Source organism: Pelophylax lessonae, assembly GCF_965119305.1.
Source record: "Pelophylax lessonae genome assembly, chromosome: 6".
Taxonomy (NCBI): domain Eukaryota; kingdom Metazoa; phylum Chordata; class Amphibia; order Anura; family Ranidae; genus Pelophylax; species Pelophylax lessonae.
Genome location: NC_138773.1, coordinates 108,204,745 through 108,316,326, shown reverse-complemented (window position 1 = coordinate 108,316,326; position 111,582 = coordinate 108,204,745). Strand labels below are relative to the sequence as shown.

At 44.0% G+C, this 111,582-nt stretch overlaps 1 protein-coding gene across 1 annotated transcript; it reads left to right on the top strand.

The window, feature by feature from the left end:
* Positions 1–16,136: 16,136 nt before the first annotated feature.
* Positions 16,137–90,183, top strand: DAGLB (diacylglycerol lipase beta). Its single transcript, XM_082260655.1, has 15 exons — positions 16,137–16,268; positions 21,972–22,123; positions 27,982–28,156; positions 44,318–44,579; positions 50,125–50,247; positions 56,813–56,940; positions 59,572–59,698; positions 59,791–59,874; positions 68,335–68,412; positions 70,749–70,829; positions 72,083–72,210; positions 78,300–78,368; positions 78,449–78,521; positions 80,859–81,109; positions 89,880–90,183. Exons 1-15 carry the CDS (start codon positions 16,174–16,176, stop codon positions 90,076–90,078), a joined length of 2,025 nt encoding a protein of 674 aa, XP_082116781.1. The 5' UTR covers positions 16,137–16,173; the 3' UTR covers positions 90,079–90,183.
* The last annotated feature ends 21,399 nt before the right edge of the window (positions 90,184–111,582 follow it).

Below are 111,582 nucleotides of genomic sequence, written 5' to 3'. Positions count from 1 at the left end.
AAAACGAATAGCACCTGTGACACAGAAGGGGGGGGGGGACAGCAATTATATCCAAAAATGCTGCGCAATAGGTAGCGAACCAATTAGTGACTCAATGTGATCTAATAATCAATAGACATCAAATTTATAGTGATCATAAATAAATATATTGTTGGAAACACATGTAAAAAAAAAAAAAAAAATTGTTATAAACGCATGTAGAAAAAATCCAGTAGTGCAAAAAAATGCTGAAATGAGCTAGCGTAAGTAAATAACCACTTAAAATAAATCTTCTAAAGTGCCACTGGTGCCAAATATGTGATAAAGTAAAAAATCACAAATAATTAATACACATGTGCAAAAGTCCATCTGTGCAAAATGAATCCTGTTGAGCCAGTGTAAGTACAAATGCAGCCTCTTCAAAAGGTGCCAATAGTTGCTGAATATGTGCAGATAATTGAGCCACATAAAGTGACGAGTACTCCAAGGTGACATAGTGACAACTTCACATAGCAAACTGCACCCCCTTGTGAGTGGTCGCTCACTTTGTGAAGTGTGACTTAACATTTAGGCCCCATTCACACAGGAGAGTCCCTCGGCGGACTCCGTTTATCTCAGCGGGGGAGTGATCCCCCGCTGAGCAGGCGGATGGCAGCTCTGTCTCCGCGCTGTGTGCGGAGACAGAGCTGTCAAGTCCCCGCTGTTCTCTATGGGGGAATCGGATGAGAACGGACCATCTGTCCCTTCTCATCCGATCCGCTGGACGGATGGAAAATGGGGTTTCCCTCCATCCAGATTTGATGGATTGGATGTCAGCGGACATGTTTCCGCTGACATCCGATGCCCCATAGAGGTGCATGGGGCATCCGTTCAGATCCTCCAAAAAAACGGACAGGCGGATCTGAATGGGGTCCGCCTGTGTGAAAGGGGCCTTAAGCTATAGTCAGAAAGCGCTTAGTGGAGTCTGTCCAATACTCTCAGAAATGGATCCTTCACAGGAAATAGCTCCTTATAATACCCAGCACATGTATCACATATGCAAAGGGAAAAAACTGAATAGTGCTGAAATCCTTTTAATTTAAAATTTATTGAGAAAATGAATAAAAAACACTCACATTTATAAGGTGCTACAGTGCATCAATCTATCATCAGCATCCGAATAGGATAGGTATCGTGGTGGTGTGGTGAGAACAGCAGCCCAATCTAGCGGTAGCAGCCGAAAGCCTCACTGACTCCGTCAGTGCAGCGTTCCGTCCGTCCTTGCCCTTCCCCTATGCGTGATGACACAGGGACTTCGTGTCTTCATCAGGGGGATATGATTGTACAGCAGGCTGCCATGCATTTATATGGTTAGAACGAGCGCTATTTTACTGGAGTCCAATCGGCGCCACCATTTTATGTATTACATTCCCTTCTCTTTGCAAAGGACGGACAGGAACTAGCTGTTAATGAGCACCTCTGTAAGAAGAACCGAGAGTCTTGGAAGTCATGGTTTGGCCCCCACCGAGCCCTGATCTCAACATTATCATTATCAAGTCTGTCTTGAAATACATGAAGAGATGGAAGGATTTGAGGCAGCCTACATCCAGAATATCTGTGGTTATTCTCCAAGATGTTTGGAACAACCTACCTACAGGGGTTCTAATCCCTCTCCATTCTATCCAAAACAACAAGTTTTGTCTCTTTTGCTACTTTAACCACTCCCCGCCCGACCTATAGGCAAATGACGGCGGGAAAGTGGTTGCATTATCCCGACCGGACGTCATATGACGGCGGCAGGATAATGCGGCGTGTCAGTCTGACTCCCCCCATCTCCGATCTCGGTGACGTAGGCTCTTTACCATGTGACCAGCCGTGTCCAATCACGGCTGGTCACATAGTAAACAGGAAGAGCTGTTGATCGGCTTTCCTCAGTACATGCCTGACAGGCACGAGTAAAGGAGCGCCGATCTGCGACTCTCCTGACGGGGGGGGGGGGGTCTGCACAGGTAATCAGATCATTGATTACCAGTGCAGACCCTCGGGGGGAGGGGGTGCCACTAGAACCACCAGGGATGCCCACCCATGACCCCAGGGATGCCCACTATGGACACCAGGGATTGCAATCAGGGAGTCCCCCAGTGGCCTCCCCATCAGTGTTGCCCGCCAGTGCCCTCCCCATCAGTACTGCCCACCAGTGCCCATCATTGCCACCAACCAGTGCCCATTATTGCCCACCAGTGCCGCCTACCAGTGCAACCTATCAGTGCCCAGCAGTGCCGCCTATCAGTGCCCACCAATGCTGCATATCAGTGCCTCCTCATCAGTGCAGGAAAAAACATATTTATTTACAAAATTGTATAACATAAACAAAAAAAACTTTTTTCTTTTTCAAACTTTTCGGTCTTTTTTTTTATTTGTTTAGCAAAAAATAAAAAACCTTGCGGTGATCAAATACCACCAAAAGAAAGCTCTATTTGTGGGGGGAAAAAGACATAAATTTGGTTTAGGTACAGTGTTGCATGACCGCGCAATTGTCATTCAAAATGCAACAGCGCTAAAAGGTGAAAATTGGCCTGGGCAGGAAGGGGGTTTAACTGCCCTGTCTTGAAGTGGTTAACCATTTACATGCCTCCCAACTTTTCGAGAACGAGGGACACCTATTAGCAAAATTATTAGGCATTATCCCCTGGCACGCCCTCTTAAAGAAGAATTATTTAGAAAAAAATTAGTTAAACCCACAAGTGTGTTTTTTTTACCACTACTATTCCTGTATACTGGCTTTTGAAATGTACTAATGCAGCAATTTTTAATTTGGATAAAAGGTGGGAAACATTATTTGAAGGATAAAAAGTGCATTTTATGTACAACTATATACACTCACCTGGCCACTTTTTTAGGATACACTTGTTCAATTGCTTGGTAACACAAATAGCAAACCAGCCAATCACATGGCAGTAACTCAATTCATTTAGGCATCTAGACGTGGTGAAGACGATTTGCTGAAGTTTAAACTAAGCATCAGAATGGGGATGAATTTTAAATGACTTTGAACGTGGCATGGTTGTTGGTGCCAGATGGGCTGGTCTGAGAGTTTCAAAAACTGCTGATCTACTGGGTCTGAAAAAGAGAAAATATCTAATGAGTGGCAGTTGTGTGAACGAAAATGCCTTGTTGATGTCAGAGGTCAGGGGAGAATGGGCAGACTGGTTTCAGATGATAGAAAGGCAACAGTAGCTCAAATATCGCTACAAACCAGGTATGCAGAATACCATCTCTGAACGCACAACACATCAAATTTTGAAGCAGATGGGCTGCAGCAGTGGAAGACCACACCGGGTGCCACTCCTGTCAGCTAAGAACAGGAAACCAAAGCTACAATTCACACAGGCTCACCAAAATTGGACAATAGAAGATTGGAAAAACGTTGCCTTGTCTGATGAGTCTCGATTTCAGCTGCGATATTCAGGTGGTAGGGTCAGAATTTGGCGTAAACAACATGAAAGCATGGATCCATCCTGCCCTGCTTCAAGGGTTCAGGCTGGTGGTGGTAATGATGTGGGGGATATTTTTTTGGCACACTTGGGGCCCCTTAGTACCAATTGAGCATAGTTTAAACGCCATGGCCTACCTGAGTATTGTTGCTGACTAAAGTGACTATGTCCATCCCTTTATAACTACAGTGTACGCATCTTCTGATGTCTCCTTCCAGCAGGATAATGCACCATATCACAAAGCTCAAATCATCTCACCACTGGTCTCTTGAACATGACAGTGAGGTCAGTGTACTCCAGTGGCCTCCGGTCACCAGATCTCAATCCAATAGAGCAGCTTTGGGATGTGTTGGAATGGGAAATCCGCATCATGGATGTGCAGCCAACAAATCTGCAGTAACTGCGTGATGCTATCACGTCAATATGGACCAAAATCTCTGAGGAATGTTTCCAACACCTTGCTAAATCTATTCCACAAAGAGTTAAGGCAGTTCTGAAGGCAAAAGGGGGTCCAATCCGGTACTAGCAAGGTGGCCACGGAGTGTAGATCAGACTAAAATGAGGAACAAATGAGGATAGAAGAGCATTCTGCATGGACCCTTCTGCACACTGCTATACACCCTTTCCAGCAAACTAGGCAATGAATAAATTAGATTTTTTACATAAGCCCCGTACACACGAACCGATCGTTGGCCGAACGATCGGCCGTCTTTTGTCCGGTGCTGTCCTGTCCACTGAAAAGTGCAAAAGACTGCACACAAATTTTGTTGGTCAACAACAGCCGACTGTAGAAGTGATGTCATGTGATGGTTAACTTTCCGTGTCTTTTTTCTTCTCTGAGCATGCCCAGTCTTGCAAATCTGCTGATTGTCCGCCGAAATCTGTACTGACTGACGCACAATTGGCCATTCTGTTGTCAGCGTACAAAAATTTTAATGCCTGCAGGACAGATTATGTTCGGCCGAAAATGCGCTGTCGGCTGTCGGAAGCTTCATACTAACAAGCCGACAACCGGCCGATCGTTCGGCGGCCGAATATTTGCGGCCGACAATCGGTACATGTGTACGGGGCTTTACTGTAAAATCCATTTCTCTGATGTTCATTGATGCACACAGCTCCTGATCTTCATAATCATTGGGTTATACTGTCCCCTACAGGAGTAGGGCACTAGGCACAAAAAAAGTCTGGCTACACCTTTGGGCAGTCCCAGGGGGTATACTCCCTCGCTCTGCTATAGTTACAAGCAGTGTCAGAAGAATTACAACTCCATAGAGGGGTGGACGATGTGTTCGTCACTAAACATCAGAGAAATGGATTTTACGGTAAGTCAAAAATCCCATTTTCTCTTTTGTTCATTGACAGACACAGCTCCTGATCTTTTTAACCATTGGGACGTCCCAAAGCAATGTTAAACATGATGAGTGTGAACAGCGAAAAATAAATTCCCAAGGCTAACTATAGCCAACCAGGTAAACAGGAGCTCAACCAAAACAACTGGAGCTCACCTGAAAAAAAATAAAAATACACCCTCAAAGAGGACCAGGTCCGTCCTCTAAACAGCAGCCTGCAAAACCTTGCGGGCAAATGAAGCATCCGCAAATGCCAACACATCCATTTTATAGAACTCTGTGAACATGTGCACCGATGACAAGGTGCCACCTTGCAAACCGGCGACACTGACGCCTGATGGTGGAAGGCCCAGGAGGCACTGAGTGTCCGAGTAGAGTGTGCCTTGACAGGGAAAGGAGGAATATGACTCCTGATGAAATAGGCCTGAATCACTGTCTGTCTGATCCATCTGGAAATGGTCGCAGAGGAAGCCGGCAACCCTTTCTGAGGCTTATCCATAAGCACAAATAGTCTGACTTCCTAAAATACTCTGTAGCTGCCAGGTACACCCTAATTGCCCGAACCACATCCAAGGCATGCAAAGCAATTTCCTTTGGATGGTTTGGCCCGGGACACAGGGAAGGGAACACAATGTCTTCATTTAAATGAAAATCAGAGACAACCTTTGGAAGGAACGACGGATAGGGACGAAGAACAACCTTATCTCTGAACCACCATGTAAGGTGAACGACAGGATAATTCTGCCAATTTCGACACCCTGCACGCAGAGGTCATAGCCACCAAGAAGCCACCTTCTGTGACAGCGTAAGGAGAGGAATCTCCGAAAGATTCTCAAAAGGAGGTTTCTGAAGGACTGAGGACTGAGAGCACCAAATTGAGGTAGCAACGAAGACCGTACTGGAGGGGTCAAGTGCCTAACTCCATAAAGAAAAGTACGCACCAGGGAGTAGGTGGCCAAGGGCCGTTGAAAGAAGACCGCTAAGGCCGACCCTTCATAGAACTCAAGGCCAGTTTCTGCTCAACCCCCCCCATTGAAGGAAGGTCAAGATCCTAGCCACCGAGAAAGAGCGAGGATGAACACCAAAAGACTCACACCACGCAATGTACATCTTCCACGTATGATGGTAGATCTTCCTAGAAGTAAATTTCCTAGCTTTTAACAGCGTTGGAAACACCGACTCAGACAAACCTCTATCCATCAGCACCTGGCATTCAACAGCCACCCTGTCAAAGCCAGCGACTGTAAAGCAGGATGGAAGATTGGTCCTTGGGACAGCAGATCCTCCCTGAGAGGTAGCTTCCAAGGAACGTTGGCGACCAGCTGCACCAGATCAGCGTACCAAGCCCAGCGAGGCAAGTCCGGGGCCACTAAGATGACCGGAATCCTTTCTGCCTCGATCCTGCGTAGAGGTCTTGGTAGAAGCTTGAGAGGGGGGAAGGAGTAAATCAGACGATACTGACCCCACGGGGCCACCAGCACGCCTGCATCCTACGCTAGAGGATCTCGTGACTGATCCACAAACCTCTGCACCTTTCTGTTGAGCCGAAACGCCAACAGATCCACCTCAGGGATGCCCCACCGGAGACACAACTGATGACACACCTCCGGATGAAGGGACCTTTGGTCCAATGCCTGCCGACTGTAGACTATATGTCCAATGGTCCAGGCACAGTCTGATCTCTCGGAGTTCCAAGACATTAATCGGTAGTCTGGACTCTTCCAGTGTCCAGATTCCCTGAGCAGAATTTTTACAGAGGACGTATCCCCAGCCGGACAGGCTGGCATCCATGGTGATCACTGTCCAAGGGGAGGAAACATTTGCCCAGCCAAAGCACCGGAGAACAAAGCCACCATATCAGGGACTCTTTTGTCCCCAGCTCAGCCAGATCTGATTGTCCAAGGACTGCGGAGTCTTGTCCCATTGGGCAAGAATCTCCCTTTTCAGGGGCCTTGTTTGGAACTGTGCAAACAGAACTGCCTCAAAGGTAGACACCATCAGGCCCTGCACCCGCATGCAAGTCCGGAGGGATGACTAATCTGCTGGACAGCAGGAGATGAATCGCAGCCTTTAGTTTCTGGAGTTTGTCCAGAGGAAGGAGCACTCTGGCTAAGGCTGAGTCCAGAGTCAGACCCAGATAGTCCAGCTTTGTGGACGAAATCAGAGCAGACTTCTGAAAATTCAGATCCCAGCCGAACTCCCTCAAAGTTCGTATGGTGATTTCCAGGTTTTCCACCAGAGCAGTAGGAGACTCCACTCGCAGAAGGAGGTTGTCCAAGTAGCCCAGTATCGCAATCCCCCGTTGGCATAATAATGCTAGCACCGTGGCTAACACTTTTGTGAAGATCCAAGGAGCAGAGGGGAGGCCAAAGGGCACCCCACAAACTGATAATGCTTCTCTCCCATGTCAAAGCAGAGGAAGCGCTGGTGAACGGCACATATTGGAATGTGAAGGCAAGCATCGTTGATGTCAATAGAGTCAAGAAAATTCCCCTGATGCAAGGATGTCACCACCTTGCGAATGGACTCCATTCTGAACTTCTGCACCCGCACAAAGCAGTTCAGCGCCTTGAGGTCCAGGATCGGACGCACCTTGCCTTCCTTCCTGGGAACTGTAAACAGGTTTGAGTAAAAACCGTGAAAACGTTCGGATGTTGGAACCCGGACAATCACCCCTTGAAGTAACAGGCCTTGTACCGTCCCAAACAGACCCTGTAAGCAGTCCAGGGATAGGCGCAAGTTGGAAGGAAAGACCCTTGCCGGGGGGTAAGAGCGAAACTCGGTCTTGTAGCCGGACCGAATGACTTCCTCGACCCACTTGTCTTGTACCAGGGAAGTCCAGCGAAGACATCCTCTCACCCCCGATACGGGTAAGGGCGCACCTTCATGCTGAAAGAGCCTTGTCCGTGGGTCTTGATAAACCCTTGCTCGGCTTGCCAGACCTGATTCGTTTGGATCCTCCAGAGGAGGCCCTGAAAGGCTATGAGCCCTTGTCAGTCGACTCTGAGGGACGAAAAAACTTCTTATGACACGAGAAGGAGGGCCCACATCTACAACCAGGGTCCTTGCCCTTAGTAGCCTTCAGAAGAAAGGTACTCTTTCCCCATGTGAGACCTTTAATGATGTAATTCAGGGTAGCTCCAAACAGGCAATCTCCTTGAAAGGGGAGATCAGTCAAGGCCTTTTAAGAAGTCTGGTCAGCAGACCAGAATTTGAGCCAAAAGACACGCTGAAGGACCACTGCTGAAACAGAGAGCCGAGCCACTAGGGGAGCTGCATCCAAAGAACCATCACAGATAAACTGCAGCCCTTGGACCAGCTGGTCCGCCATCTCAGCAAAGGCAGGGGGGGAGCTGTTATTCCTCCAGGTCACGGCGTAAAAGCTTAGCCCACTCAGTCAGAGTTTGCGGCACCAGGGCAACGGGGAATACCGGCCTCAGTGCCAAACCAGCCAGAGTGTACATATTGCGGGCCACAACCTCCGCCTTCCTGTCAGCCAGATCCTTAAAGGCCAGAGACTCTTCAACCGGGATCATGGTTGCCTTTTTCAATCTGGAAACCTGAGGGTCCACCACTGGTGGAACAGTCTACTTCTTAATAAGGGACTCCTCATAGGGGTATCGCCTAGCAAATCGCTTAGGGACCCCAAGGGGATGCTTTGGTCGTCCCTACTCTTTAGCGACAATTCTGTCAAAATAGGCATGGAAAGGAAACATCTTTGCCGCTCTGGATGGCTTGTGAGTGCCAAAGGGAACCAGCTCCTCCATCGCAGCTGCAGCTGCATTCTCCATCTTTAAGATCTCACACACAGATACAATCAGTGCTTCCACCAGCAACTTTTCATGCGCAGTTGCAGATGTGGAAGAATCGTCCTCACTATCTGAGGATTCTGGGCGCGTGGTTGCAGACCCAGCAGGGAAACCCACGTCCACGGTGGCCAAATCAGATTCAGGACCTGATGAGACAGAGGGTGATTTTTGCTAGCTCGTCGCCCAAAAGCCACCTCTACCAGGGACACAAAGGACTCCAGGACCGCCGTCAGTGCATTGATGGATGGTTGGGACCCGAAGGACCCCGCAGCCTCAGAGAGGGGATCAGGTGGGGAGATGTGCTCCAAAGACTCCATGAGCCACCAGAGGGACCCCACAAAAATTGTAAAACACTGCAAAGGGACAACCCCCACCATGCTGGCAGCACAACCCGGTTGCCAGGCACAAGCACCAAGCAATCCTCAGCAGGGAGAGGACCCCACCAGACTCACCACCCAGCAGAAACAGGCACCTGCAGCCACCAGGATAATCAGCACTCCATGTGTGGCGATCAGGAAGTGAAAAGTTCCAGGAGTCAGCACCAGGGGATGAAGAGGGGCTCCCACCGCCAAAATTTGCCGCTCACAGAGCTCCACTGTTATGGCCACCACTATTTTCAATGGCAAACCACTGCAAAATGGCCACCAGACTACACAAACATGGCTTCCGTGCATTGAGCACACAGTTTACAAGAAAATGACGGCCCCCGCGCAGCACCACGAGGCTCCCAGGGACCCAGGAGGAATTCCTAGGCCTCAAGGATAGGCCCAGGCAGGACGGAGGGCCCTGGCAGGAGCCGCCAAATGGGAACAGCCCCCACAGACACAGCCAAATGTCCGGTCGCCGGTGGCGCCCCCCATCGCAAGCATAGCTCCCTGTCCCCACTCCAGGGGGTGGACCAGGCCACCCAAGAGCCCCAGCATAAGTGGAGGGAGGGTAGGATGGGGGGACAGATGAAAGGGCGTGCCTGACAGGAAGGAGGGGAACCCGGAGGTCCGACTGTCCCATTGAGGGGCCCACGTCCCCCTAAAAACCCTCCAGGGGGAGAGGGGGGGCAGCTACTCACCATACCAGGAACCAGATGGGCACCGCTCTAGACAGAACCCCTCTAAATCGAAATGGGGGGCTGACGGCCAGGAGGAGCACTGTGACTCGGGCCGAGACCCTGTCATATGCGTCCCCGTCCGGTGGGGCTATGTCGCGGCTGACCTAGTGCGGAGCTGAGTTCTGCGCGCTCACTGGCCAGACTGGGGTAACCACTGGATCTAGATTATCTAGCTCGTCGCCCAGTGCTGCAGTTGATTGTAGATCTCACAGGAAAAAATGCAGGAGAAAAAATCTATCTAAAAAGAAAAAAATTGCCAGGACCAGAGATCCCGCCAAGAATTTAGCTCCTTACTCCTAACTAGGCAGAAAAAAAACTGAGTACCTATAGCAAAGAGAGGGTGTATACCCCCTGGACGTAGCCAGACTTTTTTTTCTGCCTAGTGTCCTACACCTATAGGGGGCAGTTTAACCCAATGGTTAAGAAGATCAGGAGCTGTGTCCATCAATTAACGAAAGAGAAACAGGGATTTTTAGTTCACACATATTGGAATAAATGCTTAAAGCTGGCCAACTGCATCAAAGTCATCCCTCTTGTGGCCAGTCCTACACTGCTTTGTCACTGCATATGCTTTGGTGGACACCATGCCAACCTGGGGCATAAAGACACAAGGTGGGGGAGAGCTACTAGGTTTAGGTCTGGTCACTGACCTGTGTTAGAACAGAGAAAAGATATATCTGTGCTTAGGGCCGATCCTAGGGTCACAGACACCTGAGTGCAGAAATATTTCTGGTGCCCCCACATGGGCATGGTAATCTTACTAACACCTTCCCTTTACAAATGTTTCTATGGCAACAAGTCAATGACACAATATGTGAGATGGTCAGAGACTGCAGACATGGTACATGAGATGGACAGAGATTGCAGACATAGTACAGGAGATGGTCAGAGACTGCAGTCATGATACGTGAGATGGTCAGTGATTGCAGACATAGTACGTAAGGTGTTCAGAGAATACAGACATGGTACATGAGATGGTCAGAGATTGCAGACATGGCACATGAGATGGTCAGAGATTGCAGACATGGCACATGAGATGGTCAGCGATTGCAGACATGGTACGTAAGATGCTCAGAGATGGCAGTCATGGTATATGAGATGGTCAGAGATTGCAGACATAGTACAGGATATGGTCAGAGACTGCAGACATGGTACGTGAGATGGTCAGCGATTGCAGACATGGTACGTAAGATACTCAGAGATTGCAGACATAGTACAGGAGATGGTTGGAGTTTGCAGACATGGTGCGTGAGATGGTCAGAGATTGCAGACATGGTGCGTGAGATGGTCAGAGATTGCAGACATGGTACATGAGATGGTCAGAGATTGCAGACATGGTGCGTGAGATGGTCAGAGATTGCAGACATGGTACATGAGATGGTCAGATATTGCAGACATGGTACATGAGATGGTCAGATATTGCAGACATAGTACGTGAGGTGGTCAGAGATTGCAGATATGGTACGTGAGATGGTCAGAGATTGCAGACATGGTAAGTGAGATGGTCAGAGATTGCAGACATAGTACAAGGGACTGAGAACATGCTATAGAAGTTGTTGGAGACTGGGACATGCTCCAGGAGATGGTCATAGACTGGAGACATATTACATGAGACTAATAGAAATCACTACTATAACAGGGCAATAGTGAAACAGATTAGTGTCTGTATGCAGCCCCCGGGTCACAGGCTGGGCACCAGGGTGTTACACTCAGAGCAGCGTATATCTGCTGCACGCAACACCTGTGGCTCCCAGGTGCCAAAATGCTCTGTATATTATGTTTTAGGACCCAAAACGCCTGTGTGCCCTGAGGCCCCATTCACAACTAGTGTAGCGGGAACCTGCATCCCTGTGCATTTTTTGGTGCATTGTAACTAGGGATGGACCGATTATCAGCAACGCCGATATATTGGGGACCGATATGCACTTTCCCCGATATATCGGAATCGGCCCCTGAGGTTACCGATATTGCCGATATTTCGGGAAAGTGCTGTACCGGAGTGATGCCTGCAGCTAGAGGCGTCACCCCGGTACCGGCGTCCATAGCCGATGGTCGGCTGTCTTTTAATGACAACCGATGCGGCTCAGAAGCCTCTCGGGTGTCATTACAAGGAGCGGGAGGGGACGCCCCCCCCTCCCGCCGCCTTACGCGGCTTGCCCGGATCTCCCGTCCCACTGGGACACCCAAGCATCCTACCTGCACGGCCGCCGAAGAGAAGACCCAATCAAAGCCGCATTCGGCTCTGATTGGGTCTCCATATAAAAAACCCGGAAGTGATGCCATGACGCCAAATTAAAAAAAATGCGAGCATTCAAAACAGCCAAACTTGGCGTTTTGAATGCTTTCAAGTTCAGAGGAGGGGTTTTGGGTCTTTTAGACCCCCAGATCCCTCCACCAGAGTACCTGTGAAAAAAAAAAAAACATTTTAAATGTCTGAAAAATATCGGCCGATACCGATATTTTTGTCCTCGGATATCGGTATTGGCTGATATTGGCAATAAAAAAAGATATTGGTCGATCACTAATTGTAACACAATGCACATAGGTCAACTAGGAGTGCACCGATACGATATTAGGATCAGGTATCGGCCTCGATACTGACAAAATAGCTGGATCTGGGATCGGAAAAACTAACAGATCCACAGGCGATCCAGGTTTACATACAATGCAGTGGCGGCTGGTGCTCCTTGGGTCGGGGGGTGGGGGGGGGGGGCGGCAGACGGACCGCACCATACACCCCCCCCCCGGACCACATCAGGTCGCACACCATATCCCCCCCCCCGCCGGCTCACTCACCCTGGAGGGAGGGCAGGCAGCAGCAAAGGCGGCGGCGGTTCGGCGGCGGCGGGTCGGCGGCGGCGGGTCGGTGGCAGAGGAGGCTTCAGCTTCTTCCCCCTCAGTGAGTCTTCTGCATCTTCCCCCTCCTCCTCCATGGCCAATGGCATGGATAAAAAGACAAGGCGCCTCTAAGTGCAGTAGGCTCTGAGTATTTATTAGGTTAAAAGCACTCACATTTGGTAAGTATGACATGGGCATAGCAAAGATCTGTCTGGAGTCTTCCTATCCGCTGTGCTGAGTGGTTGCAATGGGGACATCCGGTGATCCGCTTCCTGTAGATGTGTCCTTTCGTCTGTGTCTCAGCCTGGTCGGCATGAGATTTCCTGAAGGCAGGGTGTGGACGCAGCGGCTGGTGTCCAATAGAGCGGGTGGTGGGCAGTTACATGTTTCGGAGCTCAGCTCCTCTAGGAGCTCTATTGGACACCAGCCGCTGCGTCCACACCCTGCCTTCAGGAAATCTCATGCCGACCAGGCTGAGACACAGACGAAAGGACTCATCTACAGGAAGCGGATCACCGGATGTCCCCATTGCAACCACTCAGCACAGCGGATAGGAAGACTCCAGACAGATCTTTGCTATGCCCATGTCATACTTACCAAATGTGAGTGCTTTTAACCTAATAAATACTCAGAGCCTACTGCACTTAGAGGCGCCTTGTCTTTTTATCTTTATCACTTTCAGAGCAGCTTCTCCTCTCCAGTGCTGCCGAAGTGCAGTGTCTCACCTAAAGCCTGCTGTATTCCACGGAAGCGCCCATACAACAAACCCTTTTCTATGGCCAATGGCATGGCTTCTCCTTTTGGCCAATCGGGAAACGGGTCTCAGGACCCGCTTCCTGCTTGGCCAGGAGGAGGATCCGTGTGACAATAGCGAATATTCATTCGCTATTTTCACACAACTGGGTGGGCTCGGGGTGCAGTGCTCTACATACATCTGTTATTTTGTCTTAGTTATGTTTAGTTAGTAAAGTCTGGTGCCTTTAGGGCTCTTTCACACGGTCCGCCTCCGTAGGCGGATCCGTGCTGCTCAGCGGGGATCGATCCGCGATCCCCGCTGAGCCGGCGGATGACAGCTCCGTCTCCGCTTGCAGTGCGGAGAGGGAGGTGTCACAGCCCCCGCTGCTCTCTATGGGGAATCGGATGAGAGCTGACCGCCTGTCCGCTCTCATCCGATCCCATCCGATCCCATCCGATCCGATCCCCAGGACGGATGGAAAATAGGGTTTCCATCCGTCCGGATTTCACGGACAGGATCGGATGCGGAAGGCAGCGGGTGTCAGCGGACATGTCACCGCTGACATCCGCTGCTCCATAGGGCTGAATGGGGCATCCAATCAGATCCGCCTAAAAAAACTGACAGGCGGATCTGATCGGACCGCCTGTGTGAAAGAGCCCTTAGTCTCTTCAAGGAAGATATAAGGTGGAAGGTATACAGTTTATTATTAATTCAACAATAGTATTGGATCAGTATCGGTATCGACAGATACACAAAGCCCAGGCATCGTTATCGGTATTGTGACTGAAAAAGTCGGATCGGTGCACCCCTAAGGTCAACCAATTCAAGTGAACCTTTTCCAGCACAAGTGTCAGGTGGCAAAAGGCACATCTGCTAACTGCGCTTGGGGTGCCGATAACAAGCATGACGTGCATTTGCAGTGCATTATTCACAGGCCATCCATGTTCAGGTGTGAATTAAACCTAGAATTTTCCCATATTTTTACTTCATGATATACAGTACAATGGTCTAAGCAATGACCATATGGCAGGTTTTCATGAATTTGGCACCAGCCTCCTAACCACATCCCCCAGCAGACATGTGTCACCACAATTCACTGAATGCCCCCCCCAGTGTGAGGAGGGAGCTCTGATTTCCTGAGAGCCTAGCACAGTCCGCCATTTCGCCCCCACCCCTGATGACGTCACTAGCTAGTGCCACTCTATGCCCTCCTGTCATGGCGGACAGGCCGCTCATACCTCTGTCCAGCGGGGACCCTCCTTGCAGGGTGCACAGGCAGGCGGGGAAGAGTGTGGGATCTTTCCTTGATGCTGTGTGTGACATTCAAAAATGGCGCCAGGCGGCTCATTATGTCATGGCGCATGCAGTGTACTGAGCATGTACGAGCTTTTCATAGCCCGGCAGGCTTTGATATGGGCGGTTGGCAACACTGTTTGCCCCCCTCAGCTGACCAGTGCCCACTATAAGCACAGGTATATCTTTTCTCTCTTTGTTCCAAATCAGGGATAGTCCCTCAAAATCAGGGAAAGTTGGGAGCTATGAATTTACCATAGGTGTGCACAGGGGGTGTGCCAGGTGTGCCTGGACACAACCTAATCACTATGAGCAGTGCCGATTCCCCCTACTGCCCAGGCTTCCCCCCCGTGTTAGACTCCCCTACCCTGCAGTGCTGCTGGCTTCCCTCCTCTCTCCTCCCCCTGGCTTCTGCGGGGGAGGTTTCAGGATGGAGAGTGGGGGAAGGAGCTAGTAAATATATAATTTACTGCTGCTTTCCTTTTCTAAATGAACACAGTGAGCACACTCATTCACTGTGTTCATTTATAAGTGAAGCATAGTAAACTGTTTTTACTATGCTCCAGTTTATCAATGACCACGAAGGCCATTCAACACTGATCCCTTCCTATTTATTCACTGTCAAGTGCAGCTGAGACTGCAGAGAAAGACATGTGTGTTTGAGCTTTGGGGTGCACACCCTAATGCAATAGGCATCCCTCTGTGTCCCCCCCCCCCCCCGCCCTGGAGTGCTGCTGGCTTCCCTCCTTTCTTCTCCCCCTGGCTGCTATGGAGGATGTTTCAGGATGGAGAGCGGGGGAAGGAGCTAGTATGTCATTTACTGGTGCCTTCCTTTTCTAAAGGAACACAGTGAGCACACTCATTTACTATGCTCTGTCATAAGCGAACCATAGTAAACTGTTTTTTTTTACTATGCTTCGGTTTATGAATGAACACGAAGGCCATTCAGCACAGATCACTTCCTATTCATTCACTGAGGCTGCAGAAAAAGGCATGTGTGTTTGAGCTTTGGGGTGCACACCCCATAATGCAATAGGCTGCGCACACCTAGGCCATTTACCATTAGAATACCAGTATTAACAAATCACATTGGTAATGATTGTCATCGGGACCTGGAAAGTGATCCTGTGCTCATTGGAGAGGATTTGTAAGGCTTCAACACAAAGAAAAGCTGTAAAGCAGAGATACGCAAACTGTGGCCCTCCAGATGTTGCAGAACTACAATTCCCATGAGGCATAGCAAGACTCTGACAGCCACAAACATAACACTCAGAGGCAGAGGCATGATGTTAATTGTAGTTTTGCAACAGCTGGAGGGTCACAGTTTGCATGTCCCTGCTGTAAAGCATTCTATGGTTTCACTCTGACACTGCTAAGACACAACCTACAAATACAAAGCATGAGCTGTCAAAGCAGACTTTGGAGCCCCTCCCACCCTACTGTGTGAACACACACAGCCCCGCCCACCCGGGGGTCACATGCTCCTGACGTCACGAAGGTCCTTCGGCTTGTGCAGTGACGGGCTTGAGATTGTTGTGGGCTCCGGGCGGCGGCTTGTCACCAGGCTGGTGGAGCCCGGACAGGAGGGAGGATGCCGGGGCTTATGATGTTTGGCCGCCGCTGGGTCATAGCCAGTGATGACCTGGTCTTCCCGGGAGCCTTTGAACTGCTGGTCAGGTTCATCTGGTGAGTGATGACACCGGCACCTGTACTGGGGTGTCCCCCTATGAGCTTTATGTGACAAGGTGCCTGGGACTTGTAGTTCCACAGTCCTGGCTGGGCACACTTCAATGCAGCTATGCGGCAGAATCTCTGCAGTTGGTTTCCATGGTTACTGCACTCCATAGTAGAGCCTTCTATGGGTATGACTTAGGCCAGTATTAGGAAATGCAGGGGGTCTGGGAGTAAAATGAGGGGCTCACTAAGGAAATCCCTCTTCTTTTTTTTTTGTATTGTAAATATCGGCGCGTTTTCTGTGCGCCATACTGACCGCGACATTACCCAAGTTTAATGTGTTGTTGCGCCAGACGTTCCAAATCCCTTTAAAGTATGACTAAAGGCAACATTTTTATTTTTATTTCGCCATCTGTGTCCCATTGCAGAGATTTCCCTTCACATCCTGTCCCAACGCCAAACAGGAAGTGAGAGGAAATGCCTGCAAATTAAGGGAATTTCTTGGAGACCCCCGATCATCATGTCCCCATTGGAGGATTTCTCATCTATTACTTTCCAGGGACAACCCAAAATGTAGGATTTTCTTTTACTTTCACTTTCAGATATAATGGTGAATGGGACAAATCACAAGGGCTCCAACAGCAATAAAAACTGACAAGCTTTCTAATCCCTCTGCATTCTATCCAAAACTAAAATAAAATAAAACGTTTTGCCTTTAGTTATACTTATACACCTCCTTCCTTCCTTCCTTCCTTCCTTCCTTAGACACTTCGCTCCTACTTGTAAAAATCGACTTGTTTTTTGCTAGAAAATTACTAAGAACCCCCAAACATTAATAAAAAAAAAAAAAAAAAAAAAATATATATATATATATTATGAAAAAATGGACGTAACCCATGCCCTGACAAAAAGTCCTCATCCCTAAATCATAATAGGAAATAGAAAAATGTTCCAATTCAGTGGTCCCAGAATCCACTGACTAAAGGAGGGGGGGTGGGACTATAGTGGAATAGTTGTCACCAGTATGTAGGTAAGCAGAAGGAAGCAAAATATAAAAATAACAATGTTTATTCATAATATATTAAAAGTCGACACATAAGACATAGCAAAAAATGATACATAATAATTTACATGCCATGGTTGTAGTAATCAGATGGGTGATTGCTCCATATATATATATTTGTGTTTTTTTTTTTTTTAGCAGAAATTCTATAGAATAAAATGGTGTGTGTTGCAATATTTTATGTCACGTGGTAATTGCGCAGTGGTTTTTTCAAGCACAATTTTTTTGGAAAAAAAACTATCATTAACCACTTCAATACCGGTGTTCCGTGAGAATTACCTACCCCGTGAGAAAAACCTACCCTCGTCACTTCCGACCAGGAACAGCTGAGCAGCGCAGCAGTGCGCATGCTCACAGCCCCGGATACCTAATGAAACAGCTGAGGAGCTGACTAGTGCGCATGCGCACTAGTATGAAATGATCACAGTGTACCGTGAAAAAAACCTACCCACGCGGCAGTTACATAAAATAGCTGTGCTGCACTATGAGTCATCTCCGCTCCTATCCCTGTCACTTCCCTGATCTCGGCTAGTAAATATAAAAGCGGCTGGCGGCTCCGTGATTTATCTTTTCATACACCCGCCGCCGCTTTTATATTTACTAGCCGAGATCAGGGAAGTGACAGGGATAGGAGCGGAGATGACTCCTATTGCAGCACAGCTGTTTTAATGTAAGTGCCGCGTTACACACACTGCCGTGAACCGGAAGTGACGAGGGTAGGTTTTTCTCACGGAACACCGGGCAATTTCACCCCCTTCCTGCCCAGGCCAACTTTCAGCTTTTAGCGCTGTTGCATTTTAAATGACAATTGCGTGGTCATGCAACACTGTACCAAAACCAAATTTATGTAATTCCCCCCCCCCCCCCCCCCCCCCACAAATAGAGCTTTGTTTTGGTGGTATTTGATCCACTGCATGGTTTTTTCTTTTTTGCTACAGAAATAAAAAAGACCAAAAAGTTTGAAGAAAAAAAAGTTTTTTTTGTTTGTTATAAAATGTTGTAAATAGATACGTTTTTTTCCTGCACTGATTAGAAGGCACTGATAGGTAGCACTGATATGCAGCATTGGGCAGCACTGGTGGGCAATAATGGGCACTGGTGTTCAGCACTGATAGATGGCAATGATGGGCGGCACTGATAGATGGCAATTATGGGCACTGGTGGACAGCACTGATAGGTGGCAATGATGGGCAATGGTGGGCGGCACTGATAGGTGGCAATGATGGGCACTGGTGGGCGGCACTGATAGGTGGCAATGATGGGCACTGGTGGGCGGCACTGATGGATGGCAATGATGGGCACTGGTGGGCGGCACTGATAGATGGCAATGATGGGCACTGGTGGGCGGCACTGATAGATGGCAATGGTGGGCAGCACTGATGGGGAGGGCACTGGCGGGCTCCCTGAGCCCTGATTGCCATCCCTGGTGGCCATGGGTGGGCATCCCTGATGGCTCTAGTGGCACCCCCTCCCCCCCAAGGGTCTGCACTGGTAATCAATGCTCTGATTACCAGCACAGACCCCCCCCCCCCCGTCAGGAGAGCCGCAGATCGGCTCTCCTCTACTCGTGCTCGTCAGGCACGAACTGAGGAAAGCCAATCAAAGGCTCTTCCTATTTACTATATGGCCAGCTGTGATTGGACACAGCTGGTCACATGGTAAAGAGCCTACGTCAGAGTTGCGGTGTGTCAGAGTGACACGCTGCAGCACCGATCGCCGCTCTGCGTAAGCACGGAGGGACAATGTTTAGATTTATGTTGATCAGTCTATATTGATCAAGTCTTACAAATTTTAAATAATATTTTTCCATTCATTGCGAAAAGTTAATTGTTGCAATTGACCAACCATTGTGAAATGCCTTACCAAAAACAAAATGACTCAGACTTACCGGAAAGATCTCACAACACCATGCTTCTCAGTTTAGTGAATATAGGAAGCTAAATTGCATTGCTGATCCACTGATAATCCACCTGAGTAAGGTGTCCAGCAAAATCTGCATTGTCAGAGGGGCCTAAAGGTTCAAAGGTAAATCTTTGTAAATAAATGGATCTTGCAGTCACGGGGCCTCAGTAAGTTCACTATGCAGGTTTCAAAATGAGTGCTCGTTTTAATTGCTATACCTGTAGACCAATGGCAGCTTCCCCACAAGCTGGCCAAAAAAACTTCCATTGTAGGGGATCAGCCCCTTCCTTAGATGCGCCATATGTTGGGCATGCCCTGGCATTGCAGCTCTTATTGAAGACTCTTGCATACACAGTCATTGTAGCAGCTGAGCTCAGCACTGCTTCAAGATGGCGAGAGGGCACACTGTGCATGCATGGGTTTTCAAAGAATAGGAGCACTTGTTCCTGTGATGCTGGGGGTGCACCCAATGTAAGGTGAGTCCCAGGTTTTCAAGTAGAACTATAGGCAAAGACTTTTTTTTTGATTGTGGATAGAGCAAGGGAGGGTTATATAACCCCTGTTAGATTTTTTTTCACCATCTGTGTCCCATTGTGGAGATTTGCCTTCACTTCCTGTTCCATAGCCAAACAGAAAGTGAGAGAAAATCCCTGAAAATTAAGGAAATTCCTTGTGGACCCCCCAGTCACTAGAACTAGTGTCCCCATGGGAAGATTTCCCCTCTATTACTTTTCTGGGGACAACCCAAAATGTAGGATTTTCTTTTACTTTCAATGATAATGGTAAACCGGACAAATAGAGAGGGTGAATCTCCCCAATGGGGAAACGGACAGCAATAAAAACTGACAGGGGTTCTAATAAAAAAAAAAAAGCTTTTCCTTTACTTGTATGTTAACCACTTGTTGACCATCCGTCACATTTTTCCTGCGGCAGGTTGGCTCTATGACGCAAAACGACGTACCTGGACATTGATGCGTGTAATAGCCAGTGGAGGCGTGTGCTGATTGGCCAGAGAGAGAGCCAATGATTGGGTCTGGCAGACACAAAGTCCGCTGGCCACCTGCGATTGCTCCCCATAGAGACAGAACGGCGGTCTGCCTATGTAAACAAGGCAGACTGCCGTTCTGTCAGGGATGAGCACAGGGATTCTGTGTTTCTGCTATTCAGGAACACAGATCTCTATGTTCATCTAGTAAGTACATCCCCCACACAGTTAGAAAGCATCCCCTAGGCACACATTTACCCTTTGATCGCCATTGGTGTTACCCCTTTCTTGCCAGTGTCAATACAGTAACAGTGCATATTTTTAGTACTGATTACTGTAGTAATGTCACTGGTACCCCCAAAAGTGTCAAGTGCCCCATCTGTGTGCCACAAAGTCGCAGTCCTGCTAAAAATCGCTGATCGCTGCCAATTCTAGTAAAAAAATAAAAAATGACAAATCTATCCCCTAGTTTTGTAGATGCAATAACTTTTGCGCAAACCAATTAATATACACTTATTGGGATTTTTTTTACCAAAATTATGTGGCAGAATACATATTGGCCTAAATTGATGAAAAAATTTGATTTCTTAATTTTTTTTATTGCTGTGTTTAAGTGCCGGTTCACACTAGTGCGGACGCGCTGATCGCATGTAATTCGGAGCGCACTGCTCCTTCATTACATGCGATCTCCTGTGCGGATGCGAGTTCAGCCATACACTTTGTATGGCTGAATTCGCAGCGCATCCGCAGCAAACTCGCACATGAGGCATTTTTTGAGCCGCATCAGAATCGGATCGCACAGTGGTTCACACTTGTGCGATCCGATTCTGTGCGAACTTGCAGATCGCACTGCCATATGCGATCAAACTGGGGGTGTCGTTAACATTTAATTGACACCCCCTGCGTATCGCATATGGCAGTGTGAACTGCCAGATGTGCGGATGCGATGCGGGATCACGCTGCATATTCGCAGCCTTCCCGCATCACAAAAATTTGAACTGAGCCTTATAGCAGAAAGTTAAAAAGAATATTGTTTTGTTTTTGTTTTTCAGAAGTGTCTCTCTTTTTTTTGTTTAGTGCTGGTTCACACTTGTGCGATGCAGGAAGGCTACGAATTCGCAGCCTGTTCCCGCATCGCAAACGCACCCCTGGCAGTTCACACTGCCATATGCGATACGCTGGGGGTGTCAATGAAATAGTAACGACACCCCCAGTTTGATCGCATATCGCAGTGCATTCTTTACAGTTCGCACAGGATCGGATCGCACAAGTGTGAACCACTGTGCGATCCGATCCTGATGTAGCTGAAAAAAAGGGTCCTGTGCGACTTTGGTGCGGGTGCAGTGCAAATTTAGCCATACAAAGTGTATGGCTGAATTTGCACCGCACAGCCGATCGCATGTAATGAAGGAGCAGTGCGCTCCGATATTACATGCGATCGCCGCAGCCGCAAGAATGTGAACTGGCACTTATAGTGCAAAAAATAAAAACCGCAGAGGTGATCAAATACCAAATATTTTTTTATTTTTATTTTTTTTGCTTTTTAAGGTATTTGTCAGATCAAAGCCTTAGTAAATTGTAGTTAAATTCAGCAGAGCTGTTTGCATGGTGCTATCTTACATTGCTCTTTCTGTGCCCCTTTTGGACAGTTGATCATAAACCTGTATAATTGTTATTTAAATGAAGATTCTTGGCTAAATAATTCATGTTAATAAAGGTTGTGTACATCATTGCCTGGTTATATAAAAGATGAAATGTTTTTCAGGTGGATTGGGATAGTGGTGCTCTATTCTGTCCATAAAGGGAACTTTGACTGCGTCGGGGGACCTGTACTGCGCAGTTACTTGATTGTACTTATTGTTATGTTGGCTGCAATAATCTGCTCAGTTTCATCGATTGTCTATGTCAGCATGCAAGGTAAGCAGTTTTAATTAACTTGTTTCTACTCCATTTTTTTTTTTGCGATTTTGGGCTTTATATTCTGCTGTTTTCACAATGTAGGGCAATTGGCACTGCTGGGTCAATGCGTATCTGCAGGTGACATTCTGTATGGTCTAAAGCAAACAAGTAGACATACTTTGACATCACTGACCAACAAATCTTTATTTAGACAAAAAAAAGCATGAACATGCTGCCTTCTCCACCTACAGACCACCCACAACTGATGCGTTTCACCCATTATGGGCTTAAGCCTGATACAGGTATCTGCTGGTTCAACAGAAATCGGCTCATGTGTGCAGCAGCCTTTCTGGCCAAACAGGCATACTGTTGTCGGTGGCTGTCAGATCACCATAGCTCAGCATGGAGATCGCTGTACCAACATTGCGTAATTAGTACAGCTCCTCAGTTGTGTTTTTTTTTTTTTCTTCAGTTCGCTGGGTTTAACAAAAAAATAAATACTGTGTGTACTAAGCTTTAGTTGTAGATATTTATGTGCTGCACACACAGGCCCGAATAGCTGGTGGCATCGGCTGGTTCTATAGAAACTGGCCGATATTCAGCCCATGTGTACAGAAGCCGGCCATTTGAGAGTGCTGACCGGTGTGTTCTGGTGGGAGGGTCGTCCCCCTGTCAGAACACAATAGCTCAGCGGGGGAGATCGCTGTACTAACATTGCATAGCTAGTACAGCAGCTCCTACTGAGCTTCCGGTTTTGTTTCATTTAGCCTGCTCGGTTGAAGGAAAAAAGACTAATCGTGTGTACCAGGCTTAAATAAGATGTATGGGTTTTTGTTTTTTTTTTGATTAATGCTTACCTAGGTGGATGCAGCATCAATCCGATGCTGCATCTGTCCCCCAGCACCTCTAACACTGAGAACTGAGCGATCGAACACCGCTGATCCCTCGGTTCTCACAGTTCCCTGACCAAAAAGCTGCTGACTGTCCATCAGCCGCTCTCTGCTCTGCCCCCTCCATGCTCACTGGAGCGTAGGCTGTGGAGAGTGCAGGGGTGGTTGGCTCAGGCTCTTGGGTAGCTTGCTGAGAGGCTGAGCCGGGTGCCAGTCCAGGCATGTGGGCAGATCCTGACTCCATGGTCGTGATAACGCCCGATCCTGGAACGACTCTGTGACGTCAGCCGAGAGCGCTGACTGTACTTCTCAAAGTTTGTAAGGGTGAAAAGCATAAAAAAATGGGCAGTCTATAGGTGGGGAAGGCAGCATGTTCATGATTTGTTTTCATGAAGTTCTTTGTTGACCAGTGACATCATTGGTGTGGTGCTACTTGTTTGCTTTGAACAGAGTGTAGATGGACTCTTAAACCGTCACCTGAGCTTGGATTGGAAGGAGCACTGGAGTTTTGATCCTAGGGAAAGGAAAGGATAATCTTGGGACATGAAGCCTCCCATAAATAAAAATAAAATGTGTATAATATATAATATAATATAATATAGGACCTTTATAGGATGAAAAATGTCAAGGAGGCCACAAAGTGAAATTCATATAGTAAAATCAAGTAAAGCGTTATTCCAAATGAGTAAAAAACAAATATCAGGCCAAAATGACCACAGAAGTTTAAAAATGTCACCATGTGCATATAATGCAGAACACAGTTAATAGTATATGTAGAGTTAACAATTCTGGATATTGATTCCAAAGCGTTTCGCAGAGTTGGTCTGCTTCCTCAGGGAATATTATATCCATCAACTGTAAAAATACTTTTAATGTGAGAATTGCTGTAGCTCCAAAGGGACAAAAGGAACATCTCGGTCATAGATCCGTAAAGAGCCCAGCCATGTTGCAGAGTGTGGTCTGTCAGATACTGGTCAGGACAATAAAGCCTAGTACACACGCAACGAATTTCCGCTGACCGGTCGTCCATCTTTTGTCCAGAGTGGTGTTTTGTTGGTTGGAATGTGCCTAGACTGCACACGAATTTTCCCGCACGACAAAATTCTACTTCAGAAGTGATGTCATGTGTTGGTTTGCTTTCTTTGTGTTCTTTCTTCTCTGAGCATGCCCAGTCTTGCTCATAAGATTTTTCCCTGTCGAAATCTGTACTGACTGCATGAAAATCGGCCGTGTTTTGACGGAGGACAAAAATTTTATAGCCTGCACACCAGATTTTTTTCGGCCGAAAAGTCGGAGTTGGTTGTCGGAAGCATCATATTAACAAGCCGAAAACCGGCAGGTCGGTCGTCGGACGAAAATTCCCGGCCGAATTTCGACTCGTGTGTACGGGGCTTTAGTCGCCCTTCCGTTTAGTGTCTCAATCATTGGGTGTTATAAGATGTCTGCCAATAAAGGCAGTTGCCGCGGCAATGCTTATAGTCTATAATGGAAGATGGATCAAATCCTGAAAGCTGCATGTTAAAATGTTAAAAGCACCCCTTTGATTTAGATTGATTTGGATGACTTACAGATTAAACCTTCCGGTAATAATTGTGTACATTCACATTCTACACGTTTATGTGAACTACTGATATAGTTGATCTTTATGCATCTCCGAATACCTCCAAGCCATACATTGTACTGGAATTTGTAGCGTGTTTTAACTTGTCTGACATTTCTTCTTAGAAGAGATTTTGGAATGACACAAAGCTACATCACAGATTGAATCCATATTTTTTCATATATGGACCCAGTCATAAGGTTACTCATTTATGGCTTTTTAGGCTAAAAAAGAATAATTTTTAATCTGGACAATTTAAACTTTTTTTTTTTTTTATAGCAAAAAGGCATAAACAAATGTTACCTTCATCACATGTCAAAATGTTCAGTAGATCCACAGATTTAGGCAGCACTTCTGAAACTGTTGGTGTTTTAGAAATCCTGTTTAATAATGACAGCTTGTAAAGCTCAACATTGCCTATAAAGTGCAGCTTGATCCAGCCCTTTCTCACCTCCTAAAGAGGCATCTTATCCATGCAAGAAAAATGGCAGTTTCTTTAGGAGAAGTCAGGCCAAAGCTTTTTTGGCACTACTTTTCTAATGGATCACAGGAGTGCAGTTCTGACGTCACAATCCACCCAGATGCTTGGACCAGCAGCTGGCTCAGCCTCTCCGTTGCCCCGGTGGGAGACTGAGCCAGCTGCTCCTTACCTTCCCCAGCCCAGCGCTCCAGTAAACACTGGAGGGGCAGAGCAGAGAGCCAATGGCTGAGAGTCATGGCTCTCTGCTCTGATCAGAGGGGAGAACTGAGCGATCAGCAGTGATTGATCTCTCTTTGAGTTCTCAGTGCAGAAGCGGCGAGGGACAGAAGCAGCATCAGATTGGTGCTTCATGCACCTAGGTGAGTACGTGTTTTTTTTTTTTTTTTTTTTTTTTATACCCCATACCTTTTTCTTTTAAAAAAGAAAAGGTCTCTCCCCCCCCCCCCCCCCCCCACATCTACTTACCTGTTCTTCCACACAGCTCTATACTGCTCTGCAACTGCCAACACTACCTGGCACTTCCAGGAATGTATGGGCAAGGTCTACTTAAACCTACCTGGTGAAGGAGGCCACTATTCATATGAGGACCAGTAGGGAGCTTGCAAGGTAGGAGAGCTTGAACCAATTCCAAATTTTATGGGAAAAGTTGAGATATGCATATTATTTTAGTTGCCTATGTCTCTGGAAACTGCCGTGGTCTTCAAATGCAGTTTTTTTGCTGAAAGTAACCTTTTCCTAAAGCCCAAGTCCAGCTAGGGCAAAAATTATAAAAATTCTACTTGCCTGCATAAGTTCAAAATAAAAAAAATCTGGTTGCAGTACTCGCCTCCTCTCTGGAGCCGTCACCTACAGACTCACTTACATACCAATCTAGTGCTGGTTCTCTTCTGGGTTAAATGATTTTAAGACCGTCTTCATTCAACCCATATCCTGTGAGCCCAGGTCACCAAGGGTCTGACCCCCTGCCCTGGACTAACCTGAGATTGCTGCATTGAGTGGTACTATGTGGCGCTGCTCTCTGCACCATTTAGGATCCACACAACACAAGAGGAAAAGAATATTTGTGACACCTCTGAGCATCATTCAGCCTAGTAAAGGAGAACTTATTTTAGGTTCTTAGTTGCTCGGGTTTGTGACCAGTTTACTTTACTGGAAACCTTTTTATAGATAAATGTACGGGCTACTGCTTCTTTCTAAAATGCTAGTTCCTTAGATACTTTGAAAAAGGACACTTGTCCACTGAATTACCAAAAATTCTAGACCTGCAGTTTATACAGAGAGGCAAAAATACATTTGTTACTTTTGCCACAGCTGGGTAAATTAAAATAGTTTTTCTAACTTAGGAGATTCTGTCACCAGGCAAACATAAAATGTACAACCTTAGAAAAGGAGCTTAACAAAGTCCATCACTTTTAGAAAATCTACTGAGCTGGCTGGAACTAGCTTTTGTAGAAAAAGCTAATGTGTATTTTCTATAAGTGGAGGTTATAACTTTTTTTTTTTTTTTCTTCCAAACGTGACTTGTTAAAACTTTTTAAATTGAACAACTTTCTACTCCTTTGGACCATTTCATGATTTGATACAAAGTAAGTATACCAAGGTGAACAAAAATAGGGATGCACCGATCCGATATTCGTATCGGATATCGGCCCTGATGCGGGCAAAATAGCTGGATCGGGGGATCGGTAAAATTAACAGATCCACGGGCCGATCCGCTTTTGCTCTTTATAGCTTGTGAGGGAGCAGAGAACAGCTGTCAAAGAAAAAAAAAAAAAGAGCCTCCTGCAAATGCCTTTCAACTCTCCCAGTTAGGCTACATTCACACCTGAGCGTAGCGTTTTCGCACGTTTTTTACCGCGATTTTTACCTCGATTTACAGGCGTTTTTTGTGCAGGCGTTTTTAGTTTGAATAGAAACCAATGGAAAACGCCTGTAATTTGCCCAAAAAGAAGCTCATGTACTTTGAGCGTTGGGCGTTTTGCTTACAGCGTCAAAACGCTCAGATATGAACAGGGGCCATTGAAATGAATAGGATTTGTCTTGTTGGGCGTTTTGAGAGCTGATCCTAGAGCAGAAAAACTCCCCAAAAACGCCCCAAAACGCCTAGATGTGAACGGAGCCTTAAGTAAACATAATGATTACAATGTATCTTTTCGTTTTGTCTGCCAGAGGAGGGAAGTTTAACCTCTTAGAGTCGGTTCACAGTGGGGCGACACGACTCTGCACGACTTGGGGAGGCGACTTGTCAGTCCCGTGCACCATGACTTCGGAGCGACTTGCAGGGACTTCACATAATGGAAGTCTATGCAAGTCGCTCCGAGGTCGCCCCAAAGTAGTACAGGACCCTTTTTCTAAGTCGGAGCGACTTGTGTCGCTCCTATTAGAACGGGTCCTGTACTACTCAATGGACCGCAACCGAGCGCAACTTGTCAGGCTGACAAGTCGCCTGACAAGTCGCTCTAGTCTGAATGGGCTCTTAAAGACTAAACCCATGACATTTTATATTTTGAATGCACAATTGTTATAAGGTATCTGCTGATGCCGATCCGAAAGTATTATTTTGTTATAAGCTCACAAAATAGTACTTCCGGATCGGACTCGGGATCTGCGATTTCACAAAGCAAAAGATCGGGACCAAAAAAGTCAGATCGGTGCATCCCTAACCAAAAGAGAAAGTTTCATAGGCGTTGAAGAGTTGACTGTAGAATTGGGACCAGGTTTGTGGCTTTTATGTATTGCATAGATATAACAGCCATTGGAAAAAATTAATATTTTTTTTGTGTATCTGTTATTTTTCTTGGCTTGACTTCTGGCTAATTGTTGAAATCTCAGACACTTTTCATTGTTGTGCATGGTAATCACATAATGCCACAACTATGTTCTTTACAGATGCTCTGTTTTTCAGGTACAATCTCCAACCCAGGACCCAGAAAGTGCATGCCCAAGCTGGTTTACATCCGCCTGGCTTTCTATGTACCAGAGTTTGTGTGGGCAGTGTTGGGAGCCATCTGGGTGTCAGACAATGGAGTCCTGTGTGGCAAATCAGTGGTTCATATCATTCTGGTTACAGTTGTGGCTAGGTAATTTCAAAGGCTTTATTCTTCTTAACAGCTATGTGACTAGTATTTTTTCTTGTCCTGCATGTTGATTAAATAAAAAGTCTAATTTTGATTTTGTGTTCAGTTCCCCAGGTCAAACAGCACATGTAGTACTTTTCCCCATCTATCCTATATGTTGTCTAAGACCCCGTTCACACTGGGGCGAGCCGACTTTGCCGGGCGACCTGTGAAGTCGCAGCTCGCACCGCGACCTCTGAGCGGCCGGCACGGACTTCATATAATTGAAGTCAATGCAGGTCGCTCCGGGTCGCCCCAAAGAAGCTCCGGGCCCTTTTTCTAAGTCGGAGCGACTTGTGTCGCTCCTATTAGAACGGGTCCACAGCTTCTCTATGGCAGGCGACCTGTCAGGCGACCAGGTCGCCCCAGTGTGAACCGGCTCTTAGACTAGCTATGCGGTTGGACAGGGCCCCTCCCACCCTGCACAGCCCTCTGACAATACAGCTAGTAAGGAGACTGCTGCTTTGACAGGTTGCACGTTTCTCCATCTCAAATAACTAGCCTTCTTGATTGTAACACTTTAGCTAGGCAAGCCCCCCTTCTCTTGCATTCTTTATGGGACGCTTGTCTCGTGCAAGTGCTTGGAGAGACAAGAAGGTGAAAAGTACCATCTCCTTGCTAGTTGTGTTAGATGATTGTGGCGGGAGGAGGGGTGTTCTGTCCTACCTCACAGCTGGCCTTAGACAGCACATAGACAAAGGTGATGGTCATGGGACACAGTGCTTACTACATGGGAACAGAGAACTTTAATAAAATTGAAGTGAGACTTCTTTAAAGGGTTACCATATTCTTTCTATATACAACTTTCATCACTGGAAGAACCAAGTTTGTTGTATACCTCCCCTAACCTTCTACTTTACATTCTCCCTTCTTAAAGTAACCCTGACATGAGAGAAAGCTAGAGTTTGCCATTGCTGACAACTCATTTTGTGAAAAATGCTAGTTTCCTGGCTGTCATGCTGACCCTCTTCAATGTAGAACTATAGGCAACACTTTTTTTTTTTTTTTTTTCATTTTGGATAGAATAAGGGAAGGTTATAACCCCTGTTAGTTTATTTTTTGCCATCTGTGTCCTATTGGGGAGATTTCCCTTCACTTCCTGTCCCGTAGCCAAAACGGGAAGTGAGAGGAAATCCCTCCAAAGTAAAAGATAAGTTCATGTTACCCCCATATTCAGGGTGTAATATGTTACAAGTCCACCGCCCCCTGCAACCCCCTGGCTCCCCGTTGTGACAGTCGGGATCTTGGACCCCCCCCCCAGACACTTCATTCATTCAGTGTTTTGTGAACAGAAAACTACAAGGTCCAGCAGTCTGTTGTTGTTGGCTTTTAATTCTCAGTGAACTACCATGGTGCTGTTGAGCGCTGTGGTAGTTCATTGATGCTTCCTATTAGTGTGTAACTGCTTGGCGAAGTACAGCCAAACCACTTACAGAGTATGCAAGAGCCCCGCATTGCACTCACGCTCAGCTGATCGTAGGATGCAATGCTTTCTGGGCTCCCAATAAAAAAAAATAATAATAAATGCACATTTTCTTTAAAAAAAAAAAAAAAAAATAAATGTACATCATTTTGCAGGTAAAGGTGAACTTATCCTTTTAACCACTTTTAATACAGGGCACTTTACCCCCTTTCTGCCTAGACCAATTTTCAGCTTTCAGCACTGTCACACTTGGAATGACAATTGCGTGGTCATGCGACACTGAACCCATAGTACATTTTTAGAATTTTTTTTTTTACCCACAAATAGAGCTTTCTTTTTGTGGTATTTGATCACCACTGGGTTTACTTTTTGCTAAACAAATAACATTTTTCTTCATTTCTTGTAAATTAGTAAGTTTTCTCCTTCACTGATGGGCGCTGATGAGGCGGCACTGATTGGCAGCACTGATAGATGGCACTTGATAAAAGAAAAGGAATTGGCAGCACTCCAGGTTGAGTGCTGCCAAAATTACATGTTTGTAATGATTAAGCACACAGTCAGTGTGTGAAACGCGTCTACCTTGTCACGATTGTCATAATTTGGATGTCCAGTCAATAAATCTGGATTTTGACTCAACCTGGAGTGCTGCCAATTCCTTTTCTTTTATCAAGTTTTCACGGAGGCGAGCCGGGGCATGCACCGGTGTGAGTCATCAGGCAATTACACCACCTTGAGCAGTGAGTCCTTGTCTGTTCAACTGATGGGCACTGATTGGCATCTGTTGTGGGTACCTCTGATGGGGGCTGCACTAATAATCAATGCGCTGAATATCCGTGCATAATACCCTGTCAGGAAAGCCGCTGTTAGCGCGAACGGAGGAAATCCGGTTTCCGTCACTTCCTGGTTACCGCTGTGATCCATCATAAAGAGCCTACGTTAAGTTTTTTATTTGGGATTGGAGATACGGTGGTGTCAGAGCACCTGGGGGCACGCACGAGTGGCTTATCCTGCTCGACCCCATTGGATGCCCAGTCACGATAACTGATCCTCCGCCCGGCCGTCATTCTGTTATAGGCCTGGCAGGATGTGGTTAAGGGAACTTCTTGGGGACCCCCAGATCATCAGAACTAGTGACCCCATTAGAAGATTTCCCCTCTATTACTTTCAATGCTAATAGTAAACAGGACATATAGAGAGGGTAAATCACCCTAATGGGGGCACAGACAGTAATAAAAACTGACAGGGGTTCTAATCCATCTTTATGCTGTCCAAAACTTAAAAAAAAAAAAAAAAGTTTCTCTTTCATTTATTGACGGACACAGCTCCTGATATTCATAGCCAGTGCATTATTCTGTCCTCTACAGGAATAGGACACTAGGCAGAAAATAATTTACTCTACTCCTGTAGGGGACAGTATAACCTAATGGTTGTAAATATCAGGAGCTGTGCCTGTCAAATGAACATCAGAGAAATGCATTTTTCAGTAAGTCAAAAATCCTATTTGTGCCTTTTTAGTTATACTTTATTTTTCAGTTACCAATCCGAAGCAGAACGTTTTGACTTTCCTCTTACTTTCTGATCTGTATACATTTTCTTGAGTGACTGCAAGTATGGGCGCCATTGGGTCAGCATAGTAGTAAGCCAAATAACACATTTTAGAAGACCTTCAATGGCAGCTCCTTTATATCTTTTTTGATGGACATGCTTAATCTTAGCCATTTGTAAAATTGATGTATAAAAACTAATTTATTGCACCTGAGAAGACCGACTCTTACAAAATCATTTGAACCTTTCCATTTTGGTAGCACAAAGGTATCCCTGCAGTTCCTCAGATTTTACAAAGCTGGTAATTTTTATAACATTTCAGCAGCAGTGCCACCTGCACGTTATCTCAGATTTAAGTTGAACTATAGGTTGAGGTATACAGTAATGCATGAGGTATATGCTGGGCTTGCCGTAACGTGCAGGTATTCATAGCGAACTTGCACATTGTGGCAGACTTGTTTTGCTGTTTTTCCTCCTCTATTGCTAACCAGTCAGACCTATCCCTCATTGGTATCACCACAGCCATCTTCTTCTGTGAATGTGTCATTCCTCTTTGGGTATTGGATGGTGAGTTATGATTTAAAGTGGTTGTAAACCCTTCCACGTACCCAGTGAAGTGACTGACCTCAGGTGTTGCACAGAAATGAAACAAATCCTCCTACATAAGTTGTAACTGCAGTGCTCTCTTCTCTACATCTATTCAAAGGGCTTTATTTATAAGCTTGTCTAAGAGTTCTGAAAAAAGGGGGCCTAGAGCTAAAGAAATTAGTCTGCAAAGCTCAGTAAGGAGGAATCAGAGCTGAGGTTCCCCCCCACAATGCACACAGGAACAGTGCTGAGGCTGTCAATCAGCTGGAGATCCCTCCCATCACCTTTTTTTTTTTTTTTTCCCCTGGTATCAGGAAAACTTGTCAGAAGTGACTCATGCTGATAGCAAAGGAAAGGTACAGCAGACAGGAAAGACACTTGGTAGGGATCGACCGATATCAGTTTTTCATTGCCGATACCGATATTTTGGACTTCCCATATCGGTATCGGCTGATATTTTGTACATTTTAAAGTTTTGAAAAATAAAGACAATTTTTGACACAAATCTGGTATTGAGAACATATTAATTTTTGTTTAATGGCTGGCTGGCTGGCACCCTGTGGTGGCTGGCTGGCTGGCACCCTGTGGTGGCTGGCTGGCTGGCAGGCACCCTGTGGTGGGTGGGTGGCTGGCTGTCCGGCCACCTGTGGTGGGTGGGTGGGTGTCTGGCACCCTGTGGTGGGTGGGCGGCTTGCTGGTACCTCAGGGCCTGTGGGCAGCTGGCTGGTACAGTGCCTGTGGCTGGCTGGTACAGGGCCTGTGGGTGGCTGGCTGGCGCCCTGTGGTGGGTGACTGGCGCCCTGTGGTGGGTGTGTGGCTGGCACAGGGGCTGTGGCTGGCTGGCTGGTACAGGGCCTGTGGGTGGCTGGCTGGCTGGCTGGTACAGTGCCTGTGGCTGGCTGTTACAGGGCCTGTGAGTGTGGGCGGCTGGCTGGCACCGGGCTGCTGTGGGTGGGTGTATGGCTGTGGTACACTCCTGCGAGACTAGTTCTGACTCCAGACGAGGCTGTCCAAGGCGAGGGAGGCGGCCTAAGAAGGCAGAATGACGTCACAAAAATATCGGCAACTTCTGGGGCCGATTCCGATATATCTGGGAAAGTGCATATCGGCCCTCAATATATTGGCCTTGCCGATAATCGGTCGATCCCTAACACTTAGTGCTTCTAATTGAAACAGGTACACACTACAGAGGGATATGATTTGTTCATGATAAACTCCACAGACACGACGTGGTTCTGCACTCAGTACTTTATTTTCTCCTACACACTAACTAAACAGGAAGGGAAAATACATCATAGAATAGGAGGGAACACTGAAAAAGATGCAGTAACCGAAATGACCACAAGATGGCAGTATATTAAACAACTATATCCCTTGTACATGAAGTTAATAATCTCACTCTCTTCTTAAGATAAAAAAAAAGAACGGGTGAGTTTGACATAAAACATTGTCACACAAAAATGATTTTCAGAACACAGTAGCATTCAAGTGAGTTTGCGTATTTAAACAAACAAAATAAAAATACCAAGATATATGCTCAATGGACCAGATTTTACAGTTTCCATACACCCTCATACAGCGCTTTAAGAAGCAAGAGAGGAAGCACCTTTTTTTGTCAAACAGTCAGCAAGTTGTGACTTGGCTGTTGACCAACGCACTTCTTTGATTTTATTAGCATGTATGAGCTCTTTGACACCGCTTATTTCTAATCTTAGTCTCTTCTCTGTGACCTGTTTTGTAGACTTAAGAGCGTCAAACAGGGAATGGTTATCAGTAACACAGATAAGAGGAAGAGCATTAAGATGAGCTTTACCAGTAGTGAGTTCAGAGTAGAGCATAGCCAAGAACATAGCATTGTCAATACCATCTGACATGGCAAGGGTTTCTCCTGCCAGTGTGCTTCTTACCACACGTCTAATTTTTTTAGATTGCCAAAACAGTGGGGAGAACTTTCCTGATTTTTCCATGAGGGCAATTAGAGCCCCACCCTGTGTACCTCCATCTGGAAGATTGCCCAGTGAAGCATCACTAAATACTACCAAACTCAAATCCTCACTGTTACCCAAGTATTGAAACTTAAGTGTTACCTTCTCTGACTTAAGTTTACGGAGCACTTTGTTCACTTCATGTATGGACTGAACAGTAGCATTCTTAATGTTGGATGCTAGGCTACATGTGTCAAACATAACATCTGGTCTTGTTTGTTTAGCAACCCACAGAACCTGTCCTATTTTGGATCTGAGTTGTTCTCTTTCTTTCTCATTCAGTGGGGCCTCTCTCTGTACAGCACGTGTTGCCTGCAAATTAATTCTTTGTAGGTTTTCAATATAACTGTGCTGATGCACCTGTACTACACCACCCACAGTAGCAATGTTCATCCCCACATATGAAAAACTCTCACACTCTTCACGACCCACGTGAAATGCAGATTTAAGCACAGGGATAACATTGGTTACAAAATGCTCTGAACCTGCCCAAAAAAAATCATCCACATGGCATGCCAGTACTCCTGTTACCTCAGACTGCTCATTCTGCCAATAAAACACTGCAGGATCAACCCGTGACATTTTACCCCCACTTTTCAGCATGAGTTCTTTGACCTTGTTGTACCAGTAGAGGGAAGCATCTGCAAGTCCATACACACATTTCTTTAGTTTCCACGCTCGCTTCTGGTGGGGGACGAATGTAAATGTCTCTTGAGAGTTCCCTTCCCTGCAAAAAAGCAGACTTAATATCGATAGAGTTCACTTGCCATTTGTTTTGACAAATAACAGCTAACAGGAGCCTGAGTGATTCTGATGCACATGTGGGAGAATCTTTCTGTAATTCATGCATATTGACTTCTTCAAAACCTCTCGCCACAAGGCGGGCTTTGGGAACAACACCACTAGAAGTTTCCTTTAACGTACAGACCCATCTAGTAGAGATACATTTCTGACCTTTGTCTGTGACTTCTTCGTAAACATTATTATTTTGCCAGTTGTCAATCTCTTGCTGTTTAGCAGCATCAAAAGAGATGTCTTTGGTAATAAGTACATCGCCATCGGTGTTCTCACATTCAGTGAGAAGATCATCAACTTGTGACATGTCTAAAGCTTCCTTTTGACCCTCGTTGCCATTTGGTTCAAGATACCGCACATTGTACCAGTTTCTATATTGCCCTTTTGCTTTCCCTGCTCTGCCTAAAACTCTGGCCGTGTGTTTTGTCTCATCATTTCTGTTTGTAAATGTCACTGTCTGACCTGTTTTCAGTTTGACACCCGTGGAACCCACTGTATTAGTAGCATCCCTCTCATTAGTTTGTCTCACATCTTCTCTATCATCTGTTTCTGTGTTTTCATGGATTAGCACTTCTCTATTTACACTCATTTCATCATCTGAATTTTCTGACATATCAGTGTGTATTACATTTTCTTTTTCTGTACTATCTCCAGGAATATCAGGTAGTACAAGTGTATCCCCATCCTGTGCATTAACTTTATTCAGCCTGGACTGGTGTACTCTGACAAGGATACCACCATGTCTGACAAATACTACAGAGCCATCTTGACCGATAACTACAGCAGGACCTTTCCACTCTGTACTGTCTGCTCGTTTGTAGTACACTCTGTCTCCTGTCTCATACTTTTCATCTGTAGGCCTAAGCGGCTTTCATAAAGCTCTTTTTATTCTTTCTGAGCATTCCACCTCTGTGAATGCTCTTCTGGAAGCATGCAATGCTGCTAGGTTTTGTCCTACTCTAGTACTCATAGAAGTGCCTTCTAAAGCAGGCAGTTTATTAACCAAAATGGAGGGAAGATTAGGACTGTGACCAAACACCAGCCGGTGTGAACTATAACCATGCACATTGATCTATACTGTTCTTGGCCATTAAAGCCCAGTCTAGAGCAGTCTGCCAGCCACACCCGTTTTCCCTTTTCACCTTCAGAAGAATCTCAGTCAGAGTCATGTTGTGTCTCTCCAGCAGCCCGTTGCTCCAAGGACTGTATGCCGCTGTGGTCTTCATCTCAATGTTGAATTTTTCTGCCATCTCCCTTATCTCCTCACTATTGAACTCACCACCGTTGTCAGTGTATATCCGTTTTGGGGCACCATGAACACTTATCCATGAGTGAATGAAAGAGTTGACAATTTCAGAGGCTTTCTTTGTTCTCACAATGTTTCCACCGCTGAAGCGTGTGAAATGGTCGATGATGTGGAGGTACCATATGCCAGGTTCCAGCTCATGTAAATCCATTGCCACCGTCTCATTGTACTCTGAGGCTAAAGGCAAACCCACAGCAGGCCTGGGTTTGGTCCTATTATATCTTTGACATACCTCACAGTCACGGATAATCTCTTGCAGAATAACTGGATAGTCTGTGTCAGTATTTCCAGAGCTGAGGATAAGCCTCTGCAGCCGGTCTGCAGAGGCATGGCCAAACTGTTTGTGAAGCTTCAGGAGAATTTTACGCTTCTCTTTTGTAGACATCTCTGCTGTGATGACAAGAACTTCACTTTCATTGGTGTCCACTTCAGTATTACCATCTCTAATGTCGACACAGTAGTGTCCCGAACTAGTGAGCTCAAGAGGCACTGGTTGCTTGAACATGACAACTTTGTCATTCTCCATGTCTAAAACAGTTCCTGCTCTCTTTAGAGCCATTTTGCTCAGCAGTAAAGGGATATCAACAGGAACAACTTCCGTTTCAATGTGACATTTTGTTGGTCCGATCTTAGCGGGAAGCTTTACCTTTCTGTAGGAGTGTACCACCTGACCATCACCAAATCTGAAAGGTCTACAGCTTGAAGATTCTGTTTGCATCAGTTTGTTTATTTGGCTTTGGCTCAGGTCTTTCATGTAACTATCCAGCCACTTTTCACCACAAACAGTACGTGTGCATGCTGTGTCAATGATAGCTGATCCCAGTGATTCAGTTAGGAAGATCTCCGAGTCCGTCATAACTTTTGTAAACCGTGTAATGTTACACTCTTTGACATTTTCATCTTCTGCTAGCTTTACTTCATTTCTCTGATGAGGACAGTCTTTGGCCCAATGGTACGTGCACGTATGCGTTCGCTTCTGCATGCGAGCACACGGGGCTGGGGGCACTTTAAAAAATTGTTTATTTGATTTTATATTTTTACACTTTCCCTTTTTTTTTTTTTTTTTTTTTATCCCTTTTATTGTTATTACAAGGAATGTAAACATCCCTTGTAATAAGAATAGGGCATAACAGGTCCTCTTTATGGAGAGATGTGGGGTCTATAGGACCCCACATCTCTCCTCCTAGGCTGGAAAGACTGAGATAAAAAACAAACCTTTTTGTGTCTGTACTAATGCCAAATATTGCAGGGTATGTAAACTTTTTGATCAGGGCCATTTGGGTAATTTATGTTGTTATGATTTAAAAAGAAGCCAAACAACTATGTGATAATAAATTACTACATATGATCGCTATCCTTCATGCCAAAAAACTTTTTATTGATCAGTTATATTTTCAATTTGCCAACATTTCCCGATTTCTGCCAGGGTATACAAACTTTTAAACAAATGTATAAAAAAAAAATGCATAACAAAGAGTAATTCCCCTTTTGTTGAGAAAAAATACTTTCCCCTTTGGGTGGTCTATGTACTTTGCAAGCATTTTTAAAAAAACATTGTTGCAGATTCCAATGTCTTGTTATTCTGAAGAAATGGCTCTTTGTGTGTGTGTCCATGTTCAAAATTTAATGGGAGTGATTTTATAACGATCAGCACCTGCAGGGCTCTGAGGAAAGTGGCAGGGGCTGCATCCCTTTGTGTGTGATTTCCCTTTGAAAGTATCTAACCAAAAATGGCATTTTTGTTTACAGAGATGTCCAAAATCAGATTTGTAGGTTAGTGCAGGCTTCTGGGAAAATCCATATGCCAATCACATTACCAGGAAATTGCATTTCTGGGATGCGTTCTGTACACGTTCTGCTACAGCACTGCAGATTGAAAAGGAAAGGTAATTTTTAATGACGCCCAATTACATTTACTTGCGTAGGAATTGTAATGTAAATATAATATATATATAATATAATTTTTTTTTTTATTTAATATTATGAATACCAATATCAATCGCCACTGTGCAGCGCTCTAAATGCAACTAATCACATCAAACTCCTATATGGTCATACAGTGAATATCTGTGCATATATTCAGCCTAAAATGTCAAAGTATTCTCATACATAGAATAAAGTTCATAAAATAAGCCCACTTCATTGAATATATGAACATTCAATCTTCACTCAGTGTACTGTGATTCTTTTCTCTAATTGATGACCTCCTTAACAGAAATATTTAGCTCTGTATGCCGACTTATATAAAGTATAAAGTATTACTAAACCCAGGAGCCTGCATTCGCTATATATCTGATTTCCCACAGTACACAGAACGTGGAAATGCAATTATTTTAGTAAATCTAGACTGCTAAATACGCTTTTTCAGCATTTAAATAGCAGTCCAGTGACTGATTTGGATTTTGGGGGGGACCCCACGGTGTTTAAAAAAAAATTAGCATGGGGTTCCCCTAAAATCCATACAAGACCCAAAAGACTCTGTTATGGATTGGGGGGGGACCCCCCACTTTGACAGGGGGAACTGTTCATAGCTGAGTCATGTGGTGTTAAGGACTCTGCAGCTGGCTTACCAACCCGCTCCTTAACCACCAGCTATTGTTAAAGACGCCAATGGCTGCCAGCTCCAAAAATTTGCATCTGAATCGCATCAAAAATTGCAGCTGAACAGCTGCTTTGGAAATTGGGAAATATTGAGCCGGACAGGTGTGAACCTGGCCTTAATGTTTAAAGCGCAGAGTAGGGACATGTATCTCAGATTTTTTTAATTGTTTTCTTTGCACGTGATTGACTAATTTGATTCCAGGTGCTTATTTGATTATATATGCTATGCAATATTTACTCATTGTTAGACGACGTCCTTCCATCAATGTATTCCGAAACTGTTATGGAAAACTATATGATATTTTCTGTATGACTTGACTTTTAATACATTTTATAGTGCAGCAATCCCTTTCTTGGATCGATATGTATTAGAATTTATTAATTTGCTGTTTCTCTTACGTCCTCCGACAGTCGCAGCCCTTCATACAGCCTTCACGAGTGGGTAATGGCGCCCTCTAGCAAGCTAGGCAGTTTTAAATGTTAATAAAAAACTTTCTACACTTAGGCACACCTCCAGGGGGCCGTCCTGACCCAGTTACCACTGTCCTTCAGTTTTATGCTGCCTAGCGTCAGGAGTAGGCTAGGTCTTCCCTGCTGGGACCTAGTGTCTCAGTTTCTTTGTTTTTTTTTACTTCAAAAGTGTTTTTTTCTTTGGAAAATAGCTTTTTATTTCTCTCACTATCGCTAGTTAGTCAGGGTTTTCCTTGAGGACTACAAGCGACAGCAGAGCTGGGCCTTGCACTGGATAATATAGATCCTTATGGAGTCCCAGCCTGCCACCGAGCGTCGCAGGTCATTGGTGCACCCTGGCCTCGCAACGACAGTGCCCCTTGAGATGGGGACGAGCCTGCGGAGTCTTCTTCGACGGGATGTCTCAACTCTGGAACGCCTGTAAGTTGCTAGCATCCTTCCTGGCTGCGGCCCCCTTCCTCCCTGCCCCTGCTGGGGGTTCTCTGTGGTGCATACTGCCATGACTGGGGGATGTTTACTACATCCCCGGAGTGCACTCTGGGGTTCCCTGTGGGGACCAGCGCATGTATTTTTTGCTATATTGGCTCCGCTCGCACGGCTGCCATTTTGGGTGAGGACAGGCTGTTTTGGCCTCCTTGTGTGGGCAGCAGCCATTTTAGCTCCTCATGTTGGCGCTGGTTTGGGCGCCATCTTGGGTGTGGGCGACCGCCTAGTAAGGGCGGCGGCCATTTTGCCAGTGCTTCCTCCTATGTGTTTTCTATCAGGCACCAATTTTTTTTTTTTTTTTTTTTTTGTGCCTCTGGACGGGCATAGGCCTCTAGTGAGTGAGGTCACTTCCTTTTTTCTCTTCACCGCAGCAGCATGTGGCAAGTACACTGGGACACTGTGGGGTGATTTTTAACTGTTTTCTTGGGCATTTTCCTGCAAAAACTTTCTTCTTGTGGCTATAGCTGTTTCTAAGGGGTCTCCACGGGTGGTGCAGTTTTGCGGTGGGGGTCCGCTGGAACCGCCATTTTAAAGGGCCAGCGCTCCGAACATTTTTTATTACAAAAATGGAGTCCCAGGATAGCAAATTCCCCACAGACCTGGTTGGTGCTTCTGGAACCCCTGAATCCTCTTCCATGGCCTCATTATCTGCTGCTCTTGCGACTTTAGCATCTAAAGTGGATCTGTTGATGTCTGGACGCACCTCTCGCAAACGGCCTATGCCCTCCCAGTCTTCTGACTCAGAGCCTGATTTGGTTGCCACGGACAATGTCCCCCCGGAGGGGTCCCAGTCCTCGCATTCCGATGGGGGGGAGGAGGAGGAGGAGTCTTCCTCAACAGCTGCGCGAGAACGCGGAGCTGTGGATGCACTTATTAGCTCCATTAAGGAGACTTTAAATCTTGACGATGAGCCCTCTCAGTCAAGTAATGCGGGCTGCCTTCGGGTTCCGCAAAGCCCAGAAGTCGGGTCAGGTTTTCCCCTGCCCCGAGGTGCTTCACGAAATTGTGAACGACCAATGGCGTCGCATCAAACATATGCTGGTGGTGCCTAAGCGGTTCAACTACCTTTTATGCCTTTGCGGATCCTGTAGACAAGCGTTGGATGTTATCACCTAAGGTGGACCACACTGTTTCTAGGTTGAAAAAATCCACCTTGATGCCTGTGGATGACTCCCCAGTGTTCAAGGATCCGGCGGATAGGCGTGTGGAGACGCTTTCCCGCCACATGTATTTGGTGGCGGGCTCCCTGCTCAAACCTGTGTTTGCTTCAGTGATGGTCTCTCAGGCTGTCACGGAATGGTCCAAGGTGCTTCGGTGCACCCTGGTGGCAGAGTCGGCCTCTCCGACTGCCCTTGACATCGTGGATCAAGTGGCCCAGGTCGTGATGTACCTGTGTAATGTGGCCTTGGGACGAGGCTCCCTTGGTCGCATGACTGTCTGCGGTCGGGTTTGCAGTCCGCCGCATTATTTGGCTAAAAAGCTGGTTGGCTGACCACGCTTCCAAAAAGACTGTGTCTGATGTCCCTTATGTGGGTAGTCGTCTTTTTGGGGACACTCTGGATGAGTTGATTAAGGGGCTTATGGGGGGTACGAGTACCCTTTTGCCTCAAGCCTCTAAGGGAAAATCCCCCCCGCACTAGGCAGAGTACTTTTTTTTTTTTTTTTTTTTTTTTTGGTTTTTTTTTTTTTTTTCAAAGCTCCTCAAGACCTCAGGTGGTGACAAGTAGCCGTGGTCGGGTAAGCCCAAGGCCGGTCAGGCCGGTTCGGCGGCCCAGTCCACCTCTTCCTGAAGGGACGCCTTCACTTGTTTCAGGGGTCGGGGGAGGTCTGCATTGTTTTCAGGAACCCTGGTTGTCCAGAATTCAGGACAGGTAGGTTCACAAACTGATTTGTTCAGGGTACAAGATCGAGTTTCCATCTCTCCCTATAGACTGGTTCTTTTCATCAAATCTCCATCTGACTCCTGATCGTCTCAGAGATCTCATGGGGGCGGTACAAGATCTTCTCGCCCAAGGAGTCATTGTGCCAGTCCCTTCATGGGACAGGTTTCGTGGTTTTTATTCCAATCTGTTCACAGTGCCCAGAAAAGAGGGCAAGGTGCGTCCAATTCTGGAGTTAAGTCTCTAAACCGCTTTGTGAGGGTACAGAAGTTCCAGATGGAATCCATCCGGTCGGGGGTGGCGTCGTTGAGTCCCGGGGACTTCCTGGCCTCCATCGTCTTGAAGGATGCGTATCTGCACATCCCGATCTATGAGGGTCATCAGAGGTGTCTCCGCTTCGTGGTGGCAGAGGAGCATTTTCAGTTTGTGGTGTTGTCCTTCGGTCTCGCTTCGGCTCCCAGGGTATTCACCAAGGTTTTGGCTCCGGTGCTGGCTTTACTGCGTTTAAAGGGGATTGCGTTCCTCAGTTATCAGGACAACCTCCTGTTAAGGTCGAGCTCGTGTGCCACTTTGACGAGCGATCTGTCGGTCACGGTTCAGACGCTCCAGGAGTTCGGGTGGACCATCAACTTCGGTTCGCCTCCTGTACCTGGGGATGGTCCTGGACTCCGCTCAGGCGAAAGTCTTTCTCCCGGAGGACAAACTCCGGACCCTGCAGGGTGAGATCAGGTCCCTCAGGGACAGCGATCTCTCCTCTCTACGGGCCTGTATGTGGTCCCTGGGTCTGATGGTTTCGGCTTTCGAAGCCATCCCGTTTGCTCAATTTCACACGAGAACTCTGCAAGCAGAGATTCTTGCCAGGTGGGACAGAATGCCTCATTCGTTGGACAGGAGGATTTCTCTGAGCCACCTCGCCAGATTTGATCTTTTGTGGTGGCTCCTGTCACCAACTCTGACACAAGGCAAGTCCTTCCGGCCTCTGCTGTTGGCAGGTGACAGCATAACCGCTGTGTATTCAGGGCTCGTGAGTGACGGTCTATCCCTATTCATTTTGGTGCCGTGACTCGGATGTGCAACTGGCTGCTGCCTGTCACCGTATCCTCCACGATTCATAATAGCAGACAAGCGGGGGCCCCAGGTGACTCGGGCCATCCCTATCTAAGAAACACCTGGTACAACGTGGCATTCCAAAGGAGAAGTCCTTGTATATTATCCCAGTGATTACATGCTGTTTCTATCTGCTGTTCTGGTGAGTGCGGAACCTGGAGGGGTCACTGTCACCTGGAGCACTTTATCTTCTGTTTTGCACTGGAGCACTTTGGATTTTATTGATCACTTATAATGAAAGGACTTTTTTCACTTAAATTGCCTTTTATGTATCTGTATGATTTTTTTCACATTATGCACATTATATATTTTAATGCTTAATTTTTTAATATATAATCTTGTTTTTATGCTAGCGCTGTTTTTAATATTGATTTCACATTTTTATCTAAGTTTTTTTATCTAAGTTTTTACAAACAGCAGCTGCATCACATCTCATTTATTTTATTCATTCACATTCTTATATATTTTGGTAAAGCGCGCGGTTTTAAATTATTATTTTTTTATAATTCTTTTCCAGTGTCCCTTGGCGACGAATTACTTGATTCGCACCTTTATTCAGGGGGTGCAGCATCTGGCTCCCCCGAGGAAGGCTCCTTTGCCTCCCTGGGACCTGAATTTGGTGTTCTGTTTGCAACGGCCTCCCTTTAGGAACATGAGAGAAATACCTCTGCCTGTGTTGTCCCAGAAAGTTGCCTTTCTGGTAGCTATCACGTCTGCTCGCAGGATGTCTGAGTTGGCGGCTCTGTCTTGCCGTTCGCCTTATCTGGTTGTTCATAGGGATAAAGTGGTCCTGCGACCCAACCAGTTATTTGTCCCAAAGGTGCTGTGTCTTTCAACCTCAATGAAGATATTGTGTTGCCTTCGCTTTGTGCTAAGCCCATGCATCCCAAGGAAGTTGCCTTGCATTCCTTGGATGTGGTCCGGGCGGTCAGGGTTTACCTGTCTGCCACAGAGTCTTTTAGGAAGTCTGATTCCCTGTTTGTCCTTCCTGAGGGACCTCGGAAGGGTTCGTCTGCGGCAAGCCGGCAACCATTTCTAAATGGATCAGACAGACTATTGTTCAGGCCTATTCAATCAAGGGTCAGGTTCCTCCTTTCCCTGTAAAGGCACATTCTACTAGAGCCGTCAATGCCTCTTGGGCGCTTGGCCATCAGGCTTCTGTGGCTCAGGTGTGCAAAGCAGCAACCTGGTCATCGGTGCACATTTTCGCAAAGTTTTACAAACTTTTTATGTGCTGGCATCCTCGGATGCTTCCTTTTGGCCGCAAGGTTTTGAGTGCGGCAGTTGTTGTAAGAGACGTGTTTTTTTTCTGTCTCTTCCTGGGGTGTTTTTTTTTTTCTTATTCTGGGTTAGCTCCTGTTTGAGCTTTGGTTATTACCCTGTTGGCTCAGTTGTTTTCTGGCCTGGTTGATACGTTGCCTTTTTTGGTAGGTTGCGTCTTCTCACTCCTCACACCTGCACTGCTTTGGGACGTCCCACTTATGAAGGCTGTATGAGGGGCTGCGACTGTCGGAGGACGAAAGAGAAAATAGTTTATGAACTTAAAAGCTCTTTTCTCTGAGTCCTCCGACAGTCCCAGCCCATCTGGGGGTAATTGCCTTCCGGTACTGCTTGCTACAAAACTGAAGGACAGTGGTAACTGGGTCAGGATAATGTCTGAGGGACGGCCCCCTGGAGGTGTGCCTAAAGTGTAGAAAGTTTTTTTTTTTTAACATTTAAAACTGCCTAGCTTGCTCCTGCAGAGGGCGCCATTACTCGTGAAGGCTGTATGAGGGGCTGCGACTGTCGGAGGACTCAGAGAAAAGAGTTTTACGGTAAGTTCTTACAAAAACTCAATTTTTTTTTTCCACGTAACTGGAATTACTCTTTTTTATTTATTTTTTATTTTTTTTTATTATTAATAGGTATGTTTTTCCCTCTTGCTTCTGTGTATTGCAGTTGGATTATCATCCTGTTTACGACAATTGCCGTTATGATTGTGTTTGACCCGCTTGGCCACAAGAAAGCTCTGTATTTTGTGGATAGACCAGATCACAACCTGGAGAGTAGTCAATCGCAGCAGCTACTGTACAATGTCAAGAAGGCGGCTTCAAGAGTCTGGGAGACCCGGATCAGACTTCTGTGCTGCTGCGTAGGCAGTGACAATGACAACAGAGTGGCTTTCTCGAGTATCGCTGAACTCTTCACCACTTACTTTTCTGTAAGAGAGTTTCATAAAACTTTTTTTTTTTTTTTTTTTTTTTTTTATTGCCATTATGGCCATCATTGAGGTTTTATCCTAGGACCTGTTCACATCGATGGGCTGCGGTTTGTGATTTTTATGTGTGAACAGTGCAAGGAAAGTACAATGGAAGAAATTTATCAAAACTGGAGCAGACAGATTCTGGAGCAGCTGGGCATAGTAACCGATCACATTTTATCATTCTGTTTGTTCAGTTAAGCTTTGAAAGTAAAAGAAGCTAATTGGTTGCTATGCTCCCCTAGATTTTGGCTAAGATTTGATACATTTTTAATTAATTTAATGCATTGCATATACCAGCCCAGAGCTTTTAAAGGTCCACAATTATTCCTTATCTGTCACTGGTGTATTTTTCTGTGAACGTTCTCTTTTTCTTCACTCTTAAAGTGATATTAAAGGCACATAAAAGAAAAAGAACCTGGTATACTTACCTGCTATGTGCAGTGGCCTTGCACAGAACAGTCCCAATTCTCCTCTTCTCTGATCCCCTGCCAGGGCTCCTTCCCCTTCCTCCTGCCGAGTACCCCCAGAGCAAGCAGGCTCGCTCCCGAGACGCTGCTCTTCATGTCCATTCACACACACAGCTGTATTTTGACACACACAAAGTAGATTGGCCCTGCTCCCTTCTCACAGAATTTGAATGACAGCAGCCAGAGCCAATCACAGTATCCCTTTACCTTGTGATCAGCTGTGTGCAATGAGCCAGTTATCGGCATTCCTTTCCTCACTGACAGTGTGTGAAGGGGAGAGGAGAGCCGATAATCGCCTTGTATTAAAGGCACATCTACACTGATAATCAGGGCACTAATTATCAGTGTTCTGATTTTAATTGCAGTCCCAACAAGTGGCCACCAGTGCTGCCTGTTAGCTGTTTGCAAAATGTTATACTTTGAAAAGTGTTTTTTTTTTTTTTTTCAAAATGTTTCTGTCGTTTTCCGTTTGCTTAACAAACCCCAGTGGTGATAAAAGCGGTAGTATCCCGCTTTTTTACACTTTTACCTACAGGTAAGCCTATAATAAGGCTTACCTGTAGGTACAATTAATATCTCCTAAACCGACACGGTTTAGGAGATATTTGCAGTGCATGCAGCCGCTCACGCGAGCGGCGCATGCGCTCTGAAGGTCCGGGGGGACCTTCAGTTTTGCTTCCCGGGAGCTTGCCGGAAAATCACTCCCGCGCGCATGCGCGGGAGTGACGTCTTTGCGGCTCCGGCCAATCACAGCGCCGGAGCCGCCGAACCCGGAAGAGACGGCGAGGGATCATGGCAGTGCCTGCAGCGATGTCCGGGGGTCTGTGTCGGGGCTTCATTCTAAGGTAAGTAATACATAATGAGCTAGTATGCGATGCATACTAGCTCATAATGCCTTTTGTCTTGCAGGTTTTTTTTTTTTTGCGTTTTTGGGTTTAAATACCACCAAAAAAAAAAAGCTCTAATTGTGTGATAAAAATGATAAAAATTGAATGTGGGTCGAGTGTAGCATGAGCGTGCAATTGTCATTCAAAGTGTGTTAGCACTGAAAGCTGAAAAGTGGCCTGGGCAGGAAGGGGGTGAAAGTGCCCAGTAGGGAATAAAAAAAAAAAAAGTAAATCTTTAGCATCCCTTTAATTAAAGAAAATCCTTTTATTGAGAGAAATATGTGGGCTGCCATTGTTGACTTCCCTCTGAAACTAATTGCCTGCCTGCATGTCTTCAGCATTATTTACTGCCCTGGAACAAACATGTTTTCTGTTTTTTTTTTTTTTTCCAGTTACTCAGAATGTATTGAAGTTGTAAAATGGCATTACACCTTTTTCCATGTAAACTATTTTTGAACGACTTCAACCTTTTCTGTAGAAACAATGACTTTCCCATACATGTAAAGAATAAGCAGACGTGGAACAAGCAACCCTCTGGCTATGTTTTAAAAAAAAAAAAAAAAAAAAATGTGCTGAGTTTGGGTGTATCAGAGTGCCCCCTACTGGACAGTGTGGTTCCTACATGAGTGCTGTGTTCTTGTTATCATAGCAACTGCCAGAAGCATCATAGGTTGCAATACACTACTGTTATATTATTCCTACTACTACTGATACAGTGTCTGAAAAACCCTCGCTGAGCAGATATGAATCTGGTACATATGGCTCCCATGAATTAGTAGGAACAGTTCTCATTCTCTGTGTAAATTTTGCTATTATTGATATTTTAGAGAAAGGGACAGTGACAATACTTTCATTGTCAGGTCTGCATATTTGCTTCTTTCTTATGAAAAAGGGTAAATTGGTTGTGCTTGATTAAGAATACTCCTCATCGGTTTAGGAAATTAAACATCAAGTCCACCCAAAGTTGAATATGTTTTGATTGCATGCCTGCAGGTTGAATATATATATATATATATATATATATATATATACACATACATTTTTTTATATATCTTTCGGGGATGCTGGTGATGCAGCAATTGTGAGACTATTTTTACTTTTTGTTTTTTGCTTTTTCGCTTTATTTCATTAAAGCGGAGTTCCAGCCATTTCACTCACCTGTCCAATGGTCCAGCGATGCGGCCGCCCGAAGCCTCGATCCTCTCCTTCGGCGCCGGCATCACTGCTGTGGGCACCCGGCTGTGACAGTTTGTGGCTTCACAGCCGGGTACCCACTGCGCATGCGCGAGTCGCGCTGCGCGCCGTGATTGGCCGGCAATCTTTTGGGACCTCTGACATGTCCCAGAAGATTGCAGGGAGGGAGGGGGAGAGGTGAACTTCCGCTCAGGGCCCTGCGGCGCTCCGAGCGGAAGTGGGAGCGGGTACCTGTCAAAACTAGGTACCCGCTCCCCCCCCCCCCCCCAAAAAAAATGACATGCCTAATGTGGCATGTCCGGGGGTTAGGACCACCTAAAGCGGAAGTTCCACTTTTGGGTGGAACTCCGCTTTAACATGGACCTGAACTCAGAAAGTAAATATCTGCTATGTTCTAGGGAACATCAGGAAATGGTAATTTTTGCCTAAGCAGTACCCTAAAAAAATTACCATTTTGACCTGATTTTCCTTCTGAAAAATAGTAGTACACTTCTTGATATGAGAGGGTGCTTTAGCGTTTGTGTTTACAGCCTCATCCTTGTGCATTTGTTTGGTGGTGTGGTGTGCAGTGTCAGTCTAAGGCATTGCTGCCTCTCACTGCTAGTCTCAGGAGATTTGTAGTGAGATTTGGTAATAACGCTGCTGTGCTGCTCACTGTGCTCCTTGCTGGTGGCTCTGACATGAAAAAGCAAAGCCCTGTCTCTACCAAGATGGCCACCTCCATACGGAGACACCATGTGTAGAACAAGCCTTGGTAAGTCGGTAATTGGGAAACAATCAGCTGCAGGGAGATCACATGAATATGGTGACTAGTCTTTTGCCCTCTGCCTGTCTTTTTTGGGCACAGCTTCCAGAGTTCTGTTCTTTAAGGCTTCAACAGAAAAGGGTTAGGACAATTGGGATATAGAAATAGTAATATTCAACTAAAACAGAAATATACTTTGGGTGGACTTGACCCCTGGATGCTTAAAGCAGAACCAAAGTCTTCATACTTAACTGTCCAGTGGTCCTGCCCCAACATCTTTTAAATGCCAGTCTTTGGGCCTCTTCATTGGGCGGTAGGGGATGACGTTACTCCTGTGTATGTACAGGAGGTCGTCATCCCAGCACGTGGAGACCACCCCAGCACTGTAAGCTGAGCTATGCATGCAAAGCTGAGTTTAAAGTGCCAGAGGAGATGGTGGGCAGGCAGATTGGGGCATTTTATTACAGAAGAGACAGTGCAAGTCTCTTATGAAATAAAAGCCTGCCTGCTTGCAGTTTTTTTACAGTGAGACTTTAATTCAGCTTTAACGCCAGCATTTTTTTTTCTTTTCGGTAGAGTGGTGGCTAGAACTACCCTTAGATGAATCTACCTTTTTAACTTCCAGATTTGTAGTGCTGTCTTTATCCCTTTTGGTCATATTTCCTCTCTCACTTCCTGATGCAGTGACAACAATGTAAGTGAAGAGAAGCTCCCAACTAGATCATAGTAAATGTGGCTGTTGTTGGGCTTTAATCGTACACTTAAATCAAAATTGAAAGTTGAAATCTTTAGGTTGTCATACAGGTGCAGCTGTAATGCACCAATCCACCCTACCCCAATGTCTGCTGTGATCGAGAGTCCCTGATTGTAATACAGGGGAGAGCTTAGAAAACACACCCACAGCCAGTTCCTTACTGGCTCTCACATACAGAAAACCTGATGTAAACAGAATCTTACAAGAAGCTTCCCACAGCTACCAATGAAAGTCAGAAAAAGAGGAAATTGCATAGAACAGAGCTTTTGTGCCAGTAAACTACCTGGGGTTTGGCTGCAGTGGATTAGGAAATCTAAGGTGAATGATTGACCCGATTTTAGCATAGTCAGTGTTTTCAGAAAAGCATTCATAGTTTACTGATTGGTTTCACTTGTTTTCTAGAATAGAGTGCCATTTCTGACGTGTGTTCTATCCCCAGACTTGAGTCTTAGTGCCCATTCACACTAGGGCGACTCACGAGGCGACTTGTGTCGCCCCCAGGTCGCCCGACATAACCAAAGCAATGTAATTCAATCAGTCCTGTCTTAATTGGCACTACTGAAGTCGCTCCGACTTCAGAAAAGGGTCCTGTACTACTTTGAGGCGACCAGTGATCCGACCTGTCCCATATACTTCAATGGGAGTCGCCTCCTTATCTTAATTGAAGCGACTTGTCATCCGACTTTCCAAAAAAATGGTATTGAACAAGAAAAGAGTATAATTTTTATTAAAACATGAATATGTCTTCTGTCAACCTGGCCATGTTTCTTGCAGGCATTTATCGGGCATTGTTTTAGTCAGGCATGTATTTTTTTGTATTTAGTGTCTGGGGGGGTCTAAAAAATGTACCTGTCAAGTTTCATCTCTGTAGCATGTCCAGAACCCCCAAAAAATAGCATTTTTCTTATAATTTCAGTAATGCGGCTTCACTCCGGGTGGCTTTTTTTCTTGCAGGCATTTATCGGGCATTTTTTGGGCGTCTTTGGAGGCATGTGCTTCTTAAAAATTATATGAAAAAAGCTCTTTTTTTTTTTTTTTTTTTTTTTTTAAGTTTCTGGACAGACAGACAAAAGATGTTTTTCCTTCAATGTGAGTGACCTCAATTAGCATTCTTATCTACTTTCTAGCATTAAGCTAGACATTCCACAGTTCAGCCACTCCTACACCTCCCCCATAAACGTTATCTGTACATTAGTCTGCCATACTTTTTTGTAATATGTAAAAAAAAAAAAAAACAGGAAAAGGAAATTAGGTCACAACACATCATATTGTGATTGGCCAAATAAAAAGTCGCCTCGCGCTGAAGTCACGCTGGAAGCGACGCGACTTTAGTGGTCGCGGCAGTGTGAACCGGCACTTACAATTGTCCAATTCCATTTCTGCAAGTGATTGATAATTTTGTTTACAAAGCTGTTGATCTGCTTTGTGCTAACATTTACTGACATTTTCCTTGTAGGACACAGATTTGGTTCCTAGTGACATTGCTGCAGGACTGACTCTCCTTCACCAGGAGCAGGACAAAGTTGAGCTAAGCCGGGATCCAGATGAAGTGCTTTGCCGGTCTCCAACTCATTCTGCAGTAAGACGTTATCACCTTTTTGGTTAAATCCCAATTAAAGTCACAAATGTTACATATATGTGTGTGTGTGTGTGTGTATGTATGTATATGTATATGTGTGTGTGTATATATATATATATATATATATATATATATATATATATATATATATATATATATAATAATATAGTGTATGTATGTATGTGTGTGTATGTATATGTGTGTGTGTGTGTGTATATGTATATATATGTATATATATATATATAATGTGTGTGTATGTATATGTATGTGTGTGTATATATATATTATTTATTTTCTACATTTGTGTAGACAGACTTATTTACAAACTTCATTGTCGTGGTGCAAGGTGTCTACATATGACAGTGTAGTCTAATAAGCACCAAAAAAAAAGTGCCCATTGAACTTGGTCAGATATGCCATGCCCCCTTTTCTTCTCCACAATATAAGTCTGGTCTGGATAATGATACTTGCAAAAAGGTGCGTGGCTGTTACACAGAGCACTGGAGTGGAAGAGTAAAGGCCCGTACACACGTGCAGATTGTCGGCCGAAAAGATTCGGCAGACGACCGATCGGCCGATTTTCGGTTTGTTAGTATGATGCTTCCGACAGCCGACAGCGCGCTTTCGGCCGAAAATAATCTGTCGTGCAAGCATTAAAATTTTTGTATGCCGACACCAGAGCGGCCGATTGTTCGCCTGTCAATACAGAATTCGGCCGACAGACAGTAGATTTGCAAGACTGGGCATGCTCAGAAAAGAAAAAACACAGGGAAAGTTAACCATCACATGACATCACTTCTGCAGTCGGCTGTAGTCGGCGGACAAAATTCTTGTGCAGTCTTTTGCACTTTTCAACAGACACGACAGCCCGGGGACAAAAGACGGCCGATTGTTCGGCCGACGATCTGCACGTGTGTACGGGGCTTTAAAGAGACTTTAATCCTTCACTCTATAACCCCAATACCAAAAAATTTAAACGCTGTGTAAAATCTACATCAAAACGGAATACAATGATTTGCAAATCTCATAAACCCATATTTTTTTTTTTAAATGGAAAACGTATCACATTTTTTTTAAACTGAAAAAATGTACAATTTTAAGAAAAAAATTTGATCATTTTGAAATTGATGGCAGCAACATCTCTCAAGGTGGTACAGGGCAACCAAAAGCTGGCAAAGTACGACGCAGTTCCAAAATAGTTGGGCAGGGCCATGTTTACCATGGTGTAGCATCCCCTCTTCTTTTAAAACTCGCTAAATGTCTGGGAACTGAGGAGACCAGTTGCTGGAGTTTTGGGAGTTGGGAGAAGAATTTGGTCCCGTTCTTGCCTGAGTACCTAGATATATCATTCATCAGTGATGGTGCCTTTCCAGATGTGCAAGTTGCCCATTCCATTTGCAGTATGCACCCTCATGCCATCAGAGATGCTGGCTTTTGAAGTGAGTGCTGATAACAAGTCTGTAGGTCCCTCTCCTCTTTTGTCTGGAGGATGCAGCGCCCAAGGTTGCCAAAAAGAAGGTCATATTTTGATTTGTCTAACCACAGAACAGTTTTCCACTTTACAACAGATCACTTTTAAATGAGCTTTGGCCAAGAGAAGACAGCAGTGTTTCTGTATCATGTTCAGATATGGCTTCTTCTTTGCATGATAGAGCTTTTTCTTCTATGTTTGGATAGCACTGTGAACTATATTCAGACAGTGATTTTTGGAAGTAGTTCTGAGCCCATGCAGTGATGTCCATCACAGAACCATGCCTGGTTTTAATGCAGTGCCATCTAAAGGTCCGAAGATCACAGGCATCCAATATTGCATTTCGGCCTTGTCTCTTGTGCACAGAGATTTCTGCAGATTCTCTGAATTTTTTGATGGTGGAATGTACTGTAGATGACTATATATTTAAGGTCTTTGCAATATTATGTTGAGGAGCATTATCCTGAAATTTTCGACAAATCTAGACACCGCTTTTCACAGATTGGTGAACCTCTGCTTATCTTTATTTCTGACTCTCTAGGATGCTTTTATACCCAATCATGTTACTGACTACCACTTACTTTGGCAGCTTTTGTTGCCCTGTCTGAACTCTTTGAGACCTGTTGCTGCAATCTATTTAAAAATTACCTTATTGTTTTTCTTAAAATTGTACATTTTCTCAGTTTAAACATTTGGTATGTTTTCTATTTTCTATTGTGAATTAAAATATGGGTTCATAAGATTTGCAAATAATTGCATTCTGTTTTTTATGTTTTTTGGAATTGGGCTTGTACCAAAAAAAAAGTGTTTTCATTACTTTGCTGTGCTAAGATTTTTCCCTTCCTTTTTGTCCAAGCGAGCAAATGGGAAATAAGGGAATATTTTACCAAATTTGGTTACAGACACCAATAAATACCATACCTAATTTGTCAGTGTTTCCTACTTTTTTTACAAAACTAAACAGAAAAGTTTTGGTCTGAGGAAGGGGGCTTGTCTCCCGAAATGGGCCAGCTTTCCAACTCCACCATACTGTAGTTGTGATTTGATGCGCTTATAATTCCTTTGTTTGTGAGTATATGCTTTTGGCATTTTAATAAACTGGTTTTGGTATTGAAGGTAATGGACTAGGCGTTTGCACACTCCTTTCTTTTTGTTATAGTGTTCTGGAGTCTCCCCCACTCCAGGGAGAGCAGCACTGCCTATAACATTGCCTCATTAACGGATGTGAGTCTTAAGCCCCGTACACACGTACCGATGGTCGGCTTACAAATGTTCCTCTTTTCTCCCCGGGATGTCGGTGTCTGCTGAAAAGTGCAAAGACAGCACAAGGACAGCACAAGAATTTTGTCCGCCGACTGCAGAAGTGATGTCATGTAATGGTTAACTTTCCCTGTGTTTTCTATTTTCTGAGCATGCCCAGTCTTGCAAATCTGCGGTCTGTCGGCCGAATTGTGTACTGACAGGCGAACAATCGTCCGTTCTGGTGTCGGCATACAAATATTTTCATGTTTGCAAGAAAGACTTTTGTCCGCGGATTGTGCGCAGACATCTGTCGGAGGCACCATACTAACACGCGTACAATCGGCAGATCCTTCGTCCACCGACGTTTGTATGCCGACGATCGGTACGTGTGTACGGGCCTTTAGTGAGCGCTGAGGTTTTGTCTCTGATCTAGAGAAGAAAAGGTTTGGCTAGGCCAGTTGACACCATAAAAGGTGAACTTAAGCATGCATGGTTTTGTGCATTCCTGCTAGCCCATTTTTTCCCAGTGGGCTGCAAAATGTGCAAAAAGTACGGCAGGCACACCTTTTAAAATCACACCAGACTGCATGGTTCTGTGGTACCATGTGGTTTAATGGCTACAAATGCACCCACATTTGTGAGATGCCATTAAGAATTAATGATACCCATGCTTATCTGCAGGTGGCAGCGTGTTCCCGCGCAGGCCAGGAAATGCGAGCAGAAGAGTGTGTTTCTTGCACCGCAAGTGGCGTGAACCAGGCCAGGAAGTAAATCTTCTGCAAAAAATGTTTTTCTAGTTTTGTGTAGAACAGGGAAGGAATCAAAGTTGCTAATTAAATCGTAGGTTAAATCATAGCTAATCTATCATAGGTCTCCTTATGTCAGTATAGAACTTATTGCACTGACCAAACCAAATTGAGTCTCTTAGATTCGGAGTAATGTTCTAGATTCTTTATGGATGCGAAGTATCCACTGGCATCATCTGCGATTCAATTAAGTGTTTTTGTAAATAGTTTATATGTATGTCCATGAGGTGCACCTCTCCTATTGGTCAGAATAAAACTATGAATGCTCCTGACCTGGAGTATATTTAGTGGAGCCACTCGATGTTGCGATATTTTGGTGCAAACCACCACAAAAATTGATAACTGGGCATGTGGTGTAAGTTGCAAATTTTTATTCTTCTCTTCCTAAAACAGATACATAAATATATAATCTCACCACAATTATTTGTGATGTTCTTCCCATCTGCATTGACATATGTAATATTCATTAGCCTGTTTTAATGTTGCCAGCCATGTCATTGATACTGGATAATCTTCTACCCAGCTCTGACCTTGCTATGGCATCAGCTTACTTCCCGTCAGTTTTACAAGGGCTTAATATAGTTAAAATAAAAGCAACATATAAACACTTGCCACTTTTCCTCCAGTTGCAGAAGTGTAGCAATGACCATAAACAACTTCTGGTCACTTACATTACCTCTCCCTCTTTAAATGGAGATGTGGGTGATTCTAATGACATTTAAAATAGTGTATTTAAAAAAAAAAAAATGACCCTATTTTAAACCTTATATCTGTGCAATCACGCACTGCCAATGAATAACACCTGTACTACTTGAATGGGTGTGGCCTAGAATTTCAAATGACGGCCCCTAGATACCACTACTAAAGCCTAAATTGATGCTAAACTCAGTCGTTAACAAGATGGCCTCTATGCAACAGAAGGCATTTTGTGTTCTATAATTTAGTAAGACTTAGTCCATAATGCCGTTGCAGCATGTTTTTCAACAGCATTTCCGGATTGATCCACCAGTGGCAAAGAACATTTGTCGTTGGTATAAACCATTTGAAGAATCGGGGTGTTTATGTAAGGGAAAGAGTCAGGGCACACTTCAGAGGAAAACCAACAAATTCAAGAGCCTTTTCAGTGATTCCTGCACAAGTCTGCCCATCATGCTTGCGATTCCCTCCTACAACTGCTTGGCGTGTGTTAAGACGATGTTTGCTTCTGAGGCCATACCAATTGCAGCTGGTGCAAGCTCTTCGTGCAAGTGACTAAAGAAAATGTTTAGATTTCTGTCATATGCTCTTAGACGACATGGAGGATAACCGCGTTCTACCGCGGTTGAATTTTAGTTATGAAGCAACCTTTCATCTAAGAGGTAAAGTTTTGCGTCCCAATTTTTGCTTATGGAGACTTGAGAATCCACAGAAAGTTGCAGCACGGGCCTAGCCCCTAAATGATGCCAAATGTCGTTGTTCTGATGTATATGTTAAAATTCTCAATAAAAATTATTGAAAAGAGAATCCACAGAAAGCAAGATCATCCAAAAATTATTGTGCTTTGTGCGGTTTAGTTTACAAAGAGTTATGACCCTTACTTTTTTTGAGGCAATCCGCTACAAGACATTGCTATCTTGAAATGCTGAAGGACTGGCTTTTCCCACAACTTAATGAAGACTCTGAAGATTTCATTTTTCAGCAAGACGGAGCACCGCCACATTGGCACAACCAAGTTCGCCAGTTTCTAAATAAGACATTGCCTCAACGTTGGATAGGTTGCACAGGACCCCTGGACTTGACACTATACTCTTGGCCCCCAAGATCTCTATACATTGCATCCTGTGACTTTTTCTTATGGGGATATGTAAAGCAACGTGTTTACTTTCCACCATTACCTGCTGACTTAGATGAGTTCAAAAACAGAATCACGGCAACAGTAACTTCTGTGGAAGAAGACACTCTCAGATGCGTCTTGATGTTATCCATGCAGCGGGTGGAGGGCACAAAGAGCATTTATAACCTAGTGAGCGAAACTTGAGGACTTACTTAATAGTTTGTGATTTACCTGCAAAACATTTCCATTATTAAATATAACTATTTGAATTAGGGTCATTCTTTTTTAAATACATTGTACTTTGCAAGAATTTACTTCTGTCTTATCCATATTCATTAATATCTATGCATATTGGACCCTCAAAATATCCTACATAAGAGTATGTACTGAACGTACTTCATGTTATGTACATAAAAGTAAAAATGGCTATGGCCATGAATCTTTATTGCATTACATTATTCCATGGGTGCTGGAACCATTTACTTTTTAATTTAATATCGGAAGAAGCCTGTGCAAAAAAAGTTGTCCCTAGGAAAAAGGGGTCGTTTGAGATATTGACTGAGACTATAACAGGCACCCATCCAACTGCCTGTGAACAGTAATGTACGATGTTAGTGAATGTAGAGCCAAAACTTTTATTTTTTATTTATTTTTTTTATTTTAGGTCAGGGAAGGGTAAAAAAAAATCCCCCATCAAGTTTATTCTTGCTGCTTCTTTTCCACTGGAGAGATTTCTCTTCACTTTCTATCATTGCGATGCAACAAACAATGGGAGCAATTCTCTCCAAAGTTGGAAGAATTCCCATCAGGTGTTCCCCATCAGTTCTCGCCCTGATGGCAAGTCAAAGTGTTTTAAATTTCCCTTCACCTTCTCTGTTACAAAGGTCACTAGGCACATTTTAGAGGTGAATCGGCACACAGACATCAATAAATACCTGAAAAGGGTCTAACCCTTCCCTACTCTTTTCAATGCCAAAAGAATAAATCTTTTTACATAATTTTTGGCTTTTTGGCTTACTTTGTAGCATTTGTTGGGATTTTCCTTTCCGATTTTAAGCAAAACTTTAACTGGGTTCTTCCAGATACTAAACCATAGACTGCTTGGCTATAAAACAACCGCAGTGGCAGTTGCATGTGTTTTAGTTCTTGTCCATTTTTCTACAACAAACAATAGTTTGTAATATTGAATTTCCCCATCAGTGTTGTGTTGTAACACATCATGTGTTTTTGCAGAGAGAGGACCTGGATGTGGAGTTGGATAAGGCTGCGCACTACATGCAGTTTGCAGCTGCCGCCTATGGATGGCCACTCTATGTGTACAGCCACCCCTTTACTGGACTGTGCAAACTGTGTGGGGAATGGTGAGTGTACATCATCACTTTATAAGGTACAAAGAATTGTTTTCAACATTTCCCGACCATTAAGAGACTTCAATCCAATCTCCCGTCTTCAGCCAACAGAAGTAGAGAGGTGTACAAAAGACCACATCTGATTCAACTATGGCTTAAGAAAATGCTCAAAGGTCTTGATTAAAAATTTTACATTGCTCTGACCAATGCCCTACAATGAGGAATAAACCTCTTATTTTGGGTATATATGGAAGAGTAAAGCCCCGTACACACGTAGCGATCGTCGGCCGAACGATCGGCCGTCTTTTGTCCAGGGCTGTCGTGTCTGTTGAAAACTGCAAAAGACTGCACACAAATTTTGTCGGCCAACAACAGCTGACTGCAGAAGTGATGTCATGTGATGGTTAACTTTACTTGTCATTTTTCTTTTCTGAGCATGCCCAGTCTTGCAAATCTGCTGTCTGTCGGCCGAAATCTGTACTGACTGACGCACAATCGGCCATTCTGTTGTCGGCGTACAAAAATTTAATGCCTGCACGACAGATTCTGTTCGGCCGAAAATGCGCTGTCACAAGCCTACAATCGACTGATCAGTCGGCGGCCGAATATTTGCGGCCGACAATCGGTACGTGTGTACGGGGCTTTAGACCTACAGTTGCCTTTTGTGCTTCTCACGGATTCAGTGGATGGCTTTTTGGTTTCTTCTTCATGCCCACCTCATCCCAACCTGTCTGGTTGTATTTTCTTGTTGCTTCCCAAGCCATATTTCAGTGATATTTCATAGAAGCTATTGTTTCAAATCACTGAGTTTATGATTGCCAACAAGCCAGTAACAGCTCTATTGGAAAAAATTACTGTATAATATCCTGTAATCTGCACTATACACCTTCAGTTCTGGATGCACAGTTGGCCCAGAGGCATAAAGGATATGCATGGATGTGCTAAGATTAAAAATAACCCCCCTAGATTTCTCATTTGTGACATATATCTTTAATGTTAGTAGAATCCAAGGAAGCAAGAGCTGCTCCAATTTCAGCTGCACTGTCCAGCCTAAGGTGAACTAGCCTGAGGAGCCTGTCTCTGTTCAATACGCTGCTACAAGTCTCCAACAGAAGGCTGCATTCTGATGACATCCCCCCCACATAGTCTTTATTCAGCCAGAAGTGACCAGGCTAAAAGTTCCTTCACAAGACCACTTATCTGACATGTTTCACCCCAGTTAGGCTTAATCCTAGATATCTTCTCCCATGTGTAAGTTCTGGCTGAATAAAGGCTTTTATTTGGAGTGACTTAGAGCTCTTTCACAATAGGAGTCCGTCAAATGGACTCCGTATATCTCAGTGGGGGATCGATCTGCCGATCCCCCGCTGAGCAGGAGGATGACAGCTGTTCTCCGCGCTGTGTGCAGAGACACAGCTGTCAGGTCCCCATGCATCTCTATGGGGGAATCAGATGGGAACGGACCGTCTGTCGGTTCTCATCCGATCCCATCTGATCGGATCCGCTGGACGGATGGAAAATGGGGTTTGACGGATCGGATGTCAGCGGACATGTCTCCGCTTACATCTGATGCCCCATAGACATGCATGGGGTGACCGTTCAGATCCGCCAAAAAAAACAGACAGGCGGCTCTGAACGGTCCGCCTGTGTAAAAGGGGCCTTAGGGCTCTTTCACACGGTCCACTTCCGTAGGCGGATCCGTGCTGCTCAGCAGGGGATCGTAAACACAGATCCCCGCTGAGCAGGAAGGTGACAGCTCTCTCTCCACTCTGTGTGCGGAGAGGGAGGTGTCAGAGCCCCATGCATCTCTATGGGAGAATCAGATGAGAGCAGGCCGCCTGTCTGCTCTCATCCGATCCCCTGGACGGATGGAAAATAGGGTTTCCATCCGTCCAGATTTCATGGACAGGATTGGATGCGGATGGCAGCAGGTGTCAGCGGACATGTCTCTGCTGACATCCGCTGCCCCATAGGGATGCATGGAGCATCTGATCAGGTCCGCCTAAAAAACTGACAGGTGGATCTGATCGGAACGCTCGTACGAAAGGACCCTAAGGGCTCTTTCACGCTAGGAGTCTGTCAAACGGACTCCGTTTATCTCAGCGGGGGATCGATCTGCCGATCCCCCGCTGAACAGGAGGATGACAGCTGTTCTTCGTGCTGTGTGCGCGGAGACACAGCTGTCAGGTCCCCATGCATCTCTATGGGGGAATCTGATGGGAACGGACCGTCTGTCCGTTCTCATCCAATCCCATCCGATCCGCTGGATGTATGAAAAATAGGGCTTCCATCAGTCCAGATTTGACGGATCGGATGTCAGCGGACATGTCTCCACTGATATCCGATGCCCGTAGACATGCATGGGGTGACCGTTCAGAGCCGCCAAAAAAACAGGCGGATCTGAACGGTCCGCCTGTGTGAAAGGGGCCTAAATCAGATTGCAACCTTTTGTTGCCTACTTGGCTTGTGGAACACTTGTGTTTTTAAGATGGCTGTGCTTCACATTGTGTTTAAAACGAGTAAAAATTGCAGTTAATGAGAATACATTTGTAAGGTTTATTTACCCACTGACCTTTCTTGATCCATGCACCCTGTTAATTTTGTTATTGCTAGTGCTGGTATTAACAATCGTATATGTTTCAGTTGCCAGAACCGAAGTGCCCAGCATGATATTGTCGGTGGTGATAATCTTAACTGCCATTTTGGCTCCATCTTGCAGACAACAGGACTCCAATACAGAGATTTCATCCACATCAGCTTCCATAACAAGGTAAGGAAGTAATGAGGTGCGTCACTATTTACCAGTAATAACTTATTTTTATAATTCTTGTAATTGTGTTACTGAGTTTTTTTTACTTTTAGATCTATGAAATACCCTTTTTTGTTGCCCTTGATCACAAAACTGAAGCCATCTTAGTAGCTGTGAGAGGAACATTATCCCTTGAGGTAAATACAGTGATTGTTACAACAAAACTAAATTAACAAGATTATTTAAACTGTTTTTATTTCTGATGTTTATAATTCAAATAGTTACTTTCACATGTTGCTATTTTTGGTAATGGAAGCGATTACCGTTCCTTTTGTTATGATTTCCACTACTGTGATCTCCACGAGCTTCCAGGTCCAATGCCGAGCACCTGTATTGCTGCCTACTGAAAAAAAGAGGTCACCTGCTTGGCACAGGTGCTATTTAAAAACTTTCTGCCCAGCCTATTGATGGCTGGGCAAGAGATTTGTCTTTCCAGGTCGACGTCTTATGACATCCTCCCGAAACGCGCCTTGCACACGGCTGTGGGGCCGCACTGCAGCAAGATCTGTCACCAACGGTGTCCAACAAACACAGCCGATCACTGATCAGTGTACTGGCTTGTTGTTGGTATGTAAGTGCTGTGACCAATCACAGCAGATCACATGACAATTGTGAACAATGAATGGCTTCCTTTCATGCCATTCATCGTGTACGATTGTGTTGCTAGCTGTGATTGGTCACAGTGATCACATGGTGCAGACAGGGCTAATCACAGCCCATCTGTACCATATGATTAGCTGTGTGCCAATCACAGCTAATCACAATACACACTGAATGAATCAGTTCTAAATGGTTGCTGATACCAATGAAATTCACTGGTTTAAGCAATCATGTGTGTGGGAAAATAAAAAAAATTCTGATCACTTCTCCAAAGTAGTACAGTATTACTATGGTAACACTGTATTGCTCTGGTCACCGTGCGTTAAAAAAAATTGTGAACCTTTTTTTTTAGCATACTGTCACCAGTTAGTGTCTCCAAACACCGCCACACCAGTTATTTGGTGACAGTATGTAATTAAAAAAAAAAAAGATGTGTGTGTGTGTGTATATATGTATATATATATATATATATATATATATATATATATATATATATATATATATATATATATATATATATATATATATATATATATATATATATATATATATATAATAAAATATTTTTTTTTTTTTTTTTTATTTCTTCATTTTCAAAACGATTGTGAAAAACATTTCACAGAGCTTCACTTTTTCCACATTTTGTTATGTTGCAGCCTTATTCCAAAATGGATTAAATGTATTATTTTCCTCCAAAATTCTACAAACCATACCCCATAATGACAACGTGAAAATTTGTTTAAAATCTTTTTGCAAATTATTTATTAAAAATAGAAAATGAAAAAAATCACATGTACATAAGTATTCACAGCCTTTGCCAGGACACTCAAAATTGGTCTCAGGTGTATCCAGTTTCCACTGATCATCCTTGAGATGTTTCTACAACTTGATTGGAGTCTACCTGTGGTAAATTCCATTGATTGGACATGATTTGTAAAGGCGCACACCTGTCTATATAAGGTCCCGCAGTTAACAGTGCATGTCAGAGCACAAGCCAAGCCATGAAGTCCAAGGAATTGTCCTGTAGACTTCCGAGACAGAATTGTATTGAGGCACAGATCTGGGGGAAGGGTACAGAAAACTTTCTGCAGCATTGAAGGTCCCAATGAGTCCTGCATCATCCGTAAATAGAAGAAGTTTAGAACCACCAGGACTCCTCCATCCGGCCAAACTGAGCGATCAGGGGAAAAGGGCCTTAGTCAGGGGGGTGCCCAAAGCCCGATGGTGACAGAGCTCCAGCGTTTCTCTGTGGTGAGAGGGGAACCTTCCAGAACAACCATCTCTGCAGCACTCCACCAATCAGGCCTATATGGTAGAGTGGCCAGACAGAAGTTACTTCTAAGTAAGTGACACATGACAGCCCGCCTGGAGTTTGCTAAAAGGTACCTGAAGGACTCTCAGACCATGAGAAACAAAATTCTCTGGTCTGTTGAAACAAAGTTTAAACACTTTGGCCTGAATGGTAAGTGTCCTGTTTGGAGGAAACCAGGCACCACTTATTATCTGGTCAAATACCATCGCTACAGTGAAGCATAGTGGTGGCAGCATCATGTTGTGGGGATGTTTTTCAGCGGCAGGAACTGGTAGACTAGTCAGGATTGAGGGAAGATTGAATGCAACAATGTACAGAGACCTCCTTGATGAAAACCTGCTCCAGAGCGCTCTGGACCTCAGACTGGGGCAAGGGTTCACATTACAACAGGGCAGTGACCCTAAGTACACAAGCGCACAGTCAGGATAACAAAGGAGTTGCTATGGGACAATTCTCTGAATATCCTTGAGTGGCCCACCCAGAGCCCAAACTTGAACCCGATTGAACATCTCTGGAGAGATCTGAGAGTGGCTGTGCATCGACACACTCCCCATCCAACCTGATGGAGCTTGAGAGGTCCTGCAAAGAAGAATGGGAGAAATAGCCCAAAAATAGGCGTGCCAAACTTATAGCATCATACTAAAAAATACTTGAGGCTGTGATTGGTGCCAAAGGTGCTTCAATAAAGTAGTGAGCAAAGCCTGTGAATACTTATGTACATGTGATTTTTTTTTTTTTATTTTTAATAAATTTGCAGAGATTTCAAACAAACCTTTTTCACGTTGTCATTATGGGGTATTTGTTGTAGAATTTTGAGGAAAAAAATTAATTTAATCCATTTTGAAATAAGGCTGTAACATAACAAAATGTGGAAAAAGTGAAGTGCTGTGAATACTTTCCGGATGCACTGTACATGAAGTTTGTAGACTCTCTAACTTTTCTACAGACTAAATAATACTGATTTAAGTTTTTTTCACCAAAGAAATGTAGCAGAATACAATTTGGCTTAACTTTTATGAAGAAAGATTATTTATTTGCAGAATTTTATAACAGAAATGAAGACATTTTTTTTTTTAATTTAATTTTTGGTCTTTTTGTGTCTTTAAATGAAAACCCAGTGATGATTAAATACCACCAAAAGAAAGCTCTTTTTGTGTGGAAAGAATGATAAAAAATTTCATGAGTACAGTGTTGCATGACCGCTCAAGTGACATTCAAAATGTGACAGCGCTGAAAGCTGAATATTGGCCTGGGCAGAAGGGGGTGAAAGTGCCCGGTATTGAAGTGATTAGAGAACACTTCATTTTCTCAGTGAATGCAAAGTGTTCTCTGACTAGACAAGGTGGAGATCGTGACGTCACTGCCCCTCCCCTCCACCATGCCCAATCAGAGAATGATTTGCTTCTACTGGGAAAAATGTGTAGTGTTCCCTGAATGGTACCAAGAGAAGCGACCCTCTGTGCTCGAAATGCAGCATAGGACTTGGAAGCTTGTGGAGAGCACTGTACTAGTGGTTCTTACTACAGTGATTTTATAAAAATTCCAAAAAATCTGCACTAGATAAAAAGTAGTGAAACAAATATTGATAATGAAAAAAAACAGCTGCTAGCACGGGCCAATAGACAAAAACCCTAGATAATGTGTACATAGAAGTGCAGCGCTATAAAATGATACAAAATTGCATAAAGTGTCATATACAATAAAACTCCTAAACAAAGATACATAAAGTGTCCAAGGGGAAAGAATAAAAAAGAAACTGTATTAATTGAATTCCAGTGAGTAGGAGAGCATGTTCCATAGGAAAAAGCACTACTAATCCCAGCATGCGTAGGAGAGCCAGTCTTCCCAAATCCTTTGTGTGGAACACCAACATTGAGAAGAAAGGAATGGCCGCTTACCAGAATCAATTGGCTTCCAATTTATTGGAAAATCCTATAGTGCTTAAAGGAGATGTATTTCCCAAATGAAGCAAGACCCCCATAGGTACTATTTATTCTGGCGTGCTTCCGATCCACATATCAGTCCTGATGTGCATATAATGGATACAAGGGATCATAGCATAATATAGTTTATAAAAACGATTTTATTAAATAAAAAAAGTGCACTCACATTTGAAATATAAAAACAGGCATGTAGAGGATCCAAGCAAAAGCTGCAGCATAGATTCTGAACTCGTCGAGGCCTAGTTGTTACTACTCGTTACTACTCGCCTTCACTATCACAGGCGTTAGCTCTTCTCTGATTCAAACCCCCCTCCCATTCTTTCTCTCCCCTGATGCAGTAGTGCTGAGCTCACCATTTGAGACCTCAGTCCTGTGATGATGAATGTGAGCAGTGATGACTAGGCCTCACTTTGCAATGTCCCAGGAGCATTCCAGTCAGGTTATATAAGGTATGTAAATGGCCTACACCTGTAGCAAGGGTTTATTCAACTTTAGTCAGACCTGCACAGTTTGTTTTTATCTGCAGATGCCCCTTTATGGTAAAGGTGAACTAACCCGAAGTATTCACATGCAAATTTCTTGAGGCTGGGTTCACACTTAAATCGGATGCAGCTCAGAGCAAGGGTCTGGTGCGTCCCTGTTCTCCGTTTCATGGGCGAATCGGGCCTGAATTTGGACCTGAAACCAAGCCAAAGACGCACCGGACCCCTGAGCAATCCGCTCTGCAGCCACCACAGAGATGTGTGAACTGGCTCCTTTGAGAAGTTAAAGTTTAGGATCCTTGGATAAATTGCTCCTGCCTGTCCCTTCCTCCAACAAGCTTTAGTCGACCGTAAACCTTGTGCAGGTCTCATGTCCGTAGTCTCTCTGTCTCTCTGTCTCTCTGTCTCTCTGTCTCTCTGTCTCTCTGTCTCTCTGTCTCTCTGTCTCTCTGTCTCTCTGTCTCTCTGTCTCTCTGTCTCTCTGTCTCTCTGTCTCTCTGTCTCTCTGTCTCTCTGTGTCTCTGTGTCTCTGTGTCTCTTCCTCTTTTTCGGTCTCTCTCCCTTCCTCGGTGTCTCTCTCTCTCTCTCTCTCTCTCTGTCTCTTTCCTCTTCATTTCTGATATGAAGTAGAGCTGCACGATTCTGGCAAAAATGAGAATCACAATTTTTTTGCTTGGAATAAAGATCACGATTCACTCACGATTCTCAGCACCACGTATATTTATACATTTATTTTTTTTTTTTTTTTTTTAGGGATTACATTTTCTGCACATAACACTACCTTTTCAGCATTTTTACTTGTGAATTATCAATATAATAATAATTAATGAAATTATTATTTTCATTATATTATTTATTATTAATATATATATATATATATATATAAAATACAATCAATAATATAATGAAAATAATAATTTCATTATTATTATATTGATAATTCACAAGTAAAAATGCTGAAAAGGTAGTGTTATGTGCAGAAAATATAATCCCTAAAAAAAATAAATAAATGTATATTATAATGAAATGAAAATATATATATATATATATATATATATATATATATATATATATATATATATATATATATATATATATATATATATATATATATATATATATATATATATATATATATATATTCATTCATTACAATATACATTTAATTATTTATTTTTTGGGTTTTCCCCTCTCTCCCCCCCTCCTCTGTCCTTGATTACCTCATGGAAAGCTCATCATGCCATAATTTTCTCAGACCCGTGAACAAATAGGACCTCGTCACTTGCGGGGACAGAGCAGGCGGGGCTGAGGTGGGACGGAAGACACCGTCGCGTCATCTGCAGGCTTGAATTGAGGAGGCGTGACGGAGGTGCGGCCTGCCGCGTCATCTGCAGAGTGCTCAATTGAGGAGGCGTGACAGAGGTGCAGCCTGCCTCGTCATCTGCAGAGCGCTGAATAGAGGAAGCGTGACGGAGGTGCGGCCCGCCGCGTCATAGAGGAGGCGTGACGGAGGTGCGGCCGTGAAATAACCCCACCCCCAGAATCGCTGATATTCGTGATGGAGATCGCATAGGGGGGTGGATCGAGATCGCGATCCCAGAACGATTAATCGTGCAGCTCTAATATGAAGGCTATTACACAAAGACTGATGCCCCTTAGCGGACAGTGCAGTATTGCTTGTGATACTTACCGTACCTCTACCTTAGTCCTCTTTGGTCCTGGTAACAGTTTATAGTTCTGTTATTTATCATACATACATACGCTGTATTTTGTACGTGCCTGTTCATTGTCACCCCTGCATGGGCAAACCAAGGCTTGTCATACCCTCTTTAAACTCAATAAAAATATTGAAACGGAAAGTTTTAACTACTTGCCGACCACCCGCCACAGTTGTACAGTGGCAGTCTGGCTCTCCCAGGCAAAGTGCCGTACATGTACGGCTCTAGCCTGGGAGGAGCTAGGGGGCGATTGCGCGCCACCGGAGGTGCGCCCCCACTCGTAGGCTGGGGAGTCAGTGCGTGTGCCACTCGCGATCTCCCTCTGCAGTGAGAGGACAGACGGCTGATGTAAACACAGCCGTTTGTCATTCTCACTAAAGTAATCAGAGGCTAGGCAATCCTGCTATATAGGATTGCATGTCTCTGTGATTACATCACAAGCCACACCCCTCCACAGTTAGAATCATGCCCCTAGGGACACACTTAACCCCTTGATCACCAGTAAAGTTAACCCCTTCCCTGCCAGTGTCATTTTTACAGTAACTCTGCATATTTATACTACTGATTACTGTAGTAATGTCAGTCGGGGTCCGATCTGTCCGCCGCAATGTCGCAGTCCCGCAAAAAAAATCGCAGATCGTCGCCATTACTAGTTAAAAATAAAAAAACAATAAAAATTACAAATCTTTCCCGTAGTTAGTAAACGCAATAACTTTTCCGCAAACCAATCAAAATACGCTTATTGCGATTTTTTTTTTTTTTTTTTTTTTTTTTTTTTTTTTTACCAAAAATATGTAGCGGAAAACAAATTGGCCTAAAATGTTAAATTTAATTTTTCCATTTTCTAATACCCTAAACTATAGTCATTTTTAGGGCTGGCCCTACCATGGTTCCCGCTGGGTCCTGTGGACCCAGGCGGAACTTTGAGAGGGGTGGCAGAGGCGGCTCTTTAATTGGGCAAATTAGGTGGTCGCCTTAGACCTCACACTCACAGGGACTTCGCGGCTGGTCAGTTTGCCTATTTGAAGAGCCCCCTCTGGGCTCTGGAGATTGACCACCTTGCTCACCCACCCGGTTGGTACCTCTCCCTCCTCCCAGGCAGGCGAGGGACTGCATCACTCAGCTGGGATTGCTGCAGGGGCCGTCTTCAGACAAGCTTCGGGTAGGGGAGGCGAGTAAAGGAGAGGAAGCCACAGCACTGTGACCAGAACTTGGCAGTTACCTCACCCACCGGGCACACTGCTGGAGTAGACAGACAACAGGAACATCTGCGTTGCCACCACGTTATTAAAGCAAGCAAGGCCAGCAAGAGAGCGATCACTCCGGCCGGACTGTCTGCAGGTCACAGATGAGTCCCAATCCAGACACCTTGCCCTCTCCTCTTTCCTGGGGGGAGATTGCATGTGGCCATGGAGATCACTGGGCTGTATGGGGGATTGATTGTAAATTGTAAAGTCGACTGAAAAGGTCATGCTTCTGTCACGTGGGGGGTTTAGGGAGGCTCCCTATTATATCTGGTCAATTGAGGGCTGGTTCACACCAGCACACAATCGGTGTGGCTAAGTTGCACTTTGTGCGCATTTCCCATGCAGCAGGTAAACACTCTACCCTTGCAATCTGCTGCATGTGGGTGCCAATGTTTTGTTAATGGCACCCCAAATGCAAATCACAAATGCAATGAGTTTACAAACACAAAATCGCACGGTGCCACAGTACTTTGCGTTTTGGTGCAGTGTGTTTTTAAAAGTAGTCCAAACACTGCTTTTTTCGCAGTCAATTCATTTAAATGGGCTGCAAAAAGTAACAGACTGTCAAAATGCTCCCCATGGGAAAGCGTGTGTTCCCATGTGATCCTGGTATGAACTGGCCCTTAACCTAGGTTGGCACTTCTGTGTTTAGTGCAGGCCATGTTTGCGTGGGCACGGCAGCCCATTTAAATGAATGGGCTGCTGTACCTGTGTTTCCACAAAAAAAGGGTGCATGCACATTTTCAAAAATGTGGCCGGTATGTCATATTATTTTGCATATAGACCAGGTGCTGTTGCATGTAAATCTGACTTCCTAATATATTTAATTTTAGTTATCATGATATAAAATAATGGGTGTGATTTTTTTTTTTTTTTTTTTTGGTGGGGGGCAGCATTTCATTCTTGGACCCAGGCAGCACAATGTCTTGGGCCAGTCCTGGTCATTTTACCATATACATAATGTACGCGAAATCTCCAGAGCAGTGGTGTGCGATGCTTCTAAAACCTTCACTCTTGTTCTCTGAGGTGACAAACAACTGCTGGGTGTCTGACCTTGGCAGCTGCTCTGTCCGGCTTCTGTTTGAAATCTTTCCCATGCTCTTAGGGCAAAAATCTTGCTCACTGCCAAGACTTACCATTGTCTGCTTGTTGGTAATATCAAAGTGGAACCTATGAGTGTAATCCTGGGTTATCTTTGTTTGATTTTTTACTGTTGTTCTCCTGGGCCCAGGGATAGGCATGTCACACCAGCAGCTTCTAGATGTTTTATATCTATTATTTTACTCTCTGTACAGGATGTTCTGACTGACCTGTCAGCAGACTGTGAGAATCTGCAAACCGAGGGGGTGGAAGGAGATTGCTTCTCACATAAGGTAAAAAGAATATCTGTCTCTACCTGGTTTGTGTTTGTCTATTTTTTCAAGGCACTACTCTTGACACTAATTTATTCCCATCAATCAATTTTCTGTAGTCAGCATGTTTGATTTATACTGTCATCAGTGTCAGCTGTTTTAGCTAGAAGTTTTAGTTTAAAGTGGTTGTATCCCCTGTGTAAAAAAACAAAAACAAAAAAAAACCTGCAGGACAATGGCATCGCATACTAGCACATTATGAAATACTTGCCTTAGAACGAAGCACCCATACGGTCACCCGGATACCGCTTAGGGAGCTAACCTGTTCCCTCTGCGTCTCTTCCAGGTTCAGCGACTTCGGCGCTGTGAGTGGCTGGAGCCACGATGATATCACTCCTGCGCGAATTCACTTTCCGGCAAAGGGTGGGCAAGGAGCTCTGAAGGTCCGACAAGATACGCCAGACCTTTAGAGCGCATGCGCAGCTGGTGTCAGTGGCTGCATGCAGGGTGATACTATACCTTGCAGATTTAGAAGAGATATTACCTACAGGTAAGCCTTATTATAGGCTTATCTGTAGGTAAAAATGAAAAAGCGGAGTATACTACTGCTTTAACTAATATTTTAGTTTTTGTAGATGCTGAAGCATTAGACCACCTGACCGCTTTTATGTATGGCTACTGGGTTTTTATTTTGTTTTTCTTCCATAAACCTTTTTTATTGAAACTTCAGGAGTACAATTTCACAGCACACATTAAGTAACAAATGCATATCAAGGTGCAATAGAGCTATCAATTTATTATAACCATGTGAAGTACATTTAACTATATTCTGTATGTCAGTGGTAGTATAATGAAAACCAGTGATCCATCAACAGGAGGCAAAAACCTGTAGGGCTAGTACAGGGTAGCAAAAATATTGGGTTTAGGTTCGTATGAGGGGGGCTGGGGGGGGTGGCTCTGCATGCAGAAGTTTTTTTAACTTAATGCATGGAATGCATTAAGGTGAAAAACCTTCAGCCTATAGATCCACTTTATAGATCCACTTTAAAGTAGAATTTTAGTTAAAAATGAAGTCCTGTTAGATCACTTGAGGTTGGCCCCTTTTAAAGGTATTGCTATGTAAAACCAGTAATATACGGTCTCTCCCTGCTCTGCACATGCTCGGTTGCTCTCCATTTTTAGGCACTGCTGAATTTGGCCGATCTGCTGACAGCCTTCAAGCGGAATTAAGCCATCCTTTCTTTACAGCCAAATAGGCTGCTTCTGTTTGATCTGTAACTGCCCTGGTGCTGCACATCTGATTAGTTATGACACCAGCCATTTGATGGTTTGACAGTTAGTTTGAGGACACAAGGAAATGTGACAGTTGGCAATCCTGACATTCCAGGACTGTAACTGTTTTTTGAAACCGTTAAATCGATGTGTTTAGTTCCGCTTTTATGATTTTCTGCTGTAGTTAGGGGCTCTGGCCTTCAGCAAAATGGCAGCCTCCAGCAAGAAGAAACAGGAGCAATGCTGGAGACAATTTACAGCGTACACTAATTTTGATAGCATAATTATTTGTGGAATGTATGTTTTGTTTAAAAAAAAAAAAAAAATTATTTTGTATCGCATTGTTCTAGGTAAAGTTCAGTTTTAAATCTGTGTTCTTGCATGTGCTTTCCATGGAAGCTTTTGTTTCCTGCCATACTGCATGTCCCAGATTTTTGCACAGAGTTTGAGGTCAAATTACAGACAGCATGTTACATTGAATATGTTATCTCGGCTGTTGCTAAGATTTACAAGTGCCGGTTCACACTATTGCGATGCGGGAACACTGCAAATATACTGCGTGTTCCCGCATCGCATCCGCAGCACAAGCAGTTCACACTGCCATATGCGATACACCCAGATCAGATCGCATATCGCAGTGCGATCTGACAGTTCGCACAGGAATCGGTTCGCACTGGTGTGAACCACCACGCGATCTGATTCTGCTGCGGACCAAAAAAGGGTTTTGTGCGAGTTCACTGCCAGCAATTGCGTTGCGAATTCAGCCATACAAATTGTATGGCTAAACTCGCACCACACAGACATCGCATGTGATCTCAGGAGCAGTGCGCTCCGAATCATATGCAATGTCTGTGATCGCATCAGTGTGAACCGGCACTTACTCCGTTTTGATAAAAGTTGGTTTGTAAAGTGGATTCCATTAGTACACTTTGTCAAATTATGTAAACTTTAACACCTGAAGAAGCCCTTGTTTGGGTTAGTTGTTCTAAACGGGTCAATAATAATTTCTGAAATGGTATCAGGCTAAACTTCCTACCACATGATGGCAAGTTGTTAACTGCATACAAAAAAATGTCATTTCCCAGGGCATATGTCAAGCTGCAAGTTACATATACAGAAGATTAATAAATGATGGCATATTGAATCAAGCCTTCACAATTGCACCAGTAAGTATTTCTTTGCACCCTAATAAAGTCGAAGTCCGCAATCCTATTATTTTTCTTCTCTGTCACCAGTATTAGATCTTCAGACCTGTGACCAAGATGCAAAAAAGTGACCGTGTGTGTTTAAAATAATTTTTTTCGTTTTGAATATAATTGAGAGGGATTAGAACGCTTGTCAGTTTTTATTGCTGTCTGTACCCCCATTAGGGAGATTCACTGTTTCTATTTGTCCATTTTTACCATTATCATTGAAAGTGAAAGTACAATACAATCCCACATGTTGGGTTGTCCCCAGAAAAGTAATAGAGAAGAAATCTTCCAATGGGGACCTAAGGGTTCCCAAGGTATTCCCTTGATTTGCAGGGATTTCCTCTCACTTCCTGTTTGGGTATGGGACAGGAAGTGAAGGGAAATCTCTGCAATGGGACACATGGTGAAAAATTAAATCTGACCGGGTTTATAACCCTCACTCTATCCAAAATGGGGAAAAAAAAATTTTTTGCCTATGGTTCTACTTTTAAGGATCATATTTGTTTAATAGATAAAGTGAGACCTGCTGAAGGCAAATTATTTAGAGGCCCCTCTTCATTCATATCAAATTATTTAGAGGCCCCTCTTCATTTATATCAAATTAAATTCTGATACGTAACAAATCGTTATGATGGGCACAGTTTATTATAAGAAAAAAAGATTCTTTTGGTCATTTTATGTGTTTTTTATTTTTTTTTTTTTAATAGTTTAAATATGCAGTGTGTCTTCTTATGCAGTATTTACCTGGAGTTCTGCCTTAATCCCAGTTAGTTAATTTAGCCAAATTTTACTATAAGTGATCCTTTATCAAACCACAAAAATAGAAATTGGAATGTGCTCACCTTCTGGAACAGCTTGCAAATATCTCAGAACGATGGAAAAAATTAATGGTGCTCCCCCATCACTTTGTTCATCTGTTTTTTCCTTCCTCTTCTGCGCTTCTGGGTGTGATAGCAACATGTGACCTTGCCTTCCTCCCAGGATCCAGTGCTTTGACTATTTTTCATGTCCGAGCATCATCACCTAAGGGAGGGGAGAAAATCGTTGACCCTGTGAAAGTTTTGACTTGAAGTTTTGCATATGGTTTTGGCAGGGGACCACAGTAAATGGGCAAAGTGACATATATTGCCTTTAAATTGTTTTGGATGCTGACGACACTCCTATCTGAGAAACCTAATGTGTTTTTTTCATCTTCTGTAGAAGTTTTCACTACTTTTTCCCCGCAGGAATACAAGCTGGTCATCGTAGGACATAGCTTAGGAGCTGGAGCTGCTGCTATATTGGCAATAATGCTTCGAAGTTCATTTCCTACCCTGAAATGCTATGCATTTTCTCCCCCAGGGGGCCTGCTGAGGTAAGAATGCACTTTTCTGTTGACTTGTGTAGTAAGGAGTAAAAAGTACATTAGGGCACCTATGATCTGTCTTAGGATTTGTCCATACAATACATCACTCGTATAGCTTATTTTTCAAATGTTCTTTGTCACAACCCCACTTCCCCTTTGTGTGGGGCAGTAGGCAGAATGAGGATTGTCTGTGCTGCATCCAGCTGTTTACCTTGTCAAAAGTCAGATACACCCAGTATGTCACCACCAGGGCAAGAAGTGCAGGAAATCCCACAGACAAATCTTCAGTTTTAATTCAATTTGTTTCTAATTGATTAGGTAGGCAGAAATTGAGGGACAATTCCCCACTGAGGGTGGTAGACATTGCTAAAAACCTGCGGGGCTCAGGAGCAAGCATGCATCAGCGCCCCCATAGCAAGCAGCCTACTATTGGGGCACTGGTCAAGGGGGAGAAGCCAGGAGCGCCGGCATGCTCTGTGCAAAACCATTGCACAAAGCAGGTAAGTATTACATGTTTGTTTTTTGAATCACTTTGGGTGGCTTGTTACAGACTATAACAGAATTGTGTTATACAATAAAATTAGTGCAAGGTCCAAGCTAGTTGTTAAGCGGTTTATATTTGCCTGTGTAAAAGTACAATAAACTATTTTTCTCTAGCGCTCATCGACAGACGTAGTCCTCGGTGATACACCACCTTCGGGTTATGTTACCTCCGCAGGAGCAGGACTAGACAGGAAATTAAAAAGCTCTGGCCACACCCTAGGGGCAGTCCCAGAGGGTATATCCTCTCTCTCTCTGCCTCAGCAAATCAGTTATTTTCTGTCTAGTTAGGAGTAAGGACCTAGATACCTTGCTGGGATCTTAGGTCCTGGCAAGAATTTTTTTCTAAAAGGATTTTTAGACAGCTTTTTTTCTCCAGTGTTCCTGTGAGATCTTCAAGCAAGAAAGCTGAACTGGGCGACGGGCTGGATGTTGAGATCCGGTGGTCACCCCAGTTCAGCCTACGAGCGCGTGCAGGCCATAGCTCCGCGCTGGGTCGGCCGCGACAAAGTCCCATTAAAAGGACTGAACCCGCGAGTTAAACGTCTCGCTGAAACGCCAAAGACCATGAGTCACGGCGTCCGTATCGGTCGACAGCCCTCCCGCCCCGGTGGAGAGGGGTACTGTCAGGAGTTGGTGCCCGCCTGGTTCCGGTATGGTGAGTAGTATGTTCCCCCTTTTTCCCTGACGGGTTTTGTGGTGAACGCGGGCCCCTCTCTGTATGGTAAGAAAGAGTTCTTTCTATCCTATAACATGTCACAAATCCTCCTACTTTGAGTGTGATTTTATGTGTGCAAAAAGCCAGGAGGCTTGGTTTGGGAGCTAACAATCTATTGTATACATGTTTTAAAGATGTAATCTGTGGCATTCTGGGAATCTTATGGGTTAAGTATAAGCTACCTACCAGTCAGAAGCCACGGACATGTAGACTGCCTTCCAAATCAGATCTCCAGCTATTAGCAGGCCTCCCGAACGGCCATGCGGTCCGCCAGGGCCGGTACCGCCAACCACGCCATATCCCCATGCAGAGAGAGTGTTGTGTGCCCTGCAGCACACCGCTAGTCAGCACAGGCCGCCGCCATTTTTTTTGCTGGATCGCACGAGCCGCCATTTTGGCGTAGCCTCGTGTCTCCAGCATGGGGGCGGCCATGTTTGAGGTGATCCTACACCTCGTGGAGCTTGGGGGAGGCGCCGGAAGGCGTGCAGAGGGGCGGAGCCGCCTCCCTTCTTCCTGGGCAGCCAGCCAAAAGACTTCCTGTTTGTCAAGACAGCGCTGTAAGCTGTTGCAGTTTAACTCTGAGCATCAAGTGGTGAGCCTGGGGGTCTATCTCTCTCTCTCTCGATCGATAGGGATCCCTAGCAGGTAACACTAAGGGGCTTTTTGTGGCGCTGGGGGTCAGAAAGAAAAAAAAAAAAAAAAAAAAGTTTTTTTCTTTTGAATTATATTATCCAGGAAGTAACTGGAGTTATCATGGACCCTGCCACACATATTCCCCCACCTGTTTCCCTCGAGGGGGCCTCGGGACCCGCCGGTGCACAGAGTATAGAATCATTTACAGCAATTTTGGACTCTATGGTGGCTCGGGTGGAGGCGGCCTGTCAGGGACGGGGGTCAAGGAAGCGACCCCCGCCTACCCCTATACCATCTGACACCTCTGACTCAGATTCAGAGATGGTCACGGCAGTTGCAGGTTCCTCTGCAAGGGCTGTTATCCCAGGTAAAGCCCCCTCAGACAGTGAGGAGGACGCTTCTTCTCCTGCTATAATTCAGGAAGAAGCATTGGTGGACGCACTAGTTGTGGCAGTGCAAGAAACCTTAAAACTTGAGGCTTTACCGGCAGAGGCAACTGAAACAGAGAGGCCTTTCGGTACTAATAAGCCCATCAAGATGGCGAAGGCTTTTCCGGTACCTAAATGTTTTGGTAATCAGATTAAAGGAGAATGGGAGCATTCTAAACGTACCTTTACTATTTCCAAGCGTATTGCTAGACGCTATCCGTTTGAGGAATCCATCATTAAGAAATGGACGGTACCACCAGTCGTGGATCCGCCTATTTCCAGGCTGAATAAAGCCACGGTTATTCCAGTGGAGGACACTTCGTCCTTTAAAGATCCGGTGGATCGATAGATAGAAGCAGAGTCCCGCACTATCTTTTCTCTGATAGGGTCAGCATTTAGACCAGTAATTGTTATTGGTCTAGTTTCCCAGACACTTACGGAATGGGCGAAAATGGTACGCCAAGATCTTAGGGGAAAAGATATTCCCCAGGAGACATCTGATTTGATGGAACAGATCATACAAGGGCTACGGTTTATCTGTGACGCAGCCTTGGACACAACTCCCTTATTAGGGCATGCATCTAAGTTAGCAGTGATCCTCAGACGTGTGCTGTGGTTAAAATGCTGGTCAGCTGACCTAGGTTCCAAAAAGACCTTGACCAATCTCCCTTTTCAGGGGAATCGTCTATTTGGGGCCAACCTAGATGAAATCATTAAGGATGCCACTGGGGGCAAGAGCACTTTCTTGCCACAGGCTGCAAAAGCTAAGGGACCTCGCAACAAGCGAGGACCTTTCTTTACCGCCCATAAAGGGCGCCCGGCTGGTACTAGCGGGAAAGGCAAGACTCCTCCAGGAGGATTCAAGAAGGGCTGGTCGGACAAGCAGAGGACCAACCCAGCCAGACCCGAAGCAAAGGAGTACACAGCCTGAAGGTGCGCCCCCACCCGGTTTCAGGGTGGGGGGGACGTTTTCACCGGTATTCAGGACATCAGATCGAGCATCAACCACTACTACCGGTGCGATTCTTCCCTTCCAACATTTAAGTACCACAGGAAGCGGTAGTTACCGTTCCCTGAATAGATCTTTTCCTTTACCCTTTCCTAAGATTAGTCCCGATACCTCACAGGAATCGGATCTGGTTGACCAGATAGGCCAAGTAGCCTCTAGTCGGGTGACTTCGGTCCCTGAGGTTCAACCAGAAAAGATCACCCTTCCTGATAACAATCAGGTATCTGATAAATGTGTGGAAACAGAAAACGACCAGACTTTCTCGGATGGTCGGGGCCAGATAGCTCTAGGGACGCCTGGTTCAGATCCAATCAGCGCCAGTGGTCCTAGAAATTCTAGGCTGGCCTCCTCAAGCCGGCCTGGCCGACTTGGACATGCTAGTCGCAGACGTTCCGTGGGAACTTCGTCTCAGGGAGTGTCTGTGGTCTCTAGGACCAAGTTACCTTCGTGCTTTACAGTCGCTGGTTTTAATGGCCTGGCCATTGAGACCCAAGTACTGAAGGACAGAGGTTTGTCTACTTCTGTCATTCCTACCCTTATTAAAGCAAGGAAAGCGACTTCCAGCAAAGTCTATTATCACACATGGAAGACTTATATTGCGTGGTGCGAATCTTTAGGATTTCCTCCACGTACCTATTCGGTGTCTCGAATATTGGCCTTTTTGCAACAAGGGGTTGAGCAGAAGCTAGCCTTGAGCACCATCAAGGGTCAAGTTTCAGCATTAGCAATCTTCTTTCAGAAGCCGTTAGCTACCAAATCCTTGGTGCGGAATTTCATCCAGGGGGTGCGGCACCTGGCTCCTCCAGTCCGCGCGCCCTTACCGCCCTGGGATCTTAATTTGGTTTTGTCGGTTCTACAGAAACCTCCTTTTGAAAACATCAGGGAGATTCCCTTGCTTACTTTATCCCAGAAGGTGGCCTTCTTGGTGGCTATTACTTCTGCTCGCAGGGTGTCAGAACTGGCTGCATTATCATGCCATTCCCCATACCTAGTGATTCATAGGGATAAGGTAGTACTTCATCCTAAACCATCTTTTCTTCCTAAGGTGGTTTCAGATTTTCATCTGAATGAAGATATTGTACTACCTTCCTTGTGTCCTCAGCCCAAGCATCATCGGGAACATGCGTTGCATTCCTTAGATGTGGTTCGGGCAATCAGGGTATACCTGAAAGCTACGGAATCATTCCGTAAGACGGATTCACTTTTTGTGATCACGGATGGCCCCAGAAAGGGTTTGCCTGCATCTGCCGCAACCATTGCCAAATGGATTAGACAGACGGTGGTACAGGCTTATTCTATTAAGGGTCAGAGTCCTCCGTTCCCTGTTAGGGCGCACTCCACTCGAGCGCTCAGTACTTCCTGGGCCTTTCGCCATCAGGCGTCAGTGGTCCAGGTATGTAAGGCGGCCACCTGGTCGTCGGTACATACCTTTACAAAATTCTATAAAATTGATGTGACGGCATCGGCGGATGCCTCATTTGGCCGCAAGGTTTTGCAGGCCGCAATTTGAGGAGACCAGTGGTCTACCTCGAGGGTTTTTTTCTGTTTGAAAATTTTTTTGTTGAGTCTCATCATTAAGGATGAGCATTGTAAACTTCTAGTTGGCACCGGTTGGGCCTTCTAGATTGGGATTTGATTTCCATTTTCCCACCCCTCAGTTGTGATACTGCTCTGGGACGTCCCGAAGGTGGTGTATCACCGAGGACTACGTCTGTCGATGAGCGCTAGAGAAAAATGGATTTTTGTAAAATCTTACCGTAAAATCCTTTTCTCTTAGCTCATCGACAGACGTAGTCCCCGCCCCTCTGTTTTGGAGTTGGGTTGGGTTAAATTCTCTAAGCACTGCTTTTTCACATAACTGATTTGCTGAGGCAGAGAGAGAGAGGATATACCCTCTGGGACTGCCCCTAGGGTGTGGCCAGAGCTTTTTAATTTCCTGTCTAGTCCTGCTCCTGCGGAGGTAACATAACCCGAAGGTGGTGTATCACCGAGGACTACGTCTGTCGATGAGCTAAGAGAAAAGGATTTTACGGTAAGATTTTACAAAAATCCATTTATTTCAAGCTAATATTTTTATATGTTTACTTGAAGATACACACTATAAATACAGTATACCCATCCTAAAGTGTAGGTTCACCTTTACACACATTTTCCACTGAGGTCCCCATGCACCACAGTGTCCCCACAGTGTGTGTGTGTGTGTGTGTGTGTGTGTGTGTGTGTGTATATATATATATTTATATATAATGCTTTACTCCCTCAAACGCCAACCTCTTCAGCTCTGATGCCATTGTCTTCCCTGATTTATCCTGTTATCTGCAGATAACCGAGGATGCACGACCCCAAAAATCCACAAATGAGCTCTCCCAGCCTCCCTCCCCACCCACACATGTGCAGTCCATGCTCTCTCACATTAGCGATTTTGCAAGTAATGGAGAGAAGAGGGAGGAAGGTCAGGAGTGCTTGTTCATGGATTTCTGGGGTTGCGTATTTGGTGCTGGGTTTGTCCTGTCATTTGCAGCATGGCTTGAGAAGTACAAAATCAGCAGCTGAAGTGGTAAGCATTTGTTTTGGGAATAGAAAACAGCATTTTAATATATTGGGGACAGTGGTGCATGGAGACATTTGTGTAAAGCTGGACTCTTACCCTTTAGGATATTTTCCTTATATTGTGTTTTCAGTGTTACTCAGAGCCCATTTTATTCTGGTCTGGTGAGCCTGTGAGATAAAGAAAAAAAATAATAACCTTAATTTGTTTTTCCTTGTCTAGCAAAGCTCTTGCTGAATATTCACAAAGTTTCATTATCTCCATAATTCTGGGTAAAGATCTTGTGCCAAGGCAAGTATCCAACTCTGAATATGTATTCCATACTCCATATACATGTAGTATGTTTTCCTCACTATTGATTTTCTGCACAGATTGAGTTTACCTAACATGGAAGACTTGAAAAACCGAATACTAAGGATGGTGGTCAACTGTAACCGGCCCAAGGTATGTAAGCTTTGGCTATGCCTTTTACAAGCTTCTGCATCCTGAATTATCCTGAATAATCCTCATCCGGTTTATGTCTATATTCAGTGAAAAGGCTAAACTTTATTTGTATTACTTTTAGTTATTCCTTTGAATGAAGTTTCCATTTCCTGTGCAAACCAGCTGAAATTTCATATAAGTGTTCTGGTGAGAATGCCTGCGCTTGACTGTATAGTTCTAAGGTTAGATGGAGAAGAATAGCTGGGTGGAAAGATGCAAAGTCCAATTTCACTTTGTATCATTAAAGTGTATGTGCAGCCACTTTTTTTTTATTTTTTTGGTAAGGATAAAAACTCCTGTTTATTACTCTTTTTTTTTTTTTTTTTACTTTTTTCTGTTTCAAAAGGAAAATCCAAAACATAGCGACAATTTAAGTCTTACCTAACGCTACACACGAAAATCATAACAGGGTTGGATCACCCAATGGGTGTATTCTGGTTGCATTAAAGAGAGTATAGGAGGAAAAACATGAGAAAAACTATGCATCAGAGAACAAAGTTATGGCATTGAACAATCCGGTCTTCATAGAAAAACAGCAACATATTAGTGACTGTAACATTATTTCAGTTAGGAGATCGGATGGCAGAATTAGACCGGGTCACACCAGCTCTGTAATTTGGCCCTTCTAAAAGAATTACATTACAGTTGAGCTATAAGTTATGAAACGCCCATGAGGGCTAGGGCACCATCAATACTGAACATCTGCAAGGAGCTCTGTATAATAATACACATAACTTGTATCGGGAAACATCAAAGGGCCTTTACCAACCATCTTTCCAATCATTTATCGGGGTCTAGTAACCCCTCAACTTGTGCTAAAGTTACCATGTATGGGATGGGGATAAGGGAAACTGGAAAGAAACCACAGGAGAAAAGGTAAGAGAAGGGAAGAGGGTAAGAAAAGAGGAAGAACCTAGGAGTCAGCTCCGTGTGTCTGGTACCTGTAAGTAATTAAGCCAGGAGGACCACTTTTTTTTCAAACTGTGATTGTTTATCCCGCAAGACACTCGGTTTTTTCATTCAGCATGATCCACGTAAGCTTACGTTTCACCAGGGCTAAATAGATAACCTGACTCTTCCATGCAGTTGCAAAAGCATTTTTTGGCTGCTGAGTTTGTGTGTGTCTCAGGACATTCTTGACCGGTTTGTTTAACAGGGCAATGCCTGCATCATTAGCAATATTTGCCATAGTAACCTGAGTATATAAGAGTGTAGCCTCTTCCAAAATCGACGAACTTTAAGGCAAGTCTTCCATATGTACAAAGTTGTGATGCCTGGCCACAACCCCTGAAGCAGAAAGCCGACGAGCCTGGGTACATCTTCAAAAGGTGTTCTGGTACCAAATACCACCTGGCATGAACTTTATACCCTGCTTCAATCAAAGCAGTATTCAGCTCGCCTTTGTGGATACGAGTACTCCAAGAACACAAGTCCTCTGCCTCAGGAACTATGCTAAGATCCCTTTCCCACGCCACCTGGTAAGATGATGAAGAGTTTGTAAAGAGACCCCACTGCAGGGTTGCGTTTCTATGTTATACAGAGACTTTGCATTATTTTTTTTCAAGGCGACAGTGGTGTTACCAGACAGTAACTGAGGGTAAATTTTGTGTTGGTGTTGCCGGTGGAGATTTACTCTCACTTCCTGTCTGGTAAAATCAGCATCCCCAGGACAGGAAGTCTCACTGAGCTCTGTTATGGAGACCTAGGTCTTCTAACAGAGCCCCCAATAACTGTAAAACCTGACAATGGTCCTAATCAGTCTCTTGGATTTTTTAAAGAATTCTGCTCTGCAAATTACCCACCTGAAGGTGGCAGAAATTGAAGAAATGCTTCCAGGTACAGACGGTGTCATGCATCTGATCGTTTGATAATAAAGGAAACCTTTTAAGTGCACATTAAAGTCAGCTGTTGCTGATTGAGTTCTGAAAAAAGTCTTAAGCTATGAAGAATACTAAAATGCAGAACTTTTTTGCATTAAATCCCCAAGGGCCTCCCTGGAGTCTGGGGCCCGGGCTAACCGCTCATTCTGACAAGGTTTATAATCTACTAGTCTGCACAGACAGGATTTGAGGGTAAAGCCATATAAGAGGGAGGTGTAATAATATTTTATAGCATTTATTGCTAGCTATTGGACATAACTACTTGAAAACACCCATTTACTGTATTTTTAGAATAGGAAAATGTAAATGCTGTATCTAAAGGAAAAGATAATCCTGAACCCTGACGAGATCGAAAATGCATTGTGTAATTGTGGTGATCTAATTATTACAATTATTTCTGTGATTTTTCTATCCTCAGTACCAGATCCTATTGCGTGGTTGCTGGTATGAATTATTTGGAGGCGATCCAGATAACTTCCCAACAGAACTGGATGGAAGAAACTTTGCTTCCCTGTCACAGCCTCTACTGGCTGAACAAAGCTTTTTGGTCCAAAAGTCATCTTCATATAATACTCTGACCGATGGTTCCCCTCTAGATTCCCCACTACACCCTCTTATGTACCTTCCAGGAAAAATCATCCATATTACAGAAGACAGCAGATCAGGATGGTACGTAGATGTCACTGATTGATTGTGCGGGTGTACATAGGGATCTAGCATTCTACTAATTTAATTGTCAGCTCAAGATAAATATAAATGTTAAAAATATATATTGTCAGTCTTGAAAGATCTAATTGGTGATACAAACAAGCCCAGATCAGCAAAGGAAAACAAAGTCTGACATACTTGCTGATTATTTTAATCTTTTTATTTACTCACCTTCAGGATTCCCTGGTGCATTTTGAAGATTTGTAATACATTCTTTCTATCCTACAAGTTTCCAATTCTATGTGAAATACTATGGCCCTGTTTAATAGGCAGAGAAGTAGAGCATTGGCTATAAGTTGTGGGCAGCCCAATAGGGGTACTGTTCCGGATGCTTCCTTAGCAAGCTGGGTGCTAAAGAGGGACCCATGTATGCGCACTCCCAAAACAGGCTGTGCATCCATCCTCACAGGAGTTTGACTGACAGCAGCAGCAGCATATGACTCTGCTGCATTTAGTTTCTCCTGTGAAAGTAGGAAGTGAGCGGAGCTGTGCTAGAGTGGTAACAGGAGCCAGGTAAGGTTTAGGATTGGGGGGGTTATCAAGAGCTGACCTTTTCTATGCAGCTTTACATAAATGTTATGGTGGCCATACATGCTTCAATAAATGATCGATTTCTGTTCCACTCAATCCCCCCTAAAAGAAAAAAGCAATCTATAGTCTGCAACCCAATTTGATCAATATGCCACAAATGGGGGAGGTGATTTCAATCAATAGTTAAGGTATGATAGTAACTTACGATCATATCGATTACATCTCTGTTCCCCCATGTAATCTCATAATCTGATCACTTGAAATATAATGGTATTTATGAACAAATTAACAGAACGCAGAACATCCATTTCATTTTCTTTCCTAACCGATAGGCTCAGTTTGATCTAATCTGATCTGAATTGATCAGAAAGGAAGTTATGGGTATTCAATTGTTTCCAGATTTGATCATTTTGATTGAAACACACCTCAATCGGATGAAAAAAACAAAAAAAAAAACAAAGCATATATTGTCGCCATTAGCCTTCTTTTATCCCATTTATAGAGAATTTATATCATCTGGTATGAACACTTAACATGTTAAGTTACATATATGGCATTGATTATTGGGAGGATGCTTTTGAAAAAGGGTGAGGTGCTAATGGCCTGTGACAGTTACCCGGATCATTGTTACCTACTCTAACTTGCAGTTTTGATTATTAACCACTTCTGGACCGGAAGGTTTTCCCCCCTAAATTAGACCAGGTAATTTTTTGTGATACGGCACTGCATTACTTTAACTGACAATTGCTCGGTCGTGCGATGCTGTACCCTAATAAAATTGAGGTCCTTATTTTCCCACAAATAGAGCTTTCTTCCTGTGGTATTTGATCACCTGTGCGATTTTTTTTATTTTTTATTTTTTTTATTTTATGCGCTTTAAACAAAAAAAGAGCGACAGGTCGGCAAGTGGTTAATATGCTACTTCTACTGTTTGGATGTTATCACATCCTCTGCAGCTACGCTCCAGCTTAACACCTTGACAATTCATTTTGCGCTATGTTTTGTACTTAACATTTTCAATAAAAATCTATTGAAAGTGGAAAAGGGTAAGCTGCAAATATGTGCATTTGGGTCTAGGTCATATCATACCTGCATAAAAAAACTGATCGAAAAAATGTACAGCTTTGATTTGCATAAGATCTATACAAGTACAAAAAGAAAACAGTGGTTTTCTATGCACCACAACGTTGAGGTCTCATGTTTTTTTTTTTTTCTGCAATGTAAACTGCATACATGTTGCAGATTTCTGCACAGAAAAAATATACACATAAGTGTTGTGGTGTGAACAGGGCACATAGCCAACAATGGATTTCTTTCTGCGTTTCTGCACATGGTGTAAACAAGGCCAAATTTACCAACTGAAAGAGCACCATTTACACATACAGTTTAGCTAGTGCTCAGATGTTGTTATATAGTGGTTCAACCTCTGGAAGATTTGTTTTTGCACCCAATTTAATAGGCTTGTGCTTCTGTATCCTTGTATGTGATCTGGTCTTTAGTGCAAAAACAATTGACTTATGGACTGAATTTTCCACAACCAGTCATCAAAATCCGTAGACAGCCTGACTTGTCCATATCTTACAAACCACAAATGACAGATGGGCAAATATGGTGGCTAAGTAGTTATTACCTAATTGATATGGGTCTTGAGATCAAACTGATCCAGGAACACCATCTACATATTTATATGAAATTATATTGTTGTATCTGCGAGCTGAACAGGCCTAGCACTATTTTGTGGGAATTGCAGCGGGCACAGCACTTTCTCCCAAGTGCATACAACCAAACAAATAAATAAATGAAATAGTGCCGCCACGCAATATCAAGTGCTCAAAGTAAATTTACGTGCAAATGCAATCAAAAATAAATATAGAAAAATATATAAATATTTGAATCACAAATAATAAATATATTTGCTAGGATTATTAAATAAATATTTAGTGACAACCAATCATCAAATCTAAAGTGCAAATAGTGCCATTGTGATCAAATAAATAAGCGATTATATAAATGTATAATAAAAAATATATAAATAGGTGAAATATTGGTGAAATAATCAAAATATGCTCAAATGTGCAAACGTATTCCAAATAAATTTGTGAAAAAAGTGCCCGATGATAATCTTCTATAATAGAAATAGCGCTTCCCCAAAAAGTCTATAAACAGTCCACTATAGAGTGATAAATTGTGCATCCAGTAGTAGCCTCCGTAGTGACCTTCACCGCAACACCCTGTGTGTGTGGGTCCTCGCCTTCACTCCTGTGACTCAGCAATTAAGCAAGGGTCTTATAGCGCAGATTACCCTTCGAGGGTCGCCTTTCCCGGAGTAGATGGTGTATTTCACTCTGGGTGGCATCCCTCATAATACCATACGGTGTTGCATAAAAAGGAAGGGAGGACTACAATAGTGCTTATATCGTTTTGTAAACGATATTTTACTTAAAGTATTGTACTCACATTTGGTGGGTGCTTAATGTGCACCAAACATAAAACAACCTTAATTGCAATCCCAAGTATTAGTGTGTGATGGCAATCAGGTGGGAATGGAGAAACTCTGTTCACTGCTCCTTCACTTCCTAGCAAAGACAGAGACACCGCCCAGGCCCCCTCCCCTACGCGTATGACACAGGGTCAACGTGTCTTCCAAGGGGGATATCCCCCCTGTGTTTAATCCAGTGAGTAAATCCCCCACACAGTTAGAAAGCATCCCCTAGGCACACATTTAACCCTTTGATCGCTCCTGGTGTTAACCCGTTCCCTGCCTGTGTCATTAGTACAGTAACAGTGCATATTTTTAGCACTGATTACTGTAGTAATGTCACTGGTCCCCTCAAAAGTGTCAGGTGTCCGATCTGTCTGCTGCAGTGTCACAGTCCCGCTTAAAATCGCTGATCGCTCCCATTACTAGTAAAAAAAAAAAAAAAAATGACACAAATCTTTCCCCTAGTTTCTAGACGTGATAACTTTTGCACAAACCAATAAGTATACTTTTTATTGGGATTTTTTTTTTTACCAAAAATATGTAGCAGAATACATATTGCCCTAAATTGATAAGAAAATTCGATTTTTTTTTTTTTTTTTTATTTGGGAATGTTTTTTATAGCAGAAAGTTAAAAAAAAATATATATTATATATATATAATATAATATTTTTTTTTTTTTTTTTTTTCAGAATTGTTGCTGTGGTGATCAAACACCACCACAAGTAGCTCTATTTGTGGGGGGAAAAAAGGACATCAATTTTGTTTGGGTACAGCGTTGCACGACCGTACAATTGTCAGTAACATAAGGGGGTAAAACTTTCCAGTCCTTAAATGGTAATGAAGGTCCAGTAGCTTGACCCAGCTCCCTCCGCCCAAGAAGCAGATAGCGCCCGCGGGGAGTGAGCCATCAGGGAAAAAGGGGAACTCCTTTTTCAGGATTTTAACAGCCTCCACAATTGCCTGTTTGATCCACTGGCCGATTGTGTTCTTCGAAGCTTGGCACCCCAATTTTTTTACCAGAATGCAAAATAAATAGAGCATTCGATTTTCTAATGCCTTTAGATAATTCCAAATAATGCAAGACACAAGCCTTTCAGTCCAGTTGGTGGAATTCTGCTTCTTTAGGATTAGTTGGAGACATACAGAAGGAAGGCAAAACAATCTCCTGAGTCATGTAGAATTCAGAGGCCACCTTAGGGAAGAATCCCGGATCTGTATGCATTACCAGTCTGTCCTCAAAAAAATTTGCAGGAAAGGCTCCTTAATAGAAAGCGTCTGCCACTTACTAATGCGTCTGGCTATTGAAATCGCAACCAAAAAGGCAATTTTGAGAGTAGCTCACTTTAAGGACACGTCTCCCTCTTGCAAACGTTTTATCCAGCCTTTCAATACGATTGCCAAATCCCATTTTGGCAGAATCCTAAAAGGGAACGAGCCTAATTCTGACTAACCCCTTAAGAACCTGCTGACTAGAGGTTCTAACGCCAGGGGCTGTTCCAAAAACACAGACAAGGCCGCCACTTGAAATTTTAACTAATGGCCAACCCTTGGTCTGCTCCATCTTGTAAAATCTACAAGATGGCTGGAACACCTGGTGTCCAACCATGAACAGAAGACTTTCCAAAATGTAAAATAAATTGCTAGGGTCACCTTCTTGCTGGATAGGATCGTAATTACAACCCTGTTTGAAAGCCCCTTAGACTTCAGAAGGCTTTCCTCAGACGCCAAGCCGACCATTTCAGGTTCTAAATTGTTGGCAACAGGACCGGTGCCTGAGACAGTAGATCCTCCCTCTCGGGCAGTATCAGGGGAGGCTCTGTCGCCAGGCGCAACAGCGAAGAAAACCAAGGCCTCTTTGGTCAATATAGGACCACAAGAATCATTGTGGTGCGTTCCTGAGCAAACTTCTTCATGACTAGGGGAATAAGTTTGAAAGGAAGCCACCGTAGCCTTTACCTTTTCTACCTTCTACTCCCTGAGATAGACTTTCTGCGCTACCGAGTTTACCCTGTACTTCAGGTTTATCGACCAACCCAGATCTTCCAGAAAAGGAATGGCCACCCGCAGATCCCCTTGTAATTGGGGCAAGAAGTGGGCAAAAAATAAAAGGCCGTCTAAATACAGGTTGACTGAGATCCCTTTTATGAATAGATGGATATGTTGCGCAACCAATACAGCAGCACAAAACGGGCGCAACAATATTAGGAGACAATGTGCCACATCCTTAATTGGTATATCAAATCATTGAGAGAGGTTGAATGGACTTTATAGGCACAAATAGGGGTGAAGTAAAAAACTTTATTGATTGACATATAAAAACAAAGGGAAAGCCCCTATCAAAAGGGGAATACTTATTTATACATACACAATATACATAAAAAGCACCAAAAAGTACCTAGACAATAAGACATGTGTATATATCGATGATAAAATGAGTGATTGCATAACACATGAGACATGGTGGTATCAGAATAATATACATTACATCCTACAAGACTCGAAGGTAGTGCCAAGAAAATGACGCTATATAGGTCCTCGAGTGTAGTTGGTACAGCCCTGAAATGAGGGATAGTTCATGTAGCCAGATGCCCTACATGTTTCGCTTGAGGAATCAAGCTTCTTCTGGAGCTACTGGTATACAGACTCCCTGTAGAGGCGAATAGTAAAACACAATGGCCGATGTATTTGGGCACAAAGAGTATATAGATCATGGATAATAACGGGGGGGGGGGGGTCGGTTGTGGTGAGTCTGTCAGCTGGTGTCACTACAGACAAAGTAAACGAGATATATGTCTGCTTAAGAAAGATATCGATGGCTGTGACCAATTGGAAGCAGCAGGCCAGAGTAGATAGGGCACAAATGTGTCCAAAAATGTGAGAAGTCCCTCAGGGGAAAGAACACCAAAACATCAGACTCAGAAGACAGCGGACCGATTCCCCCGGATGGTCACAGCCATCGATATCTTTCTTAAGCAGACATATATCTCGTTTACTTTGGACCAACTTTGCCTAAAGTTGGTCCAACCAGACTTCTAAATTACGGGCCACCACTGTTGGAGCCATTGCCTGCTTTAAAGCGGAGTTCCGGGCACAAAATCAATATTTTTTTTTTTGTGCCCGTCCGCTTGTTCCCCCTTCACCTGAAAAGGAATTGGATAGTTAGGTTTTTTGTTTTTTTTAAAACTCACCTTGTAATTGAAGATCGAATATACTCACCTAGTCTTCACTTCCTCCCTCAGCGCCACGGCTCCGCCATCACTTCCTGGCTTGCACTGATTCCAGGGAGCTGAACGTCATCGCTCCCAGGAATTAATGCGACGGCACCGGCCCCGCTCGTCCCTTCCGGGCGGCGACGAGAGGGGCCGGTGCAGGCGCATTCTGGGAGAAGAAGACGCCGAAGAGGACTGCGCCGGCTTCAGCTGCCCACAAGAGAGATGGAAACGCTGTGGAAGAAATTTTATAAGTAAGTATTTCTTCTAAAAGGTAAGTGCGAACCGGGACAGATCAGAGGCTAGCCATTGTGGAATGTACTAGCCCTGACTGTCCCGGGGGTATGTTTATTGAAAAATCATTTCTGTGCCTGGAACTCCGCTTTAAATTAGCCATGACTACTTCCAATGACCGTTTCAATAACACCACCATCATTTGTCCATGGGTTCCTTAATGACCCCCATGTCCTCAAAAGCGAGGTCTGTTGACTTGGCACATTGTGAAAAGGCTGCGTCTAACTTTGGAAATATATTCCACAAGCAGGAGGGGTCCTTGTTAAAGGGGAACCTCCTTTTCAAGCTTCTTGGAAAAAACAACTGTTTCTCAGACTCCAGCCATTCCTTTTTGATGGAATCTGATAATGCGCTATGTACCGGGAATACCCTACCTTGACCTTCCTTCAGGGTTATGTACATTTGGTCATGGAGGGACAGAGAAACCGGTTCTTCATTAATATCTAGTGTTTCATAAATCACGCCCAGCAAGGCATCCACCTCATTGAGTGAAAGCTTGGATCTAGCTGATTTTTGTCCCATGTTCCGGAATATCTTTGGATGAAGCTGCTTCACTTAGCTCCTGCAGGGAATCCTGATCTTCCCAACCTGTTTCATCACCCTCCTCTGGGGCTGAAACGAGTGGTAATTCCATTGGCTGTTTTGGGGTCTCAAGGTTCAACAACCATAGACTTAATTGCCTTCATCTCTTTTTTCACCCCAGTAGTTAGGTCCTTACACGCCCCCCTAGCCTCTTTGTATACTAATTTATCTATACCTGGCTTGCAGAGCGTTTTTTTCCAGCCCTCCTTAAATTTAGATGCGCAAGCCGGACACCTCTTCCACCCCCCTGTCTCTCTCTCTCTCTCTCCCCCTCTCCCAGCCCTGTATGCTGGTTCACCCCTGTGTCTGCCTACCTGAGCTGGGCCGGCACCACTACCACACCGAAGTGCTGGCTCCATAGGTCCATCGTCCTCCTGCAGCATCGCGCCGTTGCGTTTTGGACTAGGGATCCAGGACCGCCAGCTTCTTGCGGCTGGCCTTTAAATAAACTGCCAGGGTCCCAGCGTTCTTGCTCTTTGCGGGACCCAGAAGTGATTTGCTGGGAGCCCCCGCCCTCCGAAGGCCAGGAACTCGTGGCCTACGCCCTAGACTAAAATGTAATTATTTGGCCTCAACAGAAATATTTCTGGTGGAAATCCAATACAGAAAAGAAGAAAAATGGATGGGGCAAAATACCATCAAGTTCTTGAGGAAAATCTGCTGCCCTCTGCCAGAAAGTTGTCGATGGGAAGAAGGTTTACCTTCTAACATGACAATGACCCAAAGCACACTGCAAAAATGACCACACAGTGGTTAAAATAGAAAAGGGTGAATTTTCTTGCATGGCCTAGTCAGAGCCCAGACTTAAACCACATTAAAAATTGATGGAATGCCTTAAAGACTGCAGTTCACAAATGGTCACCATCAAATTTAACTGAACCTGAGCAAGTCTTCATGTGCAACGTTAGTATAGACCTATCTCAACAGACTATAGGCTGTAGTTAAAGCAAAAGGTGGATAAATAGAATTCTGACATAAGAAGGGGGGGGGGGGGGGTTATCCTTTTTCCAACTCCGTGATTCTGTGTTTGTTTTTTATTTTTCCAGATGGGTTTGTGTTATATCTTTAAGGCTCCGTTTCCACTATTGCGACTTGCAGTGCGACTTGACAAATGTCAAGTCGCACAACAAGTCAAAACCCATTATTTTCAATTAGGCCCGTTCTAACTGCTGCGACTTGAGTCGCAGCGACTTGTAAAAAGGTTTTTGCACTACTTTTGGGCCGACTTCAGTGCGACTTGTCCCTCATTATAGAAGAAAGTCGCACTGAAGTCCCCAGAAGTAGCCGCAAACAAGTCACACTACAAAGTCGTGCTAGTGCGACTTTGTAGCCGCAATAGTGGAAACGTAGCCTTACTTGGATGTTATAAGTTGCATTAGTAAATACAGCTGGATAAAACAAAAACCGTGTCTGTCTTCATATCCAGCAGAGCAACAAAATGTGATTTATTTTAAAGGGATTGATTTTTTTTTTCTATGCTCACTATATATAAATGCTGGAAAAAGACATCTGCTTACAGACAAGTGTAAATGAGGATTGCACATCTGAAGATGATAGATATGCACAATTATGTGTCTGTTTTTTTCAGGGTTGGTGCACGGTTCATGGGTAAATGTGTTTTTATCTTTTCCAGGTTGTGTTTCTCTGATGTCAAATATAGTGCAAGATGGTCAAAGGAGACTTCATTCAGCAGTATTTATATCAGCCCCAGAATGATCACAGACCACATGCCGGACATTGTACTGAATGCACTAAATAGCCTCTGTCAGGAGAGAGTCGGATGTACTTCCTGCCAGACTCCCCAGCAGACTGTGTACAACAATCGGATATAGCCTGGGATGGTTATGTTTGCAAAGACGCTCCTAACTGTCCTGATCTAAAGAAGCAATGAAGATGTTTTACACTGTGACTTATAAAATCCGGATCTCATCTTCATATATGAGTCCTCGGGGGGGGGAAGGAACTCCAGCCATTCTGGCTTTTGCAGACTTTTTTTTTTTTATATGCAAGTTGCATTTAATTTTATAAGTAAATATTGCTTATTTTAAGAATGAGAAATTGGAAGCGTAATGAACAAAACCAATGTTTAAACCTTACACAATGTGTGCTCTTATGCATTTAAAGAAGAGCTTTATGAAAGTATTTTGTTTAGAGTTGAGATATGAAGGTGTATACTTGATTTCATGTATGCCATGCAGTGTGTAATGTCCTGCTCTGAGCATTGTCACCTCAAGTTTGCTCTATCTGTTCAGGTTTTATGTCAGTATCGCATTCCCTTCTGTTCGGAAATCCTTCTGTTTTGTCTTTAAACACAAGCAGAGTAGGGTGGAGATAGATGTACATGGCACAATGAGATGTACATGGCACAATGCTTCTTTTGGCCGAGAAGAAAGGGCAAAAAGTACCTAATCGTATTTGTTGTACACCAAACACTACTCCACCTAAAACAGTTTGGCGATCTTTGTAAGTGGCCTATTCCTGTCTGCTATGCAATATCCAGTGCTTTAATTGTGTTTTATTTGTTTAAAGAGATGAATGAATTGTCTTACAAGCCAACACAGGATCGTCAAATCTAAGCACAGGTAGATTGCAGTTTGCTGGCATGATTTATTGTCATTCCACTTCCCATGAAATGTGGCCGACAAATCTATGAACTCCTCTCTAATTTTACTGTATGTGTGTACATAATGTTGTATTTCATTGTTTTGTAAGTAAGCCAAATATATGTGACAGGGATGTCTGTATAGAGTTTGACATTTTACAGTTTGTATGTATTTACCTTTGTACATGACCAGGCTCAACATCACTTCTGGTGTTTAAGTGGTTCATTTGAAAGGGGCACACTTGCCTTGCAAGTCTACAATGTGCCTAAAAATATGGATTGTGCAATCAGTAAAATTTGAGATCTCATCTCGTTACTAACCAGTTTCATGTTTTATTTCTCTTCTAAAGTATAAAAAATGTTGTCTGATGATGGGCTTAGAGGGGTGATAAAAAATAAACTTAAGACCTCCGCTCTGCTCACCATGTTATGAAAGTTTACAAATTGGCCAGCAGATGGTGCTGTCATATTCAAGCTTCTGGAGAATTTGCCATCGCCTCACAGGAGTCTTCTGTTTCAATTGAATTATTGCACAATTGGTAGACTCCTCTGAAATGCTGGTGACTTCTTGAGATTTCATGGCAGAGGAAAGTACTCCAAGCCTTTACCTGGCACATGATGATCCCTCTGTAGAAGTAGTATATAGAGCCGAAGGGCTCAAGTACATTTAATTTCAAGAGTATAAAAGCCTAACCTTTCATAGGGACACAGATGGCAGTAAAATCCCAAATGCGGTTTTAAACTTTCCTCATATTGCTTATAAATATGTGGCGGTCCTGAGCAGAGCCATGTTCCTGCAGAGCTCTACTCTGTGCAGAACTGCAGAGCCAGCCCCGCTCCACCACACGTAGGTACAGTGTGGGTTTTTGGTGTCCTGGGGGGGGGGGGGGGGGATACACACCAGGAAAGCTGTACCCATAGTGGGGTATCCCATAGCAACCAAATACAGGTCACTCTGCTGAAGCCAGGCTGATACCAGGCAGAATCTTATTGGTTGCTGTGGAGAAGGGATAAGGAATACTCAGGCTGCCATTGGTGACCTCTCTAGGGTGTCTTCCTGGTTCTGCCAGGAAATATTGAGAGTGGGGGCAGCCAGGCAAGTAGCATTTTCAGCAGGAAGTGAGTAAAAACAGCATTTTCTTTCACTACCAGAGCCATTTTTTTTTTTTTTTTTACACATTTTCTGGAAAGGGGTACAAAATAAAATTCAAGAGTAAAATTACATCTGCCTTGGGCCTGGCTCACCATAGAAGCCACTGCATGGATTCTATGGAAATATTGACCTTTCTAGAAAGGCTGATTTAGATCTGTGCAGCTGCCAGATTGTTTTCACACACACACCCTAACTGCTTATGGCTGGTACAACACACCTGAAAAAGTAACAGCCTCTGACCTCCTCTTTAGAAAAAAAAAAAAATGCTGGCCTCAAAATTTCTCCTATAGTTGGCCAAACACTTGGTTACTACTGATTGTTTTACTGACAAGAAGACAGGAAAACTAAAATGATCCAATTCTTGCCTCAGGTGCCATGTACGTTGGAGTGCCGACAGGCCTCTGATGTTTCACCTTTGAGAAACACGGACACGGACCCCCCCCGCGCGTGTGCCCAGCGGACCCGATGTCCGCCGGGCACTCGCGATCGTCCGTTACACTGGGAGAAAGGCAGGTGGCTAATGTAAACACAGCCGCCTGTCATTCTCCCCTGTGTAAGAATAGTGATCATACGGTTCTGCTATGTAGGCCCGTTGATCACTGTTCTTACACCTCAAGCCACAGCCAATCACAGTTAGAAGCACGCCCCTAGGGACACACTTAACCCCTCCCTCTCAAAAAAGTTAACCCCTTCACTTCCAGTGTCATTTTACAGTAACAGTGCATATGTATAGCACTGATTACTGTAGTAATGTCACAGTTAACCCCAAAAGTGTCAATGTCAGTCAAGGGTCCGATCTGTCCGCCGCAATGTCGCAGTCCCGCAAAAAAAATCGCAGAACGCCGCCATTACGCGTTAAAAAAAAAAACAACAAAAATGACAAAAATCTTTCCCTTAGTTAGTAAACACAATAACTTTTGCGCAAACCAATCAAAATACGCTTTTCTCTATCGCTCATTGACAGACGTAGTCCTCGGTGATACAGCACCTTCGGGTTATGTTGCCTCCACAGGAGCAGGACTAGACAGGAAATTAAAATGCTCTGGCCACACCCTAGGGGCAGTCCCAGAGGGTATATCCTCTCTCTCTCTGCCTCAGCAAATCAGTTATTTTCTGTCTAGTTAGGAGTAAGGACCTAGATACCTTGCTGGGATCTTCGGTCCTGGCAAGATTTTTTTTTTTTTTTTCTTAAAAAGATTTTTTAGACAGCTTTTTTCTCCAGTGTTCCTGTGAGATCTTCAAGCAAGAAAGCTGAACTGGGCGACGGGCTGGATGTTGAGATCCGGTGGTCACCCCAGTTCAGCCTACGAGCGCGTGCAGGCCATAGCTCCGCGCTGGGTCGGCCGCAACAAAGTCCCATTAAGGGACTGACCCCGCGAGTTAAACGTCTCGCTGAAACGCCAAAGACCATGAGTCACGGCGTCCGTATTGGTCGACAGCCCTCCCGCCCCGGTGGAGAGGGGTACCGTCAGGAGTTGGTGCCCGCCTGGTTCCGGTATGGTGAGTAGTATGTTCCCCCTTTTCCCCCTGACGGGTCTTGTGGTGAGCGCGGGCCCCTCTCTGTATGGTAAGATAGAGTCCCCCTCTATCCTATAACATGGCACAGATCCCCCTACTTTGAGTGTGATTTTATGTGCAAAAAGCCAGGAGGCTTGGTTTGGGAGCTAACAATCTAATTGTATACATGTTTAAAAGATTGTAATCAGTGGCAGTCTGGGAATCTTACTGTGATAAGAATAAGGTACCTACCAGTCAGAAGCCACGGACATGTAGACTGCCTTCCTAGTCAAATCTCCAGCTATAGCAGGCCTTCCGAAGGCCATGAGGTCCGCCAGGGCCGGTACCGCCAACCACGCCAAAAATCCCCATGCAGAGATAGTGTTGTGTGCCCTGCAGCACACCGCTATTCGGTACAGGCCGCCGCCATTTTTTTTGCTGGATTGCACGAGCCGCCATTTTGGCGTAGCCTCGTGTCTCCAGCATGGGGGCGGCCATGTTTGAGGTGATCCAAACACCTCGTGGAGCTAGGGGAGGCGCCGGAAGGCGTGCAGAGGGGCGGAGCCGCCTCCTTTCTTCCTGGGCAGCCAGCCAAAAGACTTCCTGTTTGTCAAGACAGCGCTGTAACCTGTTGCAGTTAAACTCTGAGCATCAAGTGGTGAGCCTGGGGGTCTATCTCTCTCTCTCTCTCTCGATCGATAGGGATCCCTAGCAGGTAACACTAAGGGGCTTTTTGTGGCGCTGGGGGTCTGTGGAAAAAAAAAAAAAAAAAAGTTTTTCATTTTTGAATTATATTATCCGGGAAGTTACTGGAATAATCATGGACCCTGCCACACAAATTCCCCCACCTGTTTCCCTCGAGGGGGCCACGGGACCCGCCGGTGCACAGAGTGTAGAGGCATTTACAGCAATTTTGGAGTCTATGGTGGCTCGGGTGGAGGCGGCCTGTCAGGGACGAGGGTCAAGGAAGCGACCCCCGCCTACCCCTATATTATCTGACTCAGATTCAGAGATGGTCACTGCAGTTGCAGGTCCTTCTGCAAGGGCTGTTACCTCAGGTAAAGCTCCCTCAGACAGTGAGGAGGACGTTTCTTCTCCCGCTATAATTCAGGAAGAAGCATTGGTGGACGCACTAGTTGTGGCAGTGCAGGAAACCTTAAAACTTGAGGTTTTACCGGCAGAAGCAACTGATACAGAGATTCCTTTTGGTACTAACAAGCCCATCAAAACGGTGAAGGTTTTTCCTGTACCCAAGTGTTTTGGTAATAAGATTAAAGGAGAATGGGAGCATTCTAAACGTACCTTTACTATTTCCAAGCGTATTGCTAGACGCTATCCGTTTGAGGAATCCATCATTAAGAAATGGACGGTACCACCAGTGGTGGATCCACCTATTTCCAGGCTGAATAAAGCCACGGTTATCCCAGTGGAGGACACTTCGTCCTTTAAGGATCCGGTGGATCGTAAGATGGAAGCAGAGTCCCGCACCATCTTCTCTCTGATAGGGTCAGCATTTAGACCAGTAATTGTTATTGGTCTAGTTTCCCAGACACTTACGGAATGGGCGAGATTGGTACGCCAAGACCTTAGGGGAAAAGATATTCCCCAGGAAACATCTGATTTGATGGAACAGATTATACAAGGGCTACAGTTTATCTGTGACGCAGCCTTGGACACTACTCCCCTATTAGGGCATGCATCTATGTCAGCGGTAATCCTCAGACGTGTGCTGTGGTTAAAATGCTGGTCAGCTGACCTAGGTTCCAAAAAGACCTTGACGAATCTCCCCTTTCAGGGGAATCGTCTATTTGGGGCCACCCTAGATGAAATCATTAAGGATGCCACTGGGGGCAAGAGCACTTTTTTGCCACCGGCTGCTAAAGCTAAGGGACCTCTCAACAAGCGAGGACCTTTCTTTACCGCCCATAAAGGGTTCGCACGCCCGGCTGGAACAAGCGGGAAAGGCAAGACTCCTCCAGGAGGGTTCAAGAAAGGCTGGTCGGACAAACAGAGGACCAACTCAGCCAAACCTGAAGCAAAGGAGTACACAGCCTGAAGGTGCGCCCCCACCCGGTTTGAGGGTGGGGGGACGTTTTCACCGGTATTCAGGACATTAGATCGAGCATCAACTACTACTACCGGTGCGATTCTTCCCTTCCAACATTTAAGTACTACAGGGAGCGGTAGTCACCGTTCCCTGAATAGATCTTTTCCTTTACCTTTTCCTAAGATTAGTCTCAATTCCCCACAGGAATCGGATCTGGTTGACCAGACAGGCCAAGTAGCCTCTAGCCGGGTGACTTCGGTCCCTGAGGTTCAACCAGAAAAGATCACCCTTCCTGATAGCAATCAGGTATCTGATAAATGTGTGGGAACAGAAAACGACCAGACTTTCTCGGATGGTCGGGGCCAGATAGCTCTAGGGACGCCTGGTTCAGATCCAGTCAGCACCAGTGGTCCTAGAAATTATAGGCTGGCCTCGTCAAGCCGGCCTGGCCGACTTGGACAGGCTAGTCGCAGACGTTCCATGGGAACTTCGTCTCAGGGAGTGTCTGTGGTCTCAAGGACCAATTTACCATCGTGCTTTACAGTCGCTGGTTTTAATGGCCTGGCCATTGAGACCCAAGTACTGAAGGACAGAGGTTTGTCAGCTTCAGTCATTCCTACCCTTATTAAAGCAAGGAAAGCGACTTCCAGCAAGGTCTATTATCACACATGGAAGACTTATATTGCGTGGTGCAAATCTTTAGGATTTCCTCCACGTACCTATTCGGTGACTCGAATATTGGCTTTTTTGCAACAAGGGGTTGAGCAGAAGCTAGCCTTGAGCACCATCAAGGGTCAAGTTTCAGCATTAGCAATCTTCTTTCAGAAACCTTTAGCAACCAAGTCCTTGGTGCGGAATTTCATCCAGGGGGTGCGGCACCTGGCTCCACCAGTCCGCGCGCCCTTACCGCCCTGGGATCTTAATTTAGTTTTGTCGGTTCTACAGAAACCTCCCTTTGAAAACATCAGGGAGATTCCCTTGTTTACTTTATCCCAGAAGGTGGCCTTCTTGGTGGCTATCACTTCTGCTCGCAGGGTGTCAGAACTGGCTGCATTATCATGCCAGTCCCCATACCTAGTGATTCATAGGGATAAGGTAGTACCTTATCCTAAGCCATCCTTTCTTCCTAAGGTGGTTTCAGATTTTCATCTGAATTAAGATATTGTACTACCTTCCTTGTGTCCTCAGCCCAAGCATCATCGGGAACATGCGTTGCATTCCTTGGATGTGGTTCGGGCAATCAGGGTATACCTGAAAGCTACGGAATCATTCCGTAAGACGGATTCACTTTTTGTGATCACGGATGGCCCCAGAAAGGGTTTGCCTGTATCTGCCGCGACCATTGCCAAATGGATTTGACAGACGGTGGTACAGGCTTATTCTATTAAAGGTCAGAGTCCTCCGTTCCCTGTTAGGGCGCACTCCACTCGAGCGCTCAGTACTTCCTGGGCCTTTCGCCATCAGGCGTCAGTGGTCCAGGTATGTAAGGCGGCCACCTGGTCGTCGGTACATACCTTTACAAAATTCTATAAAATTGATGTGACGGCATCGGCGGATGCCTCATTTGGCCGCAAGGTTTTGCAGGCCGCAATTTGAGGAGACCGGTGGTCTACCTCGAGAGTTTTTTTCTGTTTGAAAAATTTCTTTTTTGTTGAGTCTCAACATTAAGGATGAGCATTGTAAACTTCTAGTTGGCACCGGTTGGGCCTTCTAGATTGGGATTTGATTTCCATTTTCCCACCCCTCATTTGTGATACTGCTCTGGGACGTCCCGAAGGTGCTGTATCACCGAGGACTACGTCTGTCAATGAGCGATAGAGAAAAATGGATTTTTGTAAAATCTTACCGTAAAATCCTTTTCTCTTCGCTCATTGACAGACGTAGTCCCCGTCCCTCTGTTTTGGAGTTGGGTTGGGTTAAAATCTCTAAAGACTGCTTTTTGACATAACTGATTTGCTGAGGCAGAGAGAGAGAGGATATACCCTCTGGGACTGCCCCTAGGGTGTGGCCAGAGCATTTTAATTTCCTGTCTAGTCCTGCTCCTGTGGAGGCAACATAACCCGAAGGTGCTGTATCACCGAGGACTACGTCTGTCAATGAGCTAAGAGAAAAGGATTTTACGGTAAGATTTTACAAAAATCCATTTTTTGCGATTTTTTTTTTTTTTTTTACCAAACGTATGTAGCAGAAAACAAATTGGCCTAAAATGTTAAAAAATTTTGATTTTTACATTTTTTTGGGGGGAATTTCATATAAAAAATGTGAAAAATATTGTTATTTTTGCAAAATTTATGCTCTTTTTTTTGTTTATAGCGCATGATCAAAAAAACGCACAGGTGATCAAATAACACCAAAAGAAAGCTCTGTTTGTGGGAAAAAAAGGACGTCAAATTTGTTTAGGTACAGCGTCGCACGACCGCGCAATTGTCCGTTAAAGTCACGCAGTGCCGAATCGCAAAATAGGCCCTGGTCAGGAAGGGGGTAAAATCTTCCGGGGCTTAAGTGGTTAACAGACAGCTGCGCGGTCGTGCAATGCTGTACCCAGAAAAAATTGATGTCCTTTTTTTTCCACAAGTAGAGTTTTTTTCTTTTAGTGGTATTTGATCACCTGTGCAATTTTTATTTTTCGCGCTATAAACAAAAGAATAGCGACAATTCTGAAAAAAAAAAAAAAACAGTATTTTTCACTTTCTGCTATATAACATTCCCAAAAAATTAATTTACAAATCAAATTTTTTTTAATATTTTAGGCCAATTTGTTTTCTGCTACATATTTTTGGTAGAAAAAATCACAATAGGCGTATTTTGATTGGTTTGCGCAAAAGTTATCGCATCTACTAACTACGGGAAAGATTTATGTCATTTTTATTTATTTATTTTTTTACTAGTAATGGCAGTGATCTGCGATTTTTAGCGGGACTGTGACATTGCGGCGGACAGATCAGACCCCTTACCGACATTTTTGACAATTTTGGGGGGACCAGTGACATTACTACAGTAATCAGTGCTAAAAATATGCACTGTTACTGTAATAATGACACTGGCAGGGAAGGGGTTAATACTGTGGGTGATCAAGGGATTAAATTTGAGCCTAGGGGAGTGATTCTAACTGTATGGGGGCGGGGCTTGTGAAATGATCATAGAGACCTGTGATCCTATATAGAAGGATCACAGGCGCTCTGTTATTATTCCAGAGAGGACGACGGTCAGCTGTGTTTACAACAGCTGACAGTTCTTCTCTCTCAGCGGGGAGCGATCGCTTGGTGTCAGGCGGCTATTGGAGCCATCTGCCCCATGCATCGGAGTCCCCGCTGCCGAGTGGGGGCGGGAGCGTGCCGCCGGCGGTGCGCGCTCGTCCCCTAGCTGCAGGCGCGTGACTGACGTATACCTACGTCGGTTTTCTCAGGAGGGGCTGCTTGCCGCAGTATAACTGCAGCGGGCAGTCCTTAAGTGGTTAAGGTTGTCCTTAAAGCTTTGCTTGTCCATGTCCAATCATATGAAGTTTGCTGTATAACCCCATAAGTCCAACACTAAGTTCCTGTGTACTTCATTTTTTTCTGATATGTGACTTTTATGTCTCATCACTGAAAGCAATATTGGGGTGGGGGTCCAACATGTCCACTTGTTGACTTTGTCCACCACTGCTTGGAGTTAGCTTATATGGTTACAAGGAAATAAACACATTGTTTTTCAGTCTAAACAACCTTGGTAACAAAGGGAGAATTTTACAGTAACTGGTTTGGTCACATTTCAAACTTCATTTTTTTTCCCCTACATTCCAGACATTCCAGTATAAAGAGTGTATACTGACAGCTGAATGTAAACAAAACAATTGGCGACAAGAAAAATTAAATACCAATCCATACAAGGCCCTTTTGAGTCTGGTAGTGATTTTAAGGGGAACCCAAAGCCAAAAAAAAACCGACATGCCCCCCCAAATCCATACCAGACCCTTTTTCGAGCATGCAGCTCAGCAGGCCAGGAAAGAGGGGGTTGGATTTTGGCATAAGATTTCCCTCAAAATCCATACTAGACCTGTACCAGACCCCACACTGGTTTTTGTTCTCAATTTTTATTGCCGAAATAGTTTTGTTTACATTCAGCTGTCAGCAGGAAACCCTAATGACAATAGATGAGTCATCCGTTGTTAAGGATGCGGTGGCCGGCTTCTTAACAACCCCTATTTTTTAATCCAGTGTTGTTCAGTGGTTTTCGAGCATCTGGTGTGCATGGAGCCTAATAATAAAATGTAAAGCCGAGTATATTTTCCAGAAGGACATATTTTAGGTTGTTATTGCAGTGCTTACCTAAAATAGAGTCTATGACCAGTCTATGGACAATCCAAACATTTACATCCTTTTAACAAATGAGCTTTAGGGCCAATTCACACCATAGAAACACAGTTTAGACACGCCCTGGATGCATTTCTGCATGTGCATTTTTAGCGTCTTTTTGACGCATTCAAGTGCATTTTTGATGCGTTTCCGGATGCATTCCAGATGCTTTTTTTCTTCTTTTTTCCCGGTTTTATTTTTTACTGTACTGGGGTCTAGTGCGTTTTTGACGCGTTCCGGTGCATTCCCCCCTCTTTTTTCTTAACCTTAAGGGCAGCTTCACACCACAAAAACACATTCCAGATTCATCCTGGGTGCATTTCTGCATGTGCATTTTTGATGCATTCCAGTGCATTTTTGATGCACTTCCGGATGCATTCCAAATTCTTTTTCTCTTCTCTTTTCTCTGTACTGGGGTCTGGTGTGTTTTTATTGCGTTTTTGATGCATTCTGGTGCATTTTTGATGTGTTTTAATGCATTTCAGTCCAGTCCAGTGCAGAAAAAAATGCAGCATGTTCTACTATTTTTTCTGGAACTGGAACGCTCTGGAACTGACCGCACTGGCGTGACCTATGCCATTGAAAACCATATAACCTACTATCTATGCGTTTTGATGCAGAAACAAATGCACTGGACTGCATGTTGTGTGAACTGGCTCCTAAACCCAAAAGCAAACAATCATTATATTGCAACTTACCAATTTTTAGATGTGATGGCTGCTTTAAATTCTTTTTAAGTAAAAACTATTTGAAATACATTTCTTTTTAAGGCTTTATTTCTTGTATTTTCATCTGGTGATCTGGCCAGTAAATCTGTTTTTTAAAGAACGTTCTCTCTTGCAGATCTATCAGTTTACAGAGATGAGAAAAATTATTTAACACTGACAGGGGTGCTTACAATGGTCCGCTTTTATGTATTCATGTAAAACCTTTATCCCAAAGAGAAAAAACTGTAATTAATTATAAATTGTGAGCTGGAGTTTGGCTTCAATTTGCTAGTACATTTAACGCAACCCCCCCAACTGACAATTTTTCTGCCCGCTGTACCCCCTGTGCTCATTCATCCGGAGTGGTGAACTCTAATACAGGAGGTATGTTACTGGCCAGAAGAGAAGAAAGGGGAAAGAAAACAAATGCAGCCACCACATCTAATGATTGGCAAGCTGCAATGTATTATATTTTTGGTTTTGGGTTTTATACTGCTTAAATGTAGATACAGAGCAAATTCTCTGGGAGAGGGGAGCAGAGAACATGACTTCAGTGCTGCTACTGTAAACCTTGATAATTACTTGCTCTACAGTGCCTGTATGTACTTACTGCAAGTCAGTGAAGGCTTGTTTTAAAGCCCAACTCTAGGCTATTTTTAATGCCCTCTCCCAGTTGCTATATCAAAAAAGGAAAAAGAAAGCTCAGGAACATTCAATCCTAAGCTTTTCCATGCAGTTCCTCTTCTTCACCACAGGATGTCCTTAGGCTTCCAGGTTGAATGACGCCTATTGTCAACTTCAAAGACCGAGGACTCTACAGTAAATGTAACAAGAGTCAAATCCCCCCATTTTGTGAGACTTTTGAGGCTCAAAACAATATTTGCCATAGAATTATAAATTTTTATTAAAATTCTAAGAAAAAAGAAGGTTTTACATATCACATTAAAAATATTGTATCATATGATGAGATGAGCACAAAATCAATGGGGATCACATCATATATGGCTAATTTGAGTGATATATTCTGGAGTGGCAAAGATCTTATGATGCCTAACCACTGTTTTTTTACCGACAGGAAAGTGCGTCCTTAACTATTTAATTTATTGGATATATATATTTATTGGGGGGATTACTCTGCACATGATTCTTGTGGTACACATATATTATTTTCTATGCAGACTCAGTATTGAGATCCTGGCTTTTTCATTGTAAACAATTAGACATGCACCAAAATTTTGGGCACCGAAACATATCGTCCGAAAATTATGTTATTGGCATTTTGCATGATCATGGCGCCGAAAACGCAGCGATTTTACCGCAGTTTCGTGCTGATTTTACCGTGCTTATGGTTTGTTTTTCATAGGTCATGTGACTCAAAAACCGCATCAAAGACATACCACGGTTGCGTTAATGATGCGTTCTTGCTGCGTTTTCAATCCATTTCAACAGGGAGGTGCGCGTTTGGTGTAGTTTTTTAACTGACCAAATGTACAGCAAGCAGGATTTTTCAGGCTGGGTTCACAGTCACACACATGCGGGATCCAGCGCAATTCCTGTGCGGATTCCCTCAACGCACCTAAATCGCAGGCGATTCACACTGCCCACTGCGAACAGCTGCGGGTGTCAATAGAAAGGTAATGACAGCCCCAAATCTGTTCGCAGATCGCAGTGCGAACTGTGAATCGGACAGGAATTGGATTGCATGGGTGTGAACACCCTTGCGATCCGATTCCAGTACAGACCAAAAAAGGGTCCTGCACCATTTTGGTCCAAATTCAGCCATACAAACTGTAAACTGTATTTGCATCCCATAGACATTGCATGTGATCTGCACAGCAATGTGTCAAAGAGTGTGAACCCAGCCTATAACACCACAAAGGAAGCGCAATGGACCAGTGTGAAGACATACATAGAATTTAAAAGGATGCATTTTTCTTGAGCTTTTCTTGCGCTAAAGGTGCCAATAATGGCCGACAATAAATTTATATTAATTTAAATTTATGATATTAATTAAAAAGTCGAATATAATACAAATATATATAAAAATATAAATATTTCTTTAAAACTGTCAATTCCAGTTTCTGTTTCCGTTTTCATCCAAGTGCATCCTGCATTTTCGGTTTCGGCACCAAAATTCCCATTTTGTGCACCTCTATAAATAATTATTACAATTTAGCATACTGCCCATACCCTTTAATTTATCTATTACCTTTTAAAGATATCCTTTGAGATACCCAGAATACTTACCTATATCAATTAGTGCCTTGGATGTTCTCTTATATTATATTATACATTTGGTGATTAGGGATGATTGAACTTTTGAAAAGTTCGGTTCGGCTAGAACATCCGAACTACCCGAAAGTTCGGCCCGGATTTCAGAACCCCATTGAAATCAATGGACCCGAACTTCGGTAATAAAAAAACACCATTTTAAAGCCCTAAAACCCAATAAATGCCCCTAAAAAGTGCCTAGGGTTCTGGGTCATGCCCCAGGGACTATTAATCACACACAAAAAAGTTCTTAAAAATTGTCATTTTTGATAAATAAGCCAATTATTGAAAAAATTAAAAAAAAAAAAAAAAGAGATGTTTTGCCTGCCTCCTAAAGAACCCAAAAAAACGCCTGCTACTAAACCGGCAAGGTGTGAAAGGAGCGAAGCCATATTCCAGATCTATAATTGCACTAATACAAATGATCTTTTTTTTATGGTTCTGGACATGCTACAGAGCTGGAACTTCACAGGTACACTTTTTAGACCCCCCAGACACAAAATCACACAAAAAAAAGTTCTTAAAAATTGTAATTTTTGATAGATTTTTTATAGAGAGCCAATTATTGAGAAAAAAAAAAAAATTAAAAAAAAAAAAAAAAAAAAAAAAGATTTCTTTGGATTTAGTATCTGGGTGGTCTAAAAAGTGTACCTGTGATGTTTCAGCTTTGTAGCATGTCCGGAACCAGAAAAAAAGATAATTTTTCAGTAGAGCAGGGATGGTGGGACCCCCCTTTTACACCTATATGATCTTTTTTTGGGGGTTCTGGACATGCTAAAGAGCTGAAACATCACAGGTACACATTTTAGACCCCCCAGACACAAAATCACACAAAAAAAGTTCTTAAAAATTGTCATTTTTGATAGTTTTTTGATAGAGAGCCAATTATTGAAAAAATAAAAAAAAACAAAAAAAAAATTTCTTTGGATTTAGTATCTGGGGGTCTAAAAAGTGTACCTGTGAAGTTTCAGCTCTGTAGCATGTCCAGAACCATAAAAAAAAAGATTGTTTGTATTAGTGCAATTATAGATCTGTAATATGGCTTCGCTCCTTTCACACCTTGCCGGTTTAGTAGCAAGCGTTTTTTTGGGCATTTTTTGGGTTCTTTGGAGTCAGGCAAAACATCTGAACTTGTGTATAGTGGTATATATACCACTATACACAAGTTCAGATGTTTTGCCTGCCTCCAAAGAACCCAAAAAAATGCCCTAAAAAACGCTAGCGTCAAAAAAAAAAAACCTCCCAGGTGTGTTGTTGCAGGCATTTTTTGGGGGTTTTTGGAGGCAAGCAAAACATCTGAACTTGTGTACACACACATACTTATATGTATTTTACACTTAGACATATATAGGTGTTATAGGAGCATAACTATATTAGTGTAAATTATTTCATTAGCGCAAGCATATATTTCTGCTACTATCACACCTATATATGTCTAGGTGTGTATATACATATAAGTATGTGTGTATATATACCCGTATACACAAGTTCAGATGTTTTGCCTGCCTCCAAAAAACCCAAAAAAATGCCTGCAACAACACACCTGGGCGGTTTTTTTTTTTTTACGCTAGTGTTTTTTTGGGCATTTTATTGGGTTCTTTGGAGGCAGGCAAAACATCTGAACTTGTGTATAGTGGTATATATACCACTATACAGAAGTTCAGATGTTTTTCCTGACTCCAAAGAACCCCAAAAATGCCCAAAAAAACGCTTGCTACTAAACCGGCAATGTGTGAAAAGCGAGAAGCCAACTGCCTGTGTTCTAAGTGACAAAATACAAACAAACTTTTTTTATGGTTCTGGACATGCTACAGAGCTGAAACTTCACACACGTACACTTTTTAGACCCCCCAGATACTAAATCCAAAGAATTTTATTTTTATTTTTATTTTTATTTTTTTTTCAATAATTGGCTCTCTTATCAAAAAACTATCAAAAATTACAATTTTCAAGAACCTTTTTTTTGTAATTTTGTGTCTGGGGGGGGGGGGTCTAAAAGGTGTACCTGTGAAGTTTCAGCTCTGTAGTATGTCCAGAACCCCAAAAAAAGATCATATAGGTGTAAAAGGGGGGTCCCACCATCCCTGCTCTACTGAAAAATTATCTTTTTTTCTGGTTCTGGACATGCTACAGAGCTGAAACTTCACAGGTACACTTTTTAGACCCCCCAGATACTAAATCCAAAGACATTCAGCTCTGTAGCATGTCCAGAACCATAAAAAAAAGATAATTTGTATTAGTGCAATTATAGATCTGGAATATGGCTTCTCTCCTTTCACACCTTGCCGGTTTAGTAGCAGGCATTTTTTTGGGCATTTTTTGTTTGGGTTCTTTAGAGGCAGGCAAAACATCTGAACTTGTGTATAGTGGTATATATACACACATACTTATATGTATATACACACCTACACATATATAGGTGTGATAGGAGCAGAAATATATTGGTGTTAATTATTTCATTAGCGCAAGTAGTTTTTTATGCTCCTTTAACACCTATATATGTCTAGGTGTATATATACAGACATGGGTGTGTATATATACCCCCTATACACATGTTCAGATGTCATGTCTGAGTCCAAACATGTCCTCAAAAAAGCACTAGCAACGCCTGCAGCCAAAAATGCTGGCGGCGGCGAAGCCATATCCCTGCAGCGAAAGTGACACAAGAGAAACTAGCTTTTCTCTATAGCGGTCACCCTGTACGCACATATATATTTATATATGGTTTTACATTAGTTTATGCTTCCATCTAAAGCATATTATATCCCATTTATTGGTGTTAGCCTTTTTTTTTTATATACAGTGGGTACAGAAAGTATTCAGACCCCCTTAAATTTTTCACTCTTTGTTATATTGCAGCCATTTGCTAAAATCATTTAGGTTCATTCTTCTTCCTCATGAATGTACACATAGCACCCCATACTGACAGAAAAACACAGAATTGTTGACATTGTTGCAGATTTATTAAAAAAGAAAAACTGAAATATCACATGGTCCTAAGTATTCAGACCCTTTGCTGTGACACTCATATATTTAACTCACCTTCCAGATCACAATGCATGTCAGAGCAAATGAGAATCATGAGGTCAAAGGAACTGCCTGAAGAGCTCAGAGACATAATTGTGGCAAGGCACAGATCTGGCCAAGGTTACAAAAAGATTTCTGCTGCACTTAAGGTTCCTAAGAGCACAGTGGCCTCCATAATCCTCAAATGGAAGACGTTTGGGACGACCAGAACCCTTCCTAGAGCTGGCCGTCCGGCCAAACTGAGCTATCGGGGGAGAAGAGCCTTGGTGAGAGAGGTAAAGAAGAACCCAAAGATCACTGTGGCTGAGCTCCAGAGATGCAGTCAGGAGATGGGAGAAAGTTGTAGAAAGTCAACCATCACTGCAGCCCTCCACCAGTCGGGGCTTTATGGCAGAGTGGCCCGACGGAAGCCTCTCCTCAGTGTAAGACACATGAAAGCCTGCATGGAGTTTGCTAAAAAACACCTAAAGGACTCCAAGATGGTGAGAAATAAGATTCTCTGGTCTGATGAGACCAAAATAGAACTTTTTGGCCTTATATCTAAGCGGTATGTGTGGAGAAAACCAGGCACTGCTCATCACCTGTCCAATACAGTCCCAACAGTGAAGCATGGTGGTGGCAGCATCATGCTGTGGGGGTGTTTTTCAGCTGCAGGGACAGGACGACTGGTTGCAATCGAGGGAAAGATGAATGCGGCCAAGTACAGGGATATCCTGGACAAAAACCTTCTCCAGAGTGCTCTGGACCTCAGACTGGGCCGAAGGTTTACCTTCCAACAAGACAATGACCCTAAGCACACAGCTAAAATAACGAAGGAGTGGCTTCACAACAACTCCGTGACTGTTCTTGAATGGCCCAGCAAGAGCCCTGACTTAAACCCAATTGAGCATCTCTGGAGAGACCTAAAAATGGCTGTCCACCAACGTTTACCATCCAACCTGACAGAACTGGAGAGGATCTGCAAGGAGGAATGGCAGAGGATCCCCAAATCCAGGTGTGAAAGACTTGTTGCATCTTTCCCAAAAAGACTCCTGGCTGTATTAGATCAAAAGGGGGCTTCTACTAAATACTGAGCAAAGGGTCTGAATACTTCGGACCATGTGATATTTCAGTTTTTCTTTTTTAATAAATCTGCAACAATGTCAACAATTCTGTGTTTTTCTGTCAGTATGGAGTGCTATGTGTACATTCATGAGGAAGAGGAATGAACCTAAATGATTGTAGCAAATGGCTGCAATATAACAAAGAGTGAAAAATTTAAGGGGGTCTGAATACTTTCTGTACCCACTGTATATAATTCTCTATACTAAGGTTTCCATGATCATCATTTTTTTGGTTATATTTTTTTGTCCCACATTTTTTTGTCCCACATTTTTTTGTTCACATTTTTTTGTTCATGTATATACTGTACTCTTTTAACATTTTATTGCTTGTTTTTATACCATTATAGTGAGTCCTATGAGCTGTGATGAGCCCGGGTTCACTCCCTTTTTTAAAATGGTCGACCCGAACCGTTCGATCATCCCTATTGGTGATATGTGACCCCCCTTTTTTTTAAAAAAAAATGTCCCCTCCTCCATCAGAATATATATACAATTTCTCTCAGACCATTAGAATATATCTCTAATTTCCGTTTCTGTGTTGGTGTTAGGTGTTCTCAATGTGCACCTCTTGGACCCGGAAAAGAGACTGAGAAATGTCTGTCCCTTCAAAAAGCCCCCGTTTTTTCCCCATCCATCTCCTTTTAGGGGGGCTAACATCTGTTGACAGTGATGGCATCAGGCAATGGCTTTTGTGAGTTTTGATTTTCTTGTGATTTTCTCTGTGAACATTCTGTGAGTACACCATGCATGTTTTGTAATTTCGCCTACTGATATGTCATTGTTGGATGTTCTAAAGTGTTGTGATTCTTACCATAGATCATACCACAATACTTGCACAGTTTTACCTGAAGAAGAAGCTATTTTGACTCTGAAACGCATTGATATCCTAAAAATCTCTGCATATATAAACAGAAATAAGCACATAGACTACTTGTGATTTTGTGCTTATCTCATCATATGATACAATATTTTTTAATGTTATATCTACAACCTTCTTTTTTAATAGAATTGTAATAAAAATTTTAAATGTTATGCCAAATATTGTTTTGAGCCTCTAAAGTCCCACAACATGGGAGGGGATTTAATTCTTGCTAAGATTGCAATACAGGGTTGTTGGCCAGTATCACAGAATAATCTCAAAATCCTTCTATCCCTTCTATCTAGCCCCTATTCACACTACTGTAGTGAGCATGCCCATTCAATTGTTTATTACCCATTGTCACACTTCATGCACAGAGTAGTCAATTCATTTTATGCGAAAAAAAAGTCAGAGGAACTTTTTGAGCTTTTAGTGAAGTTACTTTGGACAAACCTTCACTTCACTACTAGATGTGCCTGCTATGTGCGCTGTATAAGCTGTGTTCCAGCAGTGAGAGGGGAATTTCCAAACTGAGCAAGACTGAGTGGTACTCAGCTATTCACTGGGAGTTGTGTATTCTATGAATGAATACAAAGCTTCATCTGATTGGCTGAGGCAGACAAGCGAGCAGATGATGTCACAATCTCCATTTCACAGAATACAAAGCTGCCTGTGAATGGTTGAGCAGCACACAGCCCAACTCACGTTTAGTCCCCGTCCCACTGCCAGAACAGAGTGGTGGTGTGTACTGTATGTAAAGCAATGTGCAAACTATAAAAAGCCTATGTAATATTAATAGCTGAGGCAACATCTAATAGTTCCCTTGCACTAGCTTGGTGAAAACTAACAATTTAAAGCGGAGTTCCGGGCACAGAAATCATTTTTCAACAAACATACCCCCGGGACAGTCAGGGTTAGTACATTCCACAATGGCTAGCCTCTGATCTGTCCCGGTTCGCACTTACCTTTTAGAAGAAATACTCAAAAATTTCTTCCACAGCATTTCCATCTCTCTTGTGGGCAGCTGAAGCCGGCGCGGTCCTCTTCGGCGTCTTCTTCCGCGTCTTCTTCTCCCAGAATGCGCCTGCACCGGCCCCTCTCGTCACTTCCGGTGCGGCGCCGCATTCCTCCACAGCTTCTGGGCATGCCCAGAAGCTGTTTAGCAGGGGAATGCGGCATCGCCCGGAAGTGACGAGTGGGGCCAGTGCCGTCGCATTGATTCCTGGGAGCGATGACGTTCAGCCGCGGCACAGAGGGAGGAAGTGAAGACTAGGTGAGTATCTTCGATCTTCAATTACAAGGTGAGTAAATAAAAAAAAAAAAAAACCTAACTATCCAATTCCTTTTCAGGTGAAGGTGTAGAAGCGGACGGGCGCAAAAAAAAAATATCGATTTTGTGCCCGGAACTCCGCTTTAAACTTTACTAAAAGCTGAAGGTCAGCTTTGGCTGTGTGTTTTGCTTGCTGTGTTTGGAGTGCCATTAACAACAAATGGCACTGCAACATGTTTTTTGTGCATTTTGTGTACTACACAAATGTGAATGCAGGCTTACACTGTCCTGGTGCAGAGAGCAGCACTGATGTCATCACAACATGGTTGCTTTCTTAATCAGTGTGGACTGCTCAGCAGTTAGGGATAAGCTGGAGAACAATTAGAAACGTCGTCATGTTCTCGCTGGTCTGTTGAGACTATTCAGAATATTTCTCCTTACTTCCTTGTCCAGTGACGCCAGGACAAGTAATGACAACAACAGGTGTTGCTAGGACATGAAAACACGGCAATACCATTACCTTTTAGTTTTGATTAGTTCTAACCCCTAAGCCTAGTACACACGGATCGAATGTCGGGCAGCATCGGCTAGTTCAATAGAAACCGGCCGACACTTGGCTCGTGTGTACTGAAGTTGGCTATTCGACCAGCTTCTGTCCACTAAAATGGTCTACTGATCGGCTCTCAATCAGGGCTCTCAGCCAATGGCTGACTAGAGTGTTCTGGCGGGGGCTGTCCCACTGTCAGAACAAAATAGAACCGCAGGGCATATTGCTGTACTAGCGTTGGATAGTTAGTACAGCGGTTTTTGCTGAGCTGTCAGGTTTTTTTTTTTTGTTCAGTCCTGCTGGGTTGAATAAAAAAAAAAAAAAAATCTACTAGTGTGTACAAGGCTTTAGAGGGGGGGTTAATTGGTGTTTTTTCTTTCCACTGGAGAGATTACTTATCACTTCCTGCCCCTGGGATACCCTGTCATTAGTGCAGGAGCCGAAGTTATGTCTCAGCAAAGGGGAACATTAAAAAAATGTCTAGACTAAATCCTTTACAATCCATGTTGTTTCTGTTGAAAGTACAGCCGACCAGGTAGGATCTTCTAGAACAATTTAGTATGCAACGTAGAATTCCATTCTAGTTCTGTCTTGTTACTTGAGCAGAATCCATCTGCGTATAAAGAATGAAGAAACGGTAGGGTGAAAATTCCAGATAAAACTAGTAAAGTCATGTAACCAAGTGTAGCCTGTATTTTAAAGGTAAAAGCTGTTCACCTAACCATAAATCTTCACTTGTTTGTGATGCTCCACTGCTAGACCACAAAAGTTAAATGCGTGTTTAGTCTAGAGAAAAAAAGGGGAGAATGTAAAACCAAGAAATACTGCTATACGACCGGTCCCACAAAGCTTTTTGTCTTTGCCAGTCAATGCTACAGTACCCTCTCCGATGTTTTCATGCACAAGGCAGGACCACTGTACGTGATAACATCAGATAAAACTTGTGAAGTTTTATTGCTGGTGTAGAGCAACCTCCATGAGGGCCACTTAAAGGATCTGTACCCCACTGGTTGCTCTGACCTTGCAAGTCCTCCGACACCTCTGACACTTTTTGTGACAAAGGATACTCCGAACAACACACATAAAATAAAGCAGTTGAATGTTATTTACTGAAAGCTTAATAGCAATGAAATTTAGTAACATAAAATCATCACCTGCTAAAGATTTACTATGACAAATAACCCTGAGAGCAGAAACAGTCAAAAGAATGATAACTGATTTCAGTATAAAGTAAACACTTATACAGAACCAACAAACTCTGCTTGGATTGAGCTCTATGGATACAGGCAGAAGATAGGCAGAGGAATGACCAGGTTCATGTCAGACCACTCCCTTCTGTTCCCTGACACCACAGTCCCATGAACTGTATATATTCTGTAGTTCAATTTAAATAATATGACCCTTGAGTCTTTGGACCTGCTCTTTTAGTAGACAGAGTCCCGGGTGGAAGTATGAGCCCTTTTTGGCATCAATGACTTTTATCCCTCGTGGGGTGGGGGAATACGTTGTAGTCTCTCAGAGGAATAAAAGAACTTGCGTCTTCAGCTAGCTCTTTAGTTGTGTGCTTGAAGTGTCCTGACAAATAGGGTGATGTATGCTTGTGGTGTCCTAATAAGCAGGGTGAACACTGTTGCTGCCCAGCAAAGAGTAAAGCCCCGTACACACGTACCGATCGTCGGCCGACGGAACGTCCTACAAATGTTCGCGGCTGGTGTGTTTGTTGTTTGTCTGTTGAAAAGTGCTCCAAACTTGCCCAGGACATTTGTCTTCCGACAGAAAATGACGTCACTACGTTCCACGCACGTTCGCCGCTACAAAAGAGGAAGTGAGTGTTTGGCCGTGACCCTTCTGGGCATCTCGCGCTGATTTCGGTAGCATTTGTTTGGTTGACGACATTTCGCTATTTTCCGAGACATCGT

Excerpts from the sequence above, each read along its gene's own strand:
- DAGLB (XM_082260655.1), top strand. The coding sequence starts at position 16,174 with ATGCCGGGGCTTATGATGTTTGGCCGCCGCTGGGTCATAGCCAGTGAT. Across the intron at positions 68,413-70,748 it reads GAGATTGCTTCTCACATAAG|GGCATATGTCAAGCTGCAAG; the intron begins GTAAAAAGAATA and ends GTCATTTCCCAG. Across the intron at positions 78,369-78,448 it reads GGTAAAGATCTTGTGCCAAG|ATTGAGTTTACCTAACATGG; the intron begins GCAAGTATCCAA and ends TTTTCTGCACAG.